We start from the raw sequence: 119,780 nt of genomic DNA, 5'->3' as shown, positions 1-119,780 counted from the left end.
CTACAGAAATACATTAATTCAGAATTAGTACAAACAATAAATTAATTCACCGTGAATAATACATCATGGCACTTCAACTACTCCATTTCAAATTGAATTGAGCTAATTGATTTATAGAGGATCAGTTAGTTATTTGGCATTTTTATCAATTGGAATCTAAACAAAACGTTTTTTGAGAACTGTCAAGAGTTTATTAGTGGAAATTTGAGTTACGGCATAATATAAAATATTTAAAATATAGATACTCCTAACAGTTTCCCTTCACTTCATCACCTTTGAATATTATTTTTGTTTTCAAATTTCAAGTGAGAATTCTCAGTACCTCAGTTTGCCGACCACGTTGATCTAGTGGTAAGGAGCGTTTTAAACTTCGGTCTGCTAGCACCGCCTGGTTCATGGGTTCGAATCCCGCCAATGGCATGGACTCATCTCATCGATTCAACAAAGCACTTTCCATTACCCACTCGAAGCGACAAAAGCTCATATGAGTATCATCCGCAACAAAAAATACATTTAAAGCTATTCTACATCCTTGAAATATCCGCATTGCTTTCAAATTTCAAGTAAATATCCTCTGTATTCTACCTTATAAGTTACTATATTCTACTAGTAAGTTTTATTTCATTGAATCTATATTAATTTTTCTCAATCTATAAAATACAAATTTCTTATAAGCTCAACAATACGTTACAATACGTGATAGCCCAGTGACAATTATAAATAAAATTCTATTATTAAAACATTTGTAAATTGTGAGTAGGTTAACACATCTGCTTTACAATGGCTATATAAAACCAATATTTCATGAATATTATATTCTCATTTACTGCCTCTTCCTCACTAACCCCCACCTCTACCAAATTCTACTACCCTCATACATAACCTTAAAAAAATTCAGTTTCTGTTTGGCTTGATAATGTTTGTGACACCAGCACAAAACATGTCGATACTATAAAATGTTAGTGTTAATTTTTTTCACCAAAAAATAGTTCTATTGTAATTATTTTTATTATAGTTGTCACTGAAAGTAGTAGCTTCTTTTCCTATTATATGAACTCATCACCAAGAATAATTAATGGCTAGTAAGATTACCTTCCACTACTCCAAGCCAGCCCTCAATTCGACTGGAGACGCATATCTAATGTGCTCTACAATGTATTAATTAATTACCTATTGATATAGGCAGTGTTGCAAGGTTTCATTGACTCCCTCTGACAGAGATCTGGTGATGAACTACTAAATTTATGATGGAAGAAAAAAATAAAATGCATAATAAAGATATGTGTCATTCGGGACTGGTTATACACTGTATAACCCATTTAGTAGTCGGCTATGAACCGAAAAAGTATACACCATTTAGTCAGTTCAAGTGGCAAAGTGCGTATCATGAATCGGGAATGATTTTTTTCTAAGCTTAAGGCTCAACTCACACTTAGGCGACTCAGGTCGAGAAGAGACTCGACTCTAGTCGAGAGCATGTGTTTTAAAATGGCGACAGTCGCGAAGACTAGAATCGACTGGTCTGAGTGTCACCATTTGAAAACACATGCTCTCAACTAAAGTTGAGTCTCTTCTCGAACTGAGTCGCGTAAGTGTGAGTTGAGCCTAAGTATTTGAACTACAGATGTGGAACGGGGTGATTTTTGAAAAAAGTGTGTAAGCTAGTAATTAAGATTCAAAACAGTCCTAGAAGACGTTCTGAACAGTTGCACACTGGGGTAAGAAGCGGGAGCACCCCCGTTTGATAACCGCAACTCATTTCCTGTTGTGCTTGCGTTCAAATAGCCCCGTTAATAGACATATCCATGATCAAGAGCTACAATATAATTATTATAATATAATGACTATATTATAATATGTTTGATGCTTTCACGGTACTTTTTTATTAAATTAAAATAATCTATAATCAACATAATAGCAGATAATCTGACTTTGGTCTGAATGTGTGACGTTTGACATTGCGACCGAGTCGTGCAAAGGGAAACATTTCATCCTTTGTTAGCCACGAATTTGTCAGCCATCTTGAAATCTAGCGTGACCCTGTCGTGGTCGATGACGATAGTTTACACACAAATTAAGAACCCACCTAAATTTAGAAACATTCACTTTACTGTAGGCCTATTACAAATAAAGGATGAAATAATATGTGTCCAAGGGTCTGTTTCATACACATTTATGTCTTTTAAATCAGAAACAGCTTTCAATAGTATTGTAAAGACGTAGACAAGTAGAAAGAACTTTCAACTTTTCATGAAAAATGTCACTGAAGAAATTTTGTAAATGATAATAATTATTAAACGAAAATCTAGACAAATAGAAAGAAGTTTCAACTTTTCATGAAAAATGCCACTAAAGAAATTTTGTAGATAATTATCAAACAAGAATTTTTATTAATTTGTACAAATTCTTTAAATCTACAATGGAGCAAAGTTTGTCTTAAAACATCACAATTTGGAGTAGCCTATTCCAATTTGAATTCACTCGAAATGATTGAGCATTAGCTTAGCATCGCCCTTCCATGATCCTCTTAGGGTACAAACACACTGAAAGCGAAGCGTGGCGTGGCGTCAAGGAGCGTCGTGAGCGTCATGTTAAGTAATGAGCTAAAACACACTGGAAGCGTCTACTCGCTGAGCGGAGCGGAGCGTGGTATGGCGTCAAACTTTGGAACAAGTTGGTTTGTTTTTTGGAGCGTCTTGTTTTGTGTGACTTGTTTTTTCAAATCAGGCTTCACTCTTGTCAAAATATAATCAAAGTTTGAAGTTGACATTCGCATGCACTCGAAAAACCGAGACTCATGCTTTCTTAAAACATTAAACAGATGGTGATATTCAGCAAATATTCTACGTTTCAAGTTAACTTTAATGGTTGCGTTCAAAGCCACTGATCAATTCCATCGTGTTCTTTTACGTTCAGTAAAAAACCTGATCATAGATTGGAGATCACAGATGAACCACAGAATTTAAGTCGGCTAGTATCCTGACGCCAAAATCCGCCATCTTGAAAGAGAGTAAATCATTGTAATATAGCGGTAATTTTAATTACTAACAAGATGATGCAGTCACGTGTCGTGGTCTCGGTGCACTCAAGTCTTGGTTAGATTGATACCTTCCATTCTGTATGTATTCTGAGGCTGAACGATTGCTCATCAGTCATGACTAACAGATGTTTCCTCTGCTGCTTATATTTGTAAAAAAACTAGAACCTAATCTATCTAATTGTATAATCAATTGAAATGGAAAACCATCAAGTGATTGGAGTTGTTTAAAATGCTTTGGATGATATTAAATTTATGTAACCATGCATTTCTGTGCTCCCAAATACATTATAATAGAGTACATTATAATTGTAAACAACCTCGTATTTATTAGCCATGTCTGTTTACGTTCACCTACTATGTTTACGTTATTTTCAATCGGTAGAAAAGTACAATAAGCTGATAAGTGAACCGGATATGATTTTTTTTATCAGACCAAAGACCTTGAAGAGGTATAAACCCACAATGCCTATGCCTTTCCAATGCTAGCTCTTACTTGAAATTAAAGGCTGCCATTGAGGTATTTTAGCCTTCAAGGTCTTTAGTATGTAATAATCTTCCAGGTTGTCCCCTCAATGGCCGATTTCAATTTCAAGAACACTAGCGCTGCATTTGAGTCTATGCATCTTAAAGGAGTTAGACCAAACAGTGCTTCATTCAGAGCCACGTTCACTCACCTGTCTTATGCCCATCGTTCACTCACCGATCAGTGGCTTTGAACACAACCATTAACCCACTCTGTCCTAGCAGGATTAGCAAAAATCCAATACTTTAAGTAATTGTTTTTACAAAGTAATGTCCGTGCAAACTTGGACAACACCATTTTCTAGACGCTTGACGCTCAGATGCTTCTTGTGTGTATCACGAACGCTCTGACCACGCCACGCTCCGCTCTAGAACGCCACGCCACGCCATGCTCTGCTTTGCTTTCAGTGTGGTTGTACCCTTATACATACATTCAATTGCAATAGTAGTACCCACCCACAAATTTAAGGGGCTGCTATAATAATGGTTATTTGTTCAAATTCGCGCTTGTAGCGGAATTTGTTAACAGGTGTAATTCAAACCTATTGAAAATTAACGCTTGGTTTCGGATTGTACGGGGAAAAATTAGCCCTAGAGAGATCTTATTGAACTAACAGGCAATTGTTAAAAGATATTGTTGATTGTAGTTAGTCAATTATATTTACACTAGAAACATAGATTTTGTGGAATTTCTCCATATCAAGTAAAAATTAAAATTATGTAGTCAGTTCCACAATTATTTTCTCTTTAAAAGTGAATTATATTTTTAAAAATTAATGTCCTGGCAACGAGTTATGAGTAACACATCATAAAATCAAGCCTCAGCACCTGTTGACCAGGGATGTGATTGATATATTTCCAGAAATATATGAAGGTAAGTTTTCGTTTGTTCGGACGACCGAAAGAGTACCATTGATACTTATGGAAAACAGATTTTCATAACATTTTATGGGATACATGATTCTTGTTCACAGATTTTCATTCTCACAATGCGTAGACACTTCCATTGAACTGAAACGATATTTTCGGTTGTCGGCCAAGGTCTTATGAGTCCGGGCGCAAATGTCATTCCGTGGTCATTTTTGAGTAACAGCCGTGGAAGATGTCTCAATTTCTTCGTTAGGTCTAGCATAATAATGATCGTGATGATGATAAGTCAAAATCACAGGCAAACACCCCGGAAACAAGATGGCCGCAAAATTTTCAGGGTTTACCATTTTTTCACCATATGCCAAACCTGAACAATTAGAAAACCAAGTAACTCATGATCCCTTGAAGGTACAGACCTGAAAATGGTATCAATCTCCTCGTAAAGATGTGTGGAAATATATTATCCATGATGGCAATCTCAAAAATGTTTGTCATCATGAAAAACTCCAATATGGCGGCCAATAATCTGATTTTAAAGAGTTTGTAGTACTCTCTACTTGTATATTCTCCATAGTAAAAGTTGGTGGAATTGGATAAATTTTTCGTATATTGTATTATGATTATTTTGGAGCTTCCAGATAGCTTAATTGATCCGATATCCTCGACATTATTAGAATTACAGACGATTTCTTGAAAATCGACATATTTTTGCCGCCATCTTCTTTTTTCATGATGACAGACATTTTTGAGATTGATGAATAATCTCTTTCTACACATCATTATAAAGAGATTGATACCATTCCCAAGTCTGTAGCTTCAAGGAGTCATGAGTTACACGGTTTTCTAATTGTTTGGATTGGCATTTGGTGGAAAAAGCGTGTTTTCCGCTGCAAACAGTACTTTTTACACTTTTTCCGATGACGCTCCAGCCGTAAAATATGGACTTACAGCCTCCAACCAGATGTCATTTTAAAGGTTTGGAAATATTCTACAACACTGTGCCAATAATGCTAGTGTTTGTCTACTGCGAATACATATATACAGAGTGGAAAGTGAAATATTGTCCCCGAAAAATGTATGTTTCAAGTTTTTGAAGTTGAATAAATAATGGAAAGAGTGGTCGAAATGAGATGATTCTCTAGAGCATTATTGTTTGGTTAATTCTAAATACTTTGGTGGTGAAACCAATCCGATATCTCTCACAATAACTGAATAACAAGCGATATAAAAATTTCTGTCAATAATGACCGCCATCTTGTATTTTCCAATGATGTCGAATATTTTCGTTGTTTCCATCATCAATATTCGTCTTGCTGTAACGAAGAGACTAAGAACATTTGCAATTCTGTATCTTAAAGTAGTCATGAAAAAATAGATTTTATAGTTCTAGCTTGTTACCACATGTATACGGAAAAACGCACCAGAAACAGTGCAGGGCGCTGGAGAACTCATTTTTTGTCATACAAAGATATATAGTTTCAAAGTTGAAAAAACGTTCTAAATTTCATAGATTTAAAATTTCTCGGTATCTCTTGCACAAAAAAAGTTACAATGGAATGAAATTTGAAATAAACGTTTTTTGGGCTTTTGTAGGTTATAAATAAACAAAATATGCGTTTTAGAAGAGAATTTTATAGAACAAAAATGGTAGAGGAAGATTTTAAAAACATTTTCGTTTAAAAAATGGATAAATATCTTGAACGGTTATTAAAATTCAAGCTATATTGCAAAACCCTGAACATTTTGGCGGCCATCTTGTTTCCGAGGTGTTTGCCTGTGATTTCGACTTATCATCATCGCGATCCTTATTATCGGATCGTGATTCGCTAGACCTAACGAAGAAATTGAGACATCTTCCACGGCTGTTACTCAAAAATGACCACGGAGTTCCTTATTCATGACATTTGCGCCCGGACTATATGTAAAAGGAAATGATGTATCTTTACTGATGCCTAGTTCTATCTAAGTGGAACTAACACTTGATTATTCAACTGATTTCAGCAATATCTAGCCCTGAGCACTATTTTTACTAGCCTCTATTCATTCACGCATTATCGCTTCCAAAAATCGTCATTGAATATTGAAAATCGAATGTTATACGTTATAATAAATAAATGTGACCATATTGTCTAAAAATTCAGCAGCTTATCACTGTTTGAATTAGAATTGAAATTGGAAGACTTGAGAATGTCAACTAGGTCTACAAGTGATATGTTTCTTCTTTGATAAATAATGTATAAAACAGTAATTGTGAGGCAAGTTACTATGTAATAAAATTTTTAAAGTTTCGAAAGACGTTTTGACATTGGAGTTGAAAATAAAACCTAATAATTGAGAATCTTATTCACATACTCGAATCCTGACGGTCATTATAGTGATTTCAAATAGTGGGAGACACAAAAACAGAATTAAAATTAAATTCTCTTATAAAACTAGACTTACTATTTTTATAATGTATTTCTTCTTGAATGCTATTTTCGTAATATGATTTGTGATGATACAAATGATTGTATTATAGAAATAATGTTCTCACCTATGTATTGCTGTTTGTGAACCTTGATGTCCAATTTTTGATCATTGATAATCTTCAATTTGTAGATTGCCATAGGGAGAGTGATTAACGCCAAACCGGCAGAGGCCAGTAGTTCCGGATATTCATTGTAGCCTTGTCTCCAATAACCCATTACTGCAAAAGAAACATTTGGACCGTTAAAATGATAGGCTAATACTCATTCTAACCAATCACAGCCCAAATTATGAATATATAAATATGAATATTGATTTATTTCAAATACAACATACCGGGGATTGATTGACATTTATCAACACTGATGGTGAAAAGATAAAAATGAATTTTTGATAAATAATGCTCTTTGGATTTTATATTTTACATAAATAATATAATGGATTTACAGGGCGGCGCAGATGAATCAGGTGGTTTTGAAACGCGTAGTTACAATGGTAGTTTATTAAAGGAAACTTAGTCAAGTTAGTTTTTGGAGATTACATCCATCAAATGCCCTCCTTCTCAAGCGACGCCTTCTTGGAGTCCGCATTGCCAGTTCAAGCACTTCACCAGGAATTTATGTAGTTTCTTTGTGAATTGCTACCTTCAACTCCTGGATGGTCTGGGTCTGGGAAAATGTCACACACCGTGCTGTCTGGTGAACGAGGGGCCAATGGAAAATCTCCAAACGGCCAGGGAGCAGAGCTCGTGCCGCTTGCATTGATATCCTAGCGGTATGTTGCCCCCTAGTTGCCCCATCTTGTTGCAACCATATCTTGTCCATGTCGTGAGTGTGGTGATCATCAATATTGCTGGTGATCTGCTTCATTTGAATTGAGCGTGCGATGCGGAACGTTAAGGACCCAATTCATGAATGCGTCGCTCTGAACTCAACTAATTTAGGTTTTATTAATAATTGATAAACTTCCATTATGACTACACGTTTTGCACTCTGAACTCAACTAATTTAGGATTTATTAATTAATAAACTTCCATTATGACTACACGTTTTGCACATTATTTCAAAACCATCCGATCCATCTGCGCCAATTTGTATAATCACTTCTTCATGGAAAAACTCAACAATTATTGTATCAAGTATATTTATTTGTTTATTGATACTAGTGAGCCCCATAGGCTGAAGAACTCGCTCATGAACTATCATTCTGGTTTTGAAATCCACTGCTTGTAGGCTCTTCTGAGAGAGCCTAGGAACAATGCTTTGAAGAAATTTGTACCTATTTTTCCCATAATCAAATTTTTCACTGTGATGATTGTACGAGAGTAGCCATATCTTTGTTTCAAAAATACGAAAATTGCTCCTATAGTTGGTGAAAATTATGGAAACAGCTCAATATTTCTTTTACAATATTTTGACAGTAGTTTACGATGGGATCCTATTCTAATTGGAAAAAGCCACTTTAGTTTCAAAATTTTTGTCTGCCTTCTTGGATCCGCCATTTTGAGTCAAACTTCATTTCTTCAAGAGAGAAGGTGGTCATATGAAACATGATTTCGATACAAAATTCCAAGAGAAAATGAATGGCAGAAACCTCACAAACCGTTCCAATGTTTTTTCTTCGTTTAAAAGTTACTGGTAAATAATAGGTACAAAAATGCAATTATTGATAAGTACATTAAAAATCCGACAGATCAAACTTTCCTGTTCTAAGTGTTGAATATGTGAATTAATGTTACCATAAGTGTTTACCAACACTTAAAAAAAGTAAAATTTGCAAGAGTTTAGATTTTTAAAGTCATTTATCTTATTGTTGTATGATTTATTGGTATCTTTGAATGTGAATAACTTTGAAACTGTTTTAGATATTGATGTGCGGTTCTAGTCATTCATTTTCTCATATTATCATCATAATATAATTATTATGACCACTTATCGATTAGAAGAAATTAAATATAGCTGACCCAAGATGACGGACAAAAATGTTGAAACGACAGAATAGTAGTTTTTAATTCGAATAGGATCCCCAGTAAAATCTACTTTCAAATTATCTTTGAAAGAGAAATTTAAGCTGTTTCCATAATTTTCACAAACCCTGTAGACTGGGTAGACTGGTACTTTATTTTCTTGAAGATATCATTAAATTCTGCTAATACTCTATGGTTTCTATCAGCTGTTCTATTAAAAATTTGAAATCATTAACAATATTATGAAACAAGAAATGAAAATAGCTTAAGAGTTCATAGGTATCAGCACAGTACATCTCAAAAACGAAATCCCTACATGGCTGTGAAACTTTATAATAATTAGTTGCCTGCCACTATAAGATCTTTATGTAAGAGCGCTTTCAAGTTGAAAGTAAAGGAAGCTTTAATAGGAGAAACCCCATATAAGATAGCCGACTATTTTTCTATAAACTGGAAAATGTATATATAATTAATACTAGTAGTTCTGTGAACAGTAGACCTCGCGCTCAGTGAGTTACAATGACCTGTTGTTATGTTTTCTCAAAAATTAATAAATAATATATCAATTAAAAATGTCTAGAAAAAATCCTAAATAAACATAGAGCTTTCTGTCCTATATCGTACCCTGACGTGTCGTCCCGGAATGTGAGTGTGAGCGCTGTTATCAGGTCTGGCTGCAACTGTCTACAACGTTGATGGAAATATACAATTTTCAAGATGTTCGATGTTTTTGAACGGGTAGGATGTTTTTCAAGGATCAAGGTATATGGGAGATAAGGATAGCATTATGGAGCGATGGAAGACCTATTTCAGCCAGTTGCTTAGTCCCAACCCAGATCACAATGAGTTGTCAGACCAGAGACTAGAAATCCTTGATGAAGAAATAATCATTGAAGCACCTACATCTGATGATGTTGTCAAGGCCTTGGAAAGAATAAAAAGTAACAGAGCCCCAGGGATGGATGGAATTCCAGGGGAATTACTCAAGTATGGAGGTGACTCATCAACAGCAAAATTGGTTCATCTTATAAACTCCGTGTGGGAAACTGAAATTCTCCCTGAGGATTGGCACATGAGCATCATATGCCCCATCTATAAAAAGGGTGATAGACTTGAACCCAAGAATTACAGAGGCATATGTCTCCTATCAACAGCATATAAGACCTTCACCTCAATCATTAAAGATAAGATAGATGTGTATGCTGAGAGAATATTAGGAGAGTATCAGGCTGGTTTCAGATCAGGTAGGTCAACTACTGACCAGCTTTTTGTTGCCCGACAAATAGCAGAAATGTCTATTATCTCTACATAGACTTCAAGCAGGCTTATGACAGTATCAACAGAGAAAAGCTCTACACAATAATGCTTGATCTCGGCATACCAAAAAAACTTGTAAGACTTGTCAGAGCAACAATGAAGAAGACCACCTGGCAGGTGAAGATAGATGGAGAAATGACGGATAAGTTTGAGGTGAACCAAGGACTGAAACAAGGAGACGGCCTGGCACCAGTGCTCTTCAACCTGGCATTGGAAAGGGTGATAAGGGAGACTTTGGCTGACACAAGTGGTACATTAATAAATAAAACCCAACAGATCTTAGGGTATGCAGATGACCTTGACCTAGCGGGAAGATCGGTAGCGGCAGTCACAGAGATGTTTGAGAACTTGGAAAGGGCAGCTCATGAGCTAGGGCTAAAAGTAAACTGTGAAAAAACCAAGTTCATGCACCAAAGCAGACGTCATCACAACAGAAAAACCCTCTCAGTGGGGGAGTAGGCCTATAGCTTTGAGAAAGTGAATGACTTCACCTACCTGGGAGTTAACACAGCGGATGACAGTGATGAGATGAAAGAAGTACAAAAACGGCTCAATGCAGAAAACAAAACACTTCTCTATGCTGCAGATATTCCAGTCAAGAAGCGTCCACAGGAACATAAAGATAAGAATATATAAAACTATAATACGCACAGTGGTCACTTATGGAAGTGAAGTATGGATATTATCATCCAAGGGCTGCAGCAAATCTAGACCGCTGGGAAAGGAAAATGCTGCGTAGAATATACGGACCTGTATGTGATGAGGGTGTCTGGCGAATAAGAAACAACAATGAATTAGCTGCACTTTATAAAGAGCCGCCCCTGTCTGTATATGTCAGACTGAACCGCTTAAGATGGGAAGGGCATGTGGAGCGGATGCCAGACACTCGGTCACCCAGAAAAATATATATGGGGCAACCGGGAGGCAGAAGACCGGTGGGAAAGCCAAGACTGAGATGGGTGGATGGGATCTCGAAGGATGCCGCAGAACTTCTTCGCATCAGGAATTGGAGAATGAAGGCAAGAGATCGTGATGGATGGAGGCGCAGTATTGAGGAGGCCAGGGCTCGATTTGGGCTGTAGCGCCATCGAAGAAGAAGAAGTATTATAGTTAACTGTCTACTAACGTTAATGGAAAGATACATTTTCAAGATGTTCGATGTTTTTGAACGGGTAGTATTATAGTCCATTAGACAGCTGATTTATGATGAATAATTCTATAGTCTGATTTTTTCGGTAATAATGGCATATGAAGGAGGCTCCTTTTTCCTTTTATATTATCCTTGAAATTCAAAATTTCCAAAAACCTTGTATATACGTCGACGCGCAATTTAAAAAGGAACATACCTGTCAAATTTCATGAAAATCTATTACCGCGTTTCGCCGTAAATGCGCAACATAAAAACATTTAAACATTAAGATAAATGCCAAACCGTCGACTTGAATCTTAGACCTCACTTCGCTCGGTCAATTATAAATGATATAAAAGTAGTTAATTAGTGATTGGGAAAGATAATTGATACCTAATTTAGAGTGTAATGGATGTATTTATACTTTTGTAAAATTGACTATGTGTGCTTGTTGTTGCAGGCTCATGTTTGCCTTGACGAAAACCATGAAGTTTTCTATAATGTGGAGACATTCTGTGACAATAAAGATATTTATTTATTTGATTATGGCCTATTATTCACTGTTGCATAATCACTCCATGTATCTATGGTATACTGCTGTGGGTACACTCTCCACACTGTGATTGTATTCTTCTGCTGCAGAAGAAGGGAGTTCGGATATTAACATCCAGTGATCATCTGGAGCACTGTAGACCACTCTTCGTCAGACTCGGGATTCTTACAGTTTTTTGCTTTCCTTGATGGTATCAGGAATGCCAATCTGACAGGGAATCTAAGGGGGTTGCAGAGTGCCTACTCACTTGGAAATGCTCTCGAAGTCAATGTTCCTCGATAGGCTAAGAAATGCTCAGAACAGTTATCCTAATATTGCTATCAAAATGTTTAACTTGCTACCTCCATCTGTGCGTCATTCGAGTGACAGTGAGTTTAAGAGGAGACTCAAGTCCTGGCTGCGTGCCAAACCATATTTAGTGGCCATCACCATGTTTAGCCATTCTATGCCATGTTTTAGTTTTTGACGTAACTGTTGTCAAAACTTATGTGTGAACTATGTACGTTGAAGTGACCCTATCCAGCGCATCTGGCTGGCTAATCTGGCTGGTCCTGTGAATGAAGATTGAAGATACACTTAAACATTAGAAACATTAATAGATATACCTCAACCTGGACCCCAACCCCTTCCAGCATATTGAAATCCCAAATTAAAAACCTGACCCCCTAACCTACCGTTTTACTTTTGAAACAATAATAAACATAACTTAACCTGATCTCTAACCGGCGTAATTCTAGGTCCAGAGGTGTGTAAAAAGTCTTGAACAAAGTAAAAAATAGCTCAAATTTTTACATTTGTGATGAGTGGCTGCTGTTTAGGTAATTGTTGTGATGAAAAAATCATACTAAATCGATCCCAACCTGGACTTTAGACTTGATTATCAATATTTTATAATTTTAAGAGATAACTCAACAGGTGCACTAAAGTGTAGCTGCTTTATAATTTTATCAACATACCTGGACCTCTCATGTGTTCTATTGATGAGAGGAATACGGTTAAGGGCAGTTTCTTTGATATGTCCAAGGCGTTTACTAAATGTTTTAAGAATAGAATAAAAACTTTCCTTGTTGAAAAATGTCCATACAATAAAAATGAACTGTTAGATAATATGTGATACATAATCTGTGATCTTATGACTGTTTTAACTCATCTGTTTTATATATGTTTTGACTTTGTCATGCATTTTGAAAAAATGTTACAGCAATAAAAGAATTTGATTTGATTTCTCTTCTATCAATAGGCTACTACCTTCTAAACATGTTGTCTACAGTTTGGTAGTCTACAATAAAATAGAATAGGTCTTTATAAATTATAAGTCCAAACAAGAATTTCATAATGATAATTTGCAGTTTTTAATTAATCTATAGTGTTCTACTTACTTCCTGGGCCGTATTTGGCAGCTCGTGCTGCATTTTTTGCTGCTGCAGACGACATGTAAGTTAATAACTATTAATCTAGACAGAGGAAACTGTTATTTTTTATTAGTATTCAAATATTATAGACAATAATTGAAGGATCAAATCTCAAACTCAAATGATGCGTTTTAACCTTTTTAGATAACCTCCAAACCAAAACCAAAAACACCAATCAGGATCAGCAATCTCAAAAATAAAGAAACTATGGTGAGCAAAATATCGCATCCCCGAAAATTATATCATGTCACAGAATAAAATATCCTGACTGTGGTAACGTATAGTCAAACTGTAAACACAAACCACTGAGCTCTATACTAACTGGAATGGAATATCAACACAAAGAAAGTGAGGCAGCTGGTAAAGATATGCAACCTGCATTGCTGTGGGATTCATCATTTTGTAACACATTGGCTCTTATGGAAAAATGCATTGCACAGTTTCAATTTCTATTTTATTTCTATATTGTATGTCTTATTCCATAGAAGCATTATTTTTTCTTCATTAAGCAGTTCATTGTTAACTTTTTGAGAGCAAAAATAATGAAATAGGTTGAATATGAATAAAGAAAAGATTTTTTTCATTTGTGACTGCAGTAGTTTTAGTAATGTCAACTTTTCACAAGCAAGGGAATAATTTTGGGCCGGATTTCAGAGAAGCGTATAATTTATTAATTCTTATTTATTGAACAAGGACAAATATAAACTGTCATGAAATTATTGGGAATGAAAAAACAGGCTCATAGTCCTTATTATTCCAATCCCGAATTTTGTTTGTACACAGTCCAAATGAGGGCTGTGTTTAATTGAAACTATTAAACACAGTCTTATGTTTATTTTGATAGGATATACTATTGTTTTTTGGATTATATGATTCATTGTTATTGTTAAAGGAAAGATTTATGATTATATTGTTTAAGGAAATATCTCAATTTAATAATATAGGCCTACTTACAGCAGGCTATGAATGTGGAATGATGTAGGTGTGCATTGGAGTAATTTCAAATCATGTAAGAGTGGGAGTTTCAGAAATAAAGCAAATAACGGAGAAACATTTTATTATATCACTATGATAAGCAAACAGTAAAATATGCTACATAATTACCAGAGTAAAATGAACAAATTGAAATTAAAAGGTTTCAAAAATTAATTACAATTAAGCTGCTTGATAACAATCTCATATTTTTTACAATAAAAGTAGGTAAATAAAATGAATTATGTGGACTCATGATGATTCAATAACGCAGGATTATTGAATATGTAATGATAGCAATATACTAGGCATTCTGATAACATTTCAAATCATGTAAGTGTGGGAGTTTCAGAAATGACGCAAAGAAATCTATAAAGAAACATTTATATTAATTGTATTATAATTATGACCATATAATAAGCAAACAGTAAAATATGCTAAATAATTTTATTATAATATTGTAAATTGAATGATTATTTATTTGAAACGGAAAGGTTTCAAAAATTAATCACAATTCAGCTGATAGCAATATCATATTTTCAAAATAAAAGTAGGTACCTGAAATGAATTATGTCATCTCATGATGATAACACAGAATTATTAATCATTTGTTTTTTTTTTTTTTTTTTTTTGAATGAGGATTAATTTGTTCTTCAACTATGTTTCTTTATTTTAGATGCTATAAGGTAGGCCTGAATTTTCAATTAGCATAGAAACTATCACCATATACTAGGAATATAACCAAATTTGTTGCTTTATTTTTGGTCAAATAAACTGATCAATAATATAGAAAAAATATTGGAAATGTATGTAAAACAAAAAGGTTTCTTGAAATTGATTAATAGACTAAAAATGTTTGACTTAACTGTGAAATGGTATTTCATTTCCTTTAACATGCCCATTCTTGCATCCAAATGCTTCACAATACATCACCATTTCTCGGACGTATTTTTATTCAATTCTACACATTTTACGACAAATACATCACAATATTCAAGAGAAAAGGTTGTGATCTAATACTGATAGCCCTAATACTCATTCAAATCCGTTTTTCAACTTTAAAAATGAATAATCGTACTCAAGAGCTGCAACAACCTGCTTTAATGTATGAGTACGAGAGAGAAGGGAATCCCACACGGTAGGCCTGTCTCACTCACTCCGCCTTACACACTTTTGGCTGTAGCTTAGCATTGGACAGCCCGTTCCAGTTAGTATAGAGTTCACTGATACAAACATGTTTTGAGATGCAAGTTTTCTGCTATTCATGAATCAAAACATATGAAATAAAATTAGCATAAATTGTCATTTTTAATTGAAGAACTTTTCTCCTCAACCTATCATTCACCTGAAACCATTCCTGGTTTCATTGTATGAGTTTGGCTCCGGCGTATCGGGACGAGCGGCAATAAGCAGGCGTCTCAAGATGCGTGGTTGAAACCGTCATGGCTGCAGCACATAACCTATAAACTCGATGATTCGTTAGATATGAATCATAGAAGCAATATATAAGCCAAAACATCTAATTCATCATCTGTCGACAAAGCATTCGATGAATTTTTAGGTTATGTGCTCTATATAGTCATGAAAGCTTTAACAGTGCGTCTCAAGACGCCTGCTTATAGCCGCGTCTCTGAAGCCACTTCTACATATTGGCCCAATAAAGGCCAATGTCGGCCAGAGCTAATGTGTGGTTTTAATCCTCGAATGGCTTGAGTGTCTCCATTTGAAAACACATGCTGCATCGCGAAGAGACTGGAGTCACAGTCTCTTCTCGACTTCAGTTGCGTTATGCTGGGTATACACCGGGCAGTTTCTGCCACGGCGGTAATTTCGCCGTCGCCGCCATTTGAGCAATAGTCTATAGACTTAAATGGAAGCTTACACACTGGGTGGCAGAAACGCAGCGTGGCCATATTGCCGTTGGCGGCAGCTGTGCAGCCGTCCACTGCCACTGCGGCTGGCTGTGTTTTTGCCGCTCTTGTCTATGCAGTGGCATACTTGACCAAATGGGCGTTTACACATTTGGCAGTTGTCTACCGTCGCCGCTGATCAGCCGTCTTTCCCAGTTGCTCCAAGTCAGAGGTCTTTGAAAATCAGCCTTTTAATTCATGTCTTATTGTAAAGTTTGTGAGTTGTTTATAACATTTCTTTATTGTTTTAAGTGTTTGTGGTTAATGAGTGTGAGAAAATGAGTGAGTTAATAGACAGTGAGTTGTTAATATCATTTGTAGAACAGAGGCCAGTTTTGTGGGACAAACGCTCAACAAATTCAAAGATCGAGATGCAACAAGGAATGCATGGAAGGAAGTGTGTATGGTGATTAGGGGGATTTTGAAACTGGAATGCATCCATCCACCAGACTTTGGATTTCGCTAGTTTTTAGAGTCCAACAAGATTTCTCCATAGTTTTGATGATTTGATTGTTTGGTATTTCTTTTTTATGCTAATATATAATTCTGTACTAAAACTGGTTTTTAATTGAAGAAACCTTTATCCAAATTTGATGGTTAGTAAACATATTGACAATAAAAATGTTTAATTCTTTTATATAACATTGAAGTACGTGTTATCCATATGCAACTTGTAAAAACATACTCTTAGTTCATATGAGGCCTGTAATGTTTTAGATAGCAGTATAGATAATCATCAAATGTTATAGAATAGGCAAAAATTCTGTGCTTTCCCTGCTAAAATACATAAAATATAACTTACTTCAAAGTTACAGCAAGCATTTCTACAGGTTGCACACAATTCCTCAGTTATGAATTTTTCCTTTGGATTTTGTCTTTAATGTGGCCATGTAACTCATCAAATGGAAAAACAGTCATATGAAAATAATTAAAGAATTCTGCCTCGTCATTTCTCAAGTCTTCAAACAATGTACAAAATGCTTCAACTTGTTTTCTTCTCAGGTTTATGGGATGAATCCAAACAAGGCGATTTCTCTGCTGTCTTCTTTTCCTGTGACAGTCAAAAGTGCTAAAAGTTGTTGCCTTTCCATTTTGAGTTAATAATAATATTTTCAAAAATGTGCAAAATACAATTAAACTGAACACTCATGGAACAGAGAAGTCACAACACATTTGTGATGAAGAACTACAAGAATTATTTTGGCTACTGATCATAAGTGGCGGTAATTTTGCTGCTCGACGTTTGGCGGTATTTTTGCCGCTGAATGTGTAATCTCGACTTTTTTCGAGGCGGCGATGGCAGTTTCGCCGCTGCGGCAGAGCCGCCCAATGTGTAACCAGCGTTAAGAGGATTTTTAAAAAAATATAATGATTAGTTGCTCAGAGTAAGGTTCAATTCAAGGTTGAATTGTAGCATCTAAATGTCATATTCCATTACTATCCAGCATTTCTCAATCATTTTTGTAATTCAAATTGAAAATTTTGTAGTACATAGTTGTATATAATAGAGTCGCTTCGCTATTCCAGCAGCGCTATCTATTCTGTCTCTGTGGCCGCCCTAGCACAGGCGCTATAGTGAGGTCCACATTATAATGGCAGTGTACAATTGACAATAGGTACTGTTGCTGTCCTTTTCTATCATACAACAAAACAGATAACACTATCTCTCTCTCACTTTGCAATGTTGTCTATTTGACAGAATATTTAATATTTACTTTTGACAGTGACTGTACAAAACTGAACAAACTATATTGTCAGCCGCCATTTTTTTCTTCATTCTATCAAAATACTTGAGTACATAAGTCGTGTAATTGATTCAAAATGTATTTTTGAAACAATGAAATAGTTTTTGAACATTACCTTATGAGAAACACAAATTAAAATACCTGAAATGACATTTTAAAAGTTGATAACTAACCATCCTAGACTTCATCCATGCTTAAGTTAGCCTACCCGTATAGGTTAGACCTACTCGTACCGGTATAAATAATATTGAAAAGTTATTTCAGGATTAATCCATTGGAATAACTCATTTTTAAATAGGATTTCTATTTTTCTATTATTTTTAAAGGAAATTGGAATAGAATACTTAACAATAACTAAATTTCTGTTGTTTTGGAATTCAGATTGTTGTATCACAGCTTCTTAAATTAGCCGCCATTTCAGGTTTGTATAAAAATAAAAATCTAATCTCAGTCATGAAAGCAATTTTTTTAATCAAATTATGAAAAAATATATTTTCTTGATCAATTTGACATTAAATTGATTATTTTATCAAGGAAATGATAATTATTATTAGATCAAATTTAATGGATGAATTGAGTAACAGCTGTGTACAGCCAGTGGCAAAATGGAGAGACTTGGCAACGTTTTTCTCCTATCTTTCTTCACTGCCATTATAACGTGGACCTCACTATGGTGAGAGTAGTCACAGAGAAGAAGTTGTTTTCCAACTTTGTGGAGTAGTGCATTGTGTGTGTGCCTACCTCAGCTCATGATTTTCGGGGATGCGAAGTTTTGATTTTCAAACAGCTGACTTAACAACAAGTCAGCTGGAGCCCAACCATCGGAAAATGTGCGTCTTCAGGGATACACTGCTCCAATGACTCGAGTGACTCGAGCTAGGTGACCCGCGTTTCATGGGAGCTTTTGACAGTTCATCACCCGGTCGCCATCTTTGATTTTTCTAGCCCGGGTCAGGAATCGTGACCCGACCAAATAGTACGGGCTACGAAGTTCTAGCTCGAGTCACCCGGAATCGGAGCGCTCCTATTGGTTGAAAGTTTCGCGTCGTCTGCTCTGGTCTGCAGTCAAGTAAACAACACAACTAAATGCAAATATGGAGGATTATTACGAATACAAACATGAGTTTGTTTTTGAAGGCATATTTTATAAAATAATTGGAAAGGAGGAAATTTACACATTATTGGCTGGTAAGTTTATTAATTGCATTTTTGACAATATTATTAGTTTAGTATAACTATTATATTAAAATATATTTGTGCTCATGACGTGATCTACGGTATCCAAAACTGTTACAGTAGGCTTTTTAGTGTTCATCAAGGAAATTGTGAATAATAAAATAAATAATATAATATTTTGTTAATATTATTCTGTGTGGTCATGAAAGTTATTGATCCATTTAAATAGCATTGAAATATTTACTTTTGATTTTGGCTACTTCTGTTTCTTCTTAGATTTTTATAGCTGTTTAACCTCAATACCTATTCGTATTTTGTTTATGGCATAATTTATTAAAAAATAAATAGAATTTCATTATCAAATTTCAGAATACTTAATCGGCTAAACATAAACTTAAACCTAATAAACTTCACTCATTTTCATTTCATTAAAAAGTTTGTTATTCTATGGAATAGGCCTATGCATTATAAAGATTATAAAAATTATCTCTTGCTTTCTATAAGAATAATTTTATTTGCTATGCAGGTCCTCTGCATTTCATAAAGATTGATTTTAATTTAAATTTAATAGCTCAAGTACTGAAACTTTATGATTTTTGTTTTACAGGCAGCTTGGACTTCTTCCAGTCCTATCTGAAACAAAACTATGGCCACATCGAGATGGCTGGTTTAGCAGCAGGTAAGGCGCTTTCATGCAATCCTCTTATAATATAATTTCTATCACATACCGTAATAACGATTAGTGATAGTAGTCACATTGGTATAAATAATTTTACCATATTCTGCTGCTATTTTTTGTAGATACTGTGATAATTTACGCCAAGCTAAAAACTTGGAGCTTTTACATTAGAGTTGTCATTCAAAGTTTTTAACAAATTATGGCAATATGTTAAAATTACAGCAAAATTGCTTCCTCAACTTGTAAAAATCCCTCTATCTAACATGATTTTTGTTTTCCATACATTGTAAACACTGAGAAAGTTGCCAACAAAATTTTCCTTCATTACAAGTCCATGCAGACTATGCTTTCTTAGCGAAAATTTTGACAGCTCTTGTTGCTCTACATTGTTTGAGAACAGCAAATTTTTAAAGATAATCAACAACTTTTTTATAGAAGAATCTGTGAAAACTTTGGTGTATAATATGCAGCTTTAAACCCATTGCATTTTGAAAACTTAAACCAAGCTACTCCACAATTGAAAGAAGTCTGTCTTTTCGTCAATACTAAAGAAGATACAGAGAAAAACATAGAAGACTTACAGTATAGAGAAATCTCTAAAACTGTGAGACGAATAAAATGTTTAGGAAAATTTGTAACCTTTAATTTTTCCTAGGATAGTCAGTATTTGATTAACATTGGTGTTGCTATCCTTTTGCCAGATTTTTTACAATGTTGAAATATGATCAATAATTGTTAATTATTAACAAAATTTTCAATCTAATTATGCAAGTGTATTATTTATTGAAAAGTAAATTCACTTGATGAGTACAATAAATTGATTGTTCTAAAGAAGAATGAACAATTACATAAGATATACTGGTATCAGCTATAAAAGGCAGAGAATCGGCAACGTTGTTCTTCTATATTACTCTACTGCCAATATAACGTGACCTCACTATAGACGCGTTTCTTCTATGTTATATGTGATTATAACATAATTTGAGCTACTCTTCCGGTGTAATTTAATCAAGCTTCTGTAAGATTTTGTAGCCAAGCTTGAAGTTTCCTTCAAAAGACAACTTCAAAAAAGTGGCACTGATACAGCCTGTTTGAGAGTGATTTATAACATATTGAAAATTAAGAACTACAATGTATTTTGCAAGCACCACTGTATATAGACTGCACTACTTGTAATTATAACATAATGCTTAGTAGACCTACCTTATGGAAGTCAATCATGTTCACTACTTAATGATGTTTTAATATCATTGTTTTCTTTATGTTACAGAAGTCACCACAGAGGGTCATGTGTGGACTACTGATGCAACAAAAGTGAAATTTATTTGGGATTAAAAGTTAACAGACCGTTGTGCAACCCGGTGATAATCTTGTATTAAAGGAAGTTCTTATGTAGCAAGCACAAGTTATGAAGTTGGTAAAGGCTATTATTAATTACATCAGATGACTTTTGTTGCTGCAAGAGTGTCGACCATGTTCATCTACTGAAGCTGCAATGACATCCACTATCTCATAGAATGTTCTATGAGCAGTACTTTGAGAAAAATTATATCTGTCATCAGCAGCTAAGAATGTCTCTGGTTTGCTCAACATCCAAACTGTAAAAAGTATTTTCTCCTCAAGAGGTATTTTTATATTTGCAGGCTGATTAATTCTCCTTCCTATAACTTCTAAGAGCACCTAAAAATGTTGATGTTAATCTTTGTAAAATTGGAATTTAATAAAAAAAAACAAACAATCCACCAATTTTCGATTTGAAATACACCATGTTTGGTTTTTCGTATGGCCTATATCTTACAGTACCTCTATTATACGCTCATATGGCCCGCCGCAAAGTAGACCCACGCTAATCCACGAAAAGCAACCCACGCCGTGGGATGTTTTGTAAACCATTGCTATAGAATTATTCATAATCAATCAGCTGACAAGTGGATTATTCATTGCATGTATTACACAGATGTCTGGAGAAGCTTAGCAATGGTTTACAAAACATCCCACGGCGTGGGTTGCTTTTCATGGATTAGCGTGGGTCTACGTTGTGGCGGGCCTATAGTTGGGTCTAGTCAACTATGACCATCCTATAACTGAAGACGTGATCGATCTATCCAGGAATGCCTGGTCATTGGAAATAAATGATAATAATTTGAAATAGTCTACAGCACTGATTTCATTATAAAAAATGATATAGTCAATTTCGAATAAAATAACAAACCAGTTACTTGAGATGAGTAACAACTTGAGAGAAATGGTGCAACAACATAAACTAGTCTTTCAAAATGTTCTTATAAAAATTTGGTTTAGAAAATGTAATGTTGGCTCTATTTCTAAACTCATTTTGGTTCTTTTAAAATGTCGAAAGTAAATCAGTTTTTCTTTCATTTTTATACAATTTAAAAGCAGCCAAAATATATTTTTAGGGAAAATGGTATTATTTTCATTCAATGAAGACTAGTGCAGTGGTCTCTTTGATGACGCCAATAAATATAGTCCTATAATATATAATGATTATTAAACAAGAATCCAAAATCTACACCGCGACCCACTTGGTATGTTCTCAGTAGGTGACCTGAATAGAATAATGCTACATTAACCATGTTTACAAAATTTCAGTGGAAAGATTCTGATGATAATAGTATGGAATCTTTTATCTGCATGGTTTGCTAAGACATTCTAAAATGGCTTTTAAACTCACTCATATTATAAAGTGATATTATAATTTCAAAATAACCCAAGTTGTGAGGTCTCGTATTATTACATTCCTGTTGGAATAATTCATTGAAAACCCTTAAAGGATTTCCCAATTCCTCCACAACAACCGCAGCAACTGGCCCTACAATGTTTGGTGCATCATAATAATTATTATTATTGTTATTCTGTTCCTTATCCAATTCTCCTAGAATAAACTCATTTATTACAGCATGAGCCATGTTTGTTTTGCAAAACAACTTACTTTTAGTGTCACACCAGTGTGTGTGTGTGTGTTTTATTCAAATATTCGCGCCATCCGAATATTCAAAAGTACGCGCCAAACAGCATCGACCGGTCGATGTCTGGTTGTCGTTCCATGGGATCACTAGTCTGCCCCGGGTCAGCCGCCATTTTGTTCGGCTCTGGGTCACTCGAGTCACTGACTCAAGAGTTAATACTGACATTTAAATCGTAGGTATGATATGATCCAAATTGTGGCTTCTATTTCCTCGATTCTTCCTGCATATTGTTTTAGAAAAATAAAAGCGGATTTTGGCAATGCCAGAATTTTCTTAGAGAAGAAGGGCATAACAACTAAAAAATTTATAGCATAGGATAAATGGGAAAATCATTCAAACATTCTGAGGTTGCTCTACACCCATAATAGGACTCAAGTGATAGGTACAAAAATTTAAAACTATTTTGTTTATTTTTAGTTTTACTATTTTGTTTTACCATCATTCCAACAAAATGTTCGCTATTCATGTACTAAATTATATATTTTTCACATTCTGACAAACATAGATTACAATACACTCTGTGAGGATTCTAGTTGAAAACCACAGAGATAGAAAATCGGATCTACACATGGTTTTCATTGACCTAGAGAAGGCGTTTGACCGAGTGCACAGAGAGCTCATTTGGAGTGCACTGAGGGCACAAGGATTTCCAGAATATTACGTACATGTGGTAAAAGACATGTATCGTGGAGCTAAGACAAAGGTGAGGAGTCCAGCTGGAACCAGTGAGGAGTTTATGTGGAGGTTGGAGTGCATCAGGGTTCATCCCTGAGCCCACTCCTCTTCAGTCTTGTGATGAACTTCCTCACCAAAGAAACGCAAAATCCACCTCCATGGGACATACTATATGCAGATGACATTGTCCTCATCAGGAAAACGTCAAGAGAGCTGCAACAAGCACTTGACCTGTGGCGTGAGAAACTGGAGGGGGCTGGCCTTCGAATCAGTAGAGAAAAGACAGTCTACATGCATTGCAACTTTGGTAGAAATAATGACCAGGCTCACATACACCTTCAAGGTACTCCACTGCCAGTAGCTCAGAATTTCAAATATCTAGGCTCGATTATCAGCAAAGATGCAGATGTTTCGAGTCGGATAAATACTGGGTGGATGAGATGGAGAGAGCTGACTGGTGTACTCTGTGACAAAAGAATGCCTGTGCACATTAAGGGAAAGGTATATAAAGCTGCAGTGCGTCCAGCAATGCTGTATGGAGCCGAGTGCTGGCCGCTCAAAAAACAGCAGGAAGATAAACTCCATGTGGCAGAAATGAGAATGTTGAGATGGGCGGGGGGAGTTAGTAGGCTGGACCACATCAAAAACATTCATGTCCGGGGCAGTCTCAAAGTGACACCAATTTCTGAAAAAATAATTGAGGGGAGACTGCGCTGGTACGGTCATGATAACAGACGCCCGCCTAACCACATGACGAGAAAAGTGCTCGAGATGGAGCCGCAGCCAAGGGGCAGAGGCAGACCCCGCCTCACGTGGATTTCTCTAGTCCATAAGAATATGGAGAAATTGGACCTGGTAAATGAGACGACCCAAGATCGCAGGATCTGGCGACTGCGTGTTAGGAGAGCCGACCCCAAATAATAGGAAGGCAAGGAAGAAGGAGAAGAAGACAAACATAGATTACCTACCTCATATTGGTTGCCCATATTTCACTAGATATGCAGCTTTGAATATAGAAATTGACCATTTTTTGTGTGTTTGAATATGTAGGCCTACACATTGGGGCTTAGGTAGCCTACACTCAACAATATAAATTTTCCATTTTTTGACCAAATTTGACTTATGATGCATGATTTTAGACCGCATTGACGAGCCGAGAAGAATAAAGTGTAGTACGATGAAATCTGAGTATTGTGTGACAAGTTTAAAAGTTTTATTCTTGAGGTGTCCTTATGCGCGCCTCCACAAGGAAATACTGAAATGAAGTGCATCTAACGGGTGATTCTCATAAAAAATAATCTCATGAACTTAGGTCATTGTACGACAATGTAGTTGGAGATGATGATGATGATGGTTGAAGCTGAAAATTAGGTGTTTTTCACAATACAAGGAACTTTGTTTTCAGGTGTACCTGGAAATCCATATTAGATTTGAGCGCTCTACCTGATCTCAGATTGTAGTAGAGCACAAAAATACACCCAGAGGGATTTTGAATTACACTCATCTAAATGGTAATAATCGGAAGATATTGTTGATCAAAAACTAAAATTCATCAGAATTGATTTTTCTTGAAATTTTACTCATTTTTTAAAAATCAGAACTCATTGAATATAGAGAGTTCCGAATGATCTCATTCTATTCAGAATTTTGTAATCTAAAAATAAGGTGGAAGCAAATTTTTGTCCGATTTCTGGGTTTGGCAGAAATAGCTGGAGGTTTTTGGGTCATTCTGTATCCAGCACAAGGAAATTTTTAATGAAGATTTGAGAATTGGTTTTGTATTTCTCTCATGTATCCAAATAATATATAAAACAATCAGAACTACAATATAAATTGTAAGAATATCCCCTCTTTTATGTCTATATTGACTGGACTATGAGTGCATAGGTGATTGTTGAAATGATCAAACGTCAATGCTTACCGGCGGGAATTTGACCCACGACCAGATAGTGCTAGCAGATTGAACGTTGTAAAATGCCAGGCCACAAGACTAACTTGGCCAACATTTCAAATGATTAATCTCAAGCTATAGCCTACTCCAGGAATAGACCAGTCAAATGGTCATTTTTCTGGAAACAGCCCCGAATGAATTTTTCTAGTTGGTTTAATATGTATTTGGGGCGCTGAATTCGAACCTGGAATTCGCTTACTCGCCAGAGGGTGACTTCACCACTAAAAACCTTTAAGGGCCGGTTTCCGAGCTCGGGATTTAGGTACGTTCTAGACTTTGAACAGCTGGAGTCAGAAAATTGGCTTTCCAAAACGGGGCGTAGTCGCAAATCACGTTTAAATTAAATATCGAAAAACTAGAAAATTGAACACAAAATAAAATAAAGAGAAAATAGTGTAAAATTTCAATTTTTAATTATTTAGAAATGTTTCATTTCGTCAAGGAAAAACGTTTCCAAATGTTTGAATTTTATAATGGGGCTTATAGGAGATTATAAGTGAAATCGCTCGCCTTCTCTTTATCTCATATTTTTGTGATTACTAATTCTATTTTAAGTTTCTTTTTTATCCCCAATATAGTTCTTGAACTTCAAATTGTAAATTATGTTGGTTGAATGCATTGTTCCCAAGATATAAGCGTGGAAGCAAAAAGCTAAAAAAAGTTCCTTTTGAATCACCCTTCTGGAAACTCACTATTTCCACTCTATACAACTTGCTGTATCATAAAGTAATGATGAAAAATTACATATCATATGAAAGTACAATAATTCTGAACAAGATTCCTCAGAAATTTTGAAATTTAGTATAGTGGAGAGGGGGAGTACTAGCGAAAATAGAAAACCAAGTTCTTCAGTTAAAATACAAATTTTTCATTGTAATAACTTTCAAGGCCTTTTTAAACTTTAAACCACTTTAAATCACCCTCATCCCTCACCCTCAGCACATGGGGTAGGGATGGGGACTTTTGATATATGTTCTCCTAATTAGACCCATCAAAGCTGTAAAGTCGAAAACTGAGTTCAAAACATTCCCTCCAAATTAATTGGTCTATTGTTGCAAAACTTGAGATTTCACACTCAACACTAAAGCTGCTGCAACAGTTGTAGTAAAATGCGTAAAAGTTTAAAATTATACATCAAATTGAAGAGATATGATGCTCATGATCAGCATGGATTCTTTTCGATCGATTTCAAAAAAAAAAATGTAAGAGCAAAACTAGCAAAAAAATGGTGGAAAACGTGTTTTTTTTAAACTGCGGGGTCAAAAATTATCTTTCAAACTTTCCCTTTTATACCTTTTTTGAGCATGCATTGCCTGGACTAATATGATTTCTGAGGCGATACCGTAGCTTATATTGATAATATGCAGTGCTCTCATGTAAAGCATTCCCGATTTAACCGCATGTTCTTGATCGTGCTTTGTGAAACGGGGCATTACTCTATGTTATTGTTTGTTTGAAGCAAATTCATGAACTCGCCTCTATTTGAAATAGCCTCTATAATTTATTATAACTTTCATTTTAAATTTTTAACAGGCTTGATAGATGAAAATTAAACTGTATAAAAATATAGAATCTGATGCTTCAAGATGATCAAAACAAGTTGGGTGAATATTCCATATGGAATATGTTTATAACATTTACTTTTATTTTAGGTCAAGCTAACCGATATTGTGTGTGATACCAATCCTGGAAAATATTCCGCTTACGAATTTATCTCGTTCCTTAAATTAAGGTAGCTTGAATTAAATTAAGGTAGAATTAAGCTTGAATTAAATTAAATTAAGGTAGCTTGTATGGGATCTTGTTTAATCAAAGCATTGAAGCCCTTCTATTGAACCCCTTAAAAATCAAATACTCATTCAAATTAAATTTATGTGCATTACTCAATATTAATATTAGTAATATTACATTACTCAATATTGAAATTTGTTTTTTATAGTTTTGTAAGTAAATGAGATAAAAGAAACCAGAATACAGTATCATTAGAGCCGTATATTATTTTTGATACTACTGTATTTCTAGTAGAACGGCTTCATGAACCTCTAGATAGCTAATCAAGGAATTAAAAAAATATCCAGACTACATTCAAGTTAAACTTATCCTCTTCAATTATCACTCTAAAATACGGTAGCAATTTATATTTATTTCAAATTAATGTCGGATCAGTCTTTTTACAGTCTTATGATGTGATCACTAAATAATAACATTAATCCTCAACTTGCACAATGGTTCCATTGGTGACTTTATCAAAATCCTAGTCCATATCGAATTGTTGAATGTGGAAATTATTTATGTGCCTTTATGATATCCATAATGTCTTGCACATCTTCTTTGGAGCCAATGTAGATTGGTGCACGTTGGTGAATCTTTTCCGGTACAATGTCCAAGATAGGAATTTTGCCATCAGTTGCTTCTCCACCAGCTTCACATACCAGAAAAGCCATGGGGTTGCACTCGTACATCAAACGCAGCTGAAATCATGACTCACATTACACAAATTGAACATATTGTTTGAAAAAATATTTTAATTTTATTAGTATGCCTATATTGAATATTATAATTATGCATTTAATTAATAATTAAATAATATGTGAATATTTCCTTTTTTAGTTATAATAATGTGAAATATTTCTTCTATGTTTAGTTTTGAAGCATCCAAATTTGAAAATCCACTATGTGAAAATACTTGATGACTGAAAATATTGTGAATTGAAGAACTACAAGACTTAACCTATTTCGGACTACGTGTAACCTTATCTAAATTTGGGAGAGGAATAGCACAAGATTACTCTATTTTTCATCTCTGTCTATTTTCTCCCTTCTGATAATGTACTTATTGTAATTGTATAAATTAATAAAGAATTATTATTGATGTGAGCAAAAGAAGTATCCACGTTGAACCTTTTTAAAGCTTGTATGAGGTAGGCATGAGAGTGATCTAGGATGAAATTTTCATGTAATTGAAAATTTTCAAAATTAATGAAAGCCCGTGTATTCTTGATATTAGCTCAATTTTTATTTTAGGGAAGAGGATCCAATTTCGCTACCTTCCCCATTTGATATCACTATGCAATAAGCAACATTGCTAATTTAAAGTTACTTAGAATGATTCAAACTTTGAATGAAAAAAAACTTTTGAATTGGAAACACTCACTTTTTAGCAGTGACGACTTTTCGACCCTGTTGTTAGTCATCTTCAGACTCATCCATCTTCTGTCTGAAGAGGACCAACAACAAGGTTGTAATGTCATCACTGCTGAAAGTGTGTGTTTCCCCCTCAAAAATGTTTTTTTTATTTCGAAGTTCAAATTAATAGTGGAAAAGAAATGAATTCACAACACAGCCGAAAAATAACTATGGGCCACAGGATTCCATTACAATTTTCTGTTCGAGAATGAAATTCAATCATAGGTGGTAATGATATGATTCCTCACTGACGTTACGATGCAAAATATGATTTACATTCATTATATTATTTGAAAATAACATATTACCTGGAAGGCGTAGGCTACTATACTAGGTATTACCATAAAAGAAAGAATACTTAAATATTCAATCTCGGGTATTTCATGACTAGGAGAAGCACACAAGTAATGAATTTCGCTTACCTTTCCGTTGGGCGAATCTTTTGTGGCAGGGTAAATGTAAATTCCACCCACTTTCAGTGTTCTGTGGATATCTGCTACCATTGATCCAACGTACCGAGCCGAATATGGTTTACCCGTCTGCAATAATAATATTATTATTAACTATAAGAAGCTAATACAACGCAGTTATATAATAAGTTGAATTGGGAATGTCATACTTGTGACACATGAATCAAACAATTTTTATACTTCAGTTGAAACAGATAACGTACTAGGGTGATTATAAAAGGACTTTACAATTTTGAAAGCACATAAATATTATTGAAAATACTTACAGAATTGAGAAAGGTGTCATTTTGTTGCAAAAACACATCAAGTTTAAGGTGTGGGTGTTATTTTGGTTCGATGTGACAGCCGTTGGTAATGCGACATACATACCACCGATAATCGATTTCTTGCCACACTCGTACCAGCTAATTTTCTAATGTCCAGAAAATCCCAAACCTCTCCGTGGAAATTGAATGGTGCACCGTCATACTGAATAAGATGAACAAGTGCCCTTTCACTTTCAGCATGACGGTGCACCAGCTCATTTCCACGGTGATTTTCGGGATTTTCTTGACAATAAAAAATTGCTTTCAACTTCGCTTGATTCACCATGCTGGGCCAATTGCTTGGACTCCTCGCTCCTTTCTTCCTGTGGGGTTCCATTAAGGATGTGGTTTATGTTCCGCCTCTAACAGACAATCTTAATGACCTCCGATATCGGATCACATTTGGATCGCTGCGGTTGCACAAGTTACGCCTGATATGCTGGTACGAGTGTGGCAAATCGATTATCGGTGGTGTGTATGTCGTATTACCAATGGCTGTTACATCAAACCAAAATAACACCCACACCTTAAACTTGAAATGTTTTGTAACAAAATGACACCTTTCACAATTCTGTAATTAAGTTCGAAAAACATTTATGTGCTTTCAAAGTTGTAATAACGTCATTTTATAATCACTCTGTATACTATACTAGACAAATCAAGAAACAATATACTTCTCAAAATTCAAAACAACATTTAGATTCGATTCATATTTCAAGCATAGTTGAATGTCGTTAAGTTAATAAAATAATTAAATAGTAATTCATTCAACTTCACATTATTTCGTATTATATTACAGGTCCTTGTTTGAAAGTGCAAGTATGGGCAGTCATTCAAATTCATGCAATTTATTCCTTCAACAAAAAATACACAAATTATATAAATAGTGTTCTATTGAAACCATTACATCCCGCAAAGAAAAATTTGGGCGCGTAATGTGATTTGTGCTGAAATTATGATTATGTTGAAAATTAAATCAACTTTGATAATAGTAATAGATGGACGAATGAGTTGAAATGTTATACAGAATCATACCTTTGGGTTTTTCTTGCTTTCAACGTATTCCAAAATTGCTGGATGCCAACTAGCCTGGTAGCCTTCGTTGATGCTGTATATTTTGCCCCTCTTTGGTATTCTAATATTCTGGTCAGTCAGCACAAACTCTCCAACAGATGGGTCGTACATGAAACCGTTCACACCGGTTCCTTTGCCCAGAGATAATACCAGCATGGTGGCACTACCGTAGAGGGCATACCCAGCTGCCACTAGCTCTCTCCCTGGCTGCAGAGCATTCTTTTCCATTTCTGCTCCTTCTGTGGTCACTTGTCTCCTGCAATTCAAATAATTTGGTACAACAGAGAAGAGTAACAATAGAATAGAATGACTTTTTTATTCTTCAATGTTGTTTTCCATCACAAACTTCTTAATATTAAATCACTTTTTTGCTATTAAAGAGAACGACTAGCAGTCAGATTTTTTCAATACATGAATTTATTCACTCACTGTGACAACGAGATCTTTTGGCAGGTCCGCCATCTTCAGGGAAGTTGAGAAGTAAGAAGAGGATGTAAAGGAAGGATGGAGATGAGGAAGGTAAACTTATCTAGGAACTAGAATAATAAAATTTAAGAAAAAAAATAGATAAACTACCAAAGTAGAAGAAAAATATCAATTAAATCAAATCATAAATCATGAAAAATGAGCTATTTATAAAAACAAAAATTATAATAAACATACATGGGGGGGGGAAATTGAAAAATGAAAGTTGAATTTAAAGAAATAATTATAAGTGGTCGCTCTGGCTGGCGACAGTGACTCAATAAAATTAATGTACCAGCAAAATCTCTGCTAGCTGTTTTTCATATGAGGCTATTGTTATTTATTACATAGCTAAGAACATAACTTTTTGAATAATCTCTAATATTCAGAAGCAATTTATTTAATAATTCAGGAAGTATGTAGAGGAGTGATATTTTTCCATATATATTTCTAAATCGAGGTAACTGATATATAACTGGTGATCTTAAATTGTAAGGAGATGGTGGAGCAAAGGATCTGTATTGAATATTATTTTTGAAAACTATTATAGTTTTGTAAATAATATAGAAGCTCTATGGAGTTAGGGTTTGGTAAAAATTGTACATTAGAAAGATTATTGAAGTTGACGATATTTAAGTTGATGAAGATCGAGGCAATCGAGATGTTATGCATTTCAGGGTTCTTAATTGAATTATTTCTACTCTGTGCAACAAATAGTCAGCTGCACAGCCCCATGAATCTATACCATACCTAATGATAGACTCTACGAGAGATTCATGAATTAGGTGAAGACAGTCGACCGGAATAGTTTTATGCATGTAAAATATTTTCGCGCTTAATGCTTGAAGTTTTTTCGAGATGTAGTTGATGTGTGGATGCCATCTCATTCTACTGTCAACTATCACACCTAGGTATCGGGTATCGTCAACTTGGCTTAGTGATGGGCAACTACAAGTTTGAAGTGATTCAGAAAGATAGAGGCAGTCATGACTGATATTTTTTGGAGTTTCATTACATATCATAACTTATGTGGTGAAACCCTTATAATATATTCATATTCGCGCAGCTTAGATAAGTTTTGTGCTCTCGCCGATCTCGTCACTAGGGTAGTTGTTTCAGGCCAGCTCTACTAATAGACAGGAGCTTCAAAATTACTTTCAAATAATTCGAAAAACTAGAAATTTAGATTTATTAATCTCTCATCATATTTCTTCCCGTTATCATACCCTCGCACAAGACTATGGAGGCTAGTTCGAGCAGGTTTATCGTTGCTCCTTCTTATTGTCGAGATTATTGTTCTTGTTATTGTCGAGATTATTGTTCTTGTTATTGTCAATATCATTGTTCTTTTAATTGTCAAGGTCATTTATCTTGTTATTGTCGATGCTTCTTGTTATTATCGAGGTATATCGTTGCTCATTGTTATTGTCATATCCAGAAAATGTCTACCTGCTCATGATTAACGAATCAGCCAGATCGAAAAGTTAGACTATAGATCCTGCCTGGGTTCAATATCCTACTGTACCTTGGTACCGTATCATTCCAAGTGGAAAATTATATGAGATTGATATCAGAAAGAAGCAATAGATTAAAGTAAAAGAGTAGTGTAAAAGTAAACGTGGTCATTAGAAAGACGAATCGCTCAGAATGCGAGGATGAAGACGAAAGCGGGAGAACAACGTAAATAATAATTATAATAATGATGATGGCGTTTGGGATAAAGGGTTACGGTGAATTTCTATGGTCCTTAGTGATGGACTATACAAAATGAAAAAATTAAAAGAATAACCATTACCATATTCCAAAAATTGATCCAATAGTTTGTAAGACTGCAATGTTTGAAGATCCATCCAATGGGTCGAAACAGACAATATATTTTCCTCTCTGGCCTGCATCAACCTGAAAACAGATCATATAGTATAGATCTTAGCTAATACTGCGCAGCGCAGAAGACCACTTTACTTGTGGATTCACTATTAAATCATCGCAAAACCTTTTTATTATTATATGATTTCATAGTTTTAAACGCTAGGAATTAAATCAGATGTATTCATCCAACAAAAACATCACCAAATTGTTTAACTTCATTCTTGTTTAAAAAGTTGTGTTTTCTTATTAAACTTCATCCAGACATAGTAGTGCATAGCACAACCTAGTGCTGAAACCCCGTTAAATAGTTCAACCTGTCTATCGATTTTCTTATTCTTATCAAAACATTATTGAAAAAAAAATACTCATACCTATGAAAAACTTCTAAGTTTTGTTTTAGTACAAAACACTTGATCAGACTTCACCTAATATACCTACACTGGCTGTCATAATCTTAGTAAAAGTAATTAAATATATAGAATTCGAAGCATATAATAGTTTTCACCTCAAACAATTACTAAACTTCATTCTCTTGTATGATATGTTACACTATCAGTATTCTACTCGCAAGGACTTCTAATTCATTTCATTGAGAAACAAAAATCAACTTTAAATACCGGTAGACCACATAGATTAATTCATTGCATTTTCTCCAATATACTCCAGCATTGGAAAGTTACACTCTACTCATATACAGAGTATCACCTATTTCTCATATACTGTACTGTAACACCTGTAGGTCTACCTACCGTAATAAGATCATCATTCTCTTCACTAACTAAGCAGCAAGTGGTCAATGAGGACCGAAGCATATTTATGAACAATTGATTGCTGTAGACATCCAATTTTTGTACTTCTTCACCTTGAACATTTGTTGTACCAGCAATCCCATACCTAAGAAACAGGAAACAACAGATTTTATAAATAACCTGAGTTAATTTGATTTGACATCCATAAAATAACTATATATTGAATCGTCATAGAGGCTATTGCTAGTCATTTTTTATCTGAGGAATTATACTATAAACCAACCAACTTCCGTATTTAATATCAATTAAAAATTATTTCTCCGAACATTAATGATTATGTAATTGGGGAAGTGCACCATTAGTAAACTGAATTATTTTGTAGAAAGGTTATCAAATGTATGCTCGACTGGATGTGTACTTTGGTTACAGTCCAATCTTCCTCCTCTACATAGAAAACACAAAGCTTATTATTATTATTGAAACACTAGTTACTGATAAGTTTTTGTGTTGGTTACAGTTTACAGTATTTCCGAGTTTCTATTGCGGTAATCAAGTAATAGCACTGTCAAAATGATTGAAATATTTTCCACAATAAAAAAGAAAAACAGTAAACAACGTGAATATAGAACTATCAGAAAATTTTTTGTTACATGAAATATTGCATGATTACTAAAGCTGTTTATTATAGGTAGGTATTATAATATATATTATATTTCATTATATATAATATTTACTGTAGTAGCAATGTATAATTTAAGATCATAATATTTAATTAATTTATTTAATAGTAGGCTACATAATGGTACTTTATAATACCGTACTAATATTTCGTACTGCAATTCGTCAGCCTCAACAATATCCCACAGACGCACTATTCAACCAATTTCAATTTCTTAACATTACTCAACTCTATGTCAAAACCCTGATTTTGTATATTTTTAAGCGCAAGTCTTCTTTATTCACTAATATCCGCCACAATTACCAAACAAGAACTGCTCTGAACACAGGTATCATCACTCCTAGACTGCTTAAAACGTTCACAACTACATCCTCGCATTATAAAATCAATATGCTTTTCCCTAAGCTACCAGAATTTATAAAATATCCCGAAAATAATAAAATAAGCCATCTCAAGCAAATAGTCAACAAATGGATACATAGTGTGAATCGTGAGGAAATGGAGAATTATATAGTAACAATTTATTCTGATCGATAGAGCTCGAGTGGTGTGATAAGAGCGCAAGTATACAATATATATAAAAAATTAATATAGAATATGAATAAAAATGAAAATTAAACATAGAAATAGGGAAGTTTAATGTGTACGGTGTGTTGAGGGATTTTGAGTGTGTCTGGGATATCTCTTTTGGGATTGATTTCTTGTAGTATCCTAATACCATTTATTATCATTTTACGTCGTTAAGTAATATACAGTATCTTGTAATTTATAATTATTATTGCTCTCTGTTCCTCGCACACAGGCTTTGCCCATGTGAGGAACCTTCTTCAAGTTTTGTATATGTATATTCTGTATTGTTAGTATTTCTTAAGAAGAAGAATAAATATAATTTCAATTTCAATATACTGTACTATAATAGTAGATCAAAATGTTTACAGTAGGAACCTTATTTATAATATTTGCAATGTTATTTTTTTCAATTAGAAATGTGTTACATTGTACTACAATCAATCACAATAGTATGTATTTATCCCCCTCCCCCCACTGTGGCGGCCGGCTGGTGTCTCACTTGGGTCGCCACCAATCCTGGTGTCTCAGCTTGCTTTAAACACGGCGCCACCTCGGTGGCTCTCTGGTGTCCCACTGGCAACTCTGCCTTATGGCGTTATGTAGTTCAAATATCGGTACAAAGTGAGTTCAAATTGAACAACCAACCAGTTTTTAAGGTGTGCCTGCAAGATGGTAAAATTTTCCACCCTCTTACCTTTTCTTCTCCTCCCAAAGATTGTTTCATTTCTGATTTCTTGCTCTTTTCGCTTTCTTTCAGCGTTGCTTTTTCTGTTGCTGTAGAGGTATTTACAAAAATGTTATATTCTTTGACATTTTCTGCTCATGAGGTTTATTCTCCATTTTTAACTCAGATAAAAAACTTAGGTAGTCTAGTTATTTTTCAATTAAGCTAGATTGTGACTAATTTATTGAAAAATATTTTTTGTCTACTTATTTATTTTTTTGCAAATATTCTATGTCATGAGCTGGATGGGGTTTTGATGCGTCTTCAATTTTAAGGTACCTAGTGTATCTAGGAGGATGTGATTGTATAGTTGTTGTATTGTCCCACCCGTATCTTTTAAGAAGAAATACAATTTTAATCCTTACCGTATCGAACTATACGCTATCGCAGTTTTCAAATCTTAAAAAAAAATAAAATAGAGTAGGTCTATGCAAGTTTTTCTACTTACATCTGAGAAATTCCAGCTTTTCTCACCGCTGAGCTGACAGCTTTGACAGCGGTTTGAATGCTATTTAGAAGTTGTGTCAATTCACCGGTAGCCGCTGGTCTTTTACTTTGTTCGGTGAGAACAAATCTGGTTAACGTAATGAAATCGCTGTCGATTGGATCATGGAACGAAGCTTGGCGTTGTTTTAAAGAAGCCATAATTATTGCTGGACACTTTACAAGCTTACTATGGTAACTCGAACTCAGACTGACAGATGACCAGTAAAACTTGATTGCTGTGATGAAAAACAGTTTGAACTATTTGTACATTGAGCCACGTATTGACGAATAATCAACGGTTCTCTTCTCCCTTCCACAATACCAGATAACTTATCAATTTTACTCTCAACACAACATGTTTGAACACAAACAAGAAGCAACACACTTTTATTCACTATAATAAGCTGCTTTCATAAGACCTGGAAGTGGTAATACGCTACAAGTCGTGAACCACTTTCACTTTCTAATAATAATTTTACTGTGTTTATCAGTCGTCACAATATCTCCCAGCCAGCTTACAAAGGGAAATTTGAAATCAGGCTTGCAAAAACAGGTGTCAGCTGACAACAGAGCGGCAATTCTGATGGAGTTTTAAATTTTAATAGTTTTTTAAAACGAATTTGGAATATCAAAATATTGTTGAGAACAAGCAAGAAAGAATATTTACTGAATAATATTGACACTTTTCTGTTGAATGAGAATTAAGCTTATCTGAGGAATAGTTATTACACTATATTATAGATATTATACTTGATAGAATTTATTCTTTGAAAATTATAATTGTTATTAGAAAATTTAGGATTTAGATTAGATTAGGCCAATTATTCTATAATGTAAGCAGATTACAATATATGCTACCAATATCTTATACACTTAGCAATATATAGAACAATTTTCAATGATTTTACATAGTATATGAACCAAAGAATTATTTAACTATGTATGAAACAAAAAAATGCAATTTTTAAGGTACTTCAATTTATTATTACTTCAATGTGAAATTGTGAATATATATAAAATATAATATAATGGATTATTATTATTGGTTGAATAAGTAATACAAAATAATGAGCCGCTGAGGATGAATAAATAATATTTAATTTCAATAATGAGATTATGAAAAAAATAATAAATTATACGGTATTAGTAAAAGTACCGTAGGTCTATACAGTTGCCTACCAAAAACATCCGTACCGTAAGATAAATGTAAAAATCTGGTGTGGCGCACTCACACAACTTTCCTTGCCGTTATGAAAATTGTTCACCTGACGCTTGTGTTCTCGCGCATCTCAAGTCTACTATTCAAAGACTTGAGCCAGCTGGTGACAGGGCAATAACGCTGGAGACATAGTACGAGGTCTGCTATCTCTTCATAGTGAATCATTTAATAGAATCAACAGTTGACAACAGTTTGCATTTGAATAATCACATTTTTTTCGAATTTCAAGCTTATTTCCAATTTTAGGTGGAAATGTTATTGAACATTAATTGTAGAGATTTTCATGCTCAATCTTTTCCACTTGAAATTTTTGTTTAAATTGTATCTGAAGCCTGATAATTGGGAATCTAAAATCAAACTTTGCATAGATGGGGCGGAGCTCCTGGAATTTTTAAAGATATGAGACTTGTGGCAGTTGATAGAGCTTATCAATGACTTTTTTAAGTATGAATTTGATCAAAATCGTTTGAGTAGTTTTCGAGAAAATCGCGAAAAACCCTGTTTTTGACGTCATTTTTGCCATTTTAGCCGCCATCTTGAATTGCATTTGATTGAAATTGATCGTGTCGGATCCTTGTAGTGTAAGGACCTTAAGTTCCGAATTTCAAGTCATTCCGTTAATTGGGAGATGAGATATCGTGTACACAGACGCACATACACTCATACACACACACACACACACACACACACACACACACATACAGACCAATACCCAAAAACCACTTTTTTGGACTCAGGGGACCTTGAAACGTATAGAAATTTAGAAATTGGGGTACCTTAATTTTTTTGGAAAGCAATACTTTCCTTAACCTATGTTAATAGGTCAAGGAAAGCAAAAATGTGTTCATTGGTATCAGTACTTAAGTGTAAAAATACTGCATATTATCATTTAAATGATATGCAATATTTCTACATTTAGGTACTGATATCAATATTGCTGTTATCAATGAATGTATTACGAGTAATAATCAAGAAATGTATTGATACAAAAAGTCACTCAATTGAAATAACTGCTGGTAGCGGGCAACGTTAGTAGACAAACAAACTCTGTCTACTAACTTTGGGTAGCGGGTACCGGAAGAGATGAATGAAAAAGTTGATGAAGCTATCAATATCAAGGTTGGTGAATTATTGATGTAAAACATAAAGATTAGGAACCACTAACCTTGATACTAACTTGTTTTCTAACTTGTACCGCTGTCCAAGGAGAGTAACTTAAAGTTAATATATCTATCACAATATTAATTATTTGGTTGTGAACATTTTTCTACAGGATCTTTTCTGGAGAATTTTCGTATTGATGATACTGGTATATAGAAAATAGAATTGATATAGTTTTAATTGATTTCATTTTCAATCAATACCAGTAAGGTAGATGCGGTTTGAACAATTAAAATGAAGGATCCCCAACCTAATAATTTTAAATGCCCTGGTTAGTCGAGCATGAGTTAACATGGAAGGAATAATATTCCTTTCATACGAAAAACATAAAGTAGTACGCACCTTCCCGTTAATCTTCACTGTAGAAATGAATAAAACAATATAAAAACCTTGCAGTATCCTTTATTATTGAAAACTTTAAAATATTTCAAGAACAACTAGTTTCGACCCTAACTTAGGTCATTTTCAACTTGAAAATTAAGTTAGGGTCGAAACTAATCGTTGAAATATTTTAAAGTTTTCAATAATAAAGGGTACTGCAAGGTTTTTATATTGTTTTATTAATTTGTACAAAAGTAGCCCATATAGGTGAAGTGTTTTTTCACTGTAGAACTATTCATGTATTGCTGGTGTAAAAAATATTTACTTTAATTACATTGAATTGACAACAAATAGTAGTTTATTTATTTTTCTTTTATCTGTATTTTAATTGAGCTACACTTACAATTACTATTTACACAAAGATCTTTCAGCCAAACTCAGGTTGTCAGTTTACTTTTGTTACTCTTTTCTTACAATAACTCTAGAACCGAGGCTACTGCTTTCGAAATGGAAAATAGTACTTAGATATCGCTATCTTAGATGTCGTATTAGACATTTCATGGGTTGCCTATATAATTTATGTACAGGCTTAGTTTTCCCATATTAACCTACTTAGGAGAAAAGAGCAGTCACAAAAATGTATGCCTATTATTAGAACACTAAACCTGTTACTAAAGGTACAGAAGCATGCTCTCGCAAACTAAAGATCAATGAAAAATATATTTTATAAATCATACAGAATTTTGTACTGTCACCGTGCTAGGTTTAGACTATTAGGGTTTTTATTATTCCTATAACATGGGTTTTTTATTGTTGCAAAGTAGGTTCATTTATGTAGGCAATGCAGGAGAAAACATCCCAAAAATCTGGCCAGAAACCTTCACCGTTATCACACAATATATTTTCCCAGATTTTCATCACGACTGCCAATAATTTTTTAAATCCATAGGAAACATAAAAACAGATTCATTTTCATTTCGATTTATGGAAGAAATTAGCGAAGTTTATTAAAAAGAAAAGAGATTTGGAATACTAGGACGTTGTCAATCAAAAGGTGATTGTTACGGAAAAGCGAATTGCCATACAAAAAAAAGAAAAGAAAGGTAACTATGAGCCAGGGAATAAATAAAAAGACTGTTAATTACATAAAATGTAGGTCTATTTAAAAGTAATATAATCATAACTAAATAAAGTTTTGTATAAATGTAAAACATTTCAAAATAGTTTTATACCTAACCTATGAATAAACATTTACTAGTCTTTAGTACACGCAAGGTAATGTAGAGAACACCACAGCAACCTACCTAATATTATGCAATATTTGATTGATTATTTTAATGTGATGTCAATTGTAACAATTCAAATAATAATATTGCACATTGTTATTTATGTAGAAAAATAGAGCTCTTCCGTAGAAAATACAATTGAACACAGTTTTCACACAATATATTAGTGAATTATTGATATAAAATTTTGAATTATTGATATAAAATTTTATCAAATGATAAAATTTATTTTTGAGTTAAGTTGCACTGTCAGTAGCCTACATATATATTTGAAACAGGTTTTATTCAATATTGATATATGCATCTAATTATTTTTTATGTATTCTTTGGGAAGTAATCCTAGTAGAATTCTATAGTTCCATAAATGTAATTATTTATGATAAGATTTCATTTAAAATATAAATTTTAGATTTAGTTGAAAATTCAGTTATCACATGAATTGAGGAGCGAACTCGTTGCAATGCTAAGGTATTGTACCATAAAAATTGAAAAAAAGAACTGAATTTTAAAAATTTAATAGTAAATAAATTATTTATTCACTTCAATACCATATAGGTATTTTTGTTTCTATATTTCAAACTATTCATATAATTGATGAATTAAAAGTGTATCACTAACAAAATAAATGTGGGAGCTGTATAGGCGTATCTTGCAGCAATTTCTAGGAAATACAGTGAATAAATCAATGAGTTTCAAGAGAGTAAATCTACCAAGTGTGTAAATACATTATATAAAAATAGTATATAACTAAATCAGACACCCAAATGTAAGATATATGCTTATGTACACATTGTGAATAGAAAAGTAGAATTGAATTGGAATAAAATACAAATATCAATATTATTACTAATCATCATGCTGAAACTACATATTCAACTGAAAAAAGTTGAATATTTATTTAGTGGAACTGACTATATGTTGATTACATATATTATTTGATGAATATTTGTTTCAACTTATTCATATATTTGTCATCAATTATTAGTTTGCATAATGGATTAAACATTCTTTAAAAATTGCCACGATTCTCATATCTCGTTCAAGAGAAGATTCTATTTCATTTGGCTTTATTTCTTGATTTTAAAAATGAGCATTAAGGCACTGGATTCCAGTAAAAATATTATTTAGTCTAATGCTATATTGGAATGAAATTAACGAGACGACATCAGTTTCCACCTAAGGAATAAGTATGCTGAGATTCTCAAGAAAAAGAATATTACAATTAAAGCAATGATGTCTAGTTCGAAGCTGGCAGATTTCATGTCGAGCTCTTCCAGTGTGGTGTTGGGGTCCTTGAAGTGGCAGTATACCTGGAAAGAAAGAGTAACTCAATTTAGATATCATCAGAGGCTGGAAAATGATGACTCAAGTTGAAATTAACTTTCAAAAAGGAATTTCAAAGGATGTATTGGTTGCCATGGAAAAAATTGTAATGTGAAATTTTCAGCTTCAATATAATCATCAAAATTTTATATTTGTTTGCTTTTTAAACGTGAATTGTGTTTAAAAATAAGTTTTCTTAATTTTAAACTTTATAAAATAGAAACTCAGGAAGTGAAAGTGCAAATTTTAGTGAGAAAACATAAAGAACCCAAGACATAACCAATAAACTCGAGCGTTGAACATAATACGGCGAGGCAGAACATCCAAAAGGATCTCTCTGCCATTAAAAGCCATATGAATAAATAAATAAATAAAGGAAACGCTGACTATTTATGAACTTTAATAAATTGATGAATGAGAGATAAACAAGCACAACGAATTAAAATAACTATTAGGGATTTTAAATTCATCCCTGCATAATTTACTAGCTGCATTCGAAAATTGACAGTTATGAGTCAATAAATCATTATTTTATTTCTTCAATTTACTCAGATCTGCACTGCGTGTCTTTGAAGAATAATAATTCATTTTCATCTCTAACTCCACTTTTTTATTATGAGTAAGAGTGTGTAATCCATGCTCTGAAATATAATGTGCTTCAAGAAAAGCACTACTATTAACACTAATTAGTAATCAACACTACTACAATTTTTTCTCATCTATGTGAGTTCAGAAGAGAAACAATAGTTCAAGGTCGCCAGTTTTTTTCTCTTCCAATCATGTTGATTGATATGAATAACTTTAGGTACTTGCATTAGTACTGAGTTTATAAACCACGTCATTTTTATGTACATTGTATACAAAATTATATCTTAATAGGTAGAATACCTATGAAATCACTAATGCATTCCTCAATTATATCAGATTCCAAACCAGCCGTGACTCAATTATTCGAGTTTTGGCACATTCGATTATCTAGGATATCAGTTGTAACTAATGCGCTACTGATATTTACCTGGAAACATTTAAGATTTGTTCGGTTGAAACTGTAGGTAGCAAGTGCAGTTCCCTCGAATCCGTATCTGATGTAACTGAGATATGTTATCCATCTCAAATAGACCGGTATAGCGTCGAAACTCACAAAGAATCCGGAGAAGAGTAGGAAGGGCACCGACATCACAGGAGCCAAAAATACACCGTTCTATAACAAACACAAATTACATAATAAATCATCATTTCAAATAAGACTTGACGAATCATAGAATCCAAATAGTTATTCGAGGGATAATGTAATAGTACGGGGGTGAATCCAATGAAAACCTTAAAAGTGTTATATATTATTTATTTCGACAACTAAGTAAAACTTACATTTACCATTTTTTTAAATAATCTCCTTGAAGTTTTATGCTAGTGTTCGACCGCTTTGAAAGCGCATGAATACTACGTTTGAAGAATTCTTTTGATTGTGCCTGTAGCCACTCATTCACCACGATTTTCACTTCTTCATCACTTTGTAAATGCTTGCCATTCATTGCATCTCTATGCCTTCCGAACACATGAAAGTCACTAGGGGCGAGGTATGGAGAATAAGGTGGGTGAATTAGGCATTCAAATTTGATAAATCCTGGATAATTTGAACCGAGAGACGGACTGTATGTGGTCGGGCGTTGTCATGCTGTAACAACACACCTGAAGTGACAAGTCCTCGCCGTTTACTCCTGCTTGCTGGCCGAAGTTGATTTTTCAAGCGATTTGAATAAGAGGTACTGTTTACTGTCATTCCCCTGTCAATGTAATGCTCCAAAACTACTCCGTTTACATCCCAGAAGAGAGTCAGCATGAGTTTTCCTGCTGATCGCTGAGTTCAGATTTTTTTGACGATAAGCTAAGGCGCCATTCCTTACTTGCTCTTTGTGTTTCTGGTTGATGGTAATGTTTGTTTCTGGACAAACATAAATCACCATACTGTACTGTCATCCAATTTTCATTGGTTTGACACCTTCACTGCTCAAGAAACGAATGACAGATAGCTGTTCTAACGCGGTGCAATATTGATAATGAGGCGGCCATATTGTAACTGAAGTCACCGCTAGTTGTGTGTAGCAAGGTCACTGATGCACCTGGTAGTCATTGTGTGAGCTTCAACGAACATCCCTGCCAACTACCGGATCAATCCTACAACTTCTCGGAACTTTACAACACTTTTAAGGTTTTCATTTGATTCACCCTCGTATTATATACTTATGCAAGGAAGAATATAATTTGATTTGAGCTGTTGAGTAGTGAGACTAGAAATTGTCGCACCAACGAGGAACATATTACAGCATATTTCGCATATTACAGCATTACCAAATTCTACTAAAACCACTGATTAAAATGATGAAAAACTAGTTTCTCAGTTTCTAGTTGTTACAAAATTATCAAACCTCGAGTTTAATAGAGTTCTATAATGGAGCAATAATGAAAACTAGTTGTCACTGTCTGTTGTAAACTTGAGAAACCCTTTTTACTAGTAAACTTGTCAAATACTTTTTATCAAATATCTACCACAGTATCATCTTCAATCAATAAATCTTCATTACTACATACGAGTAGAAAGTTGATTTGACTAGTATTCCAGCTTTATAAGTCTCTTCATTTCAAATCCACTCAAGTTCATTTCAATTTGATTTCAGCTAGAAAGATAATTATTGTGGATTTTTAATTTTGTAACTATAATTGTGAATGAGATTTGAATTGTTGATACTGTAATTTGAGGTGTCATTAAAACTCAAACTTGAATGGAAACATAATGTGACTGATATGTGTATTAGAATTTTAGGTTAATTTCCCTTTTTCGCTCCTCTTCACTCTTTATTCCTTACTTTTAAATCGTCTACCAGCCTATTACATGGAAAAAATAACCATAGTTGACTAAGTATGAGTTTCCTTTTTCCTCCTTTCTTTCTATTCAGCACACCCCACAATGAAGCCTGTTTTATTATTATTATCATTAGGAATTTGTATTCTGTTTGTATTGTTTAAATTTGTATTGTTTTTGTATTTTCTTTTCTTTTGTGTTGAATCGAATTAAATTATTGATTGATTTTAGTATATTTCATATTAACTTACCTGAACATTCATAGCGGCTCCCACGACCAGTCCAACACTCTGCGCGACAAACGAATGACAGATAGCTGTTCTAACGCGGTGCAATATTGATAATGAGGCGGCCATATTGTAACTGAAGTCACCGCTAGTTGTGTGTAGCAAGGTCACTGATGCACCTGGTAGTCATTGTGTGAGCTTCAACGAACATCCCTGCCAACTACCGGATCAATCCTACAACTTCTCGGAACTTTACAACACTTTTAAGGTTTTCATTTGATTCACCCTCGTATTATATACTTATGCAAGGAAGAATATAATTTGATTTGAGCTGTTGAGTAGTGAGACTAGAAATTGTCGCACCAACAAGAACATATTACAGCATATTTCGCATATTACAGCATTACCAAATTCTACTAAAATCACTGATTAAAATGATGAAAAACTATTTTCTCAGTTTTTAGTTGTTACAAAATTATCAAACCTCGAGTTTAATAGAGTTCTATAATGGAGCAATAATGAAAACTAGTTGTCACTGTCTGTTGTAAACTTGAGAAACCCTTTTTACTAGTAAACTTGTCAAATACTTTTTATCAAATATCTACCACAGTATCATCTTCAATCAATAAATCTTCATTACTACATACGAGTAGAAAGTTGATTTGACTAGTATTCCAGCTTTATAAGTCTCTTCATTTCAAATCCACTCAAGTTCATTTCAATTTGATTTCAGCTAGAAAGATAATTATTGTGGATTTTTAATTTTGTAATTATAATTGTGAATGAGATTTGAATTGTTGATACTGTAATTTGAGGTGTCATTAAAACTCAAACTTGAAAGGAAACATAATGTGACTGATATCTGTATTAAAATTTCATGTTAATTTCCCTTTTTTTCGCTCCTCTTCACCCTTTATTCCTTACTTGTATACCCTCTACCAGCCTATTATATGGGAAACCATAGTTGGCTAAGTATGAGTTTCCTTTTTCCTCCTTTCTTTCTATTCAGCACACCCCACAATGAAGCCTGTTCTTGTACTATTATTATTATTAGAACTTTGTATTCTGATTATATTGTTCTTGTATTTTTGTTTCTTTTGTGTTGAATCGAATTAAATTATTGATTGATTTTAGTATATTTCATATTAACTTACCTGAACATTCATAGCGGCTCCCACGACCAGTCCAACACTCTGCGCGACAAACGAGATGAGCAGACAAGCTCCCAAGAACATTCCAAAACGAGATAGGTCTTGCGGCTGCGATGTCAAGTAGTACACAATTGACACATACAGTACGCAGAATACAGCCTGCAACAAACAATTCAGTGATTAGTTATTCGTTATTTGCAAATATTTGAACTGGTACATCATTAGTTGAACACATATAATGATGAATAATGATACATCTAATGATGAACTATCTTTCATGATACATTATATTTCAGGGGTCTATCTATTGTTAATGGAGCATACAAGTATGGTTGGAAGCTGCATCGATTCAACAACATTCACAATTTTATTAAATAAATGTCAATTTCAAAAACTTGAATAATAATCCAAACAGTTCAATAAGAATTAGAGTTCAGTAGTAATAATTATTATTGATGCCATCTGATATTTAATTGTGAGAAATAAGCCTCTTCACCACAAATAATTTTTCAGAGGATTAGAAGTTTCTATTTTTTAAAAAGAAATATTGCAATAAGTACAGTCATAGAGAAAATATATGGTTCTATCCCATGGTATAGGGCGTGTATGTTCCAAATTTCACTGTTAACTCAAGCCGATAGCCCCAGCAGTTATTTTTCGAGAAGTTGTGTTACGCTGCTAGTCTCTCACAATGTGCCGCTCTTACACTCTCACCCTGCCTAAACAACTAAACAATAATAATAGACAGTAGTCGACAGTAATCAGCTCAAGTTAACAAAAATCGGCTTAAAATTTGGAACATAAACGACCTTTACCATGGGATATCTACTCATCAACTCATGCTATTTTGTCTCTACGGTACAGTACAGTAGGCCTACAGTATTTCTCAAACAAGGCTTTATGCTACTAGAACTAGCTAGTAGTCTCATCATGAAGAATTCTGAATTTCAATCAGAAATTTCAATTTTTTCAAATTGACATTGCATTTTTATAAGAGACTTATCATGATTGAAAAATAGGATTCTCATTGTTCCTTGAGCTTATCGAATGAATAAAAATATATTATCTTATCCTTGGTAGTTTTTGGAACTTATTTCTCCTTTTCCTTTATATTAATGTCTCGAGTATAAAAATTCTAGATTAAAAATGGAAGATGTAGCAAGTGTGATATGAAAGTTATGGAATTTATAATTGATTCACTGTACCTGGAATGGTATGTCAGAAACAGTTATGGCGAGATAGTAGGATCGTAGCGAGTACCATCTATTAAAGTTTTCTTTTATCAGCACAGGCATCTCAAGAGGAACTGGAAAAGAATAAAGCCATCATATTAATAGACATTTGGAAGAACTTTATTTGAAAAAATAAAGATAAAAAATGGAACTCAAATAAAAATGATGAGTAATCAAGCGGTCCTATCAAGCTGAATCGAGAAGTAAATATTGTAAGGAAGGTCCAAGACAAGTTGATTAGAATATTTCGCTTTAAAAAATAGTAAATAAGGGTAATGAGTACGGATAATAAAAATATAAATTAATTGATTAAATGCTACAATAGAAAGTAGAATATAAAAAAGATGATAATTTCAATAATTCGACTGAGTCACTGTCAATGTTGTAGAACCCGTAGAATTTGACAATATATTCATTCTTTATTCATTTATACAATAAGAACATTATCAAAATGATAGGGAGAGGAAACATAAGGTAACCTTGTGCTATTCCTCTCCCAAATTTAGATAACAGATAGTCCGAAATAGGAAGTCTCGTAGTTCTTCAATTCACAAAATATGTGTGTTTTTATTTCATTTTGATAATTTCAGTCGCTTGATGAAATAGAATAGAAACTTTAATTGACCCAAAAACACAAACAATACAGTTTGAAATACAAAAAAAAAAATCAAAATAAAATAGAAAAAATAAAGTGAGAATGGAAATATGAATGTGACAAATGTACTGTATGTGAAAGAGTTCATTTATCACTACTCTTGAATTATCTTTTGTTTTGTAGAAGTTTTATGTAAGTAGATTTAATTTCTTATGAGAATAATTCTCTTCTTTTTTGAGAGAATCAAGTATCTGGAGATTTTAAAATTTCTTCAAGATAATTGTTTTTTGTTAGTAGTTACATTGACAAAAAAGTATCCGATATTTTTCTAAATATGAACGATGTATTATCTATCACATTTTATTGAATAGTTGTTATCTTATTCAAAAAATCCATGATATGATGAATGATAGTTAGGTCATGTAACTATATTCATTTATATAATTATCATATTGTATTTATAATGTATGTAATATTCATCGCTTGTTATCGAATGGATGATATGTTGATTAGTTTCGTTAACGACTTTTCAAATACATGAAGAAATAACCCAATACTGGGAAATTTGTAGACAAGACCATTATCAATTGAATTTCGAGTGAAGTGATTCTTACAGGAGAGAATAGTGATGGTCATCGATGTGTACATAAGGAAGAGCATGTTGAAGAACAAGAATCCAAGGTTACTGAGCACTTTGGCTCCGTCATTTCCAATGTCGTAGTAGAGAGCGCCAATCAAAAAGCCAACCAGAATGTGAGCAAACAACCTCAAGTACATAAGTGTCTGAAAAATGCACAATCAATTTCATTATTCACATGAACGTAAAACAAACATTGTGAATCCCCTACTTGATCAATAAATTATGTCACAAGTACGTTAAGACAGATTTACCGTATATCTATAATAGTTTATGCCCAAAAATAAGTTGATATAGTATATTCGTAGATTAGTTTTTAATGTAAAAATATACTTTCAAACATATAATCTTTATGATCACGCAAGATAAGAGAATTTAATTATCACTTTTTACCGATTCAGGTATCTCTTTTAATATTTTCATGAAGTTCAATCCAATCACTTATTGAGCCATCATTATGAATTCGATTTTTTTTTTCAATTGAGAACCTTAATTTAATGTCACTCTCTCTATGATTAATTGATTTTTCTGTTTATAACGATAATAATAGGGATCTCCTGGTGTCCCCATAGAAGCTCTAAAATACTTTTCTTAGAAGATAACCAGAAGCATATGATTTCAAACATACAATGAAAGATTTATACAGTTATGTTTTATTAGTGGTAAAGGTAGGCCTAATATCGAAAAAACAGAAGCAATACAAAACAAATATGAAAGGATATATTGGTAATCTAATTCTAAAATTGAATTTTCAATTATTTTTTTATTTGTCTATCATTAATAAGTGGAAGTAATGTAGGCTGCCATAACATACAGTACCGTAATTACAATAATGTAAATATAGCATAAATATTTTATTTATTATTTAAATTTGATTCAAACATATTTCTAAATTATGACTACTGACGATAACCTATTGCTTGTCTGAAAAATAAGCTAAAGTGTAATTCTCAACATTACAGAAATGTAAGAGATTGATTGATTTGAAAAGCTCTATGCGTCAACACTTACCCAGTCTCTGCGTGAGAAGAGCAAAGTTCTCTTCAAAACGATCCAGAACTGATTGAATTCCGATGTGCCGTATCTCTTTTGGGACAATGGAAGTGACGTTTCCAACAAACTCGTGGAAACATTGTCACACTTGCCCTTCTCGCTGTCACCCAAATCCACTGGAATCACAACTCCTCCTTTCCCATCAGAATGAGATTCTGCAAAAACATTATATCGATAAATTTGAAGAAGACTTTCAGAAGAATCTATTGATAGCATCTTTACAATAATGATGAACAGCTCACCAGGAAGATGAACTTTGAATCTACGTGTATATTGTTAATTTTTCCGGCAATGAACAATATTGATAATTTAACAATAAATTAATAATAATCAAACAATAATGATAATAATCATCGATGATCAATAATTATTATTAATAATCAAACAATAGTTATTTCTAACAAGCAGGTAACCCGTGCTCCGCAAAGGTCTATTTTAAAACTTGACGTACTGAAAACTTGGCGTGATAAAATCTTGAAGGATTTAAAATAGTCCTTAACCATCCTTGGTTGATTAAGAATCAATACGCAAAATTTCAAGTTAATCAGTCCAGTAGTTCAGACGTGATGATGCGTCAAACATAATTTTCCTATCCCGTACGTGTATGAGCCAGTTCTAGTATCTAGTTCTAAGCCTTTATTATAGTATAGATAGAGACTTGGCCGGGTACTTGATGTGGTTCTCTCAGAATTTTTATAAAAATATTTTAAATATCATACACTTTGAGGTTTAAGTGTAAGAGAGGTCCGGCTGCGCTCTATCTTCGCCCTCCTAGGTAGGTATACAGGTATCAATTCAATTCTTAAACTGATCAATCTACTAATAAAAGGAACAATTCAGTTTGTAGAGAAAAGATAGATTTACAATGTATTTATTTCAGGTGAGTATCTCTTGTATCTAGTAAATGCTTTTCTGTCTCGTATAGGCACTGTTTTGGAAAGAATTTAATTTACATAGCGTAGGTTGTCTGGAGTAGTTAGTTAACAAATGAATCAAAGTGGTCTAGGTAACCCAATGATACTTCAATATTGTTGTAATTACGAAGGGAAGAATTATGACAACGATGATATTTATGAAAGTAATATTTCAAATGCAATATCCAATAACCAAACTCATTTTTTATAACAGATCTTTCACAGTCCAACTTTCTCTCCTGAAAATCTTGGAAAATTGAGTTGAACCACTTTGATTCTGACCTCCTCAATTGACGAATGAAATAAAATGACTCACGAGAATCCTTGGCAATGTCATTGGTAGCATAAGCTAGCAGCATGTTATTGGTGCAGTTGCTTTCCTCAGAAAGAGGCTGGTTGGAGTCGGAAGTGGCATCTCCGTTGGCCAGCAGATTGTCAGTTTCCTGACTCAGGTTGGACTGTTTCTCCATGTTGGAGTTGTTCAGAGCCATCAAATCTACTTTCGGGAACGGCTTGCCAGTTCTGATGTCATTTTTGCCATTGTTGATTGCTGCCATCAGTTTACGAACATTTTCGCCGTGTTCACCGCAAGATACTTCAATAACTGTAACACAAATATGAATTGTTAGCTGAGCACATTTGAAAAACTAGATTAGGAAGATGGTATTATTATACTGTTCAAGAGAATTCCAAATAATAGTGATACCTATTAGATATGCCAATAATGAGGATAGCCCTAGGTAAAGTTGAGTGAGACTTATTAATATTCATTTAGAACATATTTCGATGTAAATAATTATTTATTCAGAATTTATTAGCATATAATAGATTTAACATTTTTGACATTGATAAGTACTTTAATGCGTTGAGGTTACTATTGAATCTCCAGTACAGTTGTAAATAATTGGGAGTCTAATTTTATTCTTGTACAGCTTATGGTACAAAACCTTAATATTTTTGGAACATTCATCTATCAAAATTTGATGAGAAAGAGACAGTTTTGGGCCCAGCCTCGTGTCCTCTTAGTAGAAACTACTATGATCTAGGAAGAATCAATCTACATGTTATGACGTCATTAATTAGTTGTGGGGCCTGAAGTAATAGTAGGTATTGGTATATTCCTGAGTTTAGAACATAGCCATATAGAGAGCGTTCATATTGTCTCGCGTCCCCGGCATAGCTACACTTGCAACACTGGATACCCACTAAACTGCCTAGTATTTCCTAAAAGTATAACTGGCATCCTCACAGAAAGTAATATTCAGTCTACCCATGATGATACGCCATTTCGAGTATTATTTATAATATTATTATTATTTTATATTATTTATAATCATATTGTATTTTGTTGCTCTGTTAATAATAAATAAATATTTTCAAGTTTCATAGTTTCCCATACGCATGATTTGATGTTTTCATTTCAACTAGTAGAATTACCAGGCTAGAACTTCAATTTCGACATCCTATTCTATTCCGATGTATGTAAAATATCTATCGTCTTAAGTGGAATTCAACTGCTGTAAAACACTATTGCCGTTCCAATAAAGGATAGGATTTGGATAAGCATGTGTGTCTTCTCTCGTCTATTCCAGTCCGGTCAGCTCCGATACCGATCCTCTTCATGTAGCTTATCATCATCTACTTGGCTTGAGCAGCTTATAGACAGGGAATGAAGAGCTGGCACATTACATGCGGCACGTACATGCCTCTTCAACGTGCCGCTTACATTCCCTGTCTAAATGGATACTTGCCACTACATCGGAATGTGATTACTGGTGGCTTGTAGAAACAAACCTGTTTGTTTTTATGTGCCGGTCTTTTGCATGTATTGATGAATTGCGACCACCTAACCAATGGGAGAGCATAGGAAGAAAAGATGGAAGGGCATAGATTCATGCAAACCCGATTTCAGCTGATCGTCAGTCTTCTATAGCGGGCCCGGTGAGCGCACTATCATTGTTTTGACGCATTGGCATTGGTTTCTGAGCATTGTTTGCTGAAAAGCGTTGTAAAAATGACATAACAGCTGACCTACGTGCTGCATGTACAGCCGATAAACGTGGAGCGAGCACATTCCCTGTCTATAAGCAAATTGATGGCTTGTGATGTAATGGCACATGTGATGTAATGGCACATGTAACGTGCCGCCTACATTCCCTGTCTATGAGCCGTTCTAGAAGATGATTCCTTTACACAATCGATCTATTTTAATAATCCATCTTAATATTTTCAGATGGAAATTACAGAGATATTACATTTATTCAAATGCTAATGAATTAATTATTATTAAACGAAAATCCAAATTAAATGCTGTAAATCACCCCGAAGACTTCTGCTACTACAAATATTGACACAGGGTAAACAGCTAGATGAAAATTCGATGAGCGCTACTATTCAAAAACTATTTGTTGGCCCGGGAATCGAACCCGGGAACCTCCTAATTGCACGGGTAAGGGGAAGCATTCCTGACTAGCAATTAGGAGGTACCGGGTTCGATTCCCGGGCCAACAAATAATTTTTAATAGTAGCGCTCATCGAATTTTCATCTAGCTGTTTACCCTGTAGTCAATATTTGTAGTAGCAGAAGTCTTCGGGGTGATTTACAGCATTTAATTTGGATTTTCGTTTAATAATAATAATTATTATTAATATTTTAATCAATACATCCATCATTTATAAAAACCACTAATTCTTTGATCAGCATATTTGCGAGTTATTTAATAGTCAATCATAGTTAATCAACTATTTCAATAGTCATTAAATAATACTAATAGTTAATCAATCGAAACACGAGGGAATAACACTGGATTTTTCACTGGATCTTCAACAGCGAATAACACTGGATTTTGACTGCATCTTACTGAAGGAAGCTGGGTTGTGGTAGCTGGGACAGACGAGGTTGAGCGTCTTGAGCCAGGGCACCAGCTGGGCGGTGGAGCCCTGATAGACGCATTGGCCGTCGGCCAGCGTGTACAGGTGGTCGAACATCTCGAAGAGGCGGGCGCTCGGCTGGTGGATCGTGCAGATTATCGTGCGACCTTCGCTCGACAGCGACTTCAGCAGAGCCACACACTGGAAGCACGATGAACTGTCCAGACCACTGCAACAGGCATTCCAATATGAATAAATGACAGCGAATATCAGTGATTTAGAGTAAACAAATGCACAGTCTGTCAATGCCCTATCAGCAATGATTACAGAATGGAGCAATAAAAATTTAAAAATAGTTAATTTCTGGCTCGACAGCGACTTCAGCAGTGCCACGCTCTGAAAGCATGGTGAAATAATCATGGATCACTAATCGAATATGAATATGACAGCGAATATGAGTGATTTAGATCAATTTAGAGTAAATAAATGCGCAGTTTATCAACTACTCAAACTTATTATCAACGACAATAAGTCAACGTTTATCAAAAGTTAATCAGCGGTTTATCAACGATTCACCTTATTAACGATGATTACAAAATGGAGCAATAAAAATTGATTTAGAGTTAATTTTTACTTGTTGATACTGTGTATAGGTTGATATTTATTTGAATATATTTCTAGAATGATGATTATAGAGTCATAAGTCATTATTATTATAGAGTCACACTTATTTCTAAAGTTTTTCTGAACTAATTCTATTTGAAGGGATTTGAATGTTGAAAAGATTTGAAGAAACAACACTTTGATATTACAAAATCTTTGCTTGTTTGAAATTAATTGAACATTTTGTAAATCCCACTAGGCTAAACTGAAATAATTGAGTTTTGGAATGGTTTCGTGTTGATTCAAGCACATTTCGTAAAGATGGCTGAACAACTGAATCTGTTTTAGGAAAATGTTTTTGAGAAGTTTATTTATATAAAATCATAGAAATTCAAATTGATTTGATTTCCTCAAAGTAGTATAGATTATTACATAGATTGTTTAATTTTTTTCTGAGGGTGATTCCCACATGAGCTTTAAGTTTGTAGAATCTGAATACTTGAAGATTTGAAAATTTCAAATAAATTCTATGAAAGAAATCAAGTTAATGAAAGATTGAAAACATGATTTCATGAAAATATTTAATGAAAGATTGAAATAATAGGTACCAATTGAATTAATTAAAGGATTTTATGAAAAGTGAAATTCAATTACTTTAAATAAATTAAATAGTCCACTGAGAAGTGAATATTACATAGCATCTGCGTAATTTCAAAGCTGCCATGATAAGTTGCCTTCTTATGAAGCACAGCATGTGCATGTTGTCATGTTTCATGAATGCATGTAGCATTCCAAATGTTTGCATTGAAACAATCAAGTACGTGGAATCATATTTTACTAAATAATAATATTATTTAGAAATTTTGTTGAACAAACAACTCGTCTTTACTGATTTAATCTACACAAAAAGTCTTGTTGGTTTGGAAAACAAAATAACAAAAATGATTTCCAATGACCGATAAAATAGTGATATACCATCGAAAATTACACATGTATTATTTGAAATTCTATTTACTCTTAGACCGTGAACTTTGGATGCGTTAACTGCTCTTCAAATAATTTCATATTATTCTTTCCCCAGTGAAACATTCTGAATAGTTAACAAGATGACTGAATTGCTCAATCTGTGATATGAATAATCAATTAACGGAAGTGTGATGATAAAATAGTTTGAATGAATACTGCTAATGTTATCACTAACCTTAACCCAATTAATGTTGGCTTGTTCTTTCATAATTATTTCGACAGTACAACGAACAAATACAATGATATCCTCTTATTGACAATTCCAATATTAATAAATTGAGTCCGAAAATCGAAAGATAGCCTTCACCTAGTACGAGTAAACATATATTGATATTTGATATTTTGAGAATATCGTTATCAATGTGATGTTATTAGTTTATAATGGTGATGCCAAATTACAGTTCAAGAAACAATTTTCAATTTATAAAATTTAAGTTGTTTAAAAGTTGGATAGTTGTTTTAAGAAAAAATTCTTATCGATAGAATTTACAATAATTGACAGGCTTGAAGGAAGATATTGTAAATTACCTAGTTGGTTCGTCGAAGAACATGATTGGAGGATTGTTGACCAATTCGAGAGCAATTGAGAGACGCTTCTTTTGTCCACCAGACAGGTTGCATGTGAGGGTGCGCCTGTGTTCTTGTAGTCCCAATGTTTCCAGAATTTCCTGGATCTGCAATTAAATGAATATTGGATTTTATCGCAGGATACATATATCGTGATACATTACCGTAGTACATAATGCATAATTGAATATTTGAAAATTAATGGGCAATAGGAGATAAAACTTGAAAAATGTCAATATCTATCAACAAAATATCAACAGATATACCACTAAGATGGAGCTACTGCTCTACTGTACCTGTGAGTAACCCGCCCCAGATGGGGGTAGAAAATCTCTAACTACAACTTCAAAGGAGTCATGGGTACTTGACTAAAACCAACATTTCGCTACCTAATTAATTTCTAATTCAACAGATCGAAGCGCCACTTGGTCAATTCGAATTTGTCGCCACCTTATTCAATAGGTAATGTACTCTAGTTAAGTTCGTACAGTCATATCAAAATGCTGTCTTTGAATAGCACAACTATTGATTTCCACCTCAGTATTTCAATAGTTTTGATCTAATAAACGTAATTTGTTCAAACTTCAATCAAAGCCTGCACATAAATAGAGCTGCTAACATTTTTTGTGGTAAAAACATTCCATTTGGTCCATTAGCCTACAGTGACTATCATTAGTTTGCAAGTGTCTTGCTAACGTTTTTTTTTTTTTGTTAAACAAAATTTCATTTGTCTATTATAACGCTAACAGTGACTGTCATTAGTTTGCAGGTGTCTCTAATAAAAAAAAGTGATTGGTACAACGAAACCCAGCCACGACCAAGAAACGTGCATGCTGAAGCATGTTTACCCAATTTTAAGCATTCAAACCCATCGTAGATACCAATACAATGGAATATGAGTCCGTTTTTCAATCTTTCAAGAAAATAAGATAAAAACCGAGTGATCAAACAAAATTCATAACAAGAAGTAAGTGATAAGAACAGTTTCACAAACGAGTTTGGAAAACTTGATTATGTAGAGAATCATCTAGTGATATAGTGTGAGTTTCATCTTTTAAATGCAATGCTATTAACATAAATATTCGAATATAACTTACAATATGAAATTGTAATAATTACAAAATGAAATTGTAATTTGAAAATTCTAAAGTGACACAACCTAGTTTTCCCTATACATGTTTTATACAAAATTTAGACTATAATTACAATATGAAATTGTAATTTGAAAATGCTAAAGTGACACATAACCTAGTTTTCCCTATACATGTTTTATACAAAATTTGGACTGTTGTATAAAAAAAGACAGTAAAAATAGATAATTTGGAATTGGTACAAATGAAATTTCATTTATTCATCAATCGAGCACTATATGACATAAAGAGGTAGATGAATAGAAAGGGGGAAGAGAGAGATGAACGTGAAGTGTATAGCTTGATATTACCCTACTATACAAAATTACATTGTCTTCATGAAACTCTCGAATTATAATTAGGATAATTTGTATTATGCCGATATCAAAAGTGAAATTTTCCAATCAGCAATTGTTTATTACTTCAAAGAAGAAATGGATACAATTATTTGCAATATATAAATTTCAAATTGCAAATATATATATATATAATATATATATATATATATATATATATATATATATATATATATACGAATTGATTGAATAAGTAGACAACTCGTGTCGGGTGATGGATATTTTATCAGAGCTGGAAATCTAGAATGTAAATTCCATATCTAATGACATCATTGCATATGAAAAGAATGAGTGCTGAAACACTGAAAATGTTGCGCAAAATGTTGCCAAAAAGCCTGAGCATTTATACAGCAAAACTTAATGTTACAAACGAGTAAATAAAACAACACAAATGAGTCTATTTATGTTTGAATGTAAGTGAATAGCAAAAACAACAATAAAATCAACTGTTGAGTTAAAAGTGCATTACTGGGAAAATAATTAGTCAAGTCATACCCATTTTCTTCTAATTGAAGACTGTAAAAGGAATAAAATGAAATATTATAAAATACAGCAAAATATTAGGTACTTGATATTAATATTATTTATAGAAATTAAATTTATAAAATCTAGTCAATTACAGAATTAATTTCAGTGAACAGGTAATTGAATTCCAAACTGAAAATAAATTAGTGAAGGGAAATTCAATTTCATGGAATTGATGATTCTAAGATGTAGGCTCAACTCACACTTAGGCGACTCAGGTCGAGAAGAGACTCGACTCTAGTCGAGAGCATGTGTTTTCAAATGGTGATACTCAGACCAGTCGATTTTAGTCTCCGTGACGTCACCATTTGAAAACACATCCTCTCGACTAGAGTCGAGTCTCTTCTCGACCTGAGTCGCCTAAGTGTGAGTTGAGCCTTACGGTTGATTAAAACACACACGTAGTTCTAAGTAGGTGTAGATCTACAAATATCTTGAATCATATTGTGTGTATGTACCGTATATTTTTTCTATTGTATGTTCTAGAATAACTTTTGTTTATTTGATCAATCAGCTTGAAATTTTGAACATTTACAGATCAAGTTCGTTGGATAACGAAATTAACTCACTCCTTTGTCCTTTTTCAGGATATAACAAAGTAGAATTGAATATCAATTTTAAGAGATCAATTTGTTGTAATTTATCATTAAAAGTCAGCTGGTTTATTGATTGCATGCAATTTCTGAAATGTTCAATCTATTCATAAGAGCTAATCAATGTACCTAGAATACATTCTAGGTACATTGGAGGTAATAGTATTTGGGAGCTGTTTCCATAATTTTCACCAACTCTGTATAATTATAAGTTGCGGATTTCAAAGAACAATAAAACAATTCATTGGCGAGTTCAGTAGTTATACATTAAAGACAATATTTGTGGTTATCATTAATTTATCAGCCTATTTGGTGTATTCCGTCAGATTGTAGCAATAATTACGAATGACACTTACCACATCCAATTTTTCCTCTTTGCTATGTTCGTTGCCCAATTTGAGATTGGCGGCGACATGCATTGCTTCTTCAACATAGAGGTTGCCGTGAAGTTGGTTGTCTTGCATGATGTAGGCCGACAATTTTGCAAATTGGCTCAAATTTCTTTCTTCTCCGTTGATTCTGATTGAACCCTTCATTCCCGAAGTCCTGCCGGAGGAACAAACATTAGAGTCCAACTAACTGAATTTAGTATAAAGATAAACAAATTTGTCTATTGATTGTATAACAAGCATTCATGCAGAACAATAAAGTTATCCCGACACAGTATCTCTGCTTCATTACATATTCAATGTGATATTTTTAAGAAAGTGATAGGATTTAATTTTTCAAGTTATAGAATCAGGAACATTCGATTGAATACGGAGTACTTCATCACAAAAACACATCAATGAGATATAATTTCAATATAACAAAATCACATCAATCTTGAGTGCTCTTGAGTTAATAAAGAAAATTCAATGAAAATTTTTTTTGAGCATCAAGAAAATTCAATGTGGATATAAATTATTGTTTTAGAGATTCACATTCTTGACAATAAATAGGTAGCGTCATTCAATTTGCCTATTCATGAGAGTTCTTAAAAATTGAGCTAACACTGAACATGAGATAAACATTTAATTCAGAATGGAGTCATCGAACAAAATTGTATATACCAGTATAACTGATTCTTAGATCGAATAATCAGAGAAAAATTGAATTTAGAATGTTAATTTCTACAATTGAGTACAGTACAACTGCAAGTCGTTGTTTGAGTACCTTACAGTTGTAGTTTATTGAGCAAGGAGAGTGATATACTACAAATTATGATTGCGATACAAAATCTTAATTAAAACCATGACACTTCAAATTATCACAGTGGTGGCTGAAAAGCAAATATAAATCTAAATACTAGACGAGAGTCCCACCGCCCCCATAGTGCATTCAATCATTTGGACTGTTGTAAAAATTAGAATTGGAACCGTTTTGGGCGCAAGCCTGTAGTACTTTTCTGTAAGTTGTGTAATTCTGAATGGTTGAATAGATCATATATCCAGCTTTTAGTTGAGGATTAATTAACTTTTAAAGTGTTCTTCATAATCAAAATCTGTCAACGGATTTTCCGTTATTGATATTTAAAACAATTTATTATAGATTATAACATTATTATTATTTTGTGTAATACATCTTACTATATAATTTACATTGGGTTATTTTTATTGTTGGCTATACAATATTTAAAATTAGCTTCGTAACTTGATAGCTGATTTTGCCATAGCATTACGATTCTAACATAGCCGTAATTTGTGGAAGAAGACATTAAAGTTGAAATTTTTATATAGACTAAGTTGATTGAGGGGGAAGACAGATGTCTATCGAGATGTACATAGAACAAATTCACCTTCAAATTGATTACAGCTTTCAATCATTGTTTATTGCAAGACTCCACCTCCTAATAGAGTGGAATGGGAAATAATACATTACATACTTGAACTTCTTTTCAAAGTTGAGCTAGCTATCATAACAGAAAGTGTCAATTCACTCCGCAGACATAAAATATCACCCAGACATGACTCAATGAAAAAAGTGCAAATAATAATTATAATTGTTCGAAGGATGAGAAATGAAATTAACAAGCAGAGGAACCGGTTTTGAAATTACATACTCCCAACAGATAGTTACTTGATTTAATTGGATAATGGTTGAGACATCAGCGTTGTTTTTTCGCACTAGAATGATAACCCGAGTTTCAAAGAAACGGATAGATAATATGCTTGTATACTTCATTAGTAAATTAGTTTCTCTAAGATATGTAGAATTATATTAGTTTGCATCATTTCAGAAAACAGATTTGAAAATGGCCACTGATTGAATAAACTGGTACAAGGTAACCAAGTCCAAAATTTAATAATAATTGATATTAATAGCAACTTTAACATTCTAATTAAAAGTATTTAACAGGGACAATTTGTCATTAATTACACTAATTAACCATTTGTTATGTTAGTATTGGAAAATATCAGAAAACTTCCACATTATAAATAATAAACGCAATTTGAAACACCTAATAAATCTTTGTTGAACACAGACATGTAGATAAGACCGTGGGGGAAATATACCATATTTATTCTACAAAAATAGTTATTCTTATCACTATTGATACCATAGTATATGGTAAATATTCACTAATTTGGTGAGGGCTACTTGTATTTATGTAAAAATAAAAATCAAAGAACCTTTTTTCAATTTTATTTTACTCAGTGAGAAAATGGCATTAATATTTCGAAACATGTGAGTAATAAAATGAAGTTGAAAAAGGGTACTTTGATTTTTTAATTTTCACATAAATACGAGTAGCCCTTACCAAAATAATGAATATCTACCATATACTATGGTATCAATAGTGATAAGAATAACCAATTTTGTAGAATAAACATGTTATATTTCCCCCACGGTCATATCTTTATGACTGTGTTCAATAAAGATTTATTAGGTGTTTCAAATAGCTTATATTATTTATAATGTGGAAATACATAATTTTTTATATTTATCTCTTATACATTTATCTTTTTTGCTGAGGATGATGCCCACATGAGCTCTACTAGGCTTGTGCGTGGGTAATTAGGCCAATGATAATGAGAGATGAATGGAACTACAGTTTTAGGTGGGTTCCGAACCACCGGGAAGCGATTTCACAACTCATGAATCATGATCAGAGGAGTTGGCCCAAGCCCCAAGCGGTCACCTTTCCAATGGCAGTAGCAGGCGCATGAATCTCAACTTATCTAAGCGATAATGACAATGTTTATGTATATTAAATAACTTGATACTAACTGATCAATATTTTTAAAAGATACTTTACTGTGTTTTAAATTATTCATGATGAATAATTCATCATAGATATAACTATGATTTACTAGAGATACAACACCTTTTATCATTCTTAGATTAAATATAAAAATGATTGTACAGATTAACACATGATTGTGAGCTGTTGTTTGCAATTCAACTTACTTGTAACCAGTCAAAATGTTGAGCAAAGTTGACTTTCCGGCCCCTGAGGGCCCCATAATGGCAGTAAGTTCGCCAGAGTAAAGTCTGCCGCTTACAGATTTCAAGATCTTCTTTGTTTCTGGAAAAAACGAACAAAAATATGAATAAGACCATTAAAGTAGTATTAATCAATATTGATGAACTTGAAATTTCACGGATATCTGTGGTTTCTGAATCAGCATTGAAGGAAAGTTTAGCATCAGCTACTTTTATTTCGACTCACAGTTGATGTAACACACAATGTAATAATTGAAGAATAAGCTATTTTAATAATTTAGTATGTTACAGATGTTGAATAATAGAAGAGATAATCCTTATTTATGAGGAAATACTACGATTTAGATATTTTTTCCTGTCATAAATTGAGTTTTTATATTTTTTAGAAATGGGATAAAAGTAGGATTTGTCAAGTATAGCACTACAGTATAATTGAATAAAACTAACAAATACCCTACTACAATGGTTGATTTTATGAGAACGTTCATAAAACGTTCAATAAATATATAATGTGTAAATGTACCGTAGGTATTTTTATATCAAATATAGCTGATTTTAAACCTCTTAAACTCTCGTTTTATACAATTGATTAAAGTTCAAACACTCTGGCATGATAGTTCCAATAATATTCCAGGAAATAGTCCACACTCATCCCTCCTCCGATGAATTCCATAAAACAATGGATGATAAAGATTCAGTTGAATTATCATCATTCAGATTCTAAAATCTTCCAACAATCAACTTATTAAAATATTTGCAATATATCCTGTGGAATATATTACTTATAAACTTTATTCGAATATATTATTTTCATTAATACATATCATAGATGCTGTAAATACATTTACAATTCCATCTTCAGATTTTTTGATGATAATAAATTCATTATCACATTAAAGTCCATAAGCCTACTTCCAGTTTGGACAAGGAAATAATAGATCTTCACTAGCTACAAGGTCCTTACTGGCCAAGAAATCCCCACTGATAAAACACCAACAACAGGATCTACTGACATTAGAACGACCATTTGTTAGCAATTGCCGGTTTTTGGATTTCCACATATACATTCAGACAGGAAACAGAACAAGCTGATTCTCTCTCTTTCTCTCGCGTCAGTTCTCTCCAACTGACATGCAAGACACGTAACCATTGTTCAAGGTAGTTAAGTGTATGATCAGCTATCAGATAATATTTTATATGGAATGATATCACTAATGATATAAGTTTATTATTGACAATTTGCAAGCTAGTATTTATTCCACTTGCATCAATATGCATATAATCCATTATGTTTTCATTGTGTAATGTCAATTGATATAATATATTTGTATTTTCGAGATGTTTTTTATGTTCATTTCGTCATGACAAAAATTCTTGTCAAATTTAAAATTTACAGCATTATTATTTATAAACATAATCATATGCTAGTTTTTTTTTAATGTTTTGTAAAAATGTTGTATAATGCAAAGATATATATTATATATTCATATTGTATTGTATTTTGAGCAAGTGAAATGAAATTTATTCTATTCTACTGTATTCAATTAATAAAAATTATATGTAACCGTATATGGTACCGTAATCAATTGAGGAACAGAATGTGTATAATTGGATGTAAATGTACTACTTTAATAGGGGTAATATAATATAATATGGTCGCTGATTTGTTAAAACCTGGATAGTGATGTTGAACAAATCAAAGTGTAGAACAATTCGACCCATCGGCGATCTAATTGGAGCAGGTTAAGGTTAAGTTAGGTAAATGTTCCAGAGTTATGGTTGTTGAATTAATGTTACAAACATTATTAATGTTTGTTCCAGAATTTGGACTACAAAATCATCCTTGTTGAAGTTTTAGCCAAAATTCAAGAAGTCCAACAAGCCAAATATAGCAAATAGGTCTCTTTTCTGTATAGGGCTACTTGTAATATGAATAGAAATAAAAATCTCAGTACCCTTTTTTTGAATTATTTTATCACAACATGTTTCAACATTCATGCCATTTTCAAGTGATATGAAGTAGGCTAAATAGATTTACTAATTAGAATTCAAAAAAAGGGTACTGAGATTTTTATTTCTATTTATAGCGAATATGTGTATTCAGTTTGAATTTATTGCACAAATCTCGACAAAGATGAATCTCACTAAAAATCTAATATCACATCCACTACTTCTCAAAAAAAATCCTATGAAGACTTGTGTACATGTATTACAAGTGGGTGAACCAAAGAAATTTGCGACAACAAGCAACTATTTTATTGAATCATCCTTTCAAAATAAACGCCGCAAATAATCAAGCGTTTTCCATTGAAAGATGTCATGATTTAAGAGACTTTGTTTAGTCTGACTTCCTTATATTAGGAATTTATTTATTCAATGATTAAGAATCACACAATTTACAGAAAAGTAGTTTGCTTGAGACACAAAATTAATTTTCAATTCGAATTGTGATTTGATTACTGTATCTTCTTATTCACACACACTCACATAAAAAATTGTGTGGAAAAGACTTCTAAGGTGGAAAACCAAGTTATTTAGCTGATGTTAATGTTTTGAGAAAAAATCATGAAAAGAAACATTAATGATGCTTTATACCACTGACGAAACCGGTTAAGCAAGTCCTGTCCAGAACTAACATACCAATCTACTTCTTAACTACTTATATCGCAATACATCACACTCTTAACTGAGAAGTAGTTCTTGTCCAAGTAAAGTTGTCAATATTATGATACGAATAGTATACAAATAACATATTAGCTTAACAGAAAAGAAGAGATTTATTGATCTATTTTGTGAAGAAAGAACAAAACCTGAAGATATTGCTACAGGTTGATTCTCAGAATCTACTGTGGCTTCTGATAGATTTATCAGAGTATCTAAATTTTTTAACATTTAAATCAAATTTCAAGAGTGAACCTACATGAGAAAATATCCAATACGGTGATCTCCTCGCCAAGTTACGTAAAATTCATAGCATGGATGGATTCATCATATAATGCGAGGCATAAAATACTTAATATTTGTAATTTTCCACAACAATTTTTATAATAATTTATATAGACGTATCCATTCTATTCAAATATTTGAGAATAGTGTTGGTGGAAGAGGAAGTGTTTTATTAACACAAGGAAGAGGAGGATATATAAAACGAGAAAGGAAACAAAGCCAGAGGAGAGTATCAAAGAGATTAGAAAAAACCAATTAGGAGGAAAAATATGGCGAATTAGTAATGCCCATAAAACTTTATGTCGATTCAATTAAACTGTTATAATCAATTATAATTTCAGTATTGTAGTGGAAATATTTTCCTGAATTAGAAATATCTTTCATTTACAATTGGATATTAGTTGTGAAAACAAAAATAATTAACGCAGAAAATACAAGAAATGCGGAAATATGAGGCAGAGGACAAAGTGATTGTTTGATGAGCCGACGAGGACGGGCTGAGTGAAACATATTAAATGTCGCATTCACAAAGGCGAACATGTTAAGATTCAAGAATGCTAATGCTTATGCAATATTTGTGAAAAAATATTAGCATATCATAGGCTGGCGTTCCAAGTGGCCGAGCTGGAGACCAAGTCTTTTACATAATGTGCTACTTGCATACTGTTCAAGTGGGACAAGACAGCAAACTTATTAATCACACTTATAATGATCGACAGTGAAACGTCATTGGTTTCCTAGTGATAAAAATTTCATAATAAATGGATAATAATTGTGATACATTATTTACTTTCCAAGATAAATTAGCCTTAAAAGCTACTTGAATCTAAATCAAATTCAGATTGAAAACCTCAGATGATTATAACTAGTGGCCCAAGGGAAGACAAAAGTAATAATGAAATAGGAATTAATAGCCAATAAGGAAAATATAGTTTGTGAGAATGAAATTATATATTCGATGATAATCTCTACATATTTTACAAAATGAGATCTGGAAGTAGAAGAGAATTACAGAATAATTATCACAGTACTTATCAATTAATTTGATAAACGTTCATGCTGAGAAAGTGGAGGAAATGCTTAGAAAGCTTTTTTGCTAAAGGGAAGATTGTACTAGCTAAGAAACTGCTAAGAACCCATTTAGAAACGCTCAATTTATATGAAAATAAAAATATTTAGATAAATATCGTGCCCGATTCACATGGAAAGAAAAATATCTAGAGAAATATCGTGTCCGATTTATATAAAATTTTTTTACAGAAATATAGTTTTACTATACAAATGATAATTGACCTGTTCTTATTATTCTAAAATTTTTTTATTGTAGTAAACTGGAACCGTTTGAACCCTACTTCCCACAAATTTCAAAAAATAAATTTTTACTACAAGTCATGGAAGTTATGGGCCAACAAAATAGCTTTTGATAAAAACCAGCAGGTGTATTGCACTTCAGACCAACGTAAAGAATAGGTGTATTCTAGGTACTTGCTTCAGACTAATCAATTTCCAACTAGAAGTAATAATATGGTAAACATTACATTATGGTAACATTATGGTACAAAGTGAAACATCAGACTCTAGGCTTGCATGCAAGTATGATATAATAGAAGGACGGAGTTGATCAAGAAAAAAACAGTTCCTGGTTTGTAAAATTGTCCAAGCAGTCACTAAGATTACTAGTAATGTGAATCTTGACTGGTCGAAATAAGTACCCTTTCTTAAATATAATAGAAGCTTGTGAAATCGCATGATATAATCCGAGATCAGCCATAGAAAGCAACATAATTTCATTATTTACTAGTGTGTATAAACGTATAAAAAAAGAATTTTCAGTTGCATAATAATATATAGCTAGAAATTATTGAACAATATAATCACGTGTGTTCTAAGCATAGTGCTTTTGGAACTTAATTCTAGAAAGGAAACTTGATTCGTTCCAGAATTAAATAGGCAAAATTTTCTAGATATAACAGAATTGCATTTTCCATTCTCTCGATTTATGTACTGTATGAGAGATATATCACATGTCATTAATGATTAGCTAACAAATTATTATTAATTTATAAAAAAAATTATCAATCTTAATATTTAAAATCAACATAATAATATAGGCTAATACTCATAAATTATTTTTGCTGTTTTCATACTAAAATTTCAAACTAAATCTTTAAAATGAAAATTGATTTGCTACCCACGACCATACTCTTCCAAATAATATTATTGATTATTATAAACAATCTTAAACTCTAAAACAAACACTCATTTTAGCGGAAATTGAACAGATTTATCGATTGACTTGGTGAGAAGCTAGAAAAGTGGTCAGGTGCAAGTTTTTATAATTAAACAGTTGCTATGTCGGAGCTTCTAGTTCCAACAGCCTACAAATGGCAATAGTGTAGGATTACTGATCATGGAAGAGGAAACTCATTGTATTAGTCAGTTTCCCCCCACAGATCAAGGATATTAGTTTCCATATCAACGATATTTATTCCTGGCTTGCCTCAAGTTGATAAACCTTGGGAAGTCTCATTAAATGACAATGGTATTAATAGTTAATTGAATAATAATTACCCTCAAACACCACATTAAGATATTCCTATAGTAACAAAACCAATATATTTTAGAATGACATGTTAAAAGTATGAAAGTTATGAGCTTTATTGTGAATGAAATCTTGATCTTATAAAAAGGAACCATGGAAAACATAAAATTAAATTGTACAAATTACGATAGAATTAAAAATTATATTTGAAATATTTTCGCCAGTTTTTGTCAAACTTAAAGTGAAAAAAATTTGAAAGACATGAGCAATTTTGCTTCTTTTGTCGCCTTGAAATAAATTATTTTCAAAGAAAGCACGTTCTGTAATTTCAAATAAATGGGCATTGTCTAATAAGAATACCTAGTTACAACTTACAGATTATTAAAACGTGTCTAACATTGTGATTGAGAAAATTTGTATTCATAGTGCACAACGATAATAGGAGCTACTGAACCTCCTGCACAGAGCGATTGTTTATTGTATCAAAAATATGGAATTGATACCATATTTTTTATATTCTATTCAATTCTCTTTGCTGAAACGCAAGGTTGATGCAGATGCAAATCATAATAATTCATTCACATAATGACGTAAAATCGAGAGCCTATATACAGGCAAGAGCCTATACACATCCATTTTTCAAACGCAATAATCTATTATATCTCCTCCAATCTATTTTATCGCAGGATCGCAGGACCAATAATTGATTTCGGAAATTGAATGCCAATTTCATCGTCATTCTGAGCTTCATCTTTTTGAAAATGAGAAGAACAAACGAATTATTGCCTATGCAAAACATTACAGGTCAGCACAAAATTTAAAGCCTTGTTCGGATGAATGAACAATAAATTAACATCGAGGTGCATTCTAAAATAAACGACATTGCTAATCTCCACTGCCAATTCAATCTGGACGACAAGCAGCTGAAATCTCAATGCCACAATCACGGCAGTGATTATCGCAATAGTGAATGATTTCGACAGCCACTCTAATTGCCATCTTCTTATCGATGAACACGTATTTGACGTCACTGAGGCCTGTGGAGGAGGATAGACCTCTCCTCTTCAGACAAGGCCAGCTCCTAAGGAGCTCTAGACACTGCTCGCGAACACGCGAGTTGATAACGCCCTAGTGAGCAAGACAAGGAAGGAATAATGAGAGTCTAAATAAGTAATACTCGTCTACAATAGCAATACTGCTCATGGTTATGTTTTATTAACCTAATAAATAGAGGATGAAACTTTTTTTTATTTATAAAATAGAATTATAGTACCCTTTAAAATTAATAAAATAATAAACCAAGAATACAATTACAATTTGACAATTATATTGTGATTCTTGTATTTTGTGATTTGTGCGATTATTGTGACAATTGTATTCTTGTTTTATTATTTAATTAATTTTAAAGGGTACTATAATTCTATTTTATAAATACAAGTAAGTAGCCCTGAATTCATACATTTTAAAAAAGAGGATAAAACTATTTGACAGAATTCTGAAAGAAGAATATAATATAATTGTAATCATAGATTCGTTTGGAATTGATAAAGAGGATCTACTAGAAACACTGTTATCAAGATATGATAAATATTATTAAGAAACCAACTCATTATCCACTGTGAATGATTAGTGAACAATTTCCTACTTCCATGAGCAACCAGAAGAACACCATTTTTTATAGAGTTTGGAGACGAAATGTCTGTGTTGGACTGTTATCACCGATAAGAAATTAGAATATTGGAAGGAAGCGGCTGACATTCAGCTAATGGCTTCTCAAGTGCAGAGCACTGCACTTCATACATAACACGTTTTCGGAATCTTGAGCACAGTCACTAAAACAGAAATCACATTAAACTTGATTTGAATTGAAATAACTCTATTACAGTTGAAGTAGCTTGACAATAAAAACGAATTTTATGAGTACTCTTGCCCCTATATTCAATAAAATTTCTGTACATTACATAAATAACACATTACAAGATAACATAGGAATAAAAATAGAAAATTAAAAATATTATGAAAACTTGAAACTTGATAGACCTGGTAATAAAACAATGTACTTGTAACCTGATAAAGAAATCAATTATTTATAGGATTAACCTATTATTGGAATCTCAAGTCGGGAATGACATTGTGTCGATATTCAAGATTACTTATTGCCAGACATTTTACAGTGTACAATGACAATTTACAATAAGCTCGTCAAAAACATAAAAATGCAATGCACACGTGTTTTCTAATAGCCAAGCCAACTTAGAAGCTGTGAGAATGTACATACATTTTTCCACGACATTAAATTTTTGTGACAAAGAAAATCCCACACATATACTGCTGCATTGATTGTATACATATAACTGTAGATGTTGTTCCATCAACTACTGCGAGCATGGAGAATTGAGGATACTGTTCTTCTGATACTATATTACAGAATTATTATATTTGTTTAGTCCCACAGAGAACTAATTATTGAATTAAATTTGATAGTTCAATAGCTGGTCAAAATTAATTCTCTATACATCTTTTGATGGAGAAATGTACAGTGACAAGTATTTTGACATTAGATGCTGATGGAATATGTAGACTACAATAATCATAATCATATTATGATAGTATAAATAGGGGGCTATGAATACATAGGTTAACTCAATGAGAATATTACAATAAAATTATTGTAATAGACGCTCCAGTATTACTTTGAGACAATTTGCAAAATTAGTTGTTGGGTCAAGCTTTCATGGCAATATATTTGAAAATGTATTTTTGGATAATCAAAGAATGAGTTATGAAATTGAGAAAAAAGATATACTATTATAATGAAAGCCGTATAAACATATTAAATTTTCTATATAATAAATGTATGTGAATAGCTAAATACACTGGACAAATGGAGGAGCACATTGAAGTCATCTATATGAAAAAGCAAAGACGGGAAAATAAGGTATATTGGGTAGGTCTACATGTATATTAGAATAAGATGTAAAAAGAGTAAGCAAATGAGATATTATGGTCCAAGAAATCTAAACTTGAATCTTTCTAGAATTACAGTGCCGACCTTGCTGATACGATCATGAAAATCTGAGACAAACTGCCCTTGAGATACAGTCATGTAAGTTAGTACACAGCTACACACGGATCAGAATCTGGCAAAGGATTTACTCCTGTACTAGGAGAGAAATTTCATGAAACTATTTTCCAAAAGTATGTCAATTGCTAATTCAAGAGAATAACGAACTCAAGGGACTGACTAGGCCTACATGAATAATTATTATTGAATTTGCGAAGTGGATTAGATTGAAAAGCTACACAATTCTAAGGAAATACATTATTAAGATACCAATAATTTTACCCCCTCATGAAGATTGTTTTTGTATTACAAGGTCAATATTGACGAACTTCAGAATCGTTGCATCAAATATAATTCAGAGTTGAAAAAAATAATAGGCCTACAGATGGAAATTACTGAAGATATTACTTTTATTTTGATTGACTAAGTATTTTTGAAATGCTGATTTATCTTCTATTCCTGAGAAAATGCATATCATTAAAAAACTGTAATACTGTAATGTACTAAAATTATTTGTATTATTTCAATTTGAGGAAACATGGATATTAGAAATAAACTCGACATTGCAAAAAATACAAGCGAATAGAGTTAGAGCTATATGATTCTATCACAGACTATCATACATTGTCATCTTAGATGATAAGCAGGTTTGAAATTGTTTGCCAAAAATAATGACAGGCTCATTTCAAGGCCATTGAAATACATCTGTAGATTTAAGGACCTTAAAAGGAGTGTGGCAGAATTGATAATAACTATCAAGGATGCGTCATTGTCTAAAATAATAGCTATTACGTTTATGAAGTAACAAGACATGATAAGCATCTTCACATGACACATTATCAAGCATTTTAGTGAACTACGATTGAAAAAAGAGAAACTATTTGAGTTCACTATTTGATAAAAAGGATTATCTCACACAAGCTTAACTAAACATGATGAACTATCCATCCTGACTCTAAAAAAGACAAATTATCAAGAATTTTGGTGAATTCGTTTGGAAAAATAAGAATTATTTGGATCCGATAAACTGGATTATCTTTTACACAAGCTCATGCTTAGAAATACGCAATCAACACAGAGCTCAAATTAGTTGAGCATGATAGACCTTTGAACTCGATTTATTGACACAATACCACGAACAGACACAAGCTTAGCACATAGACACATACACGCTTTTAGCTTGGTCTCATTCTCAATTCACATTATCCACTACTCAAACAATGGGGGTAAATTATTCGTTGAAAGATATCGTAAAAAATTATTCCTTTGTTTAGGTCTACTCTGTCCAAAGTTGAATACCTGAATCAACCAGTCAATAAGAATTCAGATAAGCGGCGTGAATCATGAATAAAAAGTGACTGCTATATCAGGCTATGACTGTTCATTGATAACGATTCGTGTATTGTTCGAGAAAAAGCTTTCCTGAGAATCATTGCTGTTACAAACCTGAACAAGGTATAAAGCGATAAATTAATATAATAACCTAGAATGTATCGTATTTTCAATTACAGAAGTTCTACTTTCAGTTTCCAAAAGTTGGAGATTTTACTGATTATAGAATTTCCAAGGGGAAAAAGTACAAAGTGAGCTACTTATGAAAATCATTCACGAAATAACATTAAAAAGTATATAATATTTATTAGAATATCATGAGGAAAATTGTTAGACTACAATCCAATACATTTACGAGTATCATGAAGTATAATATTTTTGTAGTGAATTACAACTAATCGTATTGTTCCTATCACTTTGACAGGAATTTTAATATCTAGTATCTCATTCTTCAAAGTTTTAAAGCCATCTGTTGATTCTAATACGAGATAATGATTGAATTGGTCTCATCCTGCTTTTAATTCAGTCAAGTGAATTAAATCAATTTTCTATTACTATACACTTGGAGAAGTGATTCTAGCTCACTTGAATAAGCAATATCAGGTGTTACGAGGACATAAAAGATGTGAGATGGTCTAGGTGTGAGCAGAATAAAATAAAAGCACTGTCTAACAGGACAATGAAGACAACTATATCAGATCTTTACACAACAGATTAAAGAAATTAGATCTGATGAAAAGAAAGCTACAAAACCCCATATATTACATAGATTTCAGAAAACTGTATTCTAGTACTTTCACTGACAGTTTATCTATCTCAAAAACTCTTTACTGTATATTTCCCAAGTACATGACAATCCAGCAAAATGAAGGTTTGACCTTTCGTGACTATTCGGCAAGGCAATTGGTGTTCTCTCACATTATTCATTTTCAATGAAAATATATCATGAAAATCACCAAATCCATTTATAAAGATTAACCTACCGTATATAGCGTCATATCATTGTGTATTATTTCAGCCTTGCTATTGTTCAAAATACGTCTTTGTTATTGGACAATATGAGGTACACAGAATTCTCTACATTCAATTGTAGGAGTTCATGAACTTCAATTAAAGAAAGGTATTCACTACCTCCATTTGTAGTCAACGATTTATTTGCTTAGCAAACTTTATTAGTCCATTATTCAGTACAAATTTATAAAAATTACATCTGTATTATTTTCTAAAAGCTCAAACTTCATTTTCAGCATTTTAGCAGCTCCATAAAATCGATATTATTATTCATAAGCAATGCGTTTTGTTACCGCTAAGTTCATTTTATGCTGTTCAATATGAATGAATTAAACAAAACGTAATACCTATTCATATTTTTAGATACTGTACTGAAAAATTAGCCCAGTCAGAATAAGCAAATACCACATACAATGCAAAGCTCATTTTATTAAATGTGCATTTAAGTTGCCGATATGATTTATCCAAAACTGAAATGAGGGATTCAGATTGCAACAATTAAAATTCTGTGCAAACCTTTTGGGTGATAGGATTGTAATTTAAATAATGTTTTACACAAAATCTTTTCAATTGGGCATTATTATAAATAATTTTAAGGGGCTCATAATGAAAAAAGCGACTAGATTGAAACTGAGAAATACAACACAAATATTTCAACCTCAATCATTCGTCTAAAACCCTACAGGTATATCATGACTCAATTATTTTTTGGGTTTCAAGATTCACTCAGGTTTTTTCAGGTTCTTTGAAAGCCCGTCATACACTAGACCTGAACCAGCAATATATAAAACACGGACTAACTATTTATTAATTTATTTATTATATAACATAGCATATAAATAAAATTATATTTTGTAAAAGAAATGTCATGACAAAAAAAAACACTTGATAGATCAAAAACACTAATAAAACTCACATTCAAGCTTTGGGAAATTTTGGAAGCTATTCTCAGAGAGTATACAATGTAATTACATTATGAATTACATTCAATTGATTAAAATATGAATTACAATTACAATGAATTACACTCTATTCTTCTGGCTATGCTTCCTTCCTTAGTCAGCCATGTTAATCTATTTAGGTACCGGTATATGCTTGTATTAATGTGAAAATTATTATTTAAAAAAAAACATGTTTAATAGTAGATATTAATTTTTTCAAAGATACAGTTAAATATTTCTGGACTCGAAATTTGATTCAAAAAGTGAAGCAACATGACATAACCTACGTTTTAGAGTTTAGACATACTTCTTTCAAAATTCGGAAAGGGAAAAGTTTTGGGCTAGGCCTGTTGATCCTTTTCTGATGATTTGTATATAATGAAATGGAAATAAATAAAGCAAATATTATGACTAATGTTGTGGTTCATCTCCATGATTAATAATAAAACAAGTAGGAAACTATTATAGTTGAAAACCATTTATCGAATTTTCAAAATAATTCAACTAATCAGACATAATAATAACATGTTGATGTTTGTTTGATGACTTTAAACAGTGTTTGACAATAATTTCTTAGTGCCGTTTGCACAGTGACTGTTTAAACTAACGAGTTTGATTTTAAACTGGTTTAAATCCATATAAAGTCTCGTTTGTTATCATGTGATTGATTCATTTTGAATTTAAGCCACCAGGTGATTGAATTCAGTTTAAGCTTTGACTGTGCAAAGCTCAGCCCTTAGCTGTTTTATTCCTTTTCATTTAGAGTTAGGGCATAGCCACCTCTAATACAAGGCCCCGGCCTACGATATTCCAAAGTCGCAGTGTAGGCCTAGAATCTAATACATGATTGGTGAAAAAATAACAGCTGATCTTTTTCACCAATCGTGTATTAGTTAGATTCTAGGCCTACACTGCGACGTTGCAATATCGTAGGACGGGGCCTTGTATTAGAGGTGGCTATGGTTAGGGCCGTTTGTATATTCAAAGCTTAAACTGAATTTAATCAGCTGGTGGCTTAAACTCAAAATGAAACAAATTACAACAAACGAGACTTGGTACGGACTTAATTCAGATTAAAATGACATTTAGTTTAAACTGTCACTGTGCAAACGGCCCTTAATGGATTTTTGTTAAGTTTTAGTTTTGCAGTATTTATTGATTTATAGTTTCTATTGTCGAGGTTGAGTTTATAGTCCTACCTCCGTCTCATGAAGGATATTTTAATTTTGTTGGGATGTTGAATATTGTCAAACAGTAAAGACTGATACAAATAGCTGTTAATGAATCACAAATAAAGTAATGAACAAATTAGAAATTCTAGAAAAGCTAGACGTTTTTGACAAAGTCCTGTTGTTTTCCCAATATCAATTTATTTATTGGATAGAGCAAACAATACAATAGTCGGAAAAGAAAAAACAGGCTATTGCCCAAAACTTCTTCAATTTCCTAATTTTGTCTCAAATTTTCCAAATATTATGTAGGTTATGTCCATCTCCATTGGACTTTTGTCCAATAAAGTCCCAATATTGTCAAATTCCTGTTGTTGGTGACCTTGTAATATTCAAGCTAAACTATCATACTATAGACATGAAAGTTGAGTAGGCCTACTCACTGTTCTTCCTGCCCTCGGAGACGGAGTAGGTGAGGTCCTCGAAGACGATATCGACGGGCGGCCGCTTGGGCAGATGGGTGAGGGTGCGCGCCTGCTGGCATGGCTGGATGTTCACCTTCACCGACCCCTTCCTGTCAGCAGAAACAATCTGGTTCATCTCACAGCACTCACTTTCATCGATCTTCATTTTCACACAATGTCAACAAATAATGCAATGCAAATAACAACTAGTTCCAGACAACCAAGCACATAGAGAGCAATACACGCTAGCACAGTCAACCTGGACACAACACAAGAAACCACGCTTGTAGAGGCAACTGCTGATTAAATAGCATTTATACAATGGCCAATTCACTCTGAATCATCATCATTCACCTTCTCTGAATCATCATCAATTCCATGACTTTTGAGATAAAACTGTTTATTCTGCACCACACTAGGTAGTGATTCATATTGAAAGATTAGATTTCTTAACAGATAATACTGTTTGAAAATGTATTATCATAGAGTAAAGATAGGTACTGTTAAATACCTATTTATTTGTCTCTGGTATTATGTAAGAAGTTAGAAGTATTGATATGGGATCAGAAGGTAAGAATCCTAAATACAGAAATTCGAAAGGCATAAAAGCTATAGCTGCTGTATAGAATATAGATGGAGGATGTAATATTGGAAATTCATAAATAGTTAGTAGGTTATTCGATCAAATAATGAATTGAAATGCGTCGTGAATTAATTATTAATAAACCAAAATAAAAATTTTAATTTGAGATTTTCTTGTTTTTATTATATCTATATGAGATCTACAGTTAGTAGGTTATTGGATCAAAAGGTGATGAATTGAAATGACTCGTAAATTAATTATTAATAAAAATTTCAAGTTGAGATTTTCTTGCTTTCATGATATCGATATAAGATTTACAGAAAATGTAGATTTTTAAATATAACGCTTATTCAGACTTCAGGGGACACAGTAGAATGATACTCCACAATTTATTGGAGACAGTATTTATTTGTTGTACAATCATTTTTATTAATATCCCATTGCTAAGCTGGATTCTGCTTTCAATGTATTGTTACCCAATTTCAAAATAGAATAGAAAAATATCCTCTAGTGAAAGTTTTTGATGAACCTCCACAAATTATGGTGGAACGGAGCTACACTCTAATTTCTAGAATAATTATATCCTTGCTTGCGGTTCGGTAAGAGCACAGAGGGAGAGAGAAAGATAGAGTAAGTAGCAGAATTTTTCTGTTTTTCTCCAATATTATTGAGCTTCTGGATACAGAAACTTCATCTCATAGAAATGAATAATTCAAAGTCTTCAATCATAAGTTTAAACAAAGGTTTGAACTATGATTAATATTAATGAAAATTATGGAACGTTGAATTATGTATTATTTTTAGAAACTGACTGAATAATATACGGTAATTTTTTATTTTCTCTAAACGATTATTTTTCAGATGCTTGATGGGATTAAAATAGAAATAGTGATTCTATTTTATTCTACGTATTCAATTGTATTCCTTTCTATTGTATTCTTGGTTGATCGCTACAAGCAGATTGTATTCAAGTAGAAGTTATTCATTTCACAAAAGATGAGAAGAATGACTGAGAATCAACGACGACCCTTGGACATGAGGCCAACATAAGACTCAACTAGCTAGATCTGCAGTAGCCGAATTGCAATGAGAGATAAGGACTGCCCAAATTGTCAATAGAAGTCAGACGATTAATAGATGACAGTAATGAATTGAATTAATAGTACAATGAAGACAATGGCCTCTATAACGCTCTAACCTTAGAGAAGATAGTGGACGCTTTCGACATGATGCAAAGGGGACACGACCATGAATGATGGTCTAATGAATCTGGGTGGTTCATTTCATATTAGTCAACAATGATAAATTAATCTTCATGTCCCTCACAGAATGCGCCAAGGACCAAGTAAACTCACTTAATTTTGGAAAATTTAACAACAATATATCATTGTTCAATGTGAAAATGTAATTGAGTTGATCTGACATCAAAACAATTTTTAAAAAACCGGAGAATATTATTCATTATGATTTGGAGACGCCAGAAATATTCCGATAACATACCCAAGAGAATGATTTTGTTCAAATACTGTAGGCTTTATACTTTATTATTTCAATTTATTTTTATTGGGATATTTGATCGTTTTTTTATTGGAATAACTAAAAATATCCTTATCGTACACAAGAGATAAATACTCCAAGCAGTAGATATTAATAAAGCAGTAAAACAAGAGTGTTTTTGTTGTTCATCAAGTAGAACTATTATTTGATATCGAATCTAAACAAAAATATGAAGTTTGGTTGGGAATGGAAGATGCATTAATACATTACTAATACGAACAGAAAACTTTGATGTCGGGTGGAATTATTTTTAGTGTTGAATTTGAAATTTGCCTGACAATACGCTTGACAAAATAAGGAAGCAGACACAGTTAATGTTGAAAAATATTTTTCCAAGATTGTTTTTTATTTGTTTTTAAGTCATTACATGTATTAATATTATAAAGAGAGGGATTTGTAGTGGACAACATATGCTTAGAAACTTGACGAGAGAAATAATTTATAATTTCAGGCATGAAGTGCCGTATACTGGTAGTACTAAGTTCAAGTAATCTATACTCAGTAATACGTAATTAAATTCAATCTTGATCACACTAAATACTTGGAACAAAGAAGATATTTTTACTCTTTTTCAAAAAATCTTGTTTGCCTTCTACCGATGAGTTTCTCTGCTTGACAGACTGAAGCAGAGCGCTAATCCAAGTCAGTTTTAGCTACAGCTGAAGCTAAATTCCAAGCATCCAACTTTTGCAAGGCCAAGATCCAGTTGTAGACGAAAATATCATGGGTTTCAAGATAATATTGAAAAAAATGAACAGGAACGAGAATATTGAGTAAAAAAAGGAAGAACGGATACTAGAAATTATAAACAATGTTTCTGTTCATAAAATTGACTACCTACATACTCATTAAAAATCAATAAAGGCAGCATAATAGCACCAATATGATTGTAATAATACTAGTCTTACAACTGAGAAGGTAACATGTATGGTAATAGAACATACCAAGGATTGAATATATATTGAATTGTTAGGGATCTCTCAGAACAATATTTCAAGTGATATTGTGGATAAATAATTCACATCTTAAATAAATAATAAGACTAAGAAATTGCCAAAAATTGTCACAATTTCTTAGGCTTCTTATTTAATATGAATAAGTAGGCTACCACAGTACCAACTTCTCAACTACCCAAAACAATTCACATCTTGTATAATGGATTTTCAATACCTCATGCTATCGCAGATACTTGTCATTATTGATCAAAGTATGTCAAATTGACAGCTCAAGGGATTACTAGATCGGTTCTCACGAGGACTAGATTGATACGGCAAAATTTTAAGAGAGACGAATGTAACATTAGAAGGTCTATAGGCAGAATGATCATACCAAATAGTATACGAGTTGATGTCAATGAACATTGACTGGTATAAGTTGAGTGTAATTCAAAATAATTGTGCTCTAGTGTGTATGTTATTCTTATTGAGCAAGTGGTTTTATAAATGGATGGGAAATCTAATAATGAGCAAATCAATCGTGAATAATTTTGTTGAATGGGCTATAAAAGCTTCCAATAAATCACATCGACGTCAAATGTTTTGATAAGGGTTATCTCGGAATTTTTCAGCACATGAACTGAAGAAATATCTGGGGCAGAGTCTGTTCTAGGATAAGAATGATTAGATGTGTGTTGAAATAAGCAAAATAAGCAATCTTTTCAGCTAGTGAACCTACGTAATGATTTTCTCTGCCATTGATATCAATCACTGAAATAAAATGGTAGAAAGTCCACTTGAAATGGTTCATTTCACAACAAGTGTTTCCTTGATATTATATTTAGCTAGAAAATCTTTGGAATGAGAGAACTTTGAAGTGCAATGAACCAATGCGTAAACTAGTCTATTCTTAGAATATGAAAAATCCAGGATACAAGTTATCATCATTGATTTTCAAAATGTATTTGTAATTTATATTTTGGAAATGTATGCACTTGACATATCCTGATAATTTATGTTTTCAAATTTAAAATTAATAATAATTCAAAATTTCAATCATTTGAAAATTTAAAGGTGACACAAGTTTGGAAAACTACCCAATCTAATAATTAAAAACTAGTTTTTTCTATATCAATTCACGAAATAGTGTTTCCATTCAAAGATGGCAGTGGGAGATTGCGGTTAAGAATCTATTCAAATTATAAATTTGATAAATTATACAGTATTTCAGTAGAATACCGAATAGATTTCAGTATTTCAATCCACCACATTCATATGATGTATTGATATGAAATGATAAACCAAACACAAAATAATCACCAAGAACCTGTTCTGTTAGCTGGATATAGATTCTTTGCAGTAATTTTCATGTTTGGTCATATACTAGTGAGCGATTCGAATTTATTTGGATAACAAAAATACAGTCGGTCATAGGTTAATAGTAGAAGGATAGAACCATTCCAAATATCAGGAATAACTTGCATCCATTCATTGTACAATTCGACGTGATACACGAAAGTCCAAGTCACTCACGGACAAGAGAAAATAGAAAACAAATAGCCCAGTCAAATAGTCATTATAATGCGCCCCGACCAAACAAAAATAATTAAGGTAATTGATTTTATTGTTTAATCGGTCCATTTGGGTACTAGAAAGAATAATTTATGGTTTGACACCATATACAATCGGAAGACCTTGGTTAATGCTTACATGCAGAGACTACATTTTTCCAGCATTTGAGGAGATATGGGTCAGGAGTTATGACTTGATTCAATGGATCATTATTATGGATGAAAACTATTGGAAATAATTGGCGATCAATGACTTTGACAGTTATGCAGCAGATAGATAGGTTCTAATTAAATGGGAATGGATAGGGAAAATATTAGTATCTAGTCTAATAACGTATTTCAATAATGCTATTTGATTTGTTAATTGATAAAAAAATAATTACATAGTACACTTTTGTTTTATTTTGTTTTTCTCTAATTTTATAAAAAAAGTTTTAAAAGCAAAAGGGTACTATGGAATTATGTTCTATTAATTAGTATTTAAACTATATAGATATCTAAACTATATAGATAGTATCTAAACTATACAGATATCTAATTATAAAATAGAAAGTACAAAAATTATAGAAGATGAATTATTTTTTAGAAACACAAAAAAAATCAAAGTTGATGATGGATTCAGAGTGAAAGTAGCAATTGTAAAACGAAAAAATCACACACTTCAACAGATTGCAGTTAACTAACACAACACCGAACAAAGCGGCAAGTTCACGCGACGCGCACCTCACGGGCCTACAATCACTAACAACTATCGACCACTCTCGACTCTCGATCTCGACTGCGGCCTTGCAATGTACCGAGTCATCCGCGGAAACACTGCTACCACGATAAGAGCTACATAATTTTCCCTTCTCACGCCATCCTGCAGGAAAATTTCCCTCAACCAATAATAATATAGCTGTATCATAGTAGCAAAACCACTGATAACAATTTTATCGATTTTGATTTAACTTTGTTCTCCCTTAACTAACAATCAAAACAAAATCATTATCTTATTCTGACGTTCTTCTATTGCTGATGGTGGGCTATATATCAAACATGAATTTACAAGTTATTTTGATGATTAATATAAACATACAATTGCTATAATTATCTTATTGTTTTTGTTTGAAGTTGTTATTAAGACTGAATTATCAAAAATACAGTAACATTATTTTGAGATCTGTACTCACATTGAGATTAAGCAACATGATATTAGATCAAAAGATCATTTTCTATAAGAATCAACAGTAGTTAGATGCACTTAATTTCAGTATTTGCTAGTGGAGAGGCTTGAGGTAGTATAGTGGGGTCTTTCTTAATGAGTAGTTCAGCGGTGGCATTTATACTGTATTCAAGAAAAAAGAATCAGGCTTCATTACATTGGGGTAGTGGAGAAAATGTATTATTGTTTACCATGCATAATCCAAGAATACCAAGTTCGTTATCAGAGTAATCGTTTATTTGAATCTATTTATTTACTCTTTTTCCAATTTTATGACCACATAGGATGACTGTAGTCTCTGGTTAGTCCTCTTTCTTCGTTTATTCTCTTCAATCCTCTTCCTTTCTGCCCAGTACCTTTTCATTCTGTCAGATCTTTCTTTTCTCAATTCATCTGAACAAACCTGTTGCCTTCTCCTAATTGTTTTTATAGATAAGATCCTCTTTCTGTCAGTGATGGTTTCCCTATAGATTTTTGACATCGTTTTTATTTACTCTTTACAATACGACATTCTCTGTATTTTGATCAAGACTCCGATAATCAGTAATATGATGGAACAATGTATTTGTTAATATTTTTGAAATGTAAAACTTCTAATTGATGGAGTTCAAGTTTAGTATTGAAGGTTGCAGGAAAAGTTAATAGGCATGAGTGTCAGAGCACCGTCAAACAGGTTTAGTCTCTGATTATCTGGCTATGCTGTATACTGTATGAGATATGCGAGAGAATTTCCTACCTCTTAGCCATAGGCTTAGAGGCAGGAAAAACTGAAGGTCAATTAATTTAATATTGGAAAGGACTAGAGAAAATAGTATAATATTGTGTTTGAAGATAGAATTCTCACATTTCTATAAGATAGAATTAAACATTTATTTGTTTTTTGTTTTAGATAGTGAATCTTCAAAAAATTTTATTAAAAAAATGTTACACAAAAGATGCTTCTTTGGACTGTTGAATGAATTTTATACATAGTTTTGTGCTCAAGCAAGGGTTTCCAAGAGTATAATGACTGTACATAATGGAATAAATATTTGAGGAATGACAATGAATATAGGAGGTAATAAAAACCATAATGTAATGTAATACCTGAAGGTGCCTTTAAAGATATTTTAAACCTACAGAAAATCAGGAGACGGTATTTTTTGGCCCATGGTGATTCCTGCATGAGCTACACAGTCTTGTGTGTAAGAGTAAGAAACGATAACAATTGGGGATGAGAGAAACTAAAACTGAAGGTGGGCTCCGAGCTCTTCAAATCTTTCAATTTCTGTTTTTTATTGAACTAGGACAGAATATCTGTTCAATGAAAAAAAACAGACGAACGTCTCTTATCTAATGTGAGCGATTGGATGTCATCGTGACCACGGCGACAGCCATTTCACAAATCATAAAAAATTAATATTATAGTGAGTTTAATAACTATCTCTAATTAATCTATGATCATAATATTATATAAATAATCGTACATTTCTTTAATAAACAAATTATTTCCCATTACCTTGTGATGGCAGTAGCCTAAAAGTAGCCTTAATAATATGATGATTATACAATGACAAAGAAGTATGATAATGTTCAATACAGAAACATTACAGGAAATATACTTTTTTTAGAATACAACTACAAACATACCTATAGGCCTATCTACAATAACTAAACCTTTTCAAATTGTATTTGAGAAAGTATCAATTATTGTAATATTGAGTACCTACTGAGAATAGGCATTTGTATTTGAGAAAATGTTAGATGTAAATGAGAACAGTCAATTGTATTTCAGTGGTTATTACTTGTAATTAAGAATGGCGAATTGTATTTGATAAAGTATAATTTTAATTTAAGATAATGTAATTTGTAATTGAGAAGATGCCAATTGTAATTTGAAAATAAAAATATTGGTTCAGTGAATACATAACGCAAGTAGATACTATTCATTTTCAATTGATAACTTCTCATTCACATTTGACATATTTTCAAATACAAATGACTATTATCAGATACAATATTGACTGTTCACATTTACATATGTTTTCTCAATTAGGTACAAATAATGACTATTCTCAAATACAATTGATATCTTCTCAAAATAATTTATACTTCCTCAAATACAATTGGAAAAGGTGTAGAATAAAGAACACTTTGTCAACAATTGAAAAGAATGATCAAAGCTGTTCTTCAACATAATATAGTAGCACAGTCAACGAAGTGTTATAGAGGGAAAAGTTTGGAAGACAATTTTTGACCCCGCAGTTCTGTTTAGGGTAGTGAGGAGGTAAACATATCAAAAGTCCCCACCCCCTTAGCGCAATGGTTCAATGGTACCATTTTTTGGTTTCTCGCATATAACTCGAAAACTATGCATTTTACAGACATGACTATTCTATAAGAAATTAAAGCTTACCGTACATAATTTCCTATAATATTGATCAAACAACTTTTTCTATATCTCTTTCACTTTTCGAGATATCCGCTCTGAAAGATGTGACATATAAAAAAAACACATTTTCCCTCCCTCAACTTTTTGCTATTTTTGCTCTTATAACTTTTTGAATATCGATGGGAAAAATCCATGCTGATCATGGGCTTATAGAGCAACAAATTCTCTTCGAATTGATGTATAATTTCACAAGTTCACGCACATCCCCACGACTGTTGCAGCAGCTTCAGTGTTGAGTGTGAGATCTTCAGTTATGCAAAACTAGACCAATTGACAAAGGAAGTTGCATTTTTCAATATTTTGCTTACACGCTCATATCTTGAGAAAAATGCGATCAACCGACATGACTAACTATTCAGAAATGAAGCTTGATAAAATCTCTACAATATTTGTTCTGTGGTGATTTGTGATATCTCAAACAATTTTCGAGCTATACGCACTTAAAAGTGTAAAATTGTTAGAATAAGAGATTTTAATCCTATTTTTTGATGTTCCAGGGCCTACAACTCTCCAACAATGCATCATAATAATGGATGCTCACCGTAGATTTGTAGAGCTTTGTTTTCTTTCAATTTGATGTATAATTTCACTACTTAATGTTTTCCTTCTATTGTTATAGCTGATTCAATTTTGGGGGTGAAATTTTCAACTCTGCAACAAGTGTCAACTTTGCAGTTCCACGCCTTCAATAGACGGGCTAGAGATGCGTATTTTGGCTATTTTCACCTCCCAACTAGTCTTCATTAAGCTATCAAGTAAAAAATTATGTACCAGATGTTCCAGACTCAAATTTCATTGTCAAGTGATCAATTGTTACAAAATAAAAATTTCACCCCCCACATTGAATCTGCTATAACAATAGAAGGAAAACATTAAGTAGTTAAATAATACATCAAATTGAAGAGAAAACAAAGCTCTACAAATCTACGGTGAGCATCCATTTTTATGATGCATTGTTGGAGAGTTGTAGGCCCTGAAACATCAAAAAATAGGATTAAAAGCTCTTATTCTAACAATTTTACACTTTCAAGAGCGTATATCTCGAAAACTGTTTGAAATATCACAAATCACCACAGAACAAATATTGTAGAGATTTTATCAAGCTTCATTTCTGAATAGTTAGTCATGTCGGTTGAACGCATTTTTCTCAAGATATGAGCGTGTAAGCAAAACATTGAAAAATGCAACTTTTAAACCACCCTCATCCCTTAAGCACAAGGGATAGGGATGAGGACTTTTGATATGTTCCCCCCCTAACTGGTCACAACAATGCTGCAAAGACAAAAATTGTCTTCCAAACTTTTCCCTCTATACCCTTTTTTGAGCATTCATTGCCTGGACTATAGGATATAATAATGACCTTGATTGAGTACCGGTAGTAAAAATAGTCCACTCGGAACTTGGTAAGAAGATGATTATAAAAGGAGGGAGTGCACTAATAACTTCTTAAAAATAGGAAATAGACGGAATATATAAAAAACTAAGTTACCAAGTAAAATTATGATTAATTCATTCCAAATATAATTTTTTCAATATTTTACAAGCGCAAATTTCTTTGATAATGTTTTCCATGAAGTCAACTCTACTGCTCTACAACAATAATTAAAATTTTCTGAAGTAACTGAATTAAGTTCATTTATAGCAAGGGTGCACCCAGAAGGGGGGGGGTCATTTGAGAAACAGCGAGAGTATGGACGCACAATCGTGTTTTTCTCACTGCAATCAGCTGTCTATGGAGTATGGTGTGCGTTGTAGCAGTACTCTCTTCAGCATTTCAACACTGTGCTTGCAAGCAGTGCCAAAAACGACCGCTAGGTAGCTGCACTTTACGGTATCTTCAACCTTGTCTTCAACAGATATCTTTCTACAGACTACAGACCTTGTCTTCAACCAAGGTCTATAATAGATACTTGGTCTATAGACATTGTATACAACAGTAACCACTTGTTACCTACCAACACAGAAAATACTTAAATACATACATACATACATACAGACATTGTATACAACAGTAACCACTTGTTACCTAGCAACACAGAAAATACATAAATACATACATACATACATACATGCATACATTGTATTCAACAGTAACCACTTGTTACCTACCACCACAGAATATACCACCAATTTTTACTACTACTATTACTGTTTACTACTATAATCAGGTCCACGTTATGATGTCAGTGGAAAAGATAGGGCAACAAAGTTGCCGATTCTCTGCCTTGACACTGCCTTATATAGAAGATAGCCGAATATCATGTAATATTAACTATTAATATTCTTTTTTCGAATAATCAATCAATTATATTTTATTCGTCCAAAAAATATATTTTCCAATGATTTAATAATACATTTTAACAATTGGTATAAAATATTTTGTTAATTAACTATACCTTACATTGTTGAAAAACGATCTGACACCATTGCTATCTGCTTTGTCAAATGATAGATCTAGACAAGAATAGCAACACCAATGTTAATCGAATGATGCCATTATAAAGTGGACCTCACTATAATACTACTGGCTGGCCTACGTTTTACTGGCGGTGGAACCAGTGGCCGGAGGGGCCAGCGTCAGCTGACCCTCTCAAAATAATACGATAGGATCAGGGGGGGGGGATCAGTTCCCCATGAATCATGAATCTGTGATTGGATCTGGGCACAGGCCCAGTGATCTTATCTGGGGATTATTGAGAGGAATTTTTCAGTTTGTAACAATTTTGGACATGATTATTTTTATCTTGTTTTTCTGTTATTTCGGTTCTAAATTCGATTGTATTATCAGCTTGTTTTTCTCAGTGAGACAAAGATGCACTTATGGGATCGAGCTGTACCCTTCGAATAATCTACTTTCTTGTTCTCTCCAGTTCTTTTTTGCTATTTTCTTTCTCCCTTTTTCTGTCCTTGTTGGTAGCTTTGAGTTTGCATTGCTCTTTCTCTCTAGTTTCTTTGTCTAATTTTGATAATTCCGTTTTGCTTACGTCACTGTCTTGTTTGCTACCCCGTCTTCAACGCTCGATGATCCATTCTGTCTCTGAATTTCGGGAGTGGAGGTTGTAAATTAACTTTTTCCTTTGATTCCATTTTTTATTTAGCTTATGCTAAATTTTTCCTATTTATATACAATATGTAGTTGATCAGAGACAGATTTCATACATCACAAGTTGTGATATTATTATTATTTTCTTTATTTTTTTTTCATTTCCTTTTTAAATATGTAAATTTTCTTGTTTGTTATTAAAAAAAAAAAAAAGAAAAGTAATCATGTCCGAAAATTTAATTGAGTATTCATTCTAGCTGGCCTAAGTTATGGCAATGGAAGCTGAATCCTTGCTGACCAACTCATCACAAGGAAACCAATATTTCCAGGAAAGATCTAAATTCGCCGTAAAAAGGATACTTCAAGAACTTCTTGTGCAGTGAAAAATTAATAAGTGAAAAATTTGAATAAAGTGTACGGAGGCCTCCTCACTTCAATACACCAGGTATTACGAAACAACCAATATTAATTTATGGAAAATTCACAGGCAACTACGTCGTAAAAATAAATGGGACAGGATAATAAATAAATTTGTAATTACTTGATTTAATTTTGTTTATTTTTGGAAATTCTATTTATTTGATCTATTATGTATATTAAATTGCAAACATGATTACAATCTTATTGTTGATTATTGAATATGCCTAACAATCATCAATGACAAGTAATGAATGGGGTAAATCTTGAATTGTTGAGCTGTCATATCATTCAATTATAAATGTTGCTACTTAGAAGGGGTTGGAAATTAAATAAATGGAATATTTTAGTTAATATATTGAACTATATATTCAATTTATTGATTTAAATATTCGGAGGATTATTTCCTTCCCCATCTCAAAGATTAATTTCAACTGCGGTAAACTGAGGTAACATTTCAAGTTCTAAACTGCATCGCCACAGATTCTTTAAAGTTTTCAACTGGAAACTACTATTGCTCGCATTAAAAAGAGTTTTCTATTTGCTCGTTCCATTATGTCCTTGCTATGTACACTATTCAGTTTCATTTCCTTATCAGTTATCACAATAGATAATCTACCTATATCTATCAAATTGTGAAATTCTATATAATCTATTTTTGAAAATCCGTAATTTATCTCTCTATCTCAGCTTCTAAATCCTGCTTTGTTCTGACACAATTTTTTATCATATTGACAAATTTTACTGACAAATACACTTCCCACCAAGTAATCAAAGCATCCAAAAGCTAGGATGGCATCCAGTTCTGTAACATCCAATCACAATAGTAAGTTGTTAATACCATAGGTACTCTATAATATCCTCTAGATATTTTAAAATGTTTCCTTTTCTACATGGCGATAAAGTAATGTAATTTGGTGTCTGGAATACATTCTTATTGAAGACTTAACGAAAAAGATGTAGGCTAATGGATCTTTAAGATGTCACAAAGGTTGTACAACTCTGATCAACCATTGAAATATTTTAACCAATGACTGTACAACCAACTGTAAGTACTGAAAGTCCACCACCTCAAGTTTGGTCAATTTAATGTAATTACACTTTATTGAGAAGTCGTGAATCAAGATATCAGGGACATTAGAATAAGTAGGTAGTTCTGCGAGTCGGCTGCCAAAATTGTGAGCTCTACAACTCTACATGTATTAAAGCATGATATTTAGAATGCAATCGAATCCGCTTGACCAAAGGCCATTGGCTGAATAATAATTAGGTAGCTATGTGAGAGACATTGAGAGGCTTAGGATTGAAGATCATTGAAAGGGGAAGTAAAACCAGTTGACCCCGCTTCCGCAACTGGTTGAACCGAACACGACTTATCAAAAAGATTTCATCTCGCTCTTGGAAGGAATTATTCTCCAGCTTCTATCAACTGTCGATTGTGTATTGTAGCTGTGTAGACAGTAGAGCAACTAAAGAAAAGTCGAATTTTTGCTAGCTTTTAAAATAATATTATTCGCACGTCAAGTTTCTTCACATAGGACATTTTCGATAAATCCACAAATTTTATAACATTGGATGGATTGTAAATGAGAACTTATGTGAGGCGCGCCGGATAAGGAAGTAAACTCTGAACAGGTTTCTGGAAAGCGGTAGTTAGCTTTGAAGAACACCAATAACCAACAAATTTTTTAATACTACGGTCATGGTCTTGAGCACATTATTTGTTAAAAACATTAATATTCCATTTTTTGATTGGATTATTGATATTGAAATTAGATGTATAACTTGCATGGTAAGTTATATACAGACTGTCCCAGGAAAGGTGTAACAGCCAAGGACCATATTCTACATGAAATTCTCGTCAAAAATGTACAGTAAATATCGTTTTCGAGATATATAGATTTTTCTATATTTCAAAAACGTCAATAACTAAAAAACAGTCAAAATCTAGTTCTATGGTTGGAAAGAGGAAGGAATTTCCAAAAAGATGAATATAATTATTGTTCATCTGTTTGACGTTTTTGTACTTTTTATGGGCGCTCAAAGTTAAAAAATGTACATTCGTCGAGTTCAAAGCCAAATTTCAAACAGTTAGACTGATAGTTTTCAGGTTAAAATCGTTTTTCAAAAATATCGAAATATCTATATATCTCGAAAACAAAGATTAAAGAAAATTTTACTGCACATTTTTTGTTGCAAATTTCATGTATGATAGATGGTCTTTGGATTTTACACCTTTCCTGTGCCACTCTGTGTATTTCTTCAGATGAGATTTCTAATCAACTGGATGTCAGTTTCAATTATTTTGTGAAATAGCTAAAGCATTGATATAATCTACTTAAAATTAGTACATTTATTGATGTTTTATAAATCTGAAATTTTTTTGTGAACAGTAAATTCAATTCAATTCTTCAATGAGATTTTTAATCAACTTAACGTGGTTTCTCGGACATAAAATACAAAGCATTTATAAAAGGAGAGGTAATAGAGTTAAAATCTGAATAATGAAGAGGAACTATAATGAAGAAAATGTCAAGCTATAGCCCAAGAGATATTACTTTTTACACGGCTCTCTCTCGAAGACAGAGAGGCCCGATCACTAATCACTTTCACTACCTAACAGCATTCTCCCTACTTTTTTGTCAACATCCAATTGTTGCAGCATGCTTACTCCACTGCTCCACTACTCTGTCGATGCTACAAAATCGGTTTCTCCACTTCATGTTAAAAGTAATAGGCCTATTTCTCGTACTATAGTCGTTCTCGAAGAGTGTAAGTTATAAGATTGCCAAATATTAATTGGCCAAATTACGTCTCTTATCGGAGTTGTAATTTTCTATTGAAAACGCAAAAGCGTTGTGCCGAAGAACTTTGATTTTGAGCATAATTAGGAAAAAAACTGGGAAAATTACACAAAACGATTAAAAATCGCAGATTTTGGCCGAGAAATCCAAAATATGATTAAAACTTCCCCAGCGCTATTTTCCTAGTCCACATCTGAGCCTACTGTGAATCAATTTTTGTACTTTTGGCAGTCATATAGGAAAATTATTGATATAATTTTAAAAAATGTGCTATAATTCATGCCACAGAGACCAATGCCCCAAATCCTGAATAGTCCAATTTTAGAACAGTTTCTAATCATTCATATTTGTCACGAGCGCTAATAATAATTCTCAATGTGTGGTGACAACTATGGCAAGTAGTACCATTGAATTTTATTCGAATTATTATTTATTGTTAGTTTGGAGCCTTGAATTTGTGGTTCCTACCACCATGCTTGAGATTCGAATGTAGCTCTTATTTTTGTTGTTTTCGATCCCATCTTGAATTGAAGGTTCGTTAATCTTTTTTCCTTCCACAACCATACTCTTCTCAATTTTCTATCCCGTTACGAACAGACAATCCTGATATTAGGGCCTCAATCACATGACTACAGTTAGATTCATGTTGTGAAGTCAGTGAAAATAATAGGACGGCAGTTACCAATTTTTCCCCACTGCCTTCTATGATGGGCAGCTGTGATTCAGGCAATCCTGATATATTATCTCTTATAATATTGATAGTTTATTCTTGTTAATAAAGATCATAATTATTACATTTAAAATCTTAACGTTCACTTTCTTCTTTAGGGCTACTTTATTCTCTACATAAGCATTGAAAATTAAAGTAGCCTTTTTAAAATTCACTTGGGAAAAGGTGTTATAAAAGGATACTTTCACTTTTGTTTTTTAAAATATCAAATAAATTATTGTCATCAAAAATATATTATATCGTTCATAATTTATTTTAAAAACGTATAATCAAGATTATTCTGTCTGGTAGTTCATTATTTTCTTTATTGCCTAAAACGATTTCGCAACTATGATAGATAGATAAATGACTTTTATTTACACTTTACAATAAAAGTGATACTTTACAATAAAGTGATAACTATGCGGGGTTGGAAAAGGATATAGAGCTATCTGTTCTGTCTAATGACAGACAATGATAGCAAACCAATTATGTAGATTAAGTGCTGACTTTATAACGTGAATTTCACTATAGAAGAATACCACCTGTATAAGTAGAATAATACTAATTACAGAACAATATATCAATATATTATAAAATATATATATATATATATATTATAGGTATAAAAATTATCATTATTGAAAAAAATTCAAGTTCTGAAACTAATCTTAAGGATGATATTTGATATTTAACTTTAAATTTGAAGAAAGTTGAGCTATGTCAGAAGTCAGAACATCCAAAACATACAACGATTGGTGCTTGACTTATCAGAAGCTGAACAGTGATAAAACTCAGATTATGGAGCCCAACTGGTTTCCATACAAGTTGCAGCCCTGGTTCTAATGTAACAGCATCACACCGAGAAAGTACAGTCCCTGTCAAAATGAGAGTTTGCGATCGTTCACCAGGAACAGGTAAATTACTTAGCTGACTGGACTGTACCTGTGTGAAAGCTGAAGAAGACTTTCGCTCACATTCACCGCTGCAAGACACCTGTTGGATGCCATTGCAAATATTCTCGTATTGGTCAAGACAGGATAGGAAGGAGAGGAAAACTCATTTAATGCATCAGTGTTAATTTATCCCTACAGATGAATCCTATATCAGTGAGATAAAACTAGCAAGCCAACAATGAATAGATTAATTGAGTAAAGAATCCTGAATCTCTTATTAAGTTATTTCACATAAGATGTGCACTCATGGCACGATATCATAGGAAATTTATTTTCCAGCCAAACATATCATATTATTATGAAAATAACAGTCACAGATACTTTGTGAAATTTCTCCACATTATTGACGTAGGTTCTTTTTTATGCAATTCCGTAGTCGCCTGCGTACCGTATGCTAGGAACTATCCAAAACAGTAACTCGTATAGGCTACATATTTGCACTGAGTACGAATTGAATTATTATATTCTTTTAAATAACAATGTTTTTAAAAAGATTATGTGTACCATGTATTTTTTACAATAAACGATTCGATTTGATATGCATTTGGAACTGTGAACAAAGCGAAAATAACTTTCTTTCGGACTGACAACTATTTGTGATAGATTATAGCTTATAGTTGACAATTAGCTCATAGCTGACAACTGTAATAACACATATTAATTTTTCTTTACAATTTACAAAAATTGAATAAAAAATGAAATTGATAATCAGAGGTTCTTTAAATTGATTTTAAAATTCAACTCAGTTTTATTCAAAGGCTAACTTATTCATAGATTTTGTAATGTTTTAGTAATTTTAATTACAACTCTGGACCAGACTCACAACTTTTAATTTTCACTTCATACTAGTTTTTGTTCTATTTTCCAGTTATTATTTAATATAGCAATGCAAGTCACGTGGCAGGGAAGTGGCCGTTTGCAGGGCAAGCATAATTTCCAGTCGAGACAAAACTAGAATTTCATGCAAGCCCTGCAAGAGACATTCACCTTTTAAATGTAATTCCACCTTCTAACAACACTCTACACACAACAATTTATTGTACACCTTGGCTGAACCTGTGTACAAAATTTGAACATTTTCTGAATAAGCTGGAAAACGCAGGAAAATGCTAGAAAACCGCCAAAATTATTTCTTCAAATCCCTTCTGATATCATATTTCCACACCTGAGTTGAGCTTCTGTTCTTAATTTGAACAGACGATTCCCTGATCACTGACTACGGAAAAGCCGAAGCAAGTAACAAGTAAGTGACATCTCCTGTCCATTCGTTTTCGTAAAAGCAGTAAAACTATAAAAACACGGTTGTAGCTTCAGAGTTGTTTTGAGGCCCATTCAATATAACATTTCTACACCAAGTTCTTCACCATATTTAAACATTAATTTATTGCTCATTTGAAAAAAGCTTAGAAACACAGAAAAAACACTGAAAAGCAACCAAATATTGTATTTCTGGCACTATCCCAATTAGGCCTACTTACTAAGCTTATATTTCTAACATTTTCAAGCCTTAGCTGAACATTTGTGGAAAATATATTTTTTTCAAATCCATCCTTAATGGGCGTCTAGAGGGTCAAATGAACATAATACATACCGACATGTTTGGTTCAGTAGATATTCAGTTCTCCTGAAGTACCTAGTACAAAGGAAACTACCCAGAAACTTTTCTTAATCAATTCTGATAGAGATAACAATTCCTTGCTACTGAAAATTTGTCAACTACCATTGGCTGCTTTGGCCATTCTGATGATCAGAGCTTTGCTTATAAATCATGATACTCGAGCATATCTATCTTGAGTTGAATAATTGTTAAATAATATTATATACAGTAGACTTGACTATTATCTAATATATTAAGCCAAAGTGTTTTACCTGTTATTATTCAAAATGAATGATTCCATCTTCTTACAATGTGAAGCAAAAACGAGTAGTACAAGAAGTACGAGAGGCTAACTCTCTCTTACACTATAAAATTATTATCCTTCCAGGGTTTTCACCATTTAACCTACTTTTTGTAAGAACTTTTACGAATTTACAAAAATAACTTTGTCAAAGAAAAAGTAATGTGAGCGGTCAAATTATTCACAATAAGATTATTTGTCACGATAATTAAGATATATATATGGTTATTATTAGTTTATAAAACACTGTCAACTAGATAAAACACACTACACGACAAGAAGAAACGAACTTAACATTTCTTGAATGTTGAATCAAAACACTGCACCACTCTGGCTGTCAAATTTCTGTTCCAGTGATTGCGAAATCAGCTGTTGAGCAAGTAGTGGTACCAACCTAATAGATAGGTATCTCTTGTCAAGAAGTGAAAAAGAGGAAAACGGTTCATATCATAAATATTGTTGATAATGACTCCCTCAATGTAAAATTATCTGAACAATTTGAATGTGAATTATATAAATAGCGTACAAATCAGTCTCATAATTGCAAGTAATTTTTTTATATATTCATAATCTAGAAGGCAGTAAGGAGAAAGAAGGCTGTTGCACACACCGGCACATTTTTTTTGCAAACTTAACCTTAAAGAAAGCAAACATAAAGGCATGTGTGTTGACTTGGGTTTAAAGTTTCAAACATATATATCTTCAGTGAATTTTTTTACATTATCTTATCTATAAATGTGTAGTCTGCTGCTCTTCATTCTTGAAAATTTGAGCAATTAATTTATCAAATCATTTTTTAAAGAAGGGTTAGCTAGAATCAACAAACATGGTAAGGGACTATTATCTATTATTAGGCATTAGGTTATCCACTTCCATTTGAATAATTCAAATCAAAGAATTCTAATCCAATAACTAAGAAAAGATAATAAATATGTCTAATATTGTAAGCTATTTATATTACATGATCAAAATTTATAAAATACATGATGTAATGTCACTCCATACGACAGAGTACCTATGCTATAACATTCTGATTTAATAAAATAAGCTTAATTTTAATGTACAATTTACTAGTGGTGTCTTGGGACGCGTGGTTAGGCATGTAGAGACTCATTGTTAGAGCCGACGTTACTGGAGCCTAGCCTAACCTATAAATTCATTAGATTTACAGATTTATGAACTTCATGGCGGTAAATGAGTTTTCCCACTATATTGCTTTATGACTCCATAATTAGTCTTTACAAAATAACTTCTGTCTTGAATAGGCGGAGCAGAAAAATAGAGCAAGATCAGTCAATCACAGTTATGAATAGGCTTAGTCATAGAGAGAAATGCAGTTGCCTTTTATTTGTCAATTAGACTCAGTTGAGTGCTTTCAGAGAGAAAACTACGTATGCGTACTATGAGTAGTTGAACACTCACTTGAAACTACAGAGCGCTGGCTGCTTTAGCACGGTAACATAGCCCCTGCTTTATCCCTCCTTTTCTCTGCTCCGCATATCCCTCCAAGTCGAAAGTTATTTTGTATAGACTATAATGAATAATCAAATCTAATTAAATTATAGATTAGGTGCTCTTGCTGCGATGCCTCTGACCACGCTTATGCAGACGCCGCCAAAAATGTCAAAAATTACGAAGACACATGAGTCTAACCTCAAAAAATGTTGTTCGTAGCCTATTGCTGGTGACACAACTCGTCTAAATGTAGCTGCCTTTCACCTAAATGTCTTTTTCGTTCAAAGGCATGTTTAAGTTTGATATACTCGTCCTGTCGTTAGTGGCCGGCCAAACATGCATTAATTCATAATGACAGGACACCAGTTGGATATCAATGATGTCCAAGTAGTATCCGGACTGGTGTTTGCTGTAAAGATGTAGGTTAAGCTAATGTTGGAAAAAACTTTTCTATAAAATCAGTTCCATTAATCTATGTACAATTATGATGTTATTCTTCTTTAGAACTACGGTACCTAGCCTTAATTTAAGGAATTTTAATAAGACTCATAAATTAACATGTAGTTACAGCATTGGAGCGTGTATTAAAAATTAGGCTAACAGTGGGTAGCCAAGTGTCCGAGCAGGCATTAAATTAGTCCTTATCAAGCTCATTATACTGGATTCGCCATATTCTGGTGGATATCTGGTATCTCAAGGGTCGGCAGCCCGGTCGCCTCACTATTGTTTGTATAAAATAAGTTGAGACTGAAATAACAGCGTTTCCACCTTGTCTAAAATTTCATGTTTTCTGCTCGAAATGTCTTGACATTAAAGAACATAATTATTTAGTCTTTCTTGCGATCCACTGGTGGCCAAGACTGGTAGCCTGATTTAATATGATTGTTTTGTCAATGTATAATTGGTATCAGACAATCATTCCAACTACCTCGGAAGTTCTTCAGGAATTTTGAGTGGTCATTAAATTAGAACTTGAGTTTCATCAACTCTCAATAAATATCAATAATATGGATACATTTTACAGTGATTAAGTTACCAATTCACTACTTGATACACTTTGTCTCTTAGCAATTATAAATATAAGTTTTACTTTTTACAGGGTAAAAATAAACAGACAAAGAAATTTGCTTCTCAGAAGTTTGCAAAGATGAAGAAGATGATCAGTTTGAAAGACACAAGAATGTAAGTACTGTTCTGCTCTCTATTTTATGAAAACGCACTTATTTTGAACTGCTTAGTGTTTTGAAATGGGCACAGTCTTGGATGTATTTTATTGAAATCTAGTGAGATTCTCTGGCTATAAATTAAAACCAAAACATGAATTTATAATAAATTTTAGCAAGGATCTTGTCAAACTGTGTCCTGAATTAGCCTGCTCACAGGGACAATAGTAGCTTCAACTAAGCGTCCACCAGCTGTCGTGGGAACACAGAAATGTAATGTACTTTTGAGTTTTGAACATTTTCAATTCCGCGTTCCCATAGCTGTCTGTAATAGAATTGGACTCAACACGAGCTTTATTCGACATTAAATATGTGTCTTAGTAACAGAGATAACAGATTATAAATATTACAGCTGTTTTATCATCACAATCTTCCCCCCTTAATATCAATCGGCACTCGTGGGGTATGGGGCGAGCTGGCGAAGTGAGACTGTCGATTCTCTGCCGTCGTTGTGGCGAACAAACGCATATTCAGGGTTACTCTCGATTAATTCAACTTTTTCAACTTGCGATTCTTGTTTTGAGTTTTTTGTCATCTTCTTCAACCATACTGGTCCAGGTGTCAATAGCCAGGTTGGTAATGGTTTTCCATTACTTGAGTTTCTTGCATGTAAAAACATCCGCTCATGTGGTGTGCAGTTGGTGCTTGTGCATAATAGGGAACGAATAGAGTTAAGGGCATCGGGGAGAACTTTTTCCCAGTGACTGTTGTTCAAACCTCTCGATTTTAGGGCTAGCATCACACTTTTCCATATAACTCCATTGTACCGTTCGACTTGCCCATTACCGGCTGGATTATAGGGCGATGTTCTGCTGCTGGCAATTCCTTTTGATAGTAGGAAATTTTTCAAAGCTGATGACATAAACGATGTTCCTCTATCGGAATGTATGTAAGACGGTACACCAAAAAGAGAGAATAGTGATGTAAGGTGTTTTATTACTGTATTAGTAGTCATGTCAGGACAGGGGAAGGCAAATGGGAATCTGGAATATTCGTCTATAAGAACTAAAATATACTTGTTCCTTGAACTTGATTGTAGTGGGCCTTTGAAATCCATATTAAGACGTTCAAATGGTCGAGTTGCTTTGATAAGGCGGCCAGTTCCTTTGGCATAGTGTGGTTTCATTTCAGAACATGTAATACATTTGGAACATACTTCTTTTACATCATCTATTGAATATGGTAAGTTCTTTGTTTTGGTCCAATGATGGAGTCGAGTAACTCCTGGATGACACAGGTCCTCATGAATTTTTATCAGTTTCTTTATATCTGTATGGCATCCAACAGTGGCACAGACTCTTGATAGTGTATCTGCTGGTATATTCTCTTTTCCAACTCTATAAATTATATTGAACTTATATTCTGACAATTCAAGGCGCCATCGTTGGATTTTGTCATTCTTAATCTTGCTGGTTTGTTTATTACTAAACATGAATGAAACTGATTTCTGGTCTGTGATAAGTGTAAATTCTCGTCCAAGTAAGTAATGTCGCCATTTCCTGATTGATTCCACAATGGCATAAGCTTCTTTTTCCACTGCAGAGTGCCTAGTTTCAGATGGAAAGAGTTCTTGAGAAAAACGCCACTGGTCTCTCATTCTGTGTTAATACTGCTCCAATAGCGTAATCTGAGGCATCAGTTTCCAAAGTGAACGGGACTTTTTCATCAATGTGCACTAGAACTGCAGATCCTATTTCTTTCTTTAATGATTCAAATATATTTCTGCATTCTTCATTCAACGGGAAGTGAGTATTATGCACAAGTGGATGGATCTTTTTTGAAAATTCTTTTATCCATTTGGAGTAGTGTGCAAGCATTCCAAGGACACGCTTCAATTCATCTGATTTTTTGGAGCTGGTAAGTCAAGGAGTGGTTTCAATCGATCTGGATCGGGCTTAATCATACCCTGACCAATTTCGAATCCCAGAAAGGTTAAATTCTCCATAGATATTTTACACTTTTCTTCATTAATCGTGAGGCCATATTTTTCTGTTGCTCTCCAGAAATTTTCTAAATTTTCATCATGTTCTTCTTGGGTCCTTCCGCATACAATAATATCATCTAAATAGGCATAACATGATGTCAAATTTTCTTGTTCTATGATTTGATCAATCACTTTCTGGAAAGCAGCTACTCCATTCGTGACTCCGAACGGAATTCTTTTGAATTGATACAGTTTGTGTCCAACTTCAAATGCGGTGAAATGCCTTTCCTCAGGCAAGATTGGTATCTGGTGATAGGCAGATTTCAGGTCAATAGATGAGAATATTTTATATTGCGCTACCTTATTGACTAATTCTTCCATTAGTGGTAGTGGATAGGCATCCAAATTCGTGAATTTGTTGATGGTCTGTGAATAGTCAATCACCATACGTTTCTTTTGGTTTTCTCTTGAAGTAACAAATGCTTGAGCTCTCCAAGAAGAATGACTATTTTCTATAATATCAGCATCTTTAAGCCGTTTGACTTCATTCATCATAAACAAGTAATCCTCTTCTGAATGTCGTCTCGATTTAGTTATTATAGGCCGACAGTCCGGTTGAAGATCACGAAACAATGAACAGGTTCTACTGTAGCTTGGGCTAGAGCACACTTTTTAATTTCATAAGTAGGCCTTCTTGCGTCATTGTCTTCATTCAGTTGTAGTGCTGCTTTAGATCCACCGAAATCAAAAGTGATGGATGAAAAGTTCTTTAGAAAATCGTGTCCCAAAATTACACTAGCGCAACATTTGTTCAATACGATCAAAGGAAAATCATTATATTCTTCGTTCTGGAAATATATTTCACTCAAAGCGCACTCAGTTGTTTTAGTGTTGCAGGCACTTGAAGCAAATGTAATCAAATTGGAATATGGCATAGTTTTCATCTTCGATTGTACTACTAGTTTCTTATCTATAAAACTTGCTGTGCTCCCAGTGTCTAATAGTGCCAATGTATCTATTCCATTAACACGTATAGGAACAAGACATTTTGAGAGGTCAGTGCTGGTATTTGCTGCTGAAATTACTGTGGCAGATACCATTTGGTTTTTTTTATCGTTTCGTGCTCTGCATACTTTTGAAAAATGGCCTATTCGATTACAAGTTAGGCATGGTTGTCCTTTTGCTGGGCATTGGCTATTATCAGTATGATTATTATAGCCACAAAATCTGCATTGAATCTTCTTTTGGTAAGAATTACGGACTAAAGTCGTTTTCTCGGTATTTTTATTCTCGTTTGCTAGGACTGTGTTAACATATTCTGAACTGGTTTCGTATTCTTTAGCAATGTTTTCAGCATTCTCTAACATTCGTGCTTGTGAGATAGCGTCTTGCAAAGTTAGCGATTTCATTTCGAAAAGATGTCTGATTTTCGAAGATTCTAATCCGGAGATGAACGCGTCTCGGATATATTCACTTTTGTTATCGTCAGCCGTGACTGCTTGAAAGTTACATGGTAAACTTAGCCGTTTTAGTTTATTATAGAATTGATCAATTGATTCTCCATGGGTTTGTTTTGCTTTAGATAAGCAGTAACGTGCATGTACTACATTTTGAGGTTTTATAAAGCTTTCTTCAAGAGTTTTTATAGCTTCTTCAAATGATATACAATTGCAAATACTTTCAAAAATATTCGGTGACACATAATTGATCAAAACATTCAATTCATCCTTTTTCGGGATTGAACTGTTTTTTAAGAAGTTTAAAAATGTTACCTTCCAATGTCTCCACGTTTTCGGTGCTTCATCTGAATCTTGGTCAATCGATAAAGCTGTTGGTTTCAGTATTTTTCCAAGCATTTGGTTTTGCGAATCGTTTTCTCCTTTACTGACTAAATCTTGACGTTTACTCGTTTTTCTTTTCGGACCCATTTATTTTATTATTAATGTCGAATAAATTGTAATAGAATTGGACTCAACACGAGCTTTATTCGACATTAAATATGTGTCTTAGTAACAGAGATAACAGATTATAAATATTACAGCTGTTTTATCATCACACTGTCCTTAGTGGCAACTAATGTCCCTGTGTGCAGCGTGCTTAAGAATTTCTTATCTTGAATCACTATATCTTAATACTTCTAAACACTCAGCAGGCAAACGGCATATCCAGAGGAAAAATAACAGTTATCTGCACGTTGGGGGCTACTTTGGATTTACTGTTGTTTATGGAGCCGCCCCGAAAGTGAGGCCTGGATAGAGGTGCAAACAAACTATTGAAATCTCATTGCTGTTTGTGTCCTTTTGATCGGTCTTGTGATTCTCATACTTGTCTCATATCTATGCTAACATTTAAAGACAACAGTGTTTAAAGGTTACATATAACTTCAATTAACGATTCAATCGGAATCATACATGATTGTTTCAATTTAAAATACTTGACATAGAATCGAATTTATAGCCATGCCATAATCACAGGAATCAAACCCTTGGCTGAACAAATAAATTTGGTCCTCCAATAAACATTTTCTGTGAATTACGCCCAATAATTTCAATTGAATTATGGTACTCCAGAGATATATATATAATGATAGAATGAAAGTGTAACATATTCCAGGTCCTCATATTCAGGTGAGTTGTATGAACACGGGAGACTTGAATCTAGAAAATTGTGGGAAGAAATGATGAATGATGGCTTGCTTGGAGATTAGAAATGATGGGAGCAATCTCCCATGAACAAGCAATCTCTCTCCATCTCTGGACTACTTTAAATATCAATATTCCTATTCTACTGCTCACATAATTCTAGCATATTCCAAAGCTCCATTCATGCCGGTATCATTTTTACATGCAGTTAAACAGATAAAATTTTATTCCAGCAAGGAAGACAAACGTGAGAAGAGGAAGACGAAGAAACAAGAAAGTATTCAAGAGATGAAAATAAAGGAAGTGTAAGTATTCAAAAATACTATAGATATTTTATATTATTATAGTCAACTTATAATATTTGGATATTTTACCTTCACAATAACTCTCAATAAGTTATCTGAATTGACATTCTAGATAGTAATTCTATAGGAATTAGATCCTTTAACTAGAACCTCATAATAATATGTAAGTTGCATAACTTAGCAGTAGATACAAGACAATTATTTTTATTTCATGAATGATAGGGTGAATTCTTCGTAGTAGGCGATATCACATCATAAAGGTGGCTCCACAAGAAGCATGTGAACTGGAGGCCTGCCTTGAGGCACATGGCATCAAGGAAATTCTCATGGAGAAATCTGTGGAGTTTTTTCTTTCCACTCCTTGAAATTTTCCTCTAGGCCTTGGGGTTGATTGTAGCATTTAAAGCCGCCTTAACTTCCGTCTTCGAAATTCTCAATTCTTCTCTTTTGACTATAATTGTCATTCTATCCATTCATGAATACTTGAGAGACGTGGAAATCCAAAAATTGAAAACTTGCTGAGGAACTGTATTGAATTAAGGAAACCATAAAACAGCTGATGCGGATTATAAACAATCTAATTGTATCGACAATATCAGACTATCTAGGTTTTTTATTGTTGTTCTTGTAGCAACTTCGGGAGCCCTGTTGTTTCACTCCTTCTCCGTCACAAGACCCAGCAAGCGGGCCACCCCAAAGGGGTCGGTCCAGAGGCTGGCGGCTGTCAGTAGTGTTGGCTTCGAGGGACAGCTGAAAAGATGCTCCGTGCTGTGGGGTCAAATAGGTTTTTTATCTCAACATTCACTTGTGGGAGATTGGGATAGGACGTTCCCCAGTTCAACAACACATTGACGATACCACCCTCCTCCCATTTGAAGTAATATTGTAGAAACTAGGGAAAGGAGCAAAAGCGAAGTTTTGTCTATATTTTACTCCTTCGAATTTATCATATTTTTGAACTTTTCCCAAATAGACTAATTGTTTTCTAATTGTAATATTTTAGGACGCAAGCATCGTCAGCATTATTCTTCAGCTACAATACACAGCTTGGCCCTCCTTATCATGTACTAGTGGACACAAATTTCATCAATATGTCGATTAAAAACAAATTGGACATAATACAGAACATGATGGATTGTCTGTACGCTAAATGTGAGTATTTCTCCTATTCAAATAGATTATCCTACCACTTTATTACTAGTTGAAAAATAATACCGTAGTACCCTTTTTAAAAATGTGTAATATAAAAACAACTAGTTTCGAATGTTTAATCCATGTTTAAATTTAAAAAAATCTTTATTACTATTTGTCGAACAATTATGTTCACCATAGCTAAATTCGAAAAAGTGTAATAAGTAATGGAATACATACAAGCGATCCTATGAGAGTAAGTAATATATTTAATGATTTTTATTACTGCAAATTGATAACTTTGTGATACCGAATATTTCCGATATTGTTAGAACATTTTAAAACTGCCAATCTTTTACATTCAAATTTAAAATTATTTCAGAGTCTGAGTTGGGAAAATTTGTACGGTAATGCCATTAAAAAATAAACTTTCTGCTGGACCCGTCGATATACCAATGACTATTGTTCAACAGATTTTACCAGCAATAATTAAACCTATCATATAAACCTAAACATATTATAAATTCTTCATTAATCTCGGGTCATCTACCTGAGAAATTGAAGACAGCAAAATTAAACCAATTTTTAAAAAAAGGTGATATGAGGAATCCTGCTTGTTAAAGGCCAGTAGCGCTATTATCAGTTTTTTTTTCAAAAATATATGAACTTGTTGTATATATTCAGTTGAGAGATTATTTCGAAACCAATAACATGCTAGATGAAATAACAGCATGGTTCCCGTTAAAAGATAGACTATTACTGCAGGAGTGGATTTAATGAACACTATCATTGATGCTATAAACATTGGGGAAAAAGTTATTCGCACATTTTTAGACTTGAGTCGACCATTTTACAGTGTTCGTCACGATGTTCTGTTGCAAAAGTTGGAGTCTAAGGGAGTGGATGGTAAGGAGTAGTCTTGGTTCTCTCCTTACTTGAAAGGCAGGCAACAATTTGTTGAATTTGAGCATTTGAGTCCCAAAAACATGAATACAAACATTACACATTTTCATCGCTCTGAACTGAGAAGTTCAAACTATGGGGTTCCTCAAGTCTCTTATTGGGTTCTGTTCTACATCACAGGTATGCCTGGTGTGGTCCATGATCAAGCTTCTGTCTGCACTTAAGCGGATGGCTCAATATAATTTTCTCTGGAAAAAAGTTGAGGATTTGGAAATGTCGTCTGTATTAGGCCAATCCGCTATGATTACCCGAATGAATAATCCGAATGATTAATATATAATACGCTAATGATTACCCGAATAGCTATAATCTTGTCCTGAGTACAAGCAATCTATAGTTATTCAATTTTCAACAAGACAGAGTAGGAACCAAATAGTGGTGACATAGTCACACTGAAAGATAATCCTAGAGAACTATTGAGTCATGTAAATAATTTCTTTGTTAATATTGGAGAGAGTATGGCTAACAAAATATCTGAGAGTCTGAATAAAAATATTAACGAAATTATAGCAGATAATGTACCAGAATTGCATGTACAGAGTAATATGTTTCTTTTCCCCATAGATGAAAAGGAAATAATAACACAATTGATTCTTTACACATCAATAGTGCACCAGGCCTAGATGGATTAGATAACAGGACCTTGAAAGGAATAAAAGATTTAATTTCTAAGCCTTTAACTCATATTTTAATCTGAGCTTGTTATATGGTACTTTTCCAAGAGCAATGAAGCAAATCTGTGTCAGACCTATACATAAAGCAGGCGATAAACTAATTATTAGTAATTATAGACCTATTTCACTGATTAGCAATGTATCAAAAATTTTAGAAAAACTAGTTAAATCAAGATTAATAAGCTTTTTAGAAATTAATAATATTCTTTCTCCTAACCAATTTGGCTTCCGCAAAGGTATAAGTACAGAATTAGCTGTACTAGAATTATCAAAATTTGTAACTAGCAATTTAGAGGAAAAGAATAAATGTCTAGCAGTATTTTTAGATTTAGCAAAGGCCTTCGACTCTGTTTCCCATGACTTATTAATAAAAAAGCTTGAGGCAATAGGTATAAGAGGAGTGCCACTTGAATGGTTCAGATCCTACCTCAGCAATCGACAGCAAAAAACAAAGGTTGAGAACCATATGAGTGCAGAGGGCTCCATGAAGTTTGGAATACCTCAAGGAACAGTTTTAGGACCAATTTTGTATTCGATCTTTGCAAATGAGTTGTGCTCCATTCAAATTCAAGGTAGAGTTATAGCCTTTGCTGACGATACAGCACTCCTTTTTCAAGGAAAAAACTGGGAAGAAGTGTTCCAAACAGCAGAGATAGAACTCACAAAATCACTAGTTGGTTAAGAAATACTTATTGTCATTGAATTCAGAAAAAACAAAATTTTTAACTTTTTCTTTAACAAATAGCACAAAACCACACATGACAACAATGAAGCTCCATAATTGTGATAGAAATTGTAACAAGTAATGGAATACATACAAGCGATCCTATGAGAGTAAGTAATATATTTAATGATTTTTATTACTGCAAATTGATAACTTTGTGATACCGAATATTTCCGATATTGTTAGAACATTTTAAAACTGCCAATCTTTTACATTCAAATTTAAAATTATTTCAGAGTCTGTGTTGGGAAAATTTGTACGGTAATGCCATTAAAAAATAAACTTTCTGCTGGACCCGTCGATATACCAATGACTATTGTTCAACAGATTTTACCAGCAATAATTAAACCTATCATATAAACCTAAACATATTATAAATTCTTCATTAATCTCGGGTCATCTACCTGAGAAATTGAAGACAGCAAAATTAAACCAATTTTTAAAAAAAGGTGATATGAGGAATCCTGCTTGTTAAAGGCCAGTAGCGCTATTATCAGTTTTTTTTTCAAAAATATATGAACTTGTTGTATATATTCAGTTGAGAGATTATTTCGAAACCAATAACATGCTAGATGAAATAACAGCATGGTTCCCGTTAAAAAATAGACTATTACTGCAGGAGTGGATTTAATGAACACTATCATTGATGCTATAAACATTGGGGAAAAAGTTATTCGCACATTTTTAGACTTGAGTCGACCATTTTACAGTGTTCGTCACGATGTTCTGTTGCAAAAGTTGGAGTCTAAGGGAGTGAATGGTAAGGAGTAGTCTTGGTTCTCTCCTTACTTGAAAGGCAGGCAACAATTTGTTGAATTTGAGCATTTGAGTCCCAAAAACATGAATACAAACATTACACATTTTCATCGCTCTGAACTGAGAAGTTCAAACTATGGGGCTCCTCAAGTCTCTTATTGGGTTCTGTTCTACATCACAGCTATGCCTGGTGTGGTCCATGATCAAGCTTCTGTCTGCACTTAAGCGGATGGCTCAAATATAATTTTCTCTGGAAAAAAGTTGAGGATTTGGAAATGTCGTCTGTATTAGGCCAATCCGCTATGATTACCCGAATGATTAATATATAATACGCTAATGATTACCCGAATAGCTATAATCTTGTCCTGAGTACAAGCAAACTATAGTTATTCAATTTTCAACAAGACAGAGTAGGAACCAAATAGTGGTGAAATTAAATAAACAGGAAATTGGATGGACGAAATTTGTGGGCCTGTAAGTGGATAGCAATCTCTGACGGGATGGTAATGTTTGCCATGTTACGAAAAATATATCTACTGGTCGTTATGATCTGAGACAAACACCAAACTCAGTATACCATGCAGTAATTCATGCACATTCATCATATATGGTCTGTGAATATATATCTGTAAAAGTAATAGAAATTTGGATAAAATTATGCAACAGAAGCGGGAAATTAGAATAATGTTTCGGAAGAAGCGACTCAATAAGATTACTGTTCTCTTAACTTGGGATTTTAACAATTTATTGACAGTATGTGTCCCATGTTATCATTTATTTTAAGAAACAGGCCAATACAGAAATAAGAACTAAGACTCACAACTACAATACCGATTATGGCCGAATTACCGAATTAGGCCTACTGGGTATTTTTGGGAATAAAATAATTTACAGAGGAATTTTTTAAATTAATTTGCCAATCAATTTTAAATAAATAGAAAACATCAAAAAATTTGGGAAAAGTTTGAAGAAATTTTTGGTATCTTTGTATTCTATGCAGGAGTTTGACAACAGCGATTGTTGATCTGCTGACTTTTATTTTGTACCTAACGTACAATTTTCATACAACTTGACACTCATTCATTTGTATTTGTACATGTTTGACAAATAATGATTATTCTATTCTATTTTTATTTCAAGTGAAGAGATTGGAGGAGAAAACAACGAATGAATGAAACTAATAGTTTGATCATATTGTAAGCAAATTATTTAGTTATGAAGGTCCACTAGTCAATTTATCGTATTCCAATACTATAGAATATGAAAATCTGCCAGTAGAAAATTTATCTTTGGATAAAAACGGCAGTGAAAAGTATATCTTGGATTCATTTATTTTTTTCTGATTGATGAAATTTAATCCTGTATATCCTTCAAACAGAATTGTTGAGTTTGATATAGAGAAAAACGTTTGAAAACTGGATATTGTACTATCCTGTTCCACCACTGTAAAATCCATACAAACATGCCACTGAACTAACTGGAATAACCACTTTCTCACTTTTCAACTCATATTTAATGATATATTTATTTATTTCATTGTGCAAAAAAAAATCCCGTTTATATTTGATTTGCCCTCGTAAATATTAACAATTCTATAATATGCAATAGTGTAGTATGATATCGCAATACCTTTTCTGAAAGGCAACTCCCTTATTTGTCTAATTCTATTTTTCTTTTGTATTTAAATTGTTTTTCTTTCTGAGACAATTCTTCCAGTCCTGTAAGTTATATGTGTAGTCTTAATATGTACTCAACATACTTTTCTAGTGAATCTAATATAGCAAATTTCCTATTTAGTAAGCTTTCTTGATGCGAGCCAACCTATTCTCCAAAAATTCTTTTTGAGAGAAGTATTGAGCTTTATTTTCTTGAAATCGTTGATTATGTTCATTTAATTGGCTTTTGATGCCTTGAATTAACAATCAGCATTATATTTTCCAGGTATTCCTTATATTACAAGCTGTGTGGTTGGAGAATTGGAGAAACTTGGTGAAAAATACAATGTTGCGCTACGGATCATCAAAGACCCTCGATTCGAAAGGATAAATTGCATGCACAAAGGAACGTACGCTGATGACTGCTTGGTACAGAGAGTGACACAGGTAACATGGCAATTCAATTTTTTTCTATCTATCAAGTTGGAATGGTCACCACACAATGAGAAGATAGTTCCAAAGTGAACTCAGCCCCCTTCTCTCTTCGTGTGCTTAAAAACACATTGAGCTTCAAATCACTGCTGACAGTGTACTATGGGTATTTATTTCCATACCTTAAATATGAAATACTCGTTTGGGGAGGATCCAAATTTTTGTCAAGTCATCAGATCACAAAAAGAGCAATAAGAAACAATTTTGGAAAACCACCAAGATTTCCTTGTCTAGAACTCTTTCGTACGGGCAATTATGGAGATATGTACCTACATCCACAAAAATTATGACAATTTCACACGCAATAATGGTTTCTACAGGTTTAATACTCATAACTCATCATCGCTATCAGTTGCTGCACATAGAACAACCTTGTTTTAAAAGTCTCCACAGTATATATATATGACCAAAGATTTATAAAATAGAATATTATAGTACCTTTTTTTTTAATTAAAAAAATATAGATTAAAAATACTAATTATAACAACTAGTCTCAGTTATCCACACCATCTTCAGGGTTTGAAAATAAATTTTAAACATTTAAAAAAGGGTAATTATAATAAAAAAAATAAGTAGCCCCAAATTCATACATTTTAAGAAAATATGACCAAAGATATATAATACATTCCCACAGGATCTGAGAAACATCACCGATCCGAGAATGTTTAGAGGGTTGTTGAAAAAGTAATTAATTGATAAGGCATACTACCCTATTGACGAATTTTCCCAGTGCTAAATGATCCGATTTTAATGTTTTTATTTGTTTCATTAAACACACAGACTGAAAACGATTTTGGCATTGAGTCAAAAGTAAGAACTCACTAACTTTTATTAAAAAATAACATGAAATGATTTTTAAACATAAATGACCAACACCGATAATTTTTAAAATAAGAAAAAGTGCAAAACTATATTTTCAATTACGATCTTATCTTGAAAAGATCTATGCTTGTATCAAATGAATGAAAAAAAAAAATAGTACAGTTTTATATATGTAAGAAGCTGGTTGCTCTACATTCACGCTTCTTCTTTCTAATCATATGAACCATATGACTTGTTAATAATTTACTAATGTTGTTTATCAAACTAACAGCAGAGCTGATGAGAGAATCATTGAATGTTCATATTTGTACAGTTTAAGATTTATTGAGATTTATATTATAATTGACATTAAAATCGATTTTCTAAAGTAAATGAAAATCTTTCGTCAATTATTCATTTTAAGTAATATGTGCGTAGTAAGATCATTATAAAACGATTTTTTTGTTCAACATGCCGAAAAAATGTAAGAGTGAATTTTCAATTGATATTGATAGGAAATTTGTTTTGGAAAAATTCTCGGAGAAAATTGGACAAAATGCAAAATTCTGGCTGGAAGATTTTGAGAAAGAATGTATCCGTTACAATATCCACAACGATGAAGAAAAAATAACATGTTTAAGACTATTTTTAGAAGGGAGTTCTGAAGATTGGTATACTTCCAACAAATATAAATTAGGATTGAAAAATTGGAATTTGTGGTCAAAAACATTTCTCCAAACTTTTTCTAATAAAGGCTGGTCAAATGTGAGATATGCATATTCATTCAAATACATTGAAAATTTTGGATCTATGCTTGATTATGCTTTGAAGAAGGAACGATTATTGCTTGAATGTGAGAGAACTATGACAGATGAATCTAGAATCTCACATATTGTTGTGGGACTACCAGTTCATATTCAGAATAGATTAGATAAGGAAAATATCGAGACCACAGAAGATCTGATGAATGAGATTCAAAAATATGATTCATTCACAAACTCAAACGGACATAGTCATATAAATAGCCAGAAAAAAGACTCAACCAAGATGGAAGAGATAAGAAGAAAGAAGACTCCTTGTTCTGTATGTACAGCCTTGGGAAAACCAAATCGCTTTCATCCTGCAGAGATCTGTAGGAATAAAAATTTGTGATTCGTGTCATATATGTAAGAAGAATAAAACAAGAAGAGGTCGCTCAATAGGATTACTTTCACAATTGGGTCCAGCTAGTGAACCGTATGAGATCATGTCGATAGATACTGTTGGAGGGTTTGGTGGAAACAACTCAACAAAACGATACCTACACATATTGGTCGATCACTTCTCTAGATATGCATTCACTTCAAGCTCTAGCGGTCAACTACTAAAGAATACATTCGTTTGCTAGATCCTATCTTATAAAACCATTCTGTCAAGATCCTATTAGCTGATCAATATGCGTCTATCAAATCAAAAAAGTTTAGAGATTACCTACTCGAAAAAGGTGTTACAATGGTGTTCACATCGGTAGATTGCCCACAATCAAATGGTCTTAATGAGCGGCTAAACCAGACATTGGTGAATCGTATTAGATGCAAAGTGAATAGTCCAGAAGGAAGAACGCAGACGTGGTCGAAAATAGCGGAAAGTTGCACATCAGAATACAACAAGACAATCCATAGCACTACTAATTTACACCAAGATATCTGCTATTGGGAGAGGATTTGGAAATAATACCATCACAACTGAGGAAAAAACGAAACTTACAAATAGACAGAGAAGAAGCAATATAAAATTCCAATTTAAACAACAAACGGAACAAACTGAGATGTGATAAGAACAGAAGAATATATGGTTTCAAGGAAAAAGAACTAGTGTATATAGAAAAAGGGAACAAGTTGAATAGAAATAAATTAGATGAAGTTAGAAGTGGACCGTTCCCCATTATAAGAAGAATATCAAACTCAATGTATGAAGTGGCCTGCGGAATCAATGGGAGTGAACCAATCATCTGTCACTCAAGCAAATTGACACCTTCGAGGAAGTTTCTCGTTCAAGGGGGGGGGAGATGTAAGAAGCTGGTTGCTCTACATTCACGCTTCTTCTTTCTAATCATATGAACCATATGACTTGTTAATAATTTACTAATGTTGTTTATCAAACTAACAGCAGAGCTGATGAGAGAATCATTGAATGTTCATATTTGTACAGTTTAAGATTTATTGAGATTTATATTATAATTGACATTAAAATCGATTTTCTAAAGTAAATGAAAATCTTTCGTCAATTATTCATTTTCTATATATATATAAAAGCGAAATGGCACTCACTCACTCACTCACTCGCATAACTAAAAATCTACCGGACCAAAAACGTTCAAATTTGGTAGGTATGTTCAGTTGGCCCTTTAGAGGCGCACTAAGAAATCTTTCGACAATATTTTAACTCTAAGGGTTGTTTTTAAGGGTTTAAAGTTCGTCTTTTAGCATGTATATTCTTCTTCTCCCAATCTCTTAATTATAATTGAAATTTCCATATCATATGTTACTATAGAACTATAATCTAGATAGAGTACCACTTCGAAACAGTTGTTAACTGGCAACTAAATTAATAATTTTGTCAGGTTGGCATTAAGTTGAGTTGACTTTGTTAGGTTGGCACCAAGTTGAAGATTTGAATGCATTTATCGCGGAAAAATTGATTGGGCACTGCTACTTCAGTCCTGGGAATATTATATTACCAGCCGTCAGGCTCGCTTAGCTCGCCATATCCGTTTAGCCAGACGTTTAGTCTGGACCCCCGACTGGATTGTCCTAACATATGATAAAAATGCTCAAATGAAAAATGCAGGCGAGCGAAGCGAGCCTGCTGATCTCATTCTTGGACGATCCAGTCGGGGGTCCAGGGGGCGGAGCCCCCTGGCTAGACGGATATGGCGAGCGAAGCGAGCCTGACGGCTAGTAAGTAATATGTGCGAAGTAAGATCATTATATATATCAGTCAAAAATTGTCAAATATCAGTCTAATTCATGGTTTTAATGGATTAGATTGTATGGTCTCTGGATCTCAATTCGAACTATGGTAAATTAAATTCATGACATTTGTTGTTTTCAAATCTTTCGTTCTTAGTAAAAAAAACTGAATATTCATTCAATATTTTATGATTTTCAGCATAAATGCTACATTGTTGCGACAAACGATAAGGATTTGAAGAGAAGGATACGAAAAATACCTGGAGTACCAATAATGTACATCACCCAACACAGGTTAGTTTATACAATATTTGTTATAAATTCAAGAATATCAATTCCTATTCAACAATATCTTGAAATAATGGAATTTATTATGGAAAAAATTCAAATTGGAAAAATAAAAATTTATTTGGAAAAAATAAAAATTATGGAATTTATTCATAATTGAAAAAAAACACAGTAACCAATAAATGAATGAATTTAAGTAAATAGATTAATCTAATAAATTTGGATGTGACAAAATAAAACTGTTTTCTTTTATATATTGAAAATTTGTAAACCACAAACAAATTTTATTATATCAACTAACTGATGTAAGCTACTGATGTAATTTATCTGGACAGCTTATTTTATTTATAATTTTTATTTATTTATGAATAAGTTTTTTGCCATTTCATATTTTGGGTTATCTTTTGATTTAACCATTTCGTCTCATATGAAATGCTCCAATTTGATAATGATATTTGATCTAGATCTGTCTAACTCTTTCAAAATCTTTTATTTTTGTCTCACATAGCATCTAATAAAACTGAAGTTGTTAAGCCATGCAAGGTAAAGAGCTTTTTCATTTTTTCCAATGAGTATTTTTACTTTGAATTATTCGCTCCTTGCTGATGTACTCCTTGCTCATGGTTTCACGCACATTATGAAATAACTATTATTGCAGTTAATGAATAGACAGACATTGATACATATATTATGCAGAAATTGAACAGCCCTAATTTTCCGATGAAATAAAAACACAATATTTATTTATTATTCGTGGATACAATATTACAAATCATATAAATATGATTGGTAGGAACAACATGCTTGGCCCAAAACTATTCCATTCCCAAATTTTGATAATGCTACATGTCCAAAAAATAGGTTATGTTTCTACTTTAAAAAGTTCATTCAATATTATGTTGTATTTTCTACTTTCATAAAACCCTGGGTTCGATGCTCAGGACATCATCCTCAGTCCATGCATTGAGCATCGAAACCTTGGGTTTTGCACAAATAAGACATTACCACTTACCAGTAAAATATTCATTTATTTATTCAATAATTCAGAATTACTCAACTTACAGAAAAGTACCACAGGCTTATGCGCGCCCAAAATGGTTACAATTCTAATTTATACAACAGTCCAAAAATGTTGCTAGGTTATGTGTCACTTCAAAATTCTTCAATTACACACTCAATTTTCAGTTCAAACACACAGACCTTATTTTAAATACTAGTACAGTCAATATAGACATAAAAAAGGGGTGTGCTTGCAATTTATATTGTAGTTCTGATTTTCTAATATATTATTTGGGTACATTAGAGAAGTCCAGAACCAATTTCTTCATGCAAAATTTCCTTGTGCTAGATACAGGGTGGCCCAAAAACCTCATATTTTCATGTAAAATTTCCTTGTGCTAGATACAGGGTGGCCCAAAAACCTCGTATTTTCGGCTCATTTTCCAGTTTTCAGCTATTTCTGCCAAATCTCGTAATCGGACAGAAAAATTTGCTTTCGCCTTTTTCTTAGATCATAGAGTTCTGAATAAAATGAAATCATTCGGAACTCTCTTTCTTCAATGAGTACTGAGTTATGATTTTTCAATCAATAATGAAATTTTGAAGAAAATATCAATTTTGACGAATTTTAGTTTTTGATTAACAATATCTTCCGATTGTTACCATTTAGATGTATGATTCAAAATCCCTCTGAGCGTATTTTTGTGCTCTGCAATCTAAGATCAGGTAGAGCGCTCTATCTCATATAGATTTCCAGGTACACCTGACAACAATGCTCCTTGTATTGTGAAAAACACCTAATTTTCAGCATCAACCATCATCACCAACTACATTGTCCTCACATTGATATTTCGCACAATGACAGGTTCTTGAGATTATGTTCTATGAGAATCACCCGTTAGATGCACCTCATTTCAGTATTTCCTAGAGGAGAGGCGCGCTTAAGGACACCTCAAGGATCAAAATTTCAAACACTTATAACTTTTGACACAATGCTCAGATTTCATTGTACTACACTTCATTCTTCTCGGCTCCTCAAGGCGGTCCAAAATCATGCATCATAAGTCAAATTCGTTCAAAAAATCGAAATTTATTGTTGAGTGTTCTTAAGCCCATATTCCAATTGGTCATTTTTGTGTATTGAAAAATGTCATTCTGAAAACTGGAAAAAGAGCCGAAAATACGAGGTTTATGGGCCACTCTGTATGTAGCACAAGGAAATTTTGCATGAGAAATTGGTTCTGGACTTCTCTTATGTACCCAAATAATATATTAAAAAATCAGAACTACAATATAAATTGCATGCACCAATGTATATAGTGACTGGACTATACTTAAATTTAATTTAATTAACTACAAATAATTGATATATACATCATAATTAATATACGACATATTATTGTGTTTTTATTTCATCTTGGAAACATTCCACATCTCTGCATACAGTGTTCAACTAATTATTTGAATTCATATATGGATAGTTGCAATCAATATTCTTACTTAATCGAACTTTTCTCAATCTATCAAGCTGAATCGGTCAAAAATCATTATATATATTGTTGATAGAAATACAGTAATTGACGTTTAATTAAACAATTTTAAAGCTTAGTTCATTTAATTTATTAAAAGCAATAACTAGAATAATCTGGAGAATAAACTTTCCAGTAAAAAATAAATTCAAATTGATTGGAAAAAACAACTTTATTGAACATATTTTTCTTGTTCTCAGGTATTCCATCGAGAGAATGCCAGATGCATACGGAGCACCAAGAAATGATTAATTGATCAATAAAGAACTATCTTATATTTTTATTCGATTTGTTTTTATTTTCTTCAAAACATTTTTTGACAGTTTTATATTTCTCAGAATAGAAGATTTGATGAAATATTAGTTTGAGCACTTAGATGATATAGTGCCTTCATCAGAAGATGTCCACTAACTGACATTTGAAACAATTTGAATCAACATTATTTGATGCTAACAATTTATTGTCATCAAAACTTTTGTCCTCCCCTTTAATAATTATGTAATCATAATTTTTGTTCTGTTACCTATGTTTACCTTGAAGATAGTCCTCCAAGTTCCAAGAAATAGAAATTCCATTACCATACTGAGTTGGATTAATAATGTTAGTGGGAAGTGATGGATGACGACTTGCACACTATGGCACAGGCTGCAGTGATGAGGAGAGCCTAATTTGAAGGCGAGTGTTTTTGAAGATAAGACGCCTCACTCGCGCCTTAACTCGCGAGAACAATGGTGGCAAGTGGCAACAGCAACTCTGGCAACTCTCAACTTGTCTGCGGCTGCAAACTTTTAAATATGTGTCGCCTCAACTGCAGCTCTTGCTTCTCCTTCCTTCAGTGACGATGATAAAGTAGCAGTTGGTCTTGAAAAGTTTCACACTTAAAAGCGTTTACGGTGCTCGTGCACGTAATCAACACAAACGCGTGCGTGCAACGGATCTGTAGTGTCACGACTAGAAATTCATTTGTGAATTATTCTACTCTTATTCCAGTCCAGCCGCATCTGGAGTTGCACATGCTTCAAAGTATCGATAATAACATTTTACTGTGATAGTACTTCAAGAAGTAAAATCGTATCAATAGTTTGCATAAATATTTATGATCATAGCAACGCAAACGACGCTTATGGATTGATATTTTTTATGGATTAATAAAACGCAGAGATAGCTAAACGATCGCACAACGTGGAGTGACATCATGTCGCGACCTCAATCAAGGCGACTGGACCCTCTCAAAGGGCTACCTAGTCAAATTGCGATAAACTGTTCAAGAACAAAAAATCTGGTGTGGCGCACTCACACAACTTTCCTTGCCGTTATGAAAATTTATCACTTGACGCTAGTGTTCACTTGCATGAAAGTCTACTATTCAAAGATTTGAGCCAGCTGGTGACAGGGCAATAACGCTGGAGACACACGAGGTCTGCTATCTCTTCATAGTGAATGATTCAATAGAATCAACAGTTGCCAACAGTTTGCAATTGAAATAATAACATTTTCTCGAATTTCGAGCTTATTTTCAATTTTAAGTGAAAATGTTACAAAACATTAATTGTAGAGATTTTCATTCTTAATCTTTTCCACTTAGAATTTTTTGTTTAAATTGTATCTGAAGCCTGATACTTGAGAATCCAAAATCAAACTTTGCGTAGATGGGGCCGAGCTCCTGGAATTTTTACAGATATGAGACTTGTGGCAGTTGATAGAGCTTATTAATGACTATTTTTGGTATAAATTTGATCAAAATCGTTGGAGCCATTTTTGAGAAAATCGCGAAAAACCCTCTTTTTGACAACATTTTCACCATTTTAGCCGCCATTTTGAATTGAATTTGATCGAAATTGTTCGTGTCGGATCCTTATAGGGGAAGGACCTTAAGTTCCAAATTTCAAGTTATTCCGTTAATTGGGAGATGAGATATCGTGTACACAGACGCACATACGCGCACGCACGCACAGACCAATACCCAAAAACCACTTTTTTGGACTCAGGGGACCTTGAAACGTATAGAAATTGGGGTACCTTAATTTTTTTCGGAAAGCAATACTTTCCTTACCTAGGGAAGGGAAAAATTCCCTAGTAAAATACTCTTCTTTTCAGATCAATGTAAATAATAATCTTAGATCTAAACATAACTTACAAATACTTCAACTGCATGTTGAAGGTTTCACCAGAGCTAAATCTGATGTTGAAAGTAAAATATGTAAAGAGTTCAATATTGAGGTAATTGCACTCCAGGAAACTCATGTCACGCAGTAAAACATCAGAGTGCTGTCTATTCCGGGCTTTACTCTTCTCAGTTCTTTTCCACACCCCAAACATGGCCTATCAGTGTAGGCTACATTGTTCCTAAACTTGAAAACTCAGTGTTTGAGATAAATATTCAGGATTTCTTTGTGAGTTTCAGAGTAAACAAGCTCCAAATAGTCAATGTGTACAAATAACCAATGTCTCAATGAGAACAAGACCATCCAAGGTATTACACGTCCGGCTTTTTTTGTGGGTGACTTCAATTCAAGGCATACTGACTGGGGATATGGCTCATACAACCCTAATGGTTTTTGGCTGAATGGGTGGCTCTAAGAGACCTTTCTCTTGTCTATGATGCAAATCAAGGAGTTAGCTTTCACTCTGCCACATGGGAAAGATCCAAAAACCCATATCTCTGTTTTGTGATCAGAGATGCAATCAACCTTCCTCTACCAACAAGTTCTACCTCAGTTCAACCTCAGCCAGTTCTACCTCAAGCGTTTTCCTTGGTCACAACATAAGCCTATGGTCACAAAAATTAGCCTTACAATACCAGTTGTAAGAAGAACTCCCATAACTGTAAGCAACATGGAAAAAGCAAACTGGGAGAAATACAGCAACCTTAAAGAAACTTACATCTGCCAGATTCCTCCCAATGTATCTAGCTATAGGCGCTTCATAGGTCTTACACAAAGTGGTTCAAGAATCTATTCCTAGAGGATTCAAGTCTCAATATATTCCATGTTGGAGCATGGATTGTGAAAATATGTGGAATGAATACAGCAGCACAGAGGATGATACCAGAGCTCGATTCTTTTCAGAGAACCTTTTGAAGCAGCTAAATGATGATAGAATTCTATCAAATCACCCAAACTTTAAATATTTTCAAGTTTGCCATCATGGATATCCTTTTTCTACACAAGATAACGAAGAGATTGATATCATTTCCAAGTCGGTACCTTAAGGCCGTTCGGTACACTTTTTTATTTAAATTGGATAATCTTTTTCAATACAATAATTGTCAAGATCATTATAAAAGTGAGAAAAAGTGGCAACTGAAATTTTTAAGTGGTCTAAAAAGCGAGTTATGGATTGTTGAAGTGTTGAACTCCGTTTTCTTTCCAGATTAATAACGGTTAAGAATTTTCCATTGGAGTTTCTTTTGATACATTCAGTATATCATTGGCTTTGCTCTAATATGCGTTTTTTCGCGATTCATGCCAAAATAAACAAGTTATCGAATTTACAAAAAATGTTACTTTTTATTTATGAACGATATAGGGAATAAAATGTTTTAGTTTGAAACGATATATTCTTTGAATTTTTAGGAGAAGTTCTGTTAATATAGTCGAAACCGTTTATGATCTGGAAAGAAAACGGAGTTAGCACTTTAACGACCCATAACTCGCTTATTAGACCACTTCAAAATTTCAGTTGCCTCTTTTTCTCACTCTTATAATGATCTTAACAATTATATTGAAAAATATTATCCGATTTAAATAATAAAAAAGTGTATCGAACAGCCTTAAGGAGCCATGAGTTACACGCTTTTCTAATTGTTGGGTATGGCAAATGGTAGAAAAACGAGTTTTTCGCTACAAACTGTACTTTTCTCTCTTTTTCCGATGACGCTACAGCCGTGGAAAATGGACTTAAAGCTTTCAACTTAATGTAATTTTGAAGCTTTGGGAGTAATATTCTACAACATTGTTTGAATAATATAAGTGTGTGTATTGCCTACTGCAAATACATCTACAGGGTGGAAGGTGAAATTTTGTTCCCGAAAAATGAATGTTTCAAGCTTTTGAATTTTTATTAATCATGATGAAAGTACTGAAAATGAGAAGATTCTCTCAAATGTTATAGATTGAGTAATTCTGAACAATCTAGTGGTAGAATCAATTCCATATCACTCACTATAACATCAGAGTGCTGTCTATTCCGGGCTTTATTCTTCTCAGTTCTTTTCCACACCCCAAACATGGCCTATCAGTGTAGGCTACATTGTTCCTAAAGTTGAAAACTCAGTGTTTGAGATAAATATTCAGGATTTCTTTGTGAGTTTCAGAGTAAACAAGCTCCAAATAGTCAATGTGTACAAATAACCAATGTCTCAATGAGAACAAGACCATCCAAGGTATTACACGTCCGGCTTCATTTGTGGGTGACTTCAATTCGAGGCATAGGCCTACTGACTGGGGATATGGCTCATACAACCCTAATGGTTTTTGGCTGAATGGGTGGCTCTAAGAGACCTTTCTCTTGTCTATGATGCAAATCAAGGAGTTAGCTTTCACTCTGCCACATGGGAAAGATCCAAAAACCCATATCTCTGTTTTGTGATCAGAGATGCAATCAACCTTCCTCTACCAACAAGTTCTACCTCAGTTCAACCTCAGCCAGTTCTACCTCAAGCGTTTTCCTTGGTCACAACATAAGCCTATGGTCACAAAAATTGGCCTTACAATACCAGTTGTAAGAACTCCCATAACTGTAAGCAACATGGAAAAAGCAAACTGGGAGAAATACAGCAACCTTAAAGAAACTTACATCTGCCAGATTCCTCCCAATGTATCTAGCTATAGGCGCTTCATAGGTCTTACACAAAGTGGTTCAAGAATCTATTCCTAGAGGATTCAAGTCTCAATATATTCCATGTTGGACCATGGATTGTGAAAATATGTGGAATGAATACAGCAGCACAGAGGATGATACCAGAGCTCGATTCTTTTCAGAGAACCTTTTGAAGCAGCTGAATGATGATAGAATTCTATCAAATCACCCAAACTTTAGGCTAAATATTTTCAAGTTTGCCTTCATGGATATCCTTTCTCTACACAAGATAACGAAGAGATTGATATCATTTCCAAGTCGGTACCTTAAGGCCGTTCGGTACACTTTTTTATTTAAATTGGATAATCTTTTTCAATACAATAATTGTCAAGATCATTATAAAAGTGAGAAAAAGTGGCAACTGAAATTTTTAAGTGGTCTAGAAAGCGAGTTATGGATTGTTGAAGTGTTGAACTCCGTTTTCTTTCCAGATTAATAACGGTTAAGAATTTTCCATTGGAGTTTCTTTTGATACATTCAGCATATTATTGGCTTTGCTCTAATATGCGTTTTTTCGCGATTCATGCCAAAATAAACAAGTTATCGAATTTACAAAAAATGTTACTTTTTATTTATGAACGATATAGGGAATAAAATGTTTTAGTTTGGAAAGATACATTTTTTGAATTTTTAGGAGAAGTTCTGTTAATATAGTCGAAACCGTTTATGATCTGAAAAGAAAACGGAGTTAGCACTTTAACGACCCATAACTCGCTTATTAGACCACTTCAAAATTTCAGTTGCCTCTTTTTCTCAAACTTATAATGATCTTAACAATTATATTGAAAAATATTATCCGATTTAAATAATAAAAAAGTGTATCGAACAGCGTTAAGGAGCCATGAGTTACACGCTTTTCTAATTGTTGGGATGGCAAATGGTAGAAAAACGAGTTTTTCGCTACAAACTGTACTTTTCTCTCTTTTTCCGATGACGCTACAGCCGTGGAAAATGGACTTAAAGCCTTCAACTTAATGTAATTTTGAAGCATATTCTACAACATTGTTTGAATAATATAAGTGTGTGTATTGCCTACTGCAAATACATCTACAGGGTGGAAGGTGAAATTTTGTTCCCGAAAAATGTATGTTTCAAGCTTTTGAAGTTCTATTAATCATGATGAAAGTACTGAAAATGAGAAGATTCTCTCAAATGTTATAGATTGAGTAATTCTGAACAATCTAGTGGTAGAATCAATTCCATATCACTCACTATAACTTAATAGCAATCTATAGATAGATAGATTAAATAGCATCCACTGCCCACCTGAACAGGGGGATCTGGAACTTTTCAAAAAATCTAAATGGTTGAACAAAATAGACACAGCCCACAGTAGCAAAAACAAGACACAGGAAAAAAATTATACGATTCATGTAGAGTAATGATCAATGTACTCTTCCTTTGTGTAGAAAGCACTCTCGAGAAATCTATTTTTAATTGAGATCCAAACTCACGTTCATTCATATTCTTTATAGTCCAGTCAAATGGTTGTTTTTCAGGAAACAGCCCCGAAAGAATTTTTTCAACGGTTCTGTATGTATTTTGGGGCGCTGAATTCGAATCTCAAATTTGCTGACACGCCTTTTTTCAAGTTTTCCCATTCAATCTGGAAAGCCTTGAGTTTCTCAAGAAAAATCACTCTTGACAGAATTAAAGAGGATAAGATTTCCAATAAATTGAGTTGTCGCGCAGGACTCTACCGTTTTGGTTCCGGAGCTACGAATTTTGAAAAAAGGGGTATTTTCAAGGGGTTTTCAAAATTATTATGCAAACTCACCACTTTCACCGTATTGATTGGACTTTATCAA

The 119,780-nt window shown here is 33.2% G+C and overlaps 4 protein-coding genes across 16 annotated transcripts; 2 read left to right on the top strand and 2 right to left on the bottom strand.

Moving 5' to 3' along the window:
* Positions 1-23,539: 23,539 nt before the first annotated feature.
* Positions 23,540-24,340, top strand: LOC120351585. The gene has a single exon (XM_039429429.1). The coding sequence runs from the start codon at positions 23,540-23,542 to the stop codon at positions 24,338-24,340; it is 801 nt and encodes a 266-aa protein (XP_039285363.1).
* A 2,815-nt stretch (positions 24,341-27,155) lies between these two features.
* On the bottom strand, positions 27,156-36,461 carry LOC111057108 (fructose-1,6-bisphosphatase 1). The gene is made up of 6 exons (XM_022344542.2): positions 35,910-36,461; positions 33,489-33,633; positions 32,666-32,769; positions 30,367-30,661; positions 28,979-29,095; positions 27,156-27,841 (listed from the first exon to the last, which is right to left on the bottom strand). Exons 1-6 carry the CDS (start codon positions 36,104-36,106, stop codon positions 27,656-27,658), a joined length of 1,044 nt encoding a protein of 347 aa, XP_022200234.1. The 5' UTR covers positions 36,107-36,461; the 3' UTR covers positions 27,156-27,655.
* A 3,328-nt stretch (positions 36,462-39,789) lies between these two features.
* LOC111057111 (ATP-binding cassette sub-family G member 4) lies at positions 39,790-92,988 on the bottom strand. 13 transcript variants are annotated; one of them, XM_039428034.1, is made up of 13 exons: positions 92,572-92,988; positions 74,472-74,602; positions 60,988-61,105; positions 57,954-58,143; positions 54,955-55,100; positions 52,788-53,026; positions 50,243-50,530; positions 48,971-49,167; positions 47,937-48,105; positions 46,701-46,801; positions 45,499-45,654; positions 42,273-42,458; positions 39,790-41,244 (listed from the first exon to the last, which is right to left on the bottom strand). In XM_039428034.1, exons 1-13 carry the CDS (start codon positions 92,598-92,600, stop codon positions 41,086-41,088), a joined length of 2,109 nt encoding a protein of 702 aa, XP_039283968.1. In that variant the 5' UTR covers positions 92,601-92,988; the 3' UTR covers positions 39,790-41,085. The 13 variants fall into 13 exon arrangements, with proteins under 13 accessions (XP_039283968.1, XP_039283959.1, XP_039283957.1 ...); XM_039428025.1 differs by lacking the exon at positions 92,572-92,988 and adding an exon at positions 79,823-80,039 and having other exon boundaries at positions 74,472-74,751; XM_039428023.1 differs by lacking the exon at positions 92,572-92,988 and adding an exon at positions 79,799-79,935 and having other exon boundaries at positions 74,472-74,751.
* A 218-nt stretch (positions 92,989-93,206) lies between these two features.
* Positions 93,207-113,395, top strand: LOC111057109 (rRNA-processing protein FCF1 homolog). Its single transcript, XM_039428022.1, has 7 exons — positions 93,207-93,429; positions 95,155-95,237; positions 100,078-100,149; positions 101,153-101,301; positions 106,339-106,499; positions 110,496-110,590; positions 113,313-113,395. Exons 1-7 carry the CDS (start codon positions 93,427-93,429, stop codon positions 113,362-113,364), a joined length of 615 nt encoding a protein of 204 aa, XP_039283956.1. The 5' UTR covers positions 93,207-93,426; the 3' UTR covers positions 113,365-113,395.
* Positions 113,396-119,780: the final 6,385 nt, after the last annotated feature.

Source organism: Nilaparvata lugens, chromosome 5, assembly GCF_014356525.2.
Source record: "Nilaparvata lugens isolate BPH chromosome 5, ASM1435652v1, whole genome shotgun sequence".
NCBI lineage: Eukaryota > Metazoa > Arthropoda > Insecta > Hemiptera > Delphacidae > Nilaparvata > Nilaparvata lugens.
The sequence above is the reverse complement of the archived record's forward strand: the minus strand, read 5'-3'. Positions and strand labels throughout refer to the sequence as shown.

Excerpts from the sequence above, each read along its gene's own strand:
- LOC111057109 (XM_039428022.1), top strand. Across the intron at positions 100,150-101,152 it reads GAGATGAAAATAAAGGAAGT|GACGCAAGCATCGTCAGCAT; the intron begins GTAAGTATTCAA and ends GTAATATTTTAG. Across the intron at positions 106,500-110,495 it reads TGGTACAGAGAGTGACACAG|CATAAATGCTACATTGTTGC; the intron begins GTAACATGGCAA and ends TATGATTTTCAG.
- LOC120351585 (XM_039429429.1), top strand. The coding sequence starts at position 23,540 with ATGAACTTCCTCACCAAAGAAACGCAAAATCCACCTCCATGGGACATA.
- LOC111057108 (XM_022344542.2), bottom strand. The coding sequence starts at position 36,106 with ATGGCTTCTTTAAAACAACGCCAAGCTTCGTTCCATGATCCAATCGAC. Across the intron at positions 29,096-30,366 it reads AAAGCAAGAAAAACCCAAAG|ACGGGTAAACCATATTCGGC; the intron begins GTATGATTCTGT and ends TTATTATTGCAG. Across the intron at positions 27,842-28,978 it reads AAGATTCGCCCAACGGAAAG|CTGCGTTTGATGTACGAGTG; the intron begins GTAAGCGAAATT and ends TCATGATTTCAG.
- LOC111057111 (XM_039428025.1), bottom strand. The coding sequence starts at position 74,658 with ATGAAGATCGATGAAAGTGAGTGCTGTGAGATGAACCAGATTGTTTCT. Across the intron at positions 58,144-60,987 it reads AACATTTTGACTGGTTACAA|GACTTCGGGAATGAAGGGTT; the intron begins GTAAGTTGAATT and ends TTCCTCCGGCAG. Across the intron at positions 41,245-42,272 it reads CAAATCTTAAATGTTTCCAG|GTATACTGCCACTTCAAGGA; the intron begins GTAAATATCAGT and ends CTTTCTTTCCAG.